The sequence below is a fragment of the Eubalaena glacialis genome, chromosome X (genome assembly GCF_028564815.1).
Source record: "Eubalaena glacialis isolate mEubGla1 chromosome X, mEubGla1.1.hap2.+ XY, whole genome shotgun sequence".
In the NCBI taxonomy this organism is placed as follows: domain Eukaryota; kingdom Metazoa; phylum Chordata; class Mammalia; order Artiodactyla; family Balaenidae; genus Eubalaena; species Eubalaena glacialis.
Window position 1 is genome coordinate 61,034,718 of NC_083736.1, and position 144,179 is coordinate 61,178,896.

Consider the following 144,179-nt stretch of genomic DNA (forward strand, 5'->3'; position numbering starts at 1 on the left):
TCTGGTAGCATCTTTAGGATTCTCTATGTATAGTATCATGTCATCTGCAAACAGTGACAACTTTACTTCTTCTTTTCCGATTTGGATTCCTTTTATTTCTTTTTCTTCTCTGATTGCTGTGGCTAACACTTCCAAAACTATGTTGAATAATAGTGGTGAGAGTGGGCAACCTTGTCTTGTTCCTGATCTTAGTGGAAATGGTTTCAGTTTTTCACCATTGAGGACCATGTTGGCTGTGGGTTTGTCATATATGGCCTTTATTATGTTGAGGAAAGTTCCCTCTATGCCTACTTTCTGCAGGGCTTTTATCATAAATGGGTATTGAATTTTGTCAAAAGCTTTCTCGCCATCTATTGAGATGATCATATGGTTTTTCTCCTTCAATTTCTTAATATGGTGTATCACGTTGATTGATTTCCATATATTGAAGAATCCTTGCATTCCTGGGATAAACCCCACTTGATCATGGTGTATGATCCTTTTAATGTGCTGTTGGATTCTGTTTGCTAGTATTTTGTTGAGGATTTTTGCATCTATGTTCATCAGTGATATTGGCCTGTAGTTTTCTTTCTTTGCGACATCTTTGTCTGGTTTTGGTATCAGGGTGATGGTGGCCTCGTAGAGAGTGTTTCTCCCTCTGCAATATTTTGGAAGAGTTTGAGAAGGATAGGTGTTAGCTCTTCTCTAAAGGTTTTATAGAATTCACCTGTGAAGCCATCTGGTCCTGGGCTTTTGTTTGTTGGAAGATTTTTAATCACAGTTTCAATTTCAGTGCTTGTGATTGGTCTGTTCATATTTTCTATTTCTTCCTGGTTCAGTGTCGGCAGGTTGTGCATTTCTAAGAATCTGTCCATTTCTTCCAGGTTGTCCATTTTATTGGCATAGAGTTGCTTGTAGTAATCTCTCATGATCATTTGTATTTCTGCAGTGTCAGTGGTTACTTCTCCTTTTTCATTTCTAATTCTATTAATTTGAGTCTTCTCCCTTTTTCTCTTGATGAGTCTGGCTAATGGTTTATCAATTTTGTTTATCTTCTCAAAGAACCAGCTTTTAGTTTCATTGATTTTTGCTATTGTTTCCTTCATTTCTTTTTCATTTATTTCTGATCTGATCTTTATGATTTCTTTCCTTCTGCTAGCTTTGGGGTTTTTTTGTTCTTCTTTCTCTAATTGCTTCAGGTGCAAGTTTAGGTTGTTTATTCGAGATGTTTCCTGTTTCTTGAGGTAGGCTTGTATTGCTATAAACTTCCCTTTTAGCACTGCTTTTGCTGCGTCCCATAGGTTTTGGGTCGTCGTGTCTCCATTGTCATTTGTTTCTAGGTATTTTTTGATTTCCCCTTTGATTTCTTCAGTGATCACTTCGTTATTAAGTAGTGTATTGTGTAGCCTCCATGTGTTTGTATTTTTTACAGATCTTTTCCTGTAATTGATATCTAGTCTCATAGCATTGTGGTCGGAAAAGATACTTGATACGATTTCAATTTTCTTAAATTTACCGAGGCTTGATTTGTGACCCAAGATATGATCTATCCTGGAGAATGTTCCATGAGCACTTGAGAAAAATGTGTATTCTGTTGTTTTTGGGTGGAATGTACTATCAATATCAATTGTCCATCTTGTTTAATGTTTCATTTAAAGCTTGTGTTTCCTTATTTATTTTCATTTTGGATGATCTGTCCGTTGGTGAAAGTGGGGTGTTAAAGTCCCCTACTATGATTGTGTTACTGTCGATTTCCCCTTTTATGGCTGTTAGTATTTGCCTTATGTATTGAGGTGCTCCTATTTTGGGTGCATAAATATTTACAATTGTTATACCTTCCTCTTGGATCGATCCCTTGATCATTATATAGTGTCCTTCTTTGTCTCTTGTAATAGTCTTTATTTTAAAGTCTATTTTGTCTGATATGAGAATTGCTACTCCAGCTTTCTTTTGATTTCCATTTGCATGGAATATCTTTTCCCATCCCCTCACTTTCAGTCTGTATGTGTCCCTAAGTCTGAAGTGCGTCTCTTGTAGACAGCATATATATGGGTCTTGTTTTTGTATCCATTCAGCCAGTCTGTGTCTTTTGGTGGGAGCATTTAATCCATTTACATTTAAGGTAATTATCGATATGTATGTTCCTATTCCCATTTTCTTAAATGTTCTGGGTTTGTTATTGTAGGTGTTTTCCTTCTCTTGTGTTTCTTGCCTAGAGAAGTTCCTTTAGCATTTGTTGTAAAGCTGGTTTGGTGGTGCTGAACTCTCTCAGCTTTTGCTTGTCTGTAAAGGTTTTAATTTCTCCATTAAATCTGAATGAGATCCTTGCTGGGTAGATTAATCTTAGTTGTAGGTTTTTCTCCTTCATCACTTTAAGTATATCCTGCCACTCCCTTTTGGCTTGCAGAGTTTCAGCTGAAAGATCAGCTGTTAACCTTATGGGGATTCCCTTGTGTGTTATTTGTTGTTTTTCCCTTGCTGCTTTTAATATGTTTTCTTTATATTTAATTTTTGACAGTTTGATTAATATGTGTCTTGGCGTGTTTCTCCTTGGATTTTTCCTGTATGGGACTCTCTGTGCTTCCAGGACTTGATTAACTATTTCCTTTCCCATATTAGGGAAGTTTTCAACTATAATCTCTTCAAATATTTTCTCAGTCCCTTTCTTTTTCTCTTCTGCTTCTGGGACCCCTATAATTCGAATGTTGGTTCGTTTAATGTTGTCCCAGAGGTCTCTGAGACTGTCCTCAGTTCTTTTCATTCTTTTTTCTTTATTCTGCTCTGCAGTAGTTATTTCCACCATTTTATCTTCCAGGTCACTTATCCGTTCTTCTGCCTCAGTTATTCTGCTATTGATCCCATCTAGAGTATTTTTAATTTCATTTATTGTGTTTTTCATCGTTGCTTGGTTCCTCTTTAGTTCTTCTACGTCCTTGTTAAATGTTTCTTGCATTTTGTCTATTCTATTTCCAAGATTTTGGATCATCCTTACTATCATTATTCTGAATTCTTTTTCAGGTAGACTACCTATTTCCTCTTCATTTGTTAGGTCTGGTGTGTTTTGACCCTGCTCCTTCATCTGCTGTGTGTTTTTCTGTCTTCTCATTTTGCTTATCTTACTGTGTTTGGGGTCTCCTTTTCACAGGCTGCTGGTTCGTAGTTCCCATTGTTTTTGGTATCTGTCGCCAGTGGGTAAGGTTGGTTCAGTGGGTTGTGTAGGCTTCCTGGTGGAGGGAACTAGTGCCTGTGTTCTGGTGGATGAGGCTGGATCTTGTCTTTCTGGTGGGCACGTCCACATCTGGTGGTGTATTTTGGGGTGTCTGTGGCCTTATTATGATTTTAGGCAGCCTCTCTGCTAATGGATGAGGCTGTGTTCCTGTGTTGCTAGTTGTTTGGCATAGGGTTTCCAGCACTGTAGCTTGCTGGTCGTTGAGTGAAGCTGGGTCTTGATGTTGAGATGGAGATCTCTGAGAGATTTTCGCCGTTTGGTATTACGTGGAGCTGGGAGGTCTCCTGTGGACCAGTGTCCTGAAGTTGCCTCTCCCACCTCAGAGGCACAGCCCTGATGCCTGGCTGGAGCATCAAGACCCTTTCATCCACACAGCTCTTTTGGGAGGTCTGACGTTTTCTGCCAGCGTTCTGTGGGTGTTCTGTAGGAGCAGTTTCACGTGTAGATGTATTTCTAATGTATCTGTGGGAAGGAAGGTGATCTCCGCGTCTTACTCTTCCGCCATCTTCTTCTCCACCCCCCCATGTTAGTATTTTTGAGGGTTATTTGTGGTTTTCTTTTTCTGTCTTTCTTTTTTTGTTTCTAGTTTGATTCCATTATGGTCAGAGAATATACCCTGTGTGATTTCATTTTTTATAACATTCGTTGAGGTTATTTTATGGCCCAGAATTTGGTCTACCTTGGTGAATGTTTCATGGGCACTTGAAAAGTATGCATACTCTGCAGTTGTTATTGTTGTGTTGTATAAATGTTGAGTAAATGCTGTAGGTTGATAGTGTTGTGTTTCTGTCTACCCTTACGAATTTTCTGTTTAGTGTTTAGTAGTTTTTTGTTGCTAAGAGGGAGATGTTTAAGTCTTCACCTATAATTGTGGATTTGCTTATTTCTCATTTCAGTTCTATCAGGTGTTTATTTGTGTACTTTTCAACTCTATGTTATAGCTCATACATGTTTAAAATTGCTGATTATTCTTGGTGTATTGATAGTTTTACCATTATCTAATGTAATGGTAATTTTTTTTTTACATATTTTTTCTAATGTAATGGTAAAACTTTGTCACCTATGATTATTTTTGCCATGAAATCTCCTTTGTCTGATATTAGTGTAGCCATTCCTGATTTGTATTCTTTTTTACATGGTTTATCTTTTTTACATCATTTTACATTCAGTCACATATAGTATTATGTTTGAAGTGAGTTTCTTATAGACAGCATACAGTCGGTTTTTGTTTTTTTTTCTTCATCCCCTCTGCTGATCTCTGTTTTTAAACTGGTGTATGTTGACAAGGTACAGTTGAAAAAATTTCTAATATTTTATGGCTTACATCTGTCATTTAATTTTGGTTTTCTGTTTAATTCCTCTGGGTTTTGTTTGTTTTTCTGTTTCCTTTTTTCTGCCTCCCTGTTTGATACTTGAACATTCTGTAGAATACCATTTTGATTTATCTCTGGTGTTTCTGTGTGTATTTTTTCCATAGCTTTTCTGTAAGGCTTTGTTTTTCTAGGTTTTATATTATATATAAATAACTTATCACAGTCTACTGGTATCAAAATTTTATCAGATTAAAATATAGATAACTTACTTTCTTTTATGGCCCTTTACCCTACTCCCATTTATAATACAATTTATCTAAATATTTCTTCTAAATACATTGAGAACTACATTGGACAGTATGAAAATTTTTGCATCAACTCTCAAACATAATTTAGACAAATCAAGATTAGAAGGAAAGTCTATTATATTTACCCATATTTTGGAACTATCTGTTGTTTATTCTTCCTACCTAATGTTGCAAGCTCTATTCTTTGATGGTTTCCTTTTTTTTTTTTTAAAGAGAACTGGCTTTACCCAGTGTTTTATATTATTTTATTTTTATTTTTATTTTTTAACATCTTTATTGGAGTATAATTGCTTTACAATGGTGTGTTAGTTTCTGATTTATAACCAAGTGAATCAGCTACACATATACATATATCTCCATATATTGTCCCTCTTGTGTCTGCCTCCTACCCTCCCTATCCCACCCCTCTAGGTGGTCACAAAGCACTGAGCTGATCTCCCTACGCTATGCGGCTGCTTCACACAAGCGATTTTATATTTGGTAGTATATATAAGTCCATGCCACTCTCTCACTTCGTCCCAGCTTACCCTTCCCCTCCCCATGTCCTCAAGTCCATTCTCTACATCTGCATCTTTAATCCTGTCCCAGCCCTAGGTTCTTCAGAACCATTTTTTTCTTTAGATTCCATATATATGTGTTAGCATAAGGTATTTTTTTCCACTTTTTGACTTACCTCACTCTGTATGACAGTCTCTAGGTCCAACCACCTCACTACAAATAACTCAATTTCATTTCTTTTTATGGCTGAGTAATATTCCATTGTACACATGTGCCACATCTTCTTTATCCATTCATCTGTCAATGGAAACTTAGGTTGTTTCCATGTCCTGGCTATTGTAAATAGAGCTGCAATGAATATTGTGGTACATGACTCTTTTTGAATTATGGTTTTCTCAGGGTATATGCCCAGTAGTGGGATTCCTGGGTCGTATGGTAGTTCTATTTTTAGTTTTTTAAGGAACCTCCATACTGTTCTCCATAGTGGCTGTATCAATTTACATTCCCACCAACAGTGCAAGAGGGTTCCCTTTTCTCCGCACCCTCTCCAGCACTTACTGTTTCTAGATTTTTTGATGATGGCCATTCTGACTGGTGTGAGGTGATACCTCATTGTAGTTTTGACTTGCATTTCTCTGATGATCAGTGATGTTGAGCATCCTTTCATGTGTTTGTTGGCAATCTGTATATCTTCTTGGAGAAATGTCTATTCAGGTCTTCTGCCCATTTTTCGAATGGGTTGTTTGCTTTTTGATATTGAGCTGCATGTGCTACTTGTAAATTCTGAAGACTAATCCTTTGTCAGTTGCTTCATTTCAAATGTTTTCTCCCATTCTGAGGGTTGTCTTTTTATCTTGTTTATGGTTTCCTTTGCTGTGCAAAAGCTTTAAGTTTTCGTAGGTCCCATTTGCTTATTTTTTTTTATTTCCATTTCTCTAGGAGGTGGGTCAAAAAGGATCTTACTGTGATTTATGTCATAGAGCGTATAAGAGTTGTATAGTCTGGCCTTACATTTAGGTCTTTAATCCATTTTGAGTTTATTTTTGTGTATGGTGTTAGGGAGTGTTCTAATTTCGTTCTTTTACATGTAGATGTCCAGTTTTCCCAGCACCACTTATTGAGGAGTCTGTCTTTTCTCCATTGTATATTCTTTTCTCCTTTATTAAAAATAAGGTGACCATATTTGTGTGGGATTATCTCTGGGCTTTCTATCCTGTTCCATTGATCTATATTTCTGTTTTTGTGCCAGTACCATACTGTCTTGATTACTGTAGCTTTGTAGTACAGTCTGAAGTCTGGGAGCCTGATTCCTCCAGCTCCATTTCTCTGTCTCAAGATTGCTTTGGCTATTCGGGGTCTTTTGTGTTTCCATACAAATTGTGAAATTTTTTGTTCCAGTTCTATGGAAAATGCCATTGATAGTTTCATTGGGATTGCATTGAATCTGTAGATTGCTTTGTGTAGTAGAATCAGTTTCACAATGTTGATCTTTCCAATCCAAGAATGTGGTATATCTCTCCATCTGCTTGTATCATCTTTAATTTCTTTCATCAGTGTCTTATAGGTTACTACATACAGGACTTTTGTCTCCTTAGGTAGGTTTACTCCTAGGTATTTTTTTCTTTTTGTTGCAATGGTAAATGGGAGTGATTCCTTAAATTCTCTTTCAGATTTTTGATCATTATTGTATAGGAATGCAAGAGATTTCTATGTATCAATTTTGTATCCTGCTACTTTGCCAAATTCATTGATTAGCTCTAGTAGTCTCCAGGTAGCATCTTTAGGATTCTGTACGTATAGTTTCATGTCATCTGAAAATAGGGACAGTTTTATTTCTTCTTTTCCAATTTGGATTCCTTTTATTTCTTTTTCTTCTCTTATTGTTGTGGCTAAAACTTCCAAAACTATGTTGAATAATAGCTCTGAGAGTGTGCAACCTTGTGTTCTTCCTGATCTTAGTGGAAATGTTTCAATTTCTCACCAATGAGAATGATGTTGGCTGTGGGTTTGTCATACGTAGCCTTTATTATGATGAGGTAATAAACTATGCTTACTTTCTGGAGGGTTTTTACCATAAATGGGTGTTGAATTTTCTCAAAAGCTTTTCCGCATCTATTGAGATTATAATATCGTTTTATCCTTTAATATACTAATATGGTGTATCACATTGACTGAATTGTGTATATTGTAGAATCCTTGCATTGCCGGCATAAACCCCACTTGATCATGGTGTATGATCCGTTTAATGTGCTGCTGGATTCTGTTTGCTAGTATTTTTTTGAGGATTTTGGCATCTATGTTCAACAGTGACATTGGCCTGTAGTTGTTTTTTTTTTTTTTACATCTTTGTCTGGTTTTTGTTTCAGGTTGATGGTGGCCTCGTAGAATGAGTTTGGGAGTGTTCCGCTTTCTGCTATATTCTGGAAGAGTTTGAGAAGGATAGGTATTATCTCTTCTCTAAATGTTTGATAGAATTCCCTTGTGAAGCTATCTGTTCCTGGGTTTTTGTTTGTTGGAAGATTTTAAATCACAGTTTCAATTTCAGTGCTTGTGATTTGTTTGTTTAAATTTTCTATTTCTTCCTGATTCAGTCTTGGAAGGTTGTGCTTTTCTAAGAATTTGTCCGTTTCTTTCAGGTTGTCCATTTTATTGGCATATAGTTGCTTGTAGTAGTCTCTCATGATCCTTTGTATTTCTGCAATGTCAGTTGTTACTTTTCCTCTTAATTTCTAATTCTGTTGATTTGAGTCTTTCTCCTTTTTTTGTTGATGAGTCTGGCTAATGGTTTTTCAATTTTGTTTCTCTTCTCAAAGAACCAGCTTTTAGTTTCATTGATCTTTGTTATTGTTTCCATCATTTCTTTTTCATTTATTTCTAACCGGATCTTTATGATTTCTTGCTTCTGTTAACTTTTGGTTATTTTTTCCTTTCTCTAACTGCTTTAGGTGAAAGTTTAGGTTGTTTATTTGAGATTTTTATTGTTTCTTGAGGTAGGGTTGTATTGCTATAAACTTCCCTCTTAGAACTGCCTTTGCCGCATCACATGGGTTTTGGGTCATGTTTTCATTGTCAATTTTTCTAGATAATTTTGGGTTTAATCTTTGATTTCCTCAGTGACTTCTTAGTTATTTAGTAGCGTACTGTTTAGCCTCCAGGTGTTTGTATTTTTTAAAGTTTTTTTTCCTGTAATTGATATCTAGTCTCATAGCGTTGTGGACGGAAAACGCACTTGATAAGATTTCAATTTTCTTAAATGTACCAAGGCTTGATTTCTGACCCAAGACATGATCTATCCTGGAGAATGTTCCATGAGCACTTGAGAAGAAAGTGTATTCTGTCGTTTTTGGATGGAATGTCCTATAATTAAGTCCATCTTGTTTAATGTGTCATTCAAAGATTTTTTCCTTATTTATTTTCATTTTGGATGATCTGTCCATTGGTGGAAGTGGGGTGTTAAAGTCCCCTACTATGATTGTGTTACTGTCAATTTCCCCTTTTATGGTTGTTAGCATTTGCCTTATGTATTGAGGTGCTCCTATGGTGGGTGCATAAATATTTACAATTGTTATATCTTCTTCTTGGATTGATCCCTTGATAATTATGTAGTGTCCTTCTTTGTCTGTTATAATAGTCTTTATTTTAAAGTCTATTTTGTCTGATATGAGAATTTTTACTCCAGGTTTTTTTGATTTTCATTTGTAGGAATATCTTTCTCCATCCCCTCACTTTCAGTCTGTATTTGTCCCTAGGTCTGAAGTGGGTCTCTTGTAGACAGCATATATATGCGTTTTGCTTTTTTATCCGTTCAGCCAATCTATGTCTTTTGCTTGGAGCATTTAATCTATTTTCATTTAAGGTAATTATTGATATGTATGTCTCTATTACCATTTTCTTAACTGTTTTGGGTTTGTTGTTGTAGGTCTTTTCCTTTTCTTGTGTTTCCTGCCTAGAGACGTTCTTTTAGTAATTGTTTTAAAGCTGGTTTTGTGTTGCTGAATTCTCTTAAATTTGTTTGTCTGTAAAGGTTTTAATTTCTCCATTGAATTTGAATGAGATCCTTGCTGGGTAGAGTAACCTTGCTTGTAAGTTTTTCCCTTTCATCACTTTAAATATGTTCTGCTGCTCCCTCTGGCTTGCACAAGATCAGCTGCTAACCTTATGGGGATTCCCTTTTATATTATTTGTTGATTTTCCCTTCCTGCTTTTAGTATTTTTCTCTGTATTTAATTTTTGATAGTTTGAATAATATGTGTCTTGGCATGTTTCTCCTTGGATTTATCCTGTATGGTACTCTCTGCACTTCCTGGAGTTTTGACTATTTCCTTTCCCATATTAGGGAAGTTTTCAAGTATAATCTCTTCAAATATTTTCTCTGTCAATTTCTTTTTCTCTTCTTCTGGGACCCCTATAATTTGAATGTTGGTGCATTTAATGTTGTCCCAGTGGTCTCTAAGAGTGTCCTCAATTCTTTTCATTCTTTTTTCTTTATTCTGCTCTGCAGTAGTTATTTCCTCTCTTTTATCTTCCAGGTCACTTATCCGTTCTCCCTCAGTCATTCTGCTATTGATTCCTTCTAGAGAATATTTAATTTCATTTAATGTGTTGTTTATCATTGTTTGCTTGCTCTTTAGTTCTTCTAGGTCCTTGTTAAACTTTTCTTGTATTTTTTTCCATTCTATTTCTAAGATTTTGCATCATCTTTACTATCATTACTCTGAATTTTTTTTTCAGGTTGACTGCCTATTTCCTCTTCATTTGTTTGGTCTCATGGGTTTTTACCTTGGTCCTTCATCTGCTGTATATTTCTCTGTCTTCTCATTTTGCTTAACCTACTGTGTGTGGGGTCTCATTTTCACAGGCTACAGGTTCATAGTTCCCATTGCTTTTGATGTCTGCCCCCAGTGGGCAAGATTGGTTTAATGGGTTGTGTAGGCTTCCTGGTGAAGGGGACTGGTGGGTGTGTTCTGGTGGGTGAGGCTGGTTCTTGTCTTTCTGGTGGGCAGGACTATGTCTTGTGGTGTGTTTTGGGGTGTCTGTGACCTTATTATGATTTTAGGCACCTTCTCTGCTAATGGGCTGAGTTGTGTTCCTGTCTTTCTAGTTGTTTGGCATAAGGTGTCCAGCACTGTAGCTTTCTGGCCTTTGAATGTAGCTGGGTTTTAGCATTGAGATGGAGATCTCTGAGAGAGCTTTCACTGTTTGATATTACCTGGGACTGGGGGTCTCTGGTGGACCAACGTCCTGAACTTGGCACTCCCACCTCAGAGGCTCAGGCCTGACACCTGGCCAGAACACTAAGACACTGTCAGCCACATGGCTCAGAAGAAAACGGAGGAAAAAAACAGAAAGGAAGAAAGAAAGAAAGAAAGAAAGAAAGAAAGAAAGAAAGAAAGAAAGAAAGAAAGAAAGAAAGAAAGATAGATAGAAAGAAAGAAACAAAGAAGGAAAGAAAGGAAGAAAGAAAAGAAAAGAAAATACAAGTTATTAAAATAAAAAAATATTAAAGATAAAAAAGTAATAAAAAAGAAAGAAAAATAGAGCCACCAAGCCTAAAAACCAATTATAACAAGTGCTAAAAACTATACCAAAAAATAAATAAATAAATAAATAAACAACAACAGACAGACAGAACCCTAGGAGAAATGGTAAAAGTAAATCTATACAGACAAAATCACACAAAGAAGCATAGAGATACACACTCACAAAAAGAGAAAAAGAAAATATATATATATATATATATTTATAAATGGAAGAGAGCAACCAAATCAAGGAACAAGTCTAACAATGATAATAAGCTCTAAGTACTAAATGAAGATAAACATAAAACCAGAAACAAATTAGATGCAGAAAGCAAACCCAAAGTCTACAGTTGCTCCCAAAGACCACTGCCTCAATTTTGGGATGACTCTTTGTCTATTCAGGTATTCCACAGATGCAGGGTACATCAAGGTGATTGTGGAGATTTAATCCGCTGCTCCTGAGGATGCTGGAAGAAATTTCCCTTTCTCTTCTTTTTTCGAACAGCTCCTGGGGTTCAGCTTTGTATTTGGCCCCGCCTCTGCATGTAGGTTGCCTGAAGGCGTCTGTTCTTCCCTCACACAGGACGGGGTTAAAGTAGCAGCTGATTAGGGTTTCTGGCTCACTCAGGCTGGGTGGAGGGAGGGGTACGGAATGCAGGGTGATGTTGAACCAGCCTGAGGAGCACCGTGTGTTCTCCCAAGGAAGGTGTACCTGGATCACAGGACTCTGGCAGTGGTGAGCTGCACACGCTTCCAGGAGGGGAGGTGTGGATAGTGACCTGTGCTTTCACATAGGCTTCTTGGTGGCTTCAGCAGCAGCTTTAGTGTTTCATGCCGGTCTCTGGTGTCTGCGCTGATAGCCACGGCTTGCTCCCATCTCTGGAACTTGTTTAGGCAGTGCTCTGAATCCCCTCTCCTCACACACCCTGAAACAATGGTCTCTTGCCTCTTAGGCAGTTCCAGACTTTTTCCTGGATTCCCTCCTGGTTAGCTGTGGAGCATTAGCCCCCTTCAGGCTGTGTTCATCCAGCCAACCCCAGTCGTCTCCCTGGGATCTGACCTCCGAAGCCTGAGCCTCAGCTCCCAGCCCCCACCATCCCCGGTGGGTTAGCGGACAAGCTTCTCAGGCTTGTGAGAGCTGTCAGTACCAATCCTCTGTGTGGGAATCTCTCCGGTTTGCCCTCTGCATCCTTGTTGCTGCACTCTCCTCCATGACTCCAAAGCTTCCCCACTGCCCACCCCTCATCTCTGCCAGTGAAGGGTCTTCCTAGTGTATGGAAACTTTTTCTCCTTCACAGCTCCCTCCCAGAAGTGCCGGTCCCATGCTTATTATTTTGTCTCTCTTTTTTCCTTTTTCTTTTGCCGTACCCAGGTACATTGGGATTTTCTTGCCTTTTAGGAAGTCTGAGGTGTTCTGCCAGCATTCAGTAGGTGTTCTGTAGGAGTTTTTCCACATGTAGATGTATTTCTGATGTATCTGTGGAGAGGAAGGTGATCTCCATGTCTTACTCCTCCACCCTCTTGAAGGTCCCTCTCGCTAGCCAGTATTTTAGATCAAGTTTGCTGGTGACAAATTCTCTTAGTTTCCCTTCATCTGAGAATATCTTGTTTTCCCTTTCATTTTGAAAGATGTTTCACTATTTACAAAATTCTGGGTTGATAGCTTTTTTTAACACCTGAAAAAAAGAAAAAAAAATAAAAATAAAACTTCTGGCCCTCATGGTTTTGGATGATAAATCCTCTCTCATTTAAATTGTTTTTCCCCTGTAGGTAAGATGTCATTTCTCTCTCAAACTTTCAAGATTTTAAAAATTTATATTTAATTATCAGAATTTTGACAATGATGTGTCTTGTCATGGAGTTCTTTGAGTTTATCCTGTTTCACTCAGCTCCTTGAATTGTAGGTTTATATACCTTTTGCTAAGTTTGAGAGATTTCAGCCTTTATTTCTTCAAATACCTTCTTTGCCCCATCCTACTTCTCTTCTACTTTTGGGACTCTGATTACACAAATGTTAGATCTTACGTATATGCCCACAGGTCCCTAAATTTCTGTTCATCTTTTTCAGTCTATTTTATTTCTGTTGTTCATACAAAGCTAATTTCTATCTATCTTCAAGTTCACTGATTCTTTCTTCTGGCCTGTCATTCTTATGTTGACTCCCACCACTGAGTTTTTTATTTTGGTTATTAATTTTTCAGTTCTATAATTTTAATTAACAAAACCCAGAGCCAGAAGCAACTCTTGGGATACAAGTGGTACAAAGTATAGATGAGATGAGACTCTATAATAGGTGAGTTTTATCTAATGACAGACTTGGGAAGGATACTCAGTGATGACTGAGCTGAAGTTGTAAATAATTAACTATGTGAACAGAGTAAGGAAGAGCATTTCAAGCAAGTAGAACACACATGCTGTTCCTGTGCTGAGGATCAAGCTACATTAGAGGAACTTATAAAAGTCAGTGTGGCTTAAGTTTAGTGTGTGCAGCAAGTGAAGGAGATAGATAGAACTGTGAGACGAGGATGGGAGCCATGGGCCTATAGGCAAAGGTAAGGAAGTTGGTCTGTATCTTAAGTGTAAAGTGATACCATAAGAGAGTTTTAAGTAGGGAAATGACTTGATGTTACTTAATTTTAAAGTTCCCTCTGGATTGACGGTGAGGGGAAGAAGAAGTGGAAACAGAAGACCAAGGCAGGAATTAACAGTGGTTCCATTTAGGGTGCCAAGGGTGGAGGTAGAGGCAAATAGATAAATTGGGGACATATTTTGTAGGTAGAAACAGAAGTGAAGGAAAGAAAAATATGTCAGGGCCTAACAGAAAACAACTCCCTGCATGAGTGTCCTTTTACTATCCCACAATGTTTATCCTTACTCATAATTCCCAATGCGTTTTCACATCCATTCACTCACTTGAACTTCATAACCTGAGAGACAGTGATTACTACCCTTTTATCATTACCACCAACACCATCACCACCTTTTGATAGATCAGGAAATTAAAGCTCAGGAAAGTGAAGTGATTGGGGCAAGGTAAAGCAGCAAGGATAATGGTACACTGCATTTTATCACTCCAGGAAAAAAAGTTTTCAGATTTTGTCTTTTTATGAAGTTCCATATTGAACTAATTATTCCCAGCATCAAAATAAAGTCTCTCTTGCATGAGGACCTACTCATTCTCTCAAAAAAACAAAAAGAAAAAATATTAAACCAAACCAAACCAAAAAAACCCAACAGGAAATAAGGCTTTCCCAAATGCTCTTCTTACATTGAATAAGTATTCAAATATGTTGTCCTTCAGAGTGAGTATTGCTGGGAGTATATCTCTAAGGATCCCTTGATTAAATACCTACTTCAAGGGCATGTGCTTAGTAATTTCCATGTCAAGGCCCAGTGTTTTACATGAGTCTACTCATTCGTGGGACCTATTACCAAGATCCACTGGAGCTTCCACTACTAGAGAAAGGATAAATGGGGTTCCTCCTCCTGGTCAGAGTATAGCAGTATGTACCAAATGACTTCAAAATGGGTATCCCCTTTCACCCTATAATTCCATCTTAAGAAATTCATACTAAGAATAGGACAAGTGTACAAAAAATGTATATATAGTCATGTTCCACACCATGTTGTTTATAATACTCAACAGAGTAGGAATAAGAACCTCTTCAACCTGATTAAGAGTATCAATGAAAAACCCACAACTAACATTATAATATTCCCCTTTATTATCAGGAAAAAGACAAGTAGGTTCACTCTATGCCACTTCGATTCAACATTATACTGGAGATTCTAGAAATTAAGCAAAGAAAAAAATTAAGACATTAAGATTGGAAAGAAATACATAAAACAATCTCTATTTACAGATGACTTGATTTTGTATGTTGAAATTCCTAAAATATCTACACACAAAAAAAACTAATAGAAGGATTAAGTGATTTCAGCAAGGTTTCAGGATACAAGATCAATATACAATAATCAATTGTTTTCCTATTTATAACAATGAAAAATCTGAAAATAAGTTTAAGAAGACATTTTCATTTATAATAATATAAAAAATAATAAAATACTCTCTGCCTCAAACCTCTTGATTTGAAGTTTTTCCAAAAATTTAATAACAAAGTTTCCAGTTTCTGTCTATGTCTTTCTCAATGATTTCTCTGGTTTTCCAAGGAGACTCAAAGTCTTTATGCAAATAAGACTCCTGTTGTGCTCTTTTTGAGATGTTTGTAAATCACCCCTACTCCGTCTTTCACCCCTTCACCCTTTCACATACACATACAGGAAAGCTTCTATAGACCTGCCTAGGTTTTAATGGCTGAGATATAATTAGCTTATGTGTCCTGCATTTTCATAGAGGTCATTGTACAATTAAGTTTTTTTTTAGAAAAGAAGCACTAATGTTGGAAATTAAAGAACTATGTTAAGCTAGGGCAGGGCAGGGACAAAGGTACAAATGAACCATCTAAAAACACTAATGGACAGATATTTACTCTTGAGATAAAGTTGATCCTGCTCATGAGTGTCCATAGACTACAAAATCCAAAGTACAATAGGCCTAATGATATGCAGGGAAAATGACTTTGATATGGAAACAGGAGATGTGAGCTGTACTGTGAAATGTCTAAACTAGCCTTGATATAATATAAAGTATAATATAAAGGGTATTGCACTAGAATTAGAAAACCTGCTTTTAAGTCCCAGCTATTCCACCAACCTGTATTTTCCTTGAAAAAGTCCTTTCTCTCTGGGCCTCATTTTCCCCTTCTGTAATATAAGAAGTTGAACTCAATCGGTTCTGACAGTATAATTTTATTATCTGGCTCTCTTGTGATCCTACTGAGCAGTTATAGCAATAGCCATAGACGGGGCTCAGTAGGGCATTGTGTAGATGACAATGAAGTGGATGAGTAGAGAGATCGATGAACACATGCTTTATGACTACCTCTAGTCTCTATCTTATAAGGAAAATGATCTAGATCCTGTCACCCCCTCTCTTGATGGAATTCTTCAGAACCAAGTATCCCTAGATATCTGGTCAGTATCGTATCTAAAATCAGAAAGAGTCTCTGAATACTTGGTGAAACCTGGTGTCAGACAGATCAGGGTTCAAATCCCTATTCTGCCACACTTCGGCTGTGTGACTTTGGGAAGCTTATTTTGTGTTTTTGAGCCTCATTTGTCAAATGATGAGCAAAATCATATCTTCCTTGTATTCTGGGGGGAAAGAATTCAATAAGGTAATGGTGGTAAATTGCCTAGCATATAGTAGGTAAATAAGGTGTTTATCTTTTCCCCTTTCATGGAGGGTGTGGAGTGGCTGGTATAGCCTGTAGAGCACTGAAAGACCCTCAATTTGTCCCCAGGAGGCCTATCAATAGCAGAAAACAGATGATCACACAAGAAATGAGCACTGAATTTAGCCCTATCCACACCTCCATCATGCAGAGTAGCACTAAATCTTTATTAAGAGCAAGACCAGAATTGCTAATGTGAAAACTCCTGAGATTTCCAAGCAAGAGTCCTTTCTATGGGGCCATAAGTTGAGATTTGTCTCATGCCTCTCTCCTACCAGGACCAGTGAGCAACAGATGAAATACTCTGACTGAGACATTGGATATGCCCTCTGAAAGAAACCCAAGAGAGTTGGTGACTCCTTGAATATCATATTTTTGGCTCCACTTCACCTTAGGGACTGGAACTCTGGTACCCAATGTCCAGAGATTGAATTACCAGAAGGAACCCTCAAGCCACCCCTGGGCAAGAACTTTGAGTGTTGAGTAGGCAACGCTTAGTGTCCAGGAAATAAACAAAAATCCCAACAAGGATATGTTTCAGGAGCCAGAAATATAGGATCATGAAACTACAAATCAAGTAATCTGCAACTACCAAGAGACTCTGGGAATTACATGAAAGTTCAACTAGGCCACAGAGCCATCAGGTCCCACATAAGTCAAAACCCCTATGAAGCATCACCAGATCCAAAATGTAATAAAACCAAATTGCTCAAATTAATTTTTGCCACTCATCCTAGACTGAGACGTCATGGAATGAGGAAAACATGAAACAGAGATTGGATAGTAGCCAGCCTACTCATTCTTTCATCAAACATAGTGATTCAAACAATCACTAAACTGTGAGTCCCTTGAATGCTAGGGTCACATTTGTCTTGTTCTATGTTTTTCATAGAGAGAAAACTAAACAAATATTCATTGAATGGATAGATGAAAAGTTGGCTGGATGAATTGAAAGATGGATGGACGAGTAAATGTCATGCTAGGAAAAGGGCTAAAAAATTAGGAAACCTAGGTTTTAGTTCTGCTAGTAACTGGCATATAATGTTGAACAAATTCTTTTTCTTTGCTGCTCATTGCCTGTGTATAATGTGAGACTATCTCAAAAGGCCTTGTCAGCTCAGCTCCTCATTGATTTTTGTGATGACCTCAGGTGGTGATTACCAGCACTGGTTCAGGAGTTTATCACTGGATCCTCCCCTGCCATCTTCTGAGCCTGTTGAGTCATTGGAATGACATGGGAGAAGAGTTTCTTATGGAGGGAGGCAACACAACATAGTGTGAAAAACATGGGCTGTGAACAGGCTTAACAGGCATAAGTTCCAATCCCAGTTCTGCTACTCTAGCTATGCAGGCTTGCACAAGTAAATTCCTCTCTCTGTATCAACCTGGTTGATGGCCAGAATTGGAAAGTTCAGTCCAGCCAAAGAGTATAAACTACTCTCAATTTTCATTTGCAAAGATTTCATTTATGGACAAAGTGGAATTGTCTTTACTGTGGGTGGTTTAGGGATTAGGACTCTGCTATCAAGGTGAAAAGTCTAGGAAATTTTATCAAAAGATAAGAAGTTTATGCCTTATGAATGCTGCTCTCTTCCCACTATTCAAAGAAAGAAACGCTAACCCTTCTAGGCTATAAATAAATAGAAAAAGGAAAGAAGATACTAATGTTTCTTAAGCCCCTACTATGTGATAAACATTATGATACATATGATCATATACTTAATTTGAAAAATAGTAAGAAACACAAAAATTAAAAATAAGCCATAATTTCTCAAATTGAAAATTAAATAAATAGTAAATGAAGCCATCCTCCATATCCCATTCCACTCCCAAGAGGTAACCAGTGTTAACAATTTGGTATAAATCAGGTGTCACCTCCTAAATGAGGCTTTCTCCAATTTCTCCTTATTTAAAATTGCCACCCCATCTCCCACTCTGGATCCCTCTTTACTCTTTATTTTTCTCCATAGCACTTTTCATCATCATATGTACTATATATTTTATTGATTTATATATTTATTGTTTGTATGCCCACCATTGGGTTCCCCAAGCCCCCCAGGTGGCTACCCATGAAAAAGCCCAACCAACCAGCAAACCAGCAACAGCAACAGGACCCTCAACTTTGCACAGCTAGCTGCCCTGGGACCCAGCCTTGCCCACCTGTGGGCCAGCACCAACACCACACATGCAAGCTTGAGGGGACTCAGCCCTATACACCAGGGGCCTACACCAGCCCTGGGATTCCCCCAGACCCCAATGCAAACTGCGCAGGCACCAGCCCACTCACCAGCAGGCCAGCAGCCACTGCATGAGGTAGGGCCTAGCAGCCAAATGGGCCAGGGTTCAGCCCCACCTATGAGCACACCCATAGTAGTCAACCCTGCCACAAGAGAATGGCCCATGCAGCCCACAAAGGGTTCACTCCTAGAGCATATAGCTCTGGTGACCATAGGAGAGTGTGATGCTGGGAACCATAGGACTTTCCCTACATAATGTCACTACTCAAAAATTGGGCAATATAATAAACCTACCTATTACATAAAAATAAAAACAGAGAATTAGACAAAATTAAGCAACAGAATAATACATTCCAAATGAAGGAACAAGATAAAACCCCCCAAAAAGAATTAAGTGAAGTAGAGATAAGTAATCTATCCAATAAAGAGTTCAAGATAATGATCATAAAGTTGCTCAATGATCTCAGGAGAAGAATAAATGTACCCAGTGAGAAGTTTAACAGTGAGCTAGAAAATATATTTAAAAAAAAACAGAGCTGAGGAATACAATAACTGAAATTAAAAATATAGTAGAAGGCATCATCAGTAGATTAGATGACACAGAGGAACAAATCAGAAAACTGGAAGAGTAGTGGAAATCATCCAAGCTGAACCAAAAAAAAATGAATTTTAAAAAATGTGGAGAGTATCAGAGACCTCTGAGATGACATCAGACATACTAATATTTGTATTATAGAGGTCCCAGAAGGAGAAGAGAGAGAGAAAAGGGAGAAATCTTATTTGAAGAAACAATAGCTGTAAACTTCTCTAACGGGAAAAAAAACAGACATCCAGGTCCAGGAAGCATAGAGAGACTCAAAGAAGATCAACCCAAAGAAGTATATTCCAATACACATTGTAATTAAAATGGCAAAAATTAAAGATAAAGAGAAACATTAAAAGCTGTAAGGGAAAAGCAGGTAGTTATGTACAAGAGACTTCCCATAAGATCATCAGGTGACTTTTCAGCAGAAACTTTTGCAGGCCAGAGGGGGTGGCACACTATTTTTAAAACAATTAGAGGGAAAAAAACCCTGCAACTAAGAATACTCTACCCAGCAAGGCTATCATTCAGATTTGAAGGAGACATAAATAGTTCTACAGAGAAGCAAAAGCTGAAAGAGTTCAGAGCCACTAAGTCAGCTTTATAAGAAATGATAAAGGAGCTTCCTTAAGCAGTAAAGAAAAGACCACAAGTAGAAATATAAAACTTAGGAAAGAAATAGTTTCATCTGTAAAGACAAATATACAGTAAAGGTCAACCTTTTGTGAAGATCAACCTTTTGTAAAGTTTTTAGAAAGGTTAAAAGACAAAAGTAGTAAAATCATCTATATCCACAATAAATAGTTAAGCAATGCACAGAATTAAAAGATGCAAAATATGACACAAAAATCGTAAAATGTGTGGAGTAAGTAAAAGTGTAGGTTTGATAGAATGAGATTGAATATGAGATCATCAACTTAAATTAGTCACTTATAAATATTAGTTGTTATATATGAACCTAATAGAAACCACAAACAATAACCTAAAATAGATAAACGTGAAAAAAAAGAGAAAGGAATCCAAACATAACACTAAATATAGTCACAAATCACAAGGGAAGAGGGCAAAAGAAGAAGAAAGGAGCAAAAAATAGCTACAAAAAAGCAGGAAAAAACAAAATGGAAATAAGTACATAACTATCAATAATTACTTTATTTATTTATTTTTTTACAAATGTGTTTGTTTGTTTGTTTATTTATTTATTTATTTATTTATTTATGGCTGTGTTGGGTCTTCGTTTCTGCACGAGGGCTTTCTCTAGTTGCGGCAAGCAGGGGCCACTCTTCATCGCGGCCTCTCTTGTTGTGGAGCACAGGCTCCAGATGCGCAGGCTCAGTAATTGTGGCTCACAGGCCCAGTTGCTCCACGGCATGTGGGATCTTCCCAGACCAGGGCTCGAACCCGTGTCCCCTGAATTGGCAGGCGGACTCTCAACCCCTGTGCCACCAGGGAAGCCCCTCAATAATTACTTTAAATGTAAATGGACTAAATGCTCCAATCAAAAGTCATAGAGTGGCTGAATGGATTTTAAAAATGACTCATATATATGTTGCCTACAAGATAATCATTTCAGATCTGAAGACACACACAGACGGAAAGTGAGGGGATGGAAAAGGTTATTATGTTCAAAATGGAAATAAAAAGAAAGCTCGAGTAGCAATACCTACATGAGACAAAATAGACTTTAAAACAAATACTCTAATAAGAGACAAAGAAGGACATTACATAATGATCAAAGGAATGATCCAACAAGAAAATATAACAATTGTAAGTGTATATGGACCCAACATAAGAGCACATATGCATAAAGCAAATATTAACAAACAAAAAGACAGAAATTGACTGCAACACAAGAATAGTAGGGGACTTCAACACCCCACTTACATCAAAGGACAGGTCATTCAAACAGAAAATCAATAAGGAAACACTGACTTTAAATGACATGTTAGATCAGATGAATTTAATAGATATGTATACAACATTCCATGCAGAAACAGCAAAATGCACATTCTTTTCAAGTGCATCTGGAACATTCTCCAGAGCAGATCACATGCTAGGCCACTAAACAAGTCTCAGTAAACTTAAGAAGATTGAAATCATCAAGCATCTTTTCCAACCACAATGCAATGAGCCTAGAAATCAACTACAAGGAAAAAAAAAACTAATATTCAAACACATGGAGGCTAAACATTATGCTATTAAACAACTAATGAGTCACTGAAGAAATCAAAGAGGAAATCAAAAAATACCTAAAGACAAATGAAGTGGAAACAGAGTGACTCCAAATTTATAAGACAGAGCAAAAGCCTTTCAAAGAGAGAAGTTTATAGCAATATAAGGCTACCTCAGGAAACAAGAGAAATATCAAATAAACAACCTAAGCTTATACCTAAAGGAGCTAGAAAAAGAAGAATGAACAAAACCCAAAGTTAGCAGAACGAAATAAGTAATAAAGATCAGAGCAGAAATAAATGAAGTAGAAACTTTAAAAAACAATAAAAAAAATCAATGAAACTAAAGGTTGGTTCTTTGAAAAGATAAACAAAACCTTTAGCCAGACTCATCAAGAAAAAAGGGAAAGGGCTCAAATCAATAAAATTAGAAATGAAAAAGGAGAAGTTACAACTGACACCACAGAAATACAAAGGATCATGAGAGGCTACTATATGCAACTGTATGCCAATAAAATGGACAACCTGGAAGAAATGGACAAATTCTTAGAAAAGTACTACCTTCCAAGACTGAATCAGGAAGAAATAGAAAATATGAACAGACCAATCACAAGCACTGAAATTTAAACTGTGATTTCAAACCTTCCAACAAACAAAAGTCCAGGACCAGATGGTTTCACAGGCAAATTCTATCAAACATTTAGAGAAGAGATAACACCCATCCTTCTCAAACTCTTCCAAAAAAATTGCATAGGGAGGAACACACCTAAGCTCATTTTTTAAAAAGATAAAAGTGGTAAACCTCTATCTAGACTCATCATCAAGGAAAAAGAGGCCTCAAATTAATAAAATCAAAGAGAAGTTACAACCAACACCACAGAAATTCAAAGAATCATAAGAGAATACATTGGACAATTATATACCAAAAAAATGGACAAGCTAGAAGAATTGGATAAATTCCTAGAAATATAAAATTTACCAAGACTTAATGAGAAAGAAATACAAAATATGAAATGACTCATTAGCAGTAATGAAATTGAATCAGTAAGAAAAACTCTCCCAACAAAACTCCAGGACATGATGGTTTCAGAGGTAAATTGTAAACATTTAAAGAGGAGTTAATAACTATCCTTTTCAAACTATTCCCAAAAATGCAGAGGAAGGAACACCTCTGAACTCATTCTACGAGGCCGGCATCACCCTTATGGCACAAAATTTGAAAATACAGGCCAGTATCACTGAAGAAATTTGATGCAACAATTCTCAACAAAATCTTAGCAAACTGAATTGAACAATACATTGAAAAGATCATACTCCATGGTCAAGTGGATTTTGTCTAAGGGATGCAAGGAAAGTTAAGTGTCTGCAAATCACTCAATATGATACACCACATTAACAACTTGAAGAACAAAAATCATATATAAATCACCTCAGTATATGAAGAAAAAGTTTTTTTTTAATTTTAACATCTATTTATGATAAAAATTCTCAACAGAATGGGTATAGAGAAAAAATACTTCAACATAATAATGGTCATATAAAACAAGCCCACAGCTAACATCATTCTCAAAAGTGAAAAGCTGAATGCATTTCCCCTAAGATCAGGAACAAGACAAGGATGCCTACTCTTGCTACATTTATTTAACATAGTATTTGAAGTCCTAGCCACAGCACTCATATAAGAAAAGATATAAAAATAATCCAAATTGGAAAGGAAGAATTAAAATTGTCACTACTTACAGATAATACTGTATATAGAAAATCCTATATATGCCACCAAACAACTATAAATAAATTAGAACTAATTAACAAATTCAGTAGAGTTGTAGGATACAAAATTAATATACAGAAATATGTTGCACTTCCATAGACTAACAGTAAACTATAAGAAGAAGAAATTAAGAAAACAATCTCATTTACAATTGTATTGAAAATAATAAAATACCTAGGAATAACTCTAACCAAGGAGGTAAAAGACCTGTACTTGGAAAACTGTAAGACACTGATGAAAGAAACTGTAGATGACACAAATGAATGGAAAGATATACTATGCTAATGGATTGGGGAAATAAATATTGCTAAAATGACCACACTGCTGAAGGCAATCTAAAATTTCAAGGCAATTCTTGTCAAAATACCAAAGGCACTTTTCACTAAATGTGAATAAATAATTCTGAAATTTGCATGGAAACACAAAAACCCCAAAACAATCTTGAGAAAAAGAACAAAGCTGAAGGTATCATGTTCTCTGATTACAACCTATACTACTAATCATCAATAATCAAAATAGCATGGTACTGGCACAGAGACAGACACATAGATCAAGGGAACAGAATTGGGAACCCAGAAATAAACCAACACTTCTACGGTGAATTAGTCTACTACAAATGAAGTAAGAATATACAATGGAGAAAAGACAGACTCTTCAACAAGTGGTGCTTTCATGTTAAAAATGAAATTACAACATTCTCTAACACCATATACAAAAATAACTCAAAATGGATTGGCATATATACACTACCATGTGTGAAGCAGATAGCTAGTGGGAACCTGCTGTATAGTGCAGGGAGCTCAGCTCGATTCTCTATGGTGACCTAGATGGGTGGGATGTGGGGGGAGGGAGGTCTAAGGGGGAGGGGATATATGTATACCTATAGCTGATTCACTTCGTTGTACAGCAGAAACTAACACAATATTGTAAAGCAACTATACCCCAATAAAATAATAAAATAAAATAAAATGTGAGTTAAAACTTTTTAAAAAGACTTAAATGTAAGATCTTGAAATCATAAAGCTCCTTATGATAAATCATAGGCTGTAGACTCTGACATTTGTCTTAGCAATATATATATTTTTTGGATATATCTCCTCAGGCAAAGGAAACAAGCAAAAGTAAACAAATGACACTACATCAAACTAAAAACCTTTGCACAGTGAAGGAAACTATCAACAAAATAAAAAGACTGCCTACTAAATGGGAGAAGATATATGCAAATGATATACCTGATAAGAGGTTAATATCCTAAATATACAAAGAACTGAGATGACTCAAATTAAAAAAACAAACAAACCTATTAGCAAATTGTCAGCAGACCTGAATAGACACTTTTCTGAAGAAGATATACAGATGGCCAACAGGCACATGAAAAGGATGCTCTACATCACTAATCATCAGGGAAATGCAAATCAAAACCACAATGAGACAGCAGCTCACACCTGTCAGAATGACTATCATCAAAAAGACAGAAATAACAAATGTTGGTGAGGGTGTGGAGAAAAGGGAAACCTGTATACTGTTGGTAGGAATGTAAATTAGTTCAGTCACTATGGAAAACAGTATGGGGTTTCCTCAAAAATTAAAAAGTAGAACTACCATACAATCCAGCAATTCCAGTTCTGGGTATTTTTATGAAGAAAAGAAAAAGACTAATGAAAAATATATGCACCCATATGTTCACTGCAGCATTATTTACAGTAGCCAAGATATGGAATCAAGCAACATGTCCATCAATAGATAAATTGATTAAAAAATATGAAGAATTATATATATAATGGAATTCTACTCAGCCATCAAAAAGAATGAAATCTTGCCATTTGCAATAACGTGGATGGACCTAGAGAGTATTGTTCTAAGTAAAGTTTGCAGACATAGAAAGGCCAATACCATATAATTTCACATACATGTGGAATCTAAAAAAAAAAAAGAAAGAAAACAAACTAAACAAAGGAACAAATATTAAAATAACCAGAAACGGACTCATAGACACAGAGAACAAACAGATGGGTGCCAGAATGAGGGGGGGGGGGTGAGTGTTGAGGGTGAATAAAACAGGTGAGGGAGATTAAGAGGTACACACTTACAGTTACAAAATAAATGAATCACAGGGATGAAATGTACAACATGGGGAATATAGTAATAACATTTTATGGTGGCAGATAGTAACCAGACTTCATTGTGATCATTTTGTAATGTATAGAAATATAAAATCACTATGTTGTGCACCTAGAACTAGTGTTGTAGATAGGTTACACTTCGATTAAAAAAAAAAAACTGTGATGTGCTTTAAACACTTGAAATCTATTCGTAACTGGAACTGCTTTAAACAATCTGAACAATAATGCCTTGTGTTATGCTAGTGCCTGCAATCTCTACGAGAAGCCCATGAAATGAGCTGAAATTAATGTCCCCATTTAACAAGTAAGAAAACTGAGGTTTATATGGTTCCATAGCTTGTAATGAATAGAATGATTTGGCACTGCAGATTTTAAACTGAGCACCTGTTGCCCAGAGCTGCTTCCTCAAAATTTGATTGAAATTTCAAAGTTACATTTCAAATAATTTATGAAAAAAATGCAAACTCTAATATGCTCTATACCAAGTTTTAATATATTTGAGATGTCAACACATGAACCTAAGCTTCTGGGTAACCTCTTTTTTGTACAGATCTCATCATAAACCAACCGTCTTTACATATCTGAAACTCCTTGCAACTACAGCAATGATTCAGAAAGCTAGAGTTCAACACTTGGCTCTCTTCTTAAATTCAGGTCTGCACATGTCTACTCCTATTATTTTCTAACAAACAATTTATCCTCTACTTATCTGGACATATAAAGATTTTCATGAATTGTGCAACCAAAGTTGGATGCTGAACTTTTTATCACTAAGACTATTTTAAAATGTTTGTGCTTGTTAAAAAGGCTACATTGTTTATTTGACTGACTTTATAAGTAAATTATATTCACTGAAATGTGATCCTTTTCAGATATGTCAGATCATAACAGTTCTCTGTTCAAAACCCTCCAAAGACTTCCTATCCCACTCAGAGCAATGGCAGTCTTTACTATGAGTGCCCCCTTTCATGACCTCTCTGACCACCCTCTTCTACCACTCTCCTCCTCCAACCAATAACCCCCTCAATTTTCTTAGAAGGCAAGAGACATGTTCCTGTCTCAGGATCTCTTCAGTGACTGTACTTCCTCCTGGAAACCTCTTCATCCAGATATCTGCATTCTTACGTTTTTCAAGGTTTTACTAATAAACATCTCCTTCTCAATTAGACCTTCCCTGACCATCCTATCAAAAATTGCACCACTCTCTGAGAACTCTCCATTCTCCTTCCCTTCCTAAATTGTTCCATAGCATTTATCACCATTTGAAATACTATACATTTTACTGCCTATTTTCCCCTACTTTAACCTAATTTCCATAGGGCATGGGATTTTTGTCTGTCTTATTTATCTCTATATTATCAACACCTAGAATAAAGTCAGGCACACAATAGGTGTTGAATATATTTTTGTTGGATAAATGAATCAATTAACTTACAAAATGTATTTAAAATGAATAAAATACCACTTGTGTCTACCTATACTAAGATTCCATGTAAGATTTCATTCCAACATAAAGAATAGACTTGCTAAAAATAGTTTAAAGACTATTGATCAAATTCCAAGTTTTCATATTACAGAGGGGGAGAATGAGACCAACAAAGGAGGAGTCTCACAAAGCCCACATATTGAATGAGAAAGCTTCATCTTTTGTCTTTTTAAAAGCTCAACTTGTTTCATTGGTACCAGGTTACTTCCAATATCTTCTGTTAAGAGGGAATCAAGAGTCTAGGGCCCCCAGAAGAGAACACATTGATCAAAATCAGGGGCAAGAAAGCCCTAGGAATTTACTGCATGGTATCCAGGAAGTACTGGGCTTGAGATTGGAAGGTGAGAGATTGAGGATTTGGGGGAAAGGTGAGGTGACAAGTTGGTAATCAAGGGGATCCCAGAGATACTGGGTAGATGTTCTCATTTGACAAGGCTTTCAAGACAGCAGCTACACATGGCTAGAGTCAAGGCAGCTGCCTTGACTGGTACTTGCCTCTAAATCCCCTCTGACAATATGCTGGCTCCTGTGGTTGCTAGACCACTTCCAAACTGCCTTAGTATAACCAAGGACTCACAGGCCTAAAGATCTGGAAAGGGCCAGATCATCTAGTCTGATAACCTCATTTAATGAAGGATGTACTGAGGTCCAGCAAGGAAAAAGGGCTTACACCAAAGTCCTTCAGCCAGGAAAAGGCAAGGCTGTGACTATAGTCATGATCTCTTGCCCACCGTCACACCCAAATATCCTGTTTACTAGTATCACAGGAATTCAGGTCTGGAAGACACTGGGTAATCAAGTCCAGCCCCACCATGCCCATTTGATATTTGAATCACCTTTAAAAGAGGATCCCATCTCTCTTTGGGTGTTTCCAATGATGGGATCTCATTCCATTCCAAGGAAGACCATTCCTTCCATGTTCATCTGTGAATGTTAGAAAATCTTCTTATTTGTCCTTATAATTATGTGTCTGTGAGTTCCACCCAAAGTACCCAGCACTCACACCCACTGAGTCTTTTCTGCTCCCATCTAAGTACCTCTAGCTTTTTAATCATTTTCATGGGACCTGGGTTTCAGATTCCTCCCCAGTTGACTCCCTCCCCTCTGGGCATGCTTCTATTTATGTTGTCATCCTTAAAGTGGAGGAGGACCCTAGAGCTAGGCACTGTCCTCCAAGGGAGTTTGACCAAGGAAAGGACTTTCTCTCTCTGTCTAGGTTCTACATGTCTACTAAATACAGCTCAAGAGCACGTTGGTTTTGCAGGCAGCCAAAATTCACTGTCTGTACATGATCAACTAGAACCCCTTAAGTCTCCTTCACAAGGATTTGGCTGACTTCTTGTTCCCAGTAAGACTGATATGCAGCTTGGATGTCATCACTCCTAACCACACAAGAAGAAAAAAGCTGAAAAATCCTTCTTTGATCCATCAGAGAATTAATAGGGAAAGCCCTAAAAAATGGAGCCACAAGCAGAATGATACAAGGGATTGCAGTTTACCAGAGCAGAAGCCCAGGAGCAGAAACATCCATAGGAACATACCTGGGTAGGAAAACCTAATCTGTAATTGATGGGATTACGGGAAGATCCAGGAAAATAAGCTTGAAAGTTAAAAACTCCAGCGAACCCAAGTTTTAAGAGCATGCCAGGTTTTCACAATAAAGATCAGAGAAAAATCCCCTTGTGCTTCCAGCAGGACAGGGGAAAAAATAGCCCTTTAGAAAAATAAGCCTAGGGCATTCTGTTCTTAAAAAGGACTGCCCTCAAGGGAACCTATTTTACGAGAGTCTACCTGACCTGGCGGAAGGGAAATATCCAACTCCAGCCCACTCTAACCTTCCATTTCAGGGAAGGAAAATATCCGACTTCAGCCCCCTTCTAGGCTTCCAAGTGAGTAAAGGGAAATACCTAAACCCAGCCCCATCTAGCCTTTCCGCCTCACCTAAAGGGGGGCAGAGGCAGAAAATTAAAAACACTTCTGAAAGTTATAGCTTAAGTGTTCAATAAAACACCAAAAGCTAATCATAGAACTGCAGAATGCTTTTCTTCTCTCCACATTGATAGGGCTCCTGTATAATAATAACTCAAAAGTAAAAGAAGTGCTTTTCTCATACCTTGCTTAAGAAGTCTATAGGGAAATTCAAAGGCAACAGAAGAGACAAAAAACAAGGATACCAGAGGAAATTTTAGCCTCTGACAGCTAAAGCTATAGGAAATAGTAAACACAGCTTAACTCTTAGCCAGATGAACATAGAACCTCACACTGAAGGCCTGTTTACCTTGGTTGTTTTTACTCAGTATATCATGTCAAGCTTTCAACAAAAAAAATCACAAGACATATTAAAAGACCAAAAAAAAAAATTTGAAGAGACATCAGAACTAGACTCAGATATGGCAGAGATATTGGAACTATCGAAGTTGGAATTTAAAATAATGATGAGTAAAATGCTAAGGGCTCTAATCAAAAATGTGAACAGCATGCAAAAACATATGAGTAATTTAAGCAGAGAGAGGGAAGTTCTAAGAAAGAATAAATAGGGAGAGTGGGAGGGAGGTGCAAGAGGGAGGAGATATGGGGATATATGTTTATGTATAGCTGATTCACTCTGTTATACAGCAGAAATTAACACACCATTGTAAAGCAATTATACTCCAATAAAGATGTTTTAAGAAAAAGAAATGCTAGAAATGAAAAAAATTCTGATATAGAAATGAAGAATATCTTTGATGGGCTCATTAATAGACTGGATGTGGCTGAGGAAAGAATCAGCATATTTGAAGAAATGCCAATAAACTCCCAAAACTAAAATGCAAAGAGAAAAGAAAAAGATGGAATAAAACATCCAAGAATTATGTGACAATTACAAAAGGTGTAACATACATGTAATGGAAACACCAGAAGGAGAAAAAAGAGAAAGGAACAGAGGAATTGTTTAGAGTAATAATGGCTGAGGGTCTTACAAAATTAATGAGAGGCACAAAACTACAGATCCAGGAAGCTCAGAGAACACCAAGCAGGATAAATAACTACAAAAAGAATCTACACCCACACATATCATATTAAAACTACAGATAGTCGACAAAAGTTTACAAAAACAGAGAAAAAAATCACCTTACATATAAGCAAGAATAAGAACTACATCAGATTTCTCAGAAACAATACTTGCAAGAAGAGAGTGGGATGCAATATTTGAAGTTTGAAAGACAAAACTACCAACCTCTACAACTTTGTATCCAATGTAATTATCCTTCAAAAGTAAAGGAGAAATAAAGACTTTCTAAGACAAAAAATAAAAATAAAAAATGAGGGAATTTTTTGCCAATAGACCTAACTTGCAAGAAATATTAAAAGAAATTCTTGAGAGAAAAGAAAAATGATGTAGGTCAGAAACTCAAATAAACACATAAAAAGGAAGAGCATTTCAGGGGATAAACAAGGATAAAATCTTTTATCTTTCTATTCTTAATTGATATAACAGATTACAGTTTGTTCTTAATAATAATGGTATTAATGTATTCAGTGATTATAGCTTATGCATGAGTGAAATGAATGACAGGAGTGTTATAAGGGACATGAAGGAGAAATTGGAAATACTTTGCTATAAGCTACCTTCCTATCCATGAGGCAGTATGGTGTTATTTGAAAGAGGACTTGATTAGCTGTAAATGTAAAGGGCAAACTCTAGGGCAACCACTAAAAAACAGAAAAAAAAAGAAGTATACTTGATATGATAAGAGAGAAAATGGAATCATAAAATACTAAATCAAAATCAGAAAAAGGCACAAAAAGAGCAAAAGACAAAAAAAGCAAAAAAGAACCAGGGCAATGAATAAAAAAAAATCAACAAATATGGTAGATATTAATCCAGAGTTATCAATAATCACTTTAAATGTCAATGGTCTAAATACACCAGTTTAAAAACAGGAACTTTCAGAGTGGACAAAAAAATAAAACCCAGCTATATGTTGCTACAAGAAACCCATTTTATTTTACTTTATTTTTAACATCTTTATTGGAGTATAATTCCTCTAAAATGGTGTGTCAGTTTCTGCTTTATAACAAAGTGAATCAGCCATACATATACATATATCCCCATATCTACTCCCTCTTGCGTCTCCCTCCCACTCTCTCTATCCCACCCCTCTAGGTGATCACAAAGCACCGAGCTGATCTCCCTGTGCTATGTGGCTGCTTCCCACTAGCTATCGAGTTTACATTTGGTAGCGCATCTATGTCCACGCCACTCTCTCACTTCATCCCAGCTTACCCTTCGCCCTCCCTGTGTCCTCAAGTCCATTCTCAACGACTGTGTCTTTATTCCTGTCCTGTCCCTAGGTTATTCAAAACTTTTTTTTTTTTTTGGATTCCATATATATATGTGTTAGCATACGGTATTTGTTTTTGTCTTTCTAACTTACTTCACTCTGTATGACAGACTCTAGGTCCACCCACCTCACCACAAATAACTAAATTTCGTTTCTTTTTATGGCTGAGTAATATTCCATTGTATATATGTGCCACATCTTCTTTATCCATTCATCTGATGATGGACACTTAGGTTGTTTCCATGTCCTCGCTATTGTAAATAGAGCTGCAATGAATATTGTGGTACATGACTCTTTTTGAATTATGGTTTTCTCAGGGTATATGCCCAGTAGTGGGATTGCTGGGTCGTATGGTAGTTCTATTTTTAGTTTTTTAAGGAACCTCCATACTGTTCTCCATAGTGGCTGTATCAATTTACGTTCCCATCAACAGTGCAAGATGCTTCGCTTTTCTCCATACCCTCTCCAGCATTTATTGTTTGTAGATTTTTTGATGATGGCCATTCTGACCAGTGTAAAGTGATACCTCATTATAGTTTTGATTTGCATTTCTCTAATGATTAGTTATGTTGAGCATCCTTTCATGTGTTTGTTGGCAATCTGTATATCTTCATTGGAGAAATGTCTATTTAGGTCTTCTGCCCATTTTGGATTGGGTTGTTTGTTTTTTTGATATTGAGCTGCATGAGCTGCTTGTATATTTTGGAGACTAATCCTTTGTCAGTTGCTTCGTTTGCAAATGTTTTCTCCCATTCTGAGGGTTGTCTTTTCGTTTTGTTTATATTTTCCTTTGCTCTGCAAAAGGTTTAAGTTTCCTTAGGTCCCATTTGTTTATTTTTGTTTTTATTTCCATTTCTCTAGGAGGTAGGTCAAAAAGGATCTTGCTGTGATTTATGTCATAGAGTGTTCCGCCAAGTTTTCCTCTAACAGTTGTATAGTGTCTGGCCTTACATTTTGGTCTTTAAACCATTTTGAGTTTATTTTTGTGTATGGGGTTAAGGAGGGTTCCAATTTCATTATTTTACATGTAGCTGTCCAGTTCCCCCAACACCACTTACTGAATAGGCTGTCTTTTCTCCATTGTATATTCTTGCCTCCTTTATCAAAAATAAGGTGGCCATAGGTGCATGGGTTTATCTCTGGGCTTTCTATCCTGTTCCATTGATCTATTTTCTGTTTTTGTGCCAGTACCATACTCTCTTGATTACTGTAGCTTTGTAGAATAGTTTGACGTCCGGGAGCCTGATTCCACCAGCTCTGTTTTTCTTAAGATTGCTTTGGCTATTCGGGGTCTTTTGTGTTTCCATACAATTTGTGAAATTTTTTGTTCTAGTTCTGTGAAAAATGCCATTGGTAGTTTGATAAGGATTGCATTGAATCTGTAGGTTGCTTTGGGTAGTATAGTCGTTTTCACAATGTTGATTCTTCCAATCCAAGAACATGGTATATCTCTCCATCTATTTGTATCATCTTTAATTTCTTTCATCAGTGTCTTATACTTTTCTGCATACAGGTATTTTGTCTCCCTAGGTAGCTTTATTCCTAGGTATCTTATTCTTTTTCTTGCAGTGGTAAATGGAAGTGTTTTCTTAATTTCACTTTCAGATTTTTCATCATTAGTGTATAGGAATGCAAGAGACTTCTGTGCATTAATTTTGTATCCTCCTACTTTGCCAAATTCATTGATTAGCTCTAGTAGTTTTCAGGTAGCATCTTTAGGATTCTCTATGTATAGTATCATGTCATTTGCAAACAGTGACAGCTTTACTTCTTTTCCGTTTTGGATTCCTTTTATTTCTTTTTCTTCTCTGATTGCTGCAGCTAAAACTTCCAAAACTATGTTGAATAATAGTGGTGAGAGTAGGCAACGTTGTCTTGGCCCTGATCTTAGAGGAAATGGTTTCTGTTATTCACCATTGAGAACGATGTTGGCTGTGGGTTTGTCATATATGGCCTTTATTATGGTGACGTAAGTTCCCTCTATGCTTACTTTCTGCAGGGCTTTTATCATAAATGGGTGTTGAATTTTGTCAAAAGCTTTTTCTGCATCTATTGAGGTGATCTTATGGTTTTTCTCCTTCAGTTTGTTAATATGGTGTATCACATTGTTTGATTTGCCTGTATTGAAGAATACTTGCATTCCTGGGGTAAACCCCTCTTGATCCTGTTTAATGATCTGTTTAATGTGCTGTTGGAGTCTGTTTGCTAGTATTTTGTTGAGGATTTTTACATCTGTGTTCATCAGTGATATTGGCCTGTAGTTTTCTTTCTTTCAGACATCTTTGTCTGGTTTTGGTCATGGTGATGGTGGCCTCATAGAATGAGTTTGGGAGTGTTCCTCCCTCTGCTACATTTTGGAAGAGTTTTAGAAGGGTAGGTGTTAGCTCTTCTCTAAATGTTTGATAGAATTTGTCTGTGAAGCCATATGATTCTGGGTTTTTGTTTGTTGGAAGATTTTTAATCACAGTCTCAATTTCAGTGCTTGTAATTGGTCTGTTTATATTTTCTATTTCTTCCTGGTTCAGTCTTGGAAGGTTGTGCTTTTCTAAGAATTTGTCCATTTCTTCCAGGTTGTCCATTTTTGGGGCATTTAATTACTTGTAGTAATCTCTCATGATCCTTTGTATTTCTGCAGTGTCAGTTGTTACTTCTCCTTTTTCATTTCTAATTTTATTGATTTGAGTCTTCTCCCTTTTTTTCTTGATGAGTCTAGATAGTGGTTTATCAATTTTGCTTATCTTCTCAAAGGACCAGCTTTCAGTATTATTGATCTTTTCTACTGTTTCCTTCATTTCTTTTTCATTTATTTCTGATATGATCTTTATGATTTCTTTCCTTCTGCTAACTTTGTGGTTTTCTTGTTCTTCTTTTTCTAATTGCTTTAGGTGTAATGTTAGGATGTTTATTTGAGATGTTTCTTGTTTCTTGAGGTAGGATTGTATTGCTATAAACTTCCCTCTTAGAACTGCTTTTGTTGCATCCCATTGGTTTTGGGTCATCATGTTTTCATTGTCATTTGTTTCTAGATAGTTTTTGATTTCCTCTTTGATGTCTTCAGTGATCTCTTGGTTATTTAGTAGTGTATTGTTTACCCTCCATGTGTTTGTATTTTTAAAATATGTTTTCCTATAGTCTCATAGCGTTGTGGTTGCAATGATAGTTGATATGATTTCAATTTTCTTAAATTTACCAAGGCTTGATTTGTGTCCCAATATATGATCTATGCTGGAAAATATTCTGAATGTATACAAAAACAAGACCCATATATATGCTGTCTACAAGAGACCCACTTCAAACCTAGGGACACATACACACTGAAAGTGAGGGGATGGAAAAAGATATTCAATGCAAATGGAAATCAAAAGAAAGCTGCAGTAACATTTCTCATATCAGACAAAATAGACTTTAAAATAAAGATGATTACAAGAGACAAAGAAGGACACTACATAATGATCAAGGGATCAATCCATGAAGAAGATATAACAATTGTAATTATTTATGCACCCAACATAATAGCACCTCAATACATAAGGCAAATGCTAACAGCCATAAAAGGGGAAATTGACAGTAACACAATCATAGTAGGGGACTTTAACTCCCCACTTTCACCAATGGACAGATCATCCAAAATGAAAATAAAAAAGGAAACACAAGCTTTAAAAGAAACCCATTTTAAATTTAAAGGCACAGATATATTAAAAGTAAAGGGATGCAGAATGATATAGCATGCTAGCACTAACCAAAAAAAGCTGGAGTAGCTATATTAGTTTAAAGAAAACCACATTCAGCCCAAGGAAAGTTATCAGGAATAAAGAGAAGCATTACAGGATGATAAAGGGGTCAATTCTCCAAGAAGACTTAAGAATCCTTAGTTTGTATGTGCCTAACCACAGAATATCAAAATGGATGAGGCAAAAACTGATAAAGATGCAAGGAGAAGTAAATGAATCTGCTATTATAGCTGGAACTTCAACACCCTTCTATTTATTGACAGATCCAGCAGACAGAAAATCAGCAAGGACAAAGTTGAACTGAACAGCACTATAAATCAACTGGATTTAATTGAAAGTTATAGAGTACTTCATCCAACGACAGCAGAATACACATTATTCTCAGGCTCACATGGAACATTCACCAAGTTATACCCCATTCTTAGCCTTAAAATCACCTTAACAAATTAAACAGAACAAAAATCGCACAAAGTATGCTCAAAGGCAACAACGGAATTAAGCTAGAAATCAATAACAGAAAGATAGCTGGAAAATCCCACAATACTTGGAGATTAAACACCACACTTCTAAATAAAATATAGGTGAAAAAAGTCTCAAGAGATATTTAAAAATATGTTGAACTAAAAAAAATGAAAATGCAACATATCAAAATTTGTGGGATGAGGAAAAGCAGTGCTTAGAGGGAAATTTGTTGCATTCAGTGCATATATTAGAAAATGAGAAAGATATAATATGAATAATCAAAGCTTCCACCTCAAGAAACAAGAAAAAGGAAAGCAAATTAAATCCAAAGAAAGAAGTTTAATAATAAACATTGGAATATAAATCAAAGAACTTAAAAACAGGAAATCAAGAGCGAAAATCAAGGAAACCAAAAGTTGGTTCTTTGAAATACTAAATAATATTGATAAACCTCTATCCAGGTTAACAAAGAAAAAAAGAAAAGACATAAATTACTAATATCAGAAATGAAAATGGGGCCACTACTACTGAGCCCATGGACATTAAAACATAATAAATAAATAATTTGAACAATTCCATACCCACAAATTTGATAACCTAAATGAAATTGACTGATTTCTTGAAAGATGCAATCCACCAAAACTCACACAAGAAGAAATAAATGACCTTAGTAGGCAAAAATCTATTTAAAAAATTGAATCAGCAATTAATAACCATCCAAAAGAGAAAGCAGCAAGTTCAGATGGATTATCATGAATTCCACCAAACATTTAAGTAATAACTTTTTACCAATTCTTTACAATCTCTTCAAGAAAATAAACAGAGAAAGAATACTTCCTAACTCATTCTATAAGGGCAATATTACCCTAATACCTAAACAAAACAAAACAAAACATTCCAAAAGAGTAAAACAACAGACCAGTATCTCTCATAGCATAAGTGCAAAAGACCTTAACAAAATTTTAACATATATTGATAGAATTGAACAACGTACAAAAAGAATTATACACTACGATCAAGCAGGATTTATTACAGTTATGCAAGACTATTTCAACATTTGATGATCAATTACTGTAATCTACCACATCAACAGTCTAAAGAATAAAAATCATAAGATCATATCAATAGATACAGAAAAAGCCTTTGACAAAATCTAACACCCATTCATGATAAAACCTTAGAGCAAACTAGGAATGGAGGGAAATTTCTTAACTTGATAAAGAACGATTATAAAAAAACGTATAGCTGAAAGTATACTAAGTGGAAAGAAACTAGTTGCTTTTCTGCTAAGATCAGGAACAAGTCAAGGACGTCTGTCTCCTCTCACCACCTCTATTCAACATCATACTTGAAGACCTAACTAATGCAGTAAGATAAAAAAAAGGGAAATAAAAGGTATACAGATTGGGAAGGAAGAAATAAACCTGTCTGTTGGCAGATGCCATGATTTTATATGTAGAAAAATCCCAAAGAATCAACCAAAAATTCCTGGAATTAATACATGACTACAGCAAAACATAAAGATAAAATGTTAATATACAAGGTAATTACTACCTTATATGCCAAGAATGAACAATTTGAATTGGAAATTAAAAACAAGAAGTGGCTGAGCCCCTCCTCTCTAGCCTTATGTATTTGATTTTTGGGTCACAGTGGTAAGACTTCGTAGTTGTTATGGTTTCATTGTACCTTTTTAGTTTCAGTCCTCTGATCCCACAGTTCTCAGCTTTGTGCCTCACCAGAATAGTTCCATGATTTATCCCAGGCAGAATTATACAGAATCTTTCCTCCAGTGCAGGAAAATATATATCATCTAACATATTATTAACTATACCCAAGAAATAAGGACACCTCCCCACTTCCCAGGAACTTCTACTTCATTTAATGCATCAGCCATCAGAACAGATCAGTGGAAACTCTGTCCTTAGCCTAGATTCTAGTTTTAACTTTAGAGGCAGTTCAAGTCTTCTATAAATTCAAGAGCTTTGTACCACAGTCCCATGGTTTTAGGCAGGAAGTCCTTTCTTAAGTGCTTAGTAAATATCTGTTGACTAGAAAGAGTCCCTACTTTGGAGTCAGACATATTTAGGTAGGAATCCACACTTTGAAACTTACTAGTTGTGTGGCCTTGGACAATTTATTTAACTTCTCTGACCTTCAGTTTTCTTATCTGTATAGTAGAACCAGTGACTCTTACCTCACAGAGATGAAATAAGGAGTCAATGAGATAATGGAGCCAATAGATAGGAAAGTGCCTACGACTTTCTACAACACAAGTTAATTTCTTTCTCATACATTATCTTAATGATGTGTCTAGCTCTGCACTAAGAACCAGAAAAATCCACATAACAAGAACCCAGAGTACTTGGGACCTGTCTGTTCTCTCCCCATAGTCATATCTCAAAAATGTATCACAGAGATTGAGAGGGGCTAGAACCTGTAACAACACTCCCTTGGAACAATTCCACTCTAAGGTTGGTCAAAGAAGGTTCAGCTTGGCAGACAGATAAGTTACAATCCAGAAAGTGAGTTGGCAATTGTGCTAATGTGATGTGGTTTAACAAGCTCTCCAGGGAGCTAGGGACATTGATTTGTCATGTTTGCCAATTTCTGTGGTGTAAATACCTTCACAACTGAACATAGATTTGGGAAGAGATGTGTACAATTTGTTCTCACAGCCAGTGTGAGGTAGTCTAGCATACTGTAAAATAAGGCGAGGAATTCCTAAAAGCAGCAGAGAGAGCTTGAAGAAAGGAGACAGGGCCCTGAGGCAGAGTCTAGGGCAGCAATGGCCTCACGTTGACAAGATAAGGAAGTAGTGCTGCAAGCTTAGACCAGGACTGGTCCTTGTTACTGGAGCAAGACTGAGTCTGCATTTGGGCATCAAGGAACTGCAGTTGTGGCGGGAAGAGATATCCCTGCTAAATTTATAGTCCTCTGACACAGTGGTTCTCAAAGTGTGGTCCTAAGTCACAGCATCAGCATCACCTAGGAAACTGTGAGAAATGTACATTTTTAGCCCCACCCCAGACCTACTCAATCAGAAACTCTAGGCTTAGGGACCCAGTCATTTATGGTATAACAGCCTTCCAGGTGATTCTGATGCCCACTGAAGATGGAGAACAATTGTAATTGCTGCAGGTGCAGTTTTTCTATGACCAAGCCAGGCAAGGTCATGTCCCAGGCTCTTCTGGGAAAAATTCTCAATGTGCAAAAGTGACCAGGCACATTTGTGCTAAGTGGCATTGGCTGCAACTCTGGGGAGGGCAGGTGGGCAGCTGGGCATAGGGAGGTATAAGGACACAGAGTGATAGTTTCTTGTCATCTCCATTCCCTGTCATAGCCAACCAGTCTGCTACAACATTGTTAGGGTTAATTCTCTATGCAGGTTGTCTGTAAACAAGACCATAGCATTTTTCAGATCTGGAAACTCAAGCCTCAGTTTTCAACCTGACAGTCGAGTTTCTCAGTTTTCTATTCAATGTACTATTCTGTCACCTTATACACTCTGAAAGGATTAGAAAGAACATATAATCTTGAGGTAGACAAATAGTCCCAGGCAGGAGAAGGCGCTGGGCCTTTCTTAAATCCTCAATTAGTTTTGTCATAAAATGAATGCATGAATGTGGAGCTATGTTTCCCAAAATGTAAAGAAAATTGCTATACTTGAAATTCAAATCAGATTCCTAAATTTATAGAGCATTTTTTCAGTTTTCAAAGAACTTGGTTTATTATTGTACTTGTGGTAAAATATACATAACACAAAATTTACCATCTTAACCATTCTAAATTTATATTTCAGTGGTATTAAATTCATTCATATTGTTGTGCAACATTTACCACATTCATATACAGAACTCTTTTCATCTTGTAAAACTGAAACTTTGTAGCCATAAATAAAAACTCCCTATTCCTTCTTCCCCCAGTCTCTGCTGACCTCTATTCTACTTTCTGCTTCTATAAATTTCATTACTCTAAGTACTTCATATAAGTGGAGTCATACAGTATTTGTATATTTTGTGACTGTCTTATTTCACTTAGAATAGTGTCCTCAAGGTTCATCCATGTTGTAGCATATGTCAAAATGCCCTTCCTTTTTAAAACTGAACAATATTCCATTGTATGTATATACTACATTTGGTTTATCCATTCATTCATTCATCTATCAATGGACACCTGTATTGCTTCTAACTTTTAGCTATTGTGAATAATGCCGCTATGAACATGGGTGTACAAATATCTCTTTAAGACTGTGCTTTCAATACTTTGGGGTATATATCCACAAGTAGAATTGCTGAATCATATGGTAACTCTGTTTTCTATTTTGTGAGGAACTGCCATCCTGTTTTCCATAGTGACTGCACCATTTTACAATCCCACCAAAAGTGCACAAGTGTTCCAAGTTCTTCACATCCTTGGCAACACTTATTTTTTAAGTTTTTTCACAGTAGCCATCCTAATGTGTGTGAGGTGGTATCTCACTGTGGTTTTGATTTGCATTTTCCTAATGCTTAATGATGTTGAGCATCTTTTCATGTGCTTCTTGGCCATTTGTATAATTTGAAGAAATGTCTATTTGAATCCTTTGCCCATTTTTAATCAGTTTGTTTGTTGTTAAGTTGTAAGATTTAAATATATATATTCTGAATATTAATCACTTAGATATCCAAATTAATTTTGAATACTACATATTTGATCCTTGACACAAACACTGGAAACGAGTTAGGGAATGGTTTATAATTACTCTCAAGGTTAGAGATGAGTAGTGATGTCCCAAGGTCACATAATGTATCCAGACATATAACCAAGCCTAGAAGCAAGGTCTGTTTTCTTGATAACCCTAGAATTCAGATTTTGAAGGTTCCTTCAACACCAATGAATCTGAGCACCTGTTTTTACAGACAAAATATTGAGCCCTACAAAGCAGGAGGGATTTATATTAGGTTACACAATGAGTCAGTTGCAGAACATGGTATATGATCCAGATTTCTTGACTCCCAGTTTAGTAGCCTCTTCATTTCATCCTCTAGCAGAGAAAAATTTGACACAGTTTTAAAGGGCCATATCTGCTGTCTACCCCTTAAGGAAGTGCTAATTTCTTTCAAAGACCCAGTCTTCTGAAGATTATAACTGGGTGGTAAGAATTGCAGGGCCATCTGCATTTTTCAGACTCTGAGAATGAGACCAGCTTGGCTGTTGAAGGCATAAGATCAAAAAGATCTGATGCTAAGAGCTGGGGGACTTGACTTTTAACCAGAGTTAATAAGGGTGAATAAACCCTTTTAGAATCCCAGTTGGCTCCTCCAAAGCCATTTGAAGAGCTACTTGCATGCCACATTTTGCAACAAAAGACCAGGCACCCAAGGAATCTTAAAATGCCAAGAAAAAGAGGTGATCCACAAGAACTTTGCTACTCTTTTAAAAATGATTTCCACTGATGCAAAATCTTCTAGCCTTCAAAGCGCTTTTGCGTGTGTTGACTTAGATTCACAATAGCGTTATGAAGCTGCTTTGTTACTCCCATTTTAAAAACGAAGAAACTGAAGTTCAGAGAGACCATATTACTTTCTTGAGGCTACAAAGCTAGGAAGATGTGCCCAGTAAGTCTGACTCTAAGGTCTGTACCCTCATCATTGTCTTTGTGAGGGCCTATGGAGGAGATTAAGGTAATGTATAGCATCAGCTAACTTTCACAGAGACTGCCTAGGGCATTGAATATCCAGGTTTTTTAGCTGCTTTATCCTAGTGGCCTAAAAACTTGATCAATCATTAAACCACTCATTAAACCAATGTTTTGTCTATAACATTCGTTCTCAAAGCATGACCCCTGAACCAAGAGCATTACCTGGGAACTTTTTGAAAATGCAAATTTCCTACCCCCACCCCAGACCTACTGAATCAGAATCTTTGGGAATATGACCCAGCAATATGTGTTTAATGAGCACTCCAGGGGATTCTGATGCACCCTAAGGTAAACCTAATCAAAGTGGGAACTTCATCTGAATTTTCCTGAAAATGTACTCAATTGTCTGACTCAACTTGTTAGTACAGTCCTAGTCAAGATGGCCTATTATGCCACAGTTTCTTCACCTGTAAAATGATAAGTAGCAAACTTCATTGCAGCTTCTTGGGTTTATAATGAGGAAGATCATAGCTTGAGTACCATGGTGAGAGTATGGAATACAGAGGCAGAAAGACCAGATTTGACTCCTACCTCTTAGCTGTGAGTTGCTTCTTTTCTTACCTCAGTTTATTCACCTTTAAAGTGAAGGATTCATTCCTCTCACAGGGCTATTTTGAAGCTCAAAGAAGACAATGAAAATGAATGCTCTTAAACATTGTGGGTCATTGTGCAGTGACGTCAGGAAATCAAGATTCCATTATACAAACATTCTCCTTGTCTTTTTGCTGCTGGTGGAGACCCAAATCCCAGAGAATGAGTGGTTATACCATGTCTAGGAAATAAGTGGTCTTTCTACTTCCCAGATCATAGTTACCTACACTACTGTCCAAAGCAGAAATATGATGCCACTACCTAAAAATCAGTATACATCCACTACCAAGTACCTGCCAATATCTGCTCAATTGTTCAACCCCAGAGCACAATGTTATTCCAGTCATATATTATGGTCCCTGCCTAAACCACATATCCTTTAAGATAAACTGTTCCTAAAACCTAGGTTGCCATGTTTTATACCAAATGACTCCACCCTGACTGAATTTGACCTAAGGGCAATCGATCTTTAGGCTTGCCTGGAACTTATGACCTGTTTGGCTTGTCACACACACACACACACACACACACACACACACACACACACACAAAAAAAAAAAACCCTGCCAATCATATTCTCTCTGTGACTCTTATATTTCAACTAGGAGATATGAAAAATAAATGACCAACAAACAGTAGGAGCTAGAACTGAAAGTCACCAGGTTGAGTTGGAGCAGGATAGAGTATAGTGTTCAAGATGAAATTATGAGGAAGTCAGTTGGTAAGGGAACTGAAAAAAAGCAGAAGGTAGCCAAATCACACTGATGAAGGTCCACTTATAAACTCCAATTGTTGAGGTCTCTTTATCTTCCCAGGATCACTTCTTCTGTATCAGGCCTCCTATAGCCTTGCAATAAACTCTCCTTTACTTAAAGGTCTCTGCTTCTGGCTAAAACCATCACAAAGCACCTATTAAGCTGCTCTTTTTTTTTTTTTTTTTTTTTTTTTTTTTTTTTTTTTTTTTACAATTTTCCCTGTTCTCAACCCATAACCCTGGGCACCATACAGAATGAGTGAAATAGGATCCATTCCATCTAGGAGCTTACAACAAACCAGGTCAAAGAAGGAAAGAACACTTTTGAATACCTAACACATGTGATGAACTATACTTGCTGCATTGCCTACATCATCTCCTTTAAACCCACAGTAAGCTAAAGAGGTAGATATTCCTATTTTATAGTTGAGAAAATGAAGGTTCTGAGAAGGGAAGTGATTTGCTCCAGATAAATATCTGAAATAGTTATGTCTGGAACCAGAGTCTGGACTCTTTCTACTACACCTCACTGCCTTGATCAGTCTACTAGATCACTAGTTTGCAAACGTGGTTGATTGTGAGAATGACCTAGGTGTTGTTTTGTTTTGTTTTGTTAATACAGATGTCCTGAAAACCATAAGATATTGATGAAGGAAATCAAAAGTGATAAAAAATAAATGGAAAGATGTCCTGTGTTCATGGATTGCAATAATTAATATTGTTAAAATGTTCCTACTACCCAAAGCAATCTTCAAATTTAATGTAATCTCTATTAAAATACCCATGACATTTTTCACAAAGCTAGAACAAATAATCCTATAATTTGTATGAAACCACAAAAGACCCCAAATAGCCAAAGCAATCTTGAGAAAAAAGAAGAAAGCTGGAGGTGTAAATCTCCCTGACTTCAAACTATACTGCAAAGCTAAAGTAATGAAAACAATATGATATTGGCACAAAAAGAGATAGATCAATGGAACAGAATAGAAAGCCTAGAAATAAACCCACATACAAATGGTCAATTAATCTATGACAAAGGAAGCAAGAATATGCATTGGGGAAAACCAGTCCCTCCAATAAGTGGTGTTGGGAAAACTGGATAGCTACATGTAAAGGAATGAAATTCCATGTAGAACATTTTCTCATACCATGTAAAAAATAAACTCAAAATGGATTAAAGATCCATATGTAAGACCTGAAACCATAAAACTCCTAGAAGAAAACATAGGCAGCACAATCTTTGACATAGATCTTAGCAATATTTTTTTGGATGTGTCTCCTCAGGCAAGGGAAAAAAGAGCAAAAATAAACAAATTCGACCTAAACAAACTTAAAAGCTCTTGCTGTGCAAAAGCAACCATCAACAAAACAAAAAAAAGCAACCTACTGAATGGGAGAAGATATTTCCAAATGATATGTCTAATAAGTGATTAATGTTCAAAATATATTTAAAACCCATACAGCTCAATTTGAAATAAAAACAAATAACCTAATTTTAAAGTTGGCAGAGTACCTGAATAGATATTTTTCCAAAGCATACAGATGGCCAAAAGACACATGAAAATTTGCTCAACATATCATCAGGGAAATGCAAATCAAAACCACAAGATACCACCTCACATCTGTCAGAATGGTTATTGTCAAAAAGATAAGAAATAACAAGTGTTAGAGAGGATGTGGAGAAAAGGGAATCCTAGTGCACTGCTGGTAGGAATGTAATTTGGTACAGTCACTAAGGAAAACAGCACCGAGTTTCCTCAAAAATTAAAAATAGAACTACCACATGATCCAGTAATCCCACTTCTGGGTATGCAACTGAAGAAAATGAAAACTAATTAGAAAAGATACATGCACCCCAATGTTCATAGCAGCATTATTTACAATAGCCAAGATGTGGAAGATATGCAATTTGCAACAACATGGATGGACCTGAAGTTTATTATGCTAAGTGCAGTAAGTCAGACAGAGAAAGACAAATACTGTATGTTTTCCCTTATAGGTAGAATCTAAAATTAAAACAAATGAATGAATATAAAGAAACAGAAACAGACTTTCAGATACAGAGAAAAAACTAGTGATTACCAGTGGGAGAGGGGTGGGGGGAAGGGCAAGACAGGGGAGGGGGATTAAGAGGTACAAACTACTTGGAATAAAATAAGATACAATTGATTCCTTCTAGAGAATTTTTAATTTTATTTATTGTGTTGTTCATCATTGTTTGTTTACTCTTTAGTTCTAGTGGCATGGACTTATATATACTATCAAATGTAAAATAGATAGCTAGCAGGAAGCAGCCGCATAGCACAGGGAGATCAGCTCGGTGTTTTGTGACCACCTAGAGGGGTGGGATAGGGAGGGTGGGAGGGAGACACAAGAGGGAGGAGATATGGGGATATATGTATATGTATAGATGATTCACTTTGTTATAAAGCAGAAACTAACACACCATTGTAAAGCAATTATACTCCAATAAAGATGTTAAAAAAAAATAAGATACAAGAAAGTAATGTACATCACAGGGAATATAGCCAATATTTTTTAAACTTTATATGGATTATAATCTATAAAAAAATCAAATCACTATGAAGTACACCTGAAACTAATATAATATTATATTTCAACTATACTTCAATAAAAATAAATAAATTAAAAAATAAAATTACAAAAAGAAATCAGATTTCCTGGGAAGAAGTATAAGATGGAATCATAGGAAGATTGTGAACTCACTTCCTCCCATGGACAAACCAAAGCTAAAGCTACATATGGATCACTTCCCTTGACAAAGATCTGTAAACTAAATGAACTGCTCTCCACAACAAAGGACAAAAGGACCACATCAAGATGGGTAGGAGAGGCAGAGAAATGGTCTTACAAAACAACCTACCCCTAGTGCAGTGACACACAATAGGGAGGGATCTCACCAGACAGGCATTTCTCCTGGAGGAGCAAAGGATTTGGTGCCCCACATCAGGTACTCCAAGCCCTGGGATCTGCACCACAGGCACAAGCCTCCAAAATGCCTGGCTTAGAAAACCAGCAGGGCTGATATCCAAGTGTCCCAAAATGCTATAGAAAATTTAGATTCCCCTCTTAAACAGCTCAGTTGTGGTCTCACTGGCCCTAAGACCCAGCAAAATACCAGCTGTTTGAAAAGTGCCTAGACTATATGTGAAGGGGATTCATTTGCTAATCTAAAGGTATCAGCTAGAGGGGTAGGGGACAGTTGAAACTCTCCCTGGAGACAGAGGCACTGGCAGAGGAATTTGCACTTTCCACTTAGCCTGATAATACAGGCAGGCAAGCTTGGATGTGGCACTCTCCCATTGTCTTGTTAAAACAGGCAGGGGCAAGCACTCATGGCATTATCCCACTGCCTTGCTGACCAGATAGCAGTGGGTGGTTGCGGCACTCCCCAACTCCCTGGATAAAGCATGTAAACAAAAAGGGTCTCCTTTTTGGCATTCTCTGGCTCCCTAAAAAATGTCTGAGTATGGGTGATTATAATACTCCCCCACCTCATGGCTGGGGCTGGGGAGTGTGAGCAGTTGGGGCATTCTCCCACTCTTAGGCTAAAGCTGGTGCACATTAACAGTCAAGACACTTTCCTGATGCTTTTCTGAAGCCAGTGAGCATACCCTGCCCCATACACTCTCCAACCTCCTTACTAAACCCAGTGGAAGAACGCAATCCACACAGGAGATATCTCTTATTGCCTGACTCTGGTGGTAAAGGCTGTTGGCATTCCTGAGCTCCACAGGACTGTAACAAATGGAGAGACAGTTATTGGCAGGCCACCCCCCCCCAAGGCACTGCACAGACAGCAAACTAAAACACAACCTCAGCCTTTCCATGAAAAAGGCCTATTTACTTACTCTGGAGTTTCAGCCTGAGGGAAAGGCTTTAGGTTTCCCCCATATCTAGAGGCTAAGGAGATACTCCTGGGGTATATAAGCAGTGAGAAACCATCCTTGTGCACTCCCTTGGCCTCATTAGAGCTCGACAAGACTTCCCAGAAAGGAGCTTATACATTCACTTGGGGTCCCAGTTTTTGCAATTATCACCCAGAGGAGACTTTCAGATCTCCTTGTCTGGAGGCCAGCAGGGATTACAATTACAGCCCCACAGCACTGTATATATTTGCATACTTTAAAAGCTGCTACATTAGTCTCTGGCTTCCAATCAACCTGAAACTATGTGATAAATGAGATTCCTCCCTTTGGAATAATTACAGGTCTTGGCACACCCTAAACAAAAATCAATCAGGCAGTTTAGACAATCACAAGGTTTCAAGAGACAACCAAGAGCTAGGGCAAAGTAGAATGAGAAGGATCAACACTGAAATATGGTCATTCTTACAAAGCTAAAAGAGGTAGCCATTTCACCTAATACATAGAAATGAAAATAGTCAAGCAAAATGAGGAAACAGAGAAATATGTTCCTAAAAAAGAACAAGACAAATCCTCAGAAAAAGACTTTAATAATATGGAGATAAACAACATAACTGAGAAGGAATTCAAAGTAATGATCTTAAAGACACTCACTGAGCTCAGAAGAAGAGTGGATGAACACACTGAGAACTTCAACAAAGAGATAGAAAACATAAGAAAGTACCAAAAAGAAGTCACAGAGATGAAGAATATAATAACTGAATTGAAATATACACTAGACAGGTTCAATAGCAGACTGGATGAAATAGAAGAATGGATCAGTAACCAGAAGATAAAGCAATGGAACTCACCCAGACAAAGCAGCAAAAGGAAAAACTAATTATTTAAAAAAAATTTTAGTAATAGATAAGAAAAATTAATTATTAAAAAAATGAAGGGAACTTAAAAGACCTTTGGGACAATATCAAGTGGAATAACCTTTACATTATAGGAGTTCCAGAAGGACAAGAGCGAAAGAAAGGAGCAAAAACTGAAACATAATAGCTGTAAACTTCCCTAGCCCAGGGAAGGAAACAGACATCCAGGTCCAGGAAGTTCAGAGAGTCCCAAATAAGATAAACCCAAAATGAGCCACACCAAGACATATTATAATTAAAATGTCAAAAGTTAACAATAAAGAGAGAATTTAAAAGCAGCCAGAGAAAAACAAATTGTTATGTACAAGAGAAAACCTATAAGGTTATCAGCAGATTTCTCAGCAGAAACTTTGTGGGTTAGGGCATGACATATTCAAAGTGCTGAAAGGAAAAAACTTCTGAGAATACTCTACCCAGCAAGGTTATCATTCACACTTGAGAGAGAGATAAAGATTTTTCCAGACAATCAAAAGTTAAAGGAGTTCATCACTACTAACCCAGCCTTACAAGAAATATTAAACATATTTTTTTAAGCTGAAAAGAAAAGAGACTAGTTAATAACAAGAAAACATATGAAAGTAAAAATCTCACTGGAAAAGGTAAATATATAGTAAAAGTAGTGGACTTATCACTTTAAAAGCTACTAAGATCATCAAGAGAAAAAAATAGTCAAATTAACTAAAACTAAAATAAGTAGTTAAGGGATACCTAAAATAAAAAGATGTAAAAAGTGATATCAAAACATAAAATGTGAGGTGGGGGAGTAAAATGTAGATTTGGGAAATGTATTCAAATTTAAGTTGCTATTAATTTGAAATAGACAGTTATATACATAGAACAACAAACCAAAAACTTACAGAAAAATACACAAAAAAGAACAAGAAAGGAATCTAAACATAACAGTAAGGAAATCATCAAACTACAAGGGAAGAGGGAAAGAGAATGAGAAAGAGACAGAGGAAAACTACAGAAGCAGCCAGAAAACAATGAACAAAAAGGCAATAATGATCTTGAGGATTGCACAAGATGGCCAAGTAGAAAGACCCCTGAGCTCATCTCTTCTCACAAGCACACCAACATCACAGCCATTTGCAAAACAACCATTGATTAAAAAGATCAGAACCTACCAGTAAAGATCTACAACTAAAGATATAAAGAAGGAACCACAATGAGACAGTTAGGAGGGGTGGAGTCATGACAGATATAGTCAAATCCAATACCCCCAGGTGAGCAATTCATAAATGGGAGAACAATTATAACTGCAGAGATTCTCACAAAGGACTGAGAAGTCTGAGCCTGAGGATCCTGCAATGGGAAGACAAGCCCCGAGAGCATTTGACTTTGTAGACAAGTAGGGCTTATTATTGGGAGTCCCAGAGGGTCAGGGGTAATAGAGACTTCACTCTTAAAAGGCACACACAAAATCTCATACACGCCAGAACACAGGGCAGAAGCAGTAATTTGACAGGAGACTGGGTCAGATGTACTGCTGATCCTGGAGAATCTCCCAGGAAGACAGGAGACAACTTCAGCTCACCCTGGGGACATAGACACTGCCAGCAGCCATTTTTGAAAACTCCTTTTACCACATGGACACTGATTCTGGCATGTACCATTTTGGAATCTTCCTTCTAGCTTATTACACCCAGGACCCAGCCCTGCCTTGATTAGCCCTCTGTAGGCACCAGTGCTAGGATGTTTCAGGCCAAGCAACTAACTGGGCTCAGACACAGACCAATCCACCAGCAGACAGGCTGCCTTAAGACCCTCTGAGCAAACAGTGGCCTCTGGACATGGCCCTTCCTACAAGAGGGCTCAGGACCTGGCCCCACAGACCAGTGCACAGGTACTAGACCAGAGGCCCCCAGGGCCCTCTAACCAGAGACCCTCAGGGCACAGCTTAACCCACCAGTGGGTAGACACTAGCCCCAGAATCCCCAGGGTACCAGTACCAGCCAGCAATCCTGCTGTAGCCTCGGGCCCATCTCCACCCACCAGCAGGCAGATACCAGCCACAAGAAAACCACAGTCCTGTGGTCCGTGGACCAGCCCACACACTAGCAGGCCTGATTCTGCCCTGGGACTGGTGGGGTCCAGGCCCCATCCACTAGCAAGCCAATAAAAGCCTCAAGAGACCCTGAGCCCAGTAGCCAATGGTGTCAGGAACTAGCTCCACCCACCAGCATTCCAAAATCAGCTTTGGGATCCCTGGGCACTGCAACTAGACCCCAGGAAGTGGCTCTGCCAGCCAGTAGGTTGACACTAGCCTTAGGACTTGGCTTCACCCACGAATGGAAAGGTCACAGCTCTGGGGTCTCCTGAAACCAGACTCTGCCCACCAGTAAACTGGCACTAGCCCCAGGGCTACCCATGGTTCCACAATGAGATGCCTCATGGCCCAGTCACACCAACAAGTGGCTGGCAGCCTCCACACAAGGCAGCCTGGCAACCAAATGGACCGGAGGCCAACCAAGCCTATCAGACTGCCCATATAGTCAGCCTGCCGCAACAGAAGGACCCACATATTGGGCACTCTTGGAGCATACAGCTCTGGTGATGAGAGGGGAGTGTGCTGCTGGGAAATATAGGACATCTCTTAAAGAAGACCACTTCTTCAATGTCAGAAAATATAACCAACCTACCAGATTCACAAAAATAAAAATAGCATGTTAGGCAAAATGAGGAGACAGAGGAACATGTTCCAAACAAAGGAACAAGATAAAACCCCAGAAGAAGAACTAAGTGAAATGGATATAGGCAATCTTCCCAAGAAAGAGTTCAAGTAGTGATTGTAAAGATGATCAAAGAACTAGGGAGAAGAATGGATGCACAGAGTGAGAAGTTTTTAACAAAGAGTTAGAACACTTAAAGGACAACCAAACAGAGATGAAGAATACAATAACTGAAATAAAAAATACACTAGAAGGAATCAACAGTAAAATAAATGATACAGAGGAATGGATCAGTGAGTGAGAAGACAGACTAGCAGAAATCACTGATGCTGAGCAAAAAAATAAAAAGATTGTAAAGAAATGAGGACACTTTAAGAAATCTCTGGGATAACATCAAGCACACTAATATTTGCATTATTGGGGTTCCAGAAGAAGAGAGAGAGAAAGGGGCTGAGAAAATAATTGAAAACATAATAGCTGTAAACTTCCCTAACCTGGGAAAGGAAACAGACATCAGAGTCCAGGAAGCACAGAGAGTCCCATACAGGATTAACTCAAAAAGGAACATATTGAGATACATTGTAATTAAAATGACAAAAATTAAAGATAAAGAGAGAATATTAAAAGCAGCAAGGGAAAAGCAACATATTATGTACAAGGAAACTCTGATAAGGCTATCAGCTGACTTCTCAGCAGAAACTCTGCAGGCCAGAAGGGAGTGACACCAGATATTTAAAGTGATAAAAGAGAAAAACGTACCACCAAGAATACTCTACCTAACAAAGCTTTTATTCAGACTTGAGAGAGAGATCAAAAGAGACAAGCAAAAGTGTTCAGCACCACCAAACCAGCTTTACAAGAAATATTAAAGGAATTTCTCTAAGAGAAAAAAAAAGAAAAGAAAAGGACGTAACAAGAAATACGAAAATCATGGAAGGAAAAAATCTCATCGATAATGACAAACTATAATAAATGTAGGAAATCATCCATGCCCAAAGCTAATAAGAAGGTTAAAAATTAAAGTAGTAAAATCATCTATATCCACAATAAACAGTTAAGGGATACAAAAAACAATTAGATGTAAAATATGATATCAAAAGCAGTAATCATGAGGGTAGGAGAGTACAAATGCAGGGTTGTTAAAATGCATTTGTAATTAAGACATCAGCCACATAAAACAATTGTATGTGTGTGTATATATATTAATGTATATATATTAGTGTATATATATATATAGTATATATATAATTTATAAAACTCAATCCAAGAATGTATAATAGATACACACACAAAAATGAAAAAGGAATCCAAATACAATACTAAAGATAGTCATCAATCACAGGAGAAGAGAACAAAGGAAGAAAGGGGGGGGGAGACCCACAAAAGCAACCCCAAAACAATTAACCAAATGACGATAAGAACATACATATCAATAATTACTTTAAGAGTAAATAGATGGATTAACCAAGATGGTGGAGTAGAAGGACGTGCTCTCACTCCCTCTTGTGAGAGCACCAGAATCACAACTGGCTGCTGGACAATCATCGACAGGAAGACACTGGACTTCACCAAGGAGGATACCCCACATCCAAAGACAGAGGAGAAGCCACAGTGAGACGGTAGGAGGGGCGCAATCAGAGTAAAATCAAATCCCATAACTGCTGGGTGGGTGACTCACAGACTGGCAAGCACTTATACCACAGAAGTCCACCCACTGGAGTGAAAGTTCTGAGCCCCACGTCAGGCTTCCCAACCTGGGGGTCCGGCAACGGGAGGAGGAATTCATAGAGAATCAGACTTTGAAGCCTAGTGGGAATTGATTGCAGGACTTCGACAGGACTGGGGGAAACAGAGACCCCACTCTTGGAGGGCGCACACAAAATAGTGTGTGCATCGGGACCCAGGGGAAGGAGCAGTGACCCTGGGGGAGACTGAACCAGACATAACTGCTGGTGTTGGGGGGTCTCCTGCAGAGGCGGGGGCTGGCTCTGTTTCACCGTGGGGACAAGGACACTGGCAGCGGAGGTTCTGGGAAGTACTCCTTGGCGTGAGCCCTCCCAGAGTCTGCCATTAGCCCCACCAAAGAGCCCGGGTAGGCTCCAGTGTTGGGTTGCCTCAGGCAAAACAACCAACAGGAAGGGAACCCAGCCTCACCCATCAACAGTCAAGTGGATTAAAGTTTTACGGAGCTCTGACCACCAGAGCCACAGTCAGCTCTACCCACCTCCAGAGCCTCCCATCAAGCCTATTAGATAGCCTCAACCACCAGAGGGCAGACAGCAGAAGCAAGAAAAACTACAGTCCTGCAGCCTGTGGAACAGAAACCACATTTACAGAAAGATAGACAAGATGAAAAGGGAGAGGGCTATATACCAGATGAAGGAACAAGAAAAAACCCCAGAAAAACAACTAAATGAAGTGGAGATAGGCAACCTTCCAGAAAAAGAATTCAGAATAATGATAGTGAAGATGATCCAGGACCTTGGAATAAGAATGGAGGCAAAGATTGAGAAGATGCAAGAAATGATTAACAAAGACCTAGAAGAATTAAAGAACAAACAAACAGAGATGACCAATAGAATAACTGAAATGAAAACTACACTAGAAGGAATCAATAGTAGAATAACTGAGGCAGAGGAACGGATAAGTGACCAGGAAGACAGAATGGTGGAATTCACTGCTGCGGAACAGACTAAAGAAAAAAGAATGAAAAGAAATGAAGACAGCCTAAGAGACCTCTGGGACAACATTAAACGCAACAACATTCGCATTATAGGGGTCCCAGAAGGAGAAGAGAGAGAGAAAGGACCAGAGAAAATATTTGAAGAGATTATAGTCGAAAACTTCCCTAACATGGGAAAGGAAATAGCCACCCAAGTCCAGGGAGCGCAGAGAGTCCCATACAGGATAAACCCAAGGAGAAGCACTCCGAGACACATAGTAATCAAAGTGGCAAAAATTAAAGACAAAGAAAAATTATTGAAAGCAGCAAGGGAAAAACGACAAATAACATACAAGGGAACTCCCATAAGGTTAACAGCTGATTTCTCAGCAGAAACTCTACAAGCCAGAAGGGAGTGGCACGATATACTTAAAGTGATGAAAGGGAAGAACCTACAACCAAGATTACTCTACCCGGCAAGGATCTCATTTAGATTTGATGGAGAAATCAAAAGCTTTACAGACAAGCAAAAGCTAAGAGAATTCAGCACCACCAAACCAGCTCTACAACAAATGTTAAAGGAACTTCTCTAAGTGGGAAACACAAGAGAAGAAAAGGACCTACAAAAACAAACCCAAAACAATTAAGAAAACGGTCATAGGAGCATACATATCGATAATTACCTTAAACGTGAATGGATTAAATGCTCCAGCCAAAAAACAGAGGCTTGCTGAATGGATACAAAAACAAGACCCATATATATGCTGTCTACAAGAGACCCACTTTAGACCTAGGGACACATACAGACTGAAAGTGAGGGGATGGAAAAAGATATTCCATGCAAATGGAAATCAAAAGAAAGCTGGAGTAGCTATACTCATATCAGATAAAATAGACTTTAAAATAAAGAATGTTACAAGAGACAAGGAAGGACTCTACATAATGATCAAGGGATCAATCCAAGAAGAAGAGATAACAATTATAAATATATATGCACCCAACATAGGAGCACCTCATTACATAAGGCAACTGCTAACAGCTATAAAAGAGGAAATTGACAGTAACACAATAATAGTGGGGGACTTTAACACCTCACTTACACCAATGGACAGATCATCCAAAATGAAAATAAATAAGGAAACAGAAGCTTTAAATGACACAATAGACCAGATAGATTTAATTGATATTTATAGGACATTCCATCCAAAAACAGCAGATTACACTTTCTTCTCAAGTGTGCATGGAACATTCTCCAGGATAGATCACATCTTGGGTCACAAATCAAGCCTCAGTAAATTTAAGAAAATTGAAATCATATCAAGCATCTTTTCTGACCACAACGCTATGAGATTAGAAATGAATTAGAAAAAACGTAAAAAACACAAACACATGGAGGCTAAACAATACGTTACTAAATAACCAAGAGATCACTGAAGAAATCAAAGAGGAAATCAAAAAATACCTAGAGATAAATGACAATGTAAACACGACAACCCAAAACCTATGGGATGCAGCAAAAGCAGTTCTAAGAGGGAAGTTTATAGGTATACAAGCCTACCTAAAGAAACAAGAAAAATCTCAAGTAAACAATCTAACCTTACACCTAAAGAAACTAGAGAAAGAAGAACAAACAAAACCCAAAGTTAGCAGAAGGAAAGAAATCATAAAGATCAGAGCGGAAATAAATGAAATAGAAACAAAGAAAACAATAACAAAGATCAATAAAACTAAAAGCTGGTTCTTTGAGAAGATAAACAAAATTGATAAGCCATTAGCCAGACTCATCAAGAAAAAGAGGGAGAGGACTCAAATCAATAAAATCAGAAATGAAAAAGGAGAAGTTACAACAGACACCGCAGAAATACAAAGCATCCTAAGAGACTACTACAAGCAACTTTATGCCAATAAAATGGACAACCTGGAAGAAATGGACAAATTCTTAGAAAGGTATAACCTTCCAAGACTGAACCAGGAAGAAGCAGAAAATATGAACAGACCAGTCACAAGTAATGAAATTGAAACTGTGATTAAATATCTTCCAACAAACAAAAGTCCAGGACCAGATGGCTTCACAGGTGAATTCTATCAAACATTTAGAGAAGAGCTAACACCTATCCTTCTCAAACTCTTCCAAAAAATTGGAGAGGAAGGAACACTCCCAAACTCATTCTATGAGGCCACCATCACCTGATACCAAAACCAGACAAAGACACTACAAAAAAAGAAAATTACAGACCAATATCACTGATGAATATAGATTCAAAAATCCTCAACAAAATACTAGCAAACAGAATCCAACAACACATTAAAAGGATCATACACCACGATCAAGTGGGATTTATCCCAGGGATGCAAGGATTCTTCAATATACGCAAATCAATCAATGTGATACACCATATTAAGAAATTGAAGAATAAAAACCATATGATCATCTCAATAGATGCAGAGAAAGCTTTTGAAAAAATTCAACACCCATTTATGATAAAAACTCTCCAGAACGTGGGCATAGAGGGAAACTACCTCAACATAATAAAGGCCATATATGACAAACCCACAGCAAACATCATTCTCAATGGTGAAAAACTGAAAGCATTTCCTCTAAGATCAGGAATGAGACAAGGATGTCCACTGTCACCACTATTATTCAACATAGTTCTGGAAGTCCTAGCCACGGCAATCAGAGAAGAAAAAGAAATTAAAGGAATACAAATTGGAAAAGAAGAAGTAAAACTGTCACTGTTTGTAGATGACATGATACTATACATAGAGAATCCTAAAACTGCCACCAGAAAACCGCTAGAGCTAATTAATGAATATGGTAAAGTTGCAGGATACAAAATTAATGCACAGAAATCTCTTGCATTCCTATACACTAATGATGAAAAATCTGAAAGAGAAATTATGGAAACACTCCCATTTACCATTGCAGCAAAAAGAATAAAATACCTAGGAATAAACCTACCTATGGAGACAAAAGACCTGTATGCAGAAAACTATAAGACACTGATGAAAGAAATTAAAGATGATACCAACAGATGGAGAAATATACCATGTTCTTGGATTGGAAGAATCAACATTGTGAAAATGACTCTACTACCCAAACCAATCTACAGATTCAATGCAATCCCTATCAAATTACCAATGGCATTTTTTACGGAGCTAGAACAAATCATCTTAAAATTTGTATGGAGACACAAAAGACCCGGAATAGCCAAAGCAATCTTGAGGGAAAAAAACGGAGCTGGAGGAATCAGACTCCCTGTCTTCAGACTATACTACAAAGCTACAGTAATCAAGACAATATGGTACTGGCACAAAAACAGAAACATAGATCAATGGAGCAAGATAGAAAGCCCAGAGATAAACCCACGCACCTATGGTCAACTAATCTATGACAAAGGAGGCAAAGATATACAATGGAGAAAAGACAGTCTCTTCAATAAGTGGTGCTGGGAAAACTGGACAGCTACATGTAAAAGAATGAAATTAGAACAGTCCCTGACACCATACACAAAAATAAACTCAAAATGGATTAGAGACCTAAATGTAAGACTGGACACTATAAAACTCTCAGAGGAAAACATAGGAAGAACACTCTTTGACATAAATCACAGCAAGATCTTTTTTGATCCACCTCCTAGAGTAATGGAAATAAAAACAAAAATAAACAAATGGGACCTAATGAAACTTCAAAGCTTTTGCACAGCAAAGGAAACCATAAACAAGACCAAAAGACAACCCTCAGAATGGGAGAAAATATTTGCAAATGAATCAACGGACAAAGGATTAATCTCCAAAATATATAAACAGCTCATTCAGCTCAATATTAAAGAAACAAACAACCCAATCCAAAAATGGGCAGAAGACCTAAATAGACATTTCTCCAAAGAAGACATACAGACGGCCAAGAAGCACATGAAAAGATGCTCAACATCACTAATTATTAGAGAAATGCAAATCAAAACTACAATGAGGTATCACCTCACACCAGTTAGAATGGGCATCATCAGAAAATCTACAAACAACAAATGCTGGAGAGGGTGTGGAGAAAAGGGAACCCTCTTGCACTGTTGGTGGGAATGTAAATTGATACAGCCACTATGGAGAACAATATGGAGGTTCCTTAAAAAACTAAAAATAGAATTACCATATGACCCAGCAATCCCACTACTGGGCATATACCCAGAGAAAACCATAATTCAAAAAGACACATGCACCCGAATGTTCATTGCAGCACTATTTACAATAGCCAGGTCATGGAAGCAACCTAAATGCCCATCAACAGACGAATGGATAAAGAAGTTGTGGTACATATATACAATGGAATATTACTCAGCCATAAAAAGGAACGAAACTGAGTCATTTGTTGAGACGTGGATGGATCTGGAGACTGTCATACAGAGTGAAGTAAGTCAGAAAGAGAAAAACAAATATCGTATATTAACCCATGTATATGGAACCTAGAAAAATGGTACAGATGAGCCGGTTTGCAGGGCAGAAGTTGAGAAACAGATGTAGAGAACAGACATATGGACACCAAGGGGGGAAAACTGCAGTGGGGTGGGGATGGTGGTGTGCTGAATTGGGCGATTGGGATTGACATGTATACACTGATGTGTATAAAATTGATGACTAATAAGAACCTGCAGTATAAACAAACAAACAAAACAACTAATACTAAACTTTCATTGGGTTATTTGTATGGAAATATGTTAATATAAATGTTTCAGACATTACATGAAATTTCTAAAAATCTTATATGTTCTGGTATAATGTTATAAGTCATAATCCTAGTTATTACTTTAAAATGTATATCTCAGAAATTACTAATTTTCTTGTCAACTGCATTATTATGAACTTTCATCAAATCTTTAACTGTGGTCATTTTTAAGTCTTTTGTCATTTACAGACAGTTCTGGGTGTACTCTGATGCTTTTGTAAATATGTTCCTATAAAAGGGTTTCATCTTCAGGAAATTCATGGAAAAGACTCTGACAAGTACAGGTTTCTGGTACCTGACTGTACTGCTGAACTGAATGAATAAGCATTTTCAGAACTCTAATGAAAAACTGATGAGCTCATAAAAGTGCTAACAAAAGATCAAGATGAAAAAAAAATTTAATTACATGGGACTGAGTGAACTGATGAGGATGAGTATAATTTTTGTGACTTTCTGTTTGAATTTAAAAAAAGAAAAAATCCCACAAGGACTCAGAGGCAAAGAATATACAAATCAATTTTCACTGCAAAGTAAAGGAGCTGTTACAGTGGAGGATTACTGGACTGAATGTCAATATTATGACATAGTATGAGTATGTTTCATGTTTGGTAATTGCAATCATTGTTGCTTTTGTTGTGGTCATCCATGTACAATGCTTGGTGTCAGTCTATTTATCTCTTGTAAAAATAAAATACAGTGTGTGTGTGTGTGTGTGTGTGAAAAAAAAAAGAGTAAATAGACTAAATGCTCCAATCAAAAGCCAGAGTGGCTGAATGAATACAAAAACAAGGCCCATACATAGGCTGCCTACAAGAGACTGACTTCAGATCTAAAGACAAACACAGACTGAAAGTGAGGGATAGAAAAAGTATTCCATGCAAATGGAAATCAGATGAAAGCTGGGGTAGCAATACTTATATCAGAAAAAATAGACTTCAAAATAAAGACTGTTATAAGAGGCAAAGAATAGTGATAAAGGGATCAATCCAAGAAGAAGATAGAACAATTTAAAATATATATGCACCAAAAATAGAAGCATAGATCATCCAGACAGAAAATCAATAAGGAAACACAGGCTTTATATGAAACATTAGACCAGTTGAACTTCGTTGATATATATAGAACATTCAATCCAAAAGCAGCAATGTACACATTGTTTTCAAGAGCACATGAAACGTTCTCCAGGATAGATCGCAAAGTAGTCCACTAAACAAGCCCTCAGTATAATTTAAAAAATTGAAATCACATCAAGCATCTTTTCCAACAATAAAGCTATGAGACTAGAAATCAGATACAAGAAAAAGACTGCAAAAAGCACAAACACATGAAGGCTAAACAATACACTACTAAGCAACAAATGAATTATTGAATAAGTCACAGAGGAAATAAAAAATACCTGGAGATAAATGAAAATGAATACACAATGATCCAAAATCTATGGGACACAGCAAAAGCAGTTACTGGATCATAAAAGAAATCAAAATATACCTAGAGACAAATGAAAACAGAAGTATGACATACCAAAATCTATGAGATGCAGCAAATGCAGTTCTAACAGGAAAGATCATAACAATACAGGCCTACCTCTAGAAACAAGAGAAATCTCAATAACTAATTTATCTTTACACCTAAGGAAAATAGAAAAAGAAGAATAAATAAAGACTAAAATTAATAGAAGGAAGGAAATAATAAAGATCAGAACAGAAATAAATGAAATAGAGACTAAAAAGACAACAGAAAATGTCAGTGAAACTAAGAACTGGTTCTTTGAAAAGATGAACAAAAGTTCTAAACCTTTAACTAGACTCACCAAGAAAAACGGAGAAAGGGCTCAAATAAATAACACAAAAAATGAAAGAGAAGTTACAACTGATACCACAGAAATACAAAGATCATAAAAGACTACTATGAACAACTATACACCAACAAATTGGACAACCTAATAGCAATGGATAAATTCCCAGAAATTTATAACCTTCCAAGAATCACAAAAAATAGAAAATCTGAATAGACCAATTGCTAATAATGAGATTGAATCAATAATAAATAAACCTTCTAACAAACAAAAGTCCAGGACCACACAGCTTCACTGGTGAATTCTACCAAACATTCAAAGAAGATTTAATGCCTATCCTTCTCAAACTCTTCCAAAAAAATTGAAGAGGAAGTAAAACTTGCAAATTTCTTTTATGAGGCTGCATAACCCTGATACCAAAACCAGACAAGAACACCACACAAAAAAAGAAAATTATAGGCCAATACCCCTGATGAACATAGATGCAAAAATTCTCCACAAAATATTAGGAAACCAAATTTAACAACATATTAAAAGAATCATAACTTATGATCAAGTGGGATTTATCTCAGGCATGCAAAGATAGTTCAACATCAGCAAATCAATCAATGTCATAAACCAAATTAACAAAATGAAAGGTAAAAATCATATGATCATCTCAACAGGGGCAGAAAAAAAGTATTTGACATAACGTCCAATTATGATAAAAACTCTCAAAAAGAGGGTATAGAGGGAACATACCTCAACATAATAAAGGCCACATATGGCAAAGCTACATCTAATATCATACTCAATGGTGCAAAGCTGAAAACTTTTCCTCTAAGATCAGGAAAAGAACAAGGATTCCCACATGCCCACTTTTATTCAATATAGTATTGGAAGTTCTAGCCACAGCAATTAGGCAAGGAAAAGAAATAATAGGCATCTTAATTGGAAAGGAAGAATTAAAACTATCACTATTTGCAGATGACATGATACTATATAGAGAATACCGTAAAGACCCCACCAAAGAACTGTTAGAACAAATAAATAAATTCAGTAAAATTTTAGGATACAAAATTAATATACCAAAATCTGTTGCATATCTATACACCACTTCCAAAGTATCAGAAAGAGAAATCAAGAAAACAATACCATTTACAATCACATCAAAAAGAAAAATACATAGGAATAAATTTTACCATGGAGATGTAACACCAGTACGCTGAAAACTATAAGACATTGATGAAAAAAATTGAAGATGACACAAATAAATGGAAAGGTATTCTGTGCCCATGGATTAGAAGAATTAATATTGCTAAAATATCCATACTACCCAAAGAAAGCTATAGATTCAATGCAATCCTTATCAAAATTCCAATTTATAATCCACAATAGTCAAAATATGGAAACAAGATAAGTGTCTGAAAATGGATAAAGAAGTTATGATGTATACATACACATACATACAGTGGAATACTATGCAGCCACTGAAATCTTGCCTTCTGCAAGAACATGGCTGGATTTGGAGGGTATTATGTTAAGTGAAATAAGTCAGACAGAAAAAAGCAAACACTGCATCCTTCACTTATATGTGAAATCTAAAAAACAAAACAAACAAACAAAAAACCCAAAATCCAGACTCACAGATACAGAGAATAAATTGGTGGTTGCCAGAGGGGAGTGACATTAGGTGGGGATGAAATAGGTGAAAGGGATAAAGCAATACAAACTTACAGTTTTAAAATAAATAAGTCACTGCTGGAGGGGGTGTGGAGAAAATGAAACCCTCATACACTGTTGGTGGGAATGTGAATTGGTGCAGTCACTATGGAAAACAGTATGGAGGTTCCTCAAAAAACTACAAATAGAGTTGCCATATGTTCCAGCAATCCCACTCCTGAACATATATCCAGACAAAACTATAATTTGAAAAGATACACACACACCTATGTTCATAGCATCACTATTTACAACAGCCAAGACATGAAAAAAATGTAAATGTCCATTGACAGATGAATGGATAAAGAAGATGTGGCATATATATATACAATGGTATATTACTCTGCCATATAAAAGAATGAAATAATGCCATTTGTAGAAACATGGATGGACTTAGAGATTATCATTCTAAACAAAGTAAGACAGAAAGGGAAAGACATATTATGCTGAGGAAAGAGACCTGCACATGGCTCATTGTGCCATGGCCACTCAAGCCTGGGTCAAAAGCCGATGTGCCCCTGAGTGACTTGCTTCTAGGTCTCAGAATATACAAAGATGAGTATGGGAAGCAGAGACATGATGGCAGAGTAGAAGAACGTGAGTTCACCCCTCTCTCATTAAAACACCAAAATCACAAATAATTGCTGAACAACCATCAACAAAAGAATGCTGCACCCTACCGAAAAGGATATCCTACATCCAAAGACAAAGAAGAAGCCACAAGGAGACAGTAAGAGGGGTGAAATCATGATAAAATCAAATCCCACACCTGCTGGTTGGGTGACCCACAAACTGGAAAATAATTATATTGCAGAGGTTCTCCCACAGGAGTGAAAGTTCTGAGCCCCACATCAGGCTCCCCAGCCTGGGGGTCTGGCAAAGGGAGGAGGTACCCCCAGAGAATCTGGCTTTGAAGGACAGTGGGGTGTGATCACAGGAATTCCATGGGACTGGGGAAACAGAAACTCCACCCTTGGAGGGCGCACACAAGTTCTCATGTGCACCAGACCCAGGGAAAAAATCAGTGACCCCATAAAAGCCTGGACCAGACCTACTGCTGTTATTGGAGGGTCTCCTGCAGAGGCAAGGGTTGGCTGTGATTCACCACAGAGACAAAGACACTGGTGGCTGTAGTTCTGGGGAATACTTATTGGTGTGAGCCTTCCTGGAGGGTGCCATTTTCTCACCAAGACCTGGCTTACCCAATGGCATGTAGGCTCCAGTGCTGGGATACCTCAGGCCAAACAACCAACAAGGTGGGAACACAGCCCCACCCATCAGTAGACAGGCTACTTAAAGTCTTCCTGAGCATACTGCTGCCCACTAAACAAACCCCTTGACATGGCCCTGCCCACCAGAGGGACAAGACCCAGCTCCACCCATCAGTGGGCAGGAACCAGTACCTCCCACCATGAAGCCATCACAAGCCTCTTAGACAGCCTTACCCACCAGGGGGCAGACAGCAAAAGCAAGAAGAATTACAAACCTGCAAGCTGTGGAATGGACGCCACAAACACAGAAATTTAGACAAAATGAGAAGGCAGAGGAATATGTCCAAGTTGAAGGAACAAGATAAAACTCCAGAAGAGCAACTAAGTAAAGTGGAGATAGGCAATCTACCTGAAAAAGAATTCAGAGTAATGATAGTAAAGATGATCCAAGATCTCGGAAAAAGAATGGAAGCACAGATCGAGAGGTTACAAGAAATGTTTAACAAAGAGCTGGAAGATCTAAAGAACAAACAGAGATGATCTATACAATAATTGAAATGAAAAAAACACTAGAAGGAATCAATAGCAGAATAAATGAGGCAGAAGAATGGATAAGTGAGCTAGAAGACAGAATGGTGGAAATCACTGCCACAAAACTAAATAAGGAAAAAAGAATGAAAAGAAATAAGGATAGTGTAAGAGACCTCTGGGACAACATTAAATGCAACAACATTCACATTATAGGGGTCCCAGAAGGAGAAGAGAGAGAGAAAGGACCTGAGAAAATATTTGAAGATATAATAGCTGCAAAATTTCATAACATGAGAAAGGAAACAGTCACCCAAGTCCAGGAAGTGCAAAGAGTCCAAGTAATTGTTGAACACTACAACACTGATGAATCTCAAGACAATTATTTAGAGTGAAAGAAGCCAGACAAAAAGAATACACACTGTGATTCTACATATATAACAAAACTCTAGAAGATGAAGCCTAACCTAAATTGTCAGAAAGCAGATAAGGGTTGGCCTAGAATAAGATTGTGACGACAGAGAGTGGCAGGAGCAAAAGATTAAAAACATATATGTTTAAGTAAAAGCATGAAATTAGAACATTCTCTAACACCATACACAAAAATAAACTCAAAATTGATTAAAGACCTAAACATAAGCCTGGATACTACAGAACTCCTATAGGAAATCATAGGCAGAACACTCTTTGACATAAATTGCAGCAATATCTTTATTGATCTGTCTTCTGGAATAATGGAAATAAAAACAATAATAAACAAATGGGACCTAATTAAACTCAAAAGCTTTTGCACAGCAAAGAAACCATAAACAAAATAAAAGACAACCCACAGAATGGGAGAAAATATTTGCAAATGACGGGACCAACAAGGGATTAATCTCCAGAAATTACAAACAGCTCATGCAGCTCAATATGAAAAAACCAAAAACTCCAATCAAAAAGTGGGCAGAACTAAATAGACATTTCTCCAAAGAAGACATACAAATGGCCAAGAGGTATATGAAAAGATGCTCAACATTGTTAATTATTAGAGAAATACAAATCAAAACTACAATGAGATATCACCTCACACCAGTCAGAATGGCCATCATCAAGGAGTCTACAAACAATAAATCCTGGAGAGGTTGTGGAGAAAAAGGAACCCTCTTACACTGTTGGTGGGAATGTAAATTGGTACAGCCACTATGGAGAACAGTATGGAGGTTCCTTAAAAAACTAAAAATAGAGTTACTACATGACCCAGAAATTCCACTCTTGAGCATATATCCAGAGAAAACCATAATTCAAAAGGATACATGCACCCCAATATTCATTGCAGTGCTGTTTACAATAACCAAGACATGGAAGCAACCTAAATGTCCATTCACAGAGGAATGAATAAAGAAGATGTGATACATATATACAATGGAATATTACTCAGCCATCGAAAAGAATGAAATATTGTCATTTTCAGCAACATGGATGGACCTAGAGATTATCATACTAAGTGAGGTAAATCAGACAAAGACAAATATCATATGATATTGCTTAGATGTGGAATCTAAATAATGGTACCAATGAACTTATTTACAAAACAGAAACACACTCACAGACATAGAAAACAAACTTATGGCTACTGAAGGAGAAAGGTGGGGGGGCGGAATAAATTGGGAGATTGGGATTGACATATACATACTACTGTATTTAAAACAGATAATGAACAAGGAGCTACTGTATAGCACAGGGAACTCTGATCAATATTCTGTAATAACCTAAATGGGAAAAGAATTTGAAAAAGACTAGGTATATATATACATAACTGAATCACTTTGCTGTACACTTGAAACTAACACAACAGTGTAAATCAACTATAATAAAATTTTTTAAAAAGTGAAAGACAAATACCATATGATATCACTTATACATGGAATCTAAATATGACAGAAATAAACATATCTATGAAACAGAAACAGACTCACATATATAGAGAACAGACTTGTGGTTGCCAAAGGGGAGGGTGGGTGGGGGAGGGAAGGAATAGGGTTCTGTGACTGGCAGATGCAAACTAAGGTCCTACCATATAGTACAGGGAACTATATTCATTATCCTGTGATAATCCATAATGGAAATGAAGATGAAAAAGAATATATATATATGTATAACTGAACCACTTTGCTCTACAGCATAAATTAACACAACATCGTAAATTAACTATACTTCAATTAAATTTTTTAAATAAGAAAAAATAAATAAGGCAAAGTATGCAATGTATAACATGGGGAATATAGTTAATAATATTTTATTAACTTTGTAAGTCACCTGATGGTAATTAGATTTATTGTGATGAACGTTTCACAATGACCACAAATATGGAATCACTATGTTGTATACCTGAAACTAATGTATTATTGTATGCCAATTACACTTAAAAGAACTAAAAAAAAGATGATACTTGAATTAAGACTTAGAAACTACATATATCCTTCCTAACTCATACTTCCCCCACTCTTTACTTCTGAACCTCAGGTCCTGGATTTTTTAAAAACACTTACTTGGTGATTCTGGTCAGTCAATCTGAAGACCAGTGTGTTTGAATACCACTGCTTCAGACTTTATTTATGTTTAAAGGAAGCCTACAATCACTCTTTAACCATTCGATACTTTTCTTTCCTACATTTATCTGGAAAAAAAGCAGTGATATCTTCTACTGTAATTATTTGATGTAAGTGATCAAAAAAGCGCAGGTCGGTCTGATCACAAAGACCTTTTGCATAATACTATTACTATCAAGCAACTTTCATAGTTCCATTAAAATAGTTGAATCTGATCTAACTACCATCATTTACAGATGAGAAAACCAAGGTCAGAGAGGTTAAGTGACTTGACTAGGGACAGCCAACACAGACAAAACCAAGATTAGAAATGTAGGTCCTGGAAGCCATGTGCTCTTATTAAATGCTCTAAGGCTTTTTTTTTTTCCTCATCTGTAATTACAATTATTTTTCCCACAGCCTGGTTTCTTTTCAGCCTGATCTCATTTCTTCTCAGTCCAGAATCTATGAGCCCTAGATACTCTGCATAACTTTGCTGACATGTATTTGTCCTGCAGCCTCTGTTCCAACAAAATGCATGGGAGAGGATGCTGTGCAAATATGCTCCAGCACTCCTGGCGCAACTTAGTGGGGGAAGGAAACAGGGAATAACATTTCTGGCCTTTGCTGGAGCACACCGGCAGCACATTCTGGGCCAAAATGAACCTACAATTTGTAGTTCTCGAAAGTGGCAGAGGCCCTTTTGTCCCGGTCCACGTGGTATTTCCAGTCCAGGGAACTGCATTCTAAAGCCCTACAGGGGTGGTGGTACAAGTCCTAGGTATAACTGACCAACACTGAAAAGTCAGAAAATTGTGTGGTGTCATGCTAAGAACACTAGCCTTGAGGTTAGCACACCGAGACCAATATGTTCCACTTTCTGGGTCTCAGTGTCTCTACCTATATTAAAAGGAAGAAGTTGAGCTGTGCTATTTCTAAGGTCCTTTTCAACTTTGACACTTTATCATTTTATGCAATCAACTCTTTACAGAACGCTTTGGATGCCTGCAAGACTTGGCTAGAGAGTGGAGCAAACGTCAAGTCTGTGTCATTAAGCTTTGGGCAGGAAATCTGGGGAATTTGGGATATTTAAGCAAAAGTTCAGGACTTTTTTTTTCTGACAGTATATTCCTCCTGTTTGATGTTTTAGGAAACAAAAAATTAAGTGGAAATTATTGACTTTTTTCTCACCAGCCGGAAATTTGAACTCTGCAAATGATCTAATTAACTATCTGAAATATTCTGAGTTGAACTCCATTATGATGCACCCAAATCTTCCTCCATCCCTATACATGAATCTTCTCTTCTTTGAGGTAAATGAGAAGAATTTGGCACATTAAAGGTTGAGGTAAGAGGTGGGGAATTACTCTGAGAAAAAAATTATCTTTTGTCCTTGGCAGAGAGAGTACTAAGAAATATTTCTTTAAGCATTTATTTACTCAGTAAACATTTCCTGAGCACCTAATATATGCCAGGGACTATTCTATGTACTTGGAATAGAGAGTTGACTGATGCACATAATGATTCAGAGTAATCATGTGAGCTCCCTGTTCTCCTGTCCTGGGTTACACTACTCAAGCTTGGCATGGCCAAAATGCTGGTGTTAGCCAAGATTCTAATCTTCAAGAGGAGGACAGAAAAGTGGTGAGAACAAAATGTTTAGTTACTTCTTGTATGCCACCAATTGGCTGGTAAAGCTTAGAGCCCAAAGGGACTAACAAGAACACATTAGGTGTACACTAGCAATACACAAGTTCCATGTGAAGAACCTCTTCCATCTCCGTCATCCTAAATGAATTAGTCTTAAAAACCCAAAGAATATATACCCAGTGCTTGATTTGTCCATTCTACTCTCTTGATAAAGTTTCCTTACCACCAGCCCCCCACTTTTCCCTGATAAAAAGATAACTATTTTTCTACAAGATAAAAACCTGGGCATCTCCCAGGTTTAAGTTGCGAAGAGCTTAGGATGAATAAATAAAATGAAAGAGCCAACTCCCCAGAAGGCACTGTTCCAGATGCTGGAACTGCTGTTCCTTCCCACCTAACGACCTCTTCCCTCCCAGCACCCTTCACAAAGTTAGTTTCTGGCCACTCTTGGGACCATTTTTTTTTTTTTTTTAATGAAGATAGGGGCTGAGAGCATTGGGATATGTGGACATTTAATGCTTCTCCTACTTCCTTTCCCCAAAATGGACTACGTGTTTTCTGTTCTGGGATAGGGAAGTGAGATAGTCCAAGACTTCTCCAGGTGATACCACTCTAGGCTTAAGGTCAGAATCATGACCAATTAGAACTCATCTCACATCATTTAATAGAAGCCAATAATGTAGGTGAGTAATTTTGGCCAATGCGATTTATCCACAAGTGTCATGCCTAGCTGGCAGAAAAATAAGAAATCTGGGAAATTTAAAACAAGTGAAGCCTTCCTAATTGAGCTCAGTGGGATGATCAATCCTGCCCTTGATCCATCATTGCAGGGAGGATGTCAGAAAGACTGGTTCTCCTTGGTTTGACTAAATCTTTAGCAGGCTTATAAATGAGAGTCTAGACTGAGCAGAAGGATGGCCAAGGTATGAGGAAAACTTTAATGCTATAGTTAAAGACTAGCTGAGCTCTGTTCTTGTGTATTTATTATGAAACACTAATTCTTGTGGAGTCACCAAGTGTGTCCTGCAGGGTTGACTTTGTTCTGCATGACCATCCCAAGACACTAGGAACTTCCTGAATTCTGGGCTTGTCTTATGGCAAAAGCCAGCACACAGCTCTTTCTTAATCATGGAGCTTTAGAGTCATGCCCATGGCCAGAAGCAAAGTGAACTGTAAAGTCAGGATTCCATAGCCCACCAAGAAGCCTCCTCCTAGGAAGAAGAAGCTGGTTTGTATAAGACTGATTGTACCATAAGAATCATGCCCCACTCTTTTTTGGCCTGACCTATTAGACACAGGCTTCAGTTGACAGAGTGTCAGTTAGAAGGTAGGAGAAGGATGTGACTTGTTCCTGCTTCGAGGTCTCTGTCTAAAAGTTGTGTAAGGGCTTCCTCTGGCACGTAATCTGCCAAAGCAACATAATTGCATAGAGACACCAACTCAGCTCCCTCATTTTTCTAGGCAAGGACACCTGAGCCTGAAGTACGAGTGCAATAAGCTTTGGGAGAATGATGTAGAGTTGGATAGAATATGAGGCTGCTGAATATACAGCTGGGGAAGCAAAGGCTGAGAGAGGGAATGAGGTTTTCACTAGACCTCACCAAGACCCCAAACACCCATCCATAGGCTCCTCCAAGGGTGGGTAATCAGTTTTAGCTGCTTTAAGTTTTGGCTATTTCATAGCCTGGATCTTATTGTCTGCAGAGACATATCCCACATCCCATACTGCTCGCTTCACCTCAAACCCTTCTCCTCTTCAAAAAAATAGAAATAAAAGGAAGTAACTTTTTCTGGTTTGAGTCTGGTCTAAATAGCAGAGTTCAAACCTTCCTTGCTACCAAGCCAAGAGCAGGTTTTCACTTTCTCTCTCTACAAAACTCCACTCCCCTATACACACACACACACATTACCTGGCCCACTTGATAGGCTAAGGACCAAAATTAATCTTTCATTTAAAACTGGGGGATTTAGGCAGGGTCCTGTAGGGGAAAGAACATTGAACTTGAATCAGAAGATCTGAGTTTAAGGGTTATCTTTGCTGCTAAAATGCTGTGTGACCTTGTCAAATCACTTAACTTCTATGAGCTTCAGCTTCTGATTTGTAAAATAGGAGTACCTATCTCTGACCATCCTACAGCCCAGTGTTTCAAACCCAGATGAGATAATGGAGATGAAGAGACTTTGTAAACAGTATGACACTTTGGAAATATAAATTATTGAGGGTTGAGGCTTAATAGGTAGATTGGGAACCCCACATCCTGGATCCTCTCAGAGCTGAACAATCACAATAATCATCTAACTCAAAACTATGAAAAACATTTCCAACCTTCAATCAGCTGGGGAATGAGTCACCAGGGAGGAATTGTGGATATGTGTTGTGTGGTATTCCTCAGGATAAATATCTTAGTACTAGGATTTAAAGGCATGTGTTTGAGAGTCATCTCTGTGACCAAGTCACTATTATAACCTTGAGAGTAACATCAATTAAAATATGATAGCAGCTACAATTTACCAAGCTCTTCTGATAGGGCAGGCATGAGCTAAGCACTGTATTATGTGCATTTTATCATTTAATCTTCATAACACATTATGAGTAGGAATACTTTTATCCCTCTTTTATAAATAAGGAAACCAAGGCACAAGGAGGTCACGTAGCACATAGAACAGCTGGGATATGAACCTTGGACCTTTTAACACAAAGGAAATTGTCTTAAGCTTATATAATGCTACCTCTTACCTCTCTGGATCAGAGAGTTTGAAGGGTTCCTAAGGGCACTTCCAGGACCACTACCCTGAAGTTCTATTCTTCTATATTTAGGAGCAGAGGGGTCATCAAAGTACTCTAGCCATTGGAAACAGAGATGAGAAGGAACTGCTCTGTGATTTCCCTCTAAACTCATCCCCTGAGTGGTAGCAATAGTAAAAAAGGAAAAGGAACTTACAGAATGTACCTATTTATCAAATATTTACATAGTATTTTTATGCCAAGTACTTTTCTAAACACCTAACAGATATTAAATAATGTAATCTTCAAGAAAACCCTCAAACTGAGGTACAGCAAGTACCCAGGGTCACACAGATAGAAAGTGGCAGAGCTAGGATTCAAATTCAAGAAGTTTTGCTTTAGGACCTGTGCTCTTAACCACTATGCCGAACCAACTGTCTACTTAGTAGCTACCAAGTAGTGCCAAGCACTCTGCTAGATGATTTCCATAAGTAATCCTTAACAATATTATTCTTCCCACACATTGTTCATTCATAGGATCTCTAAGCCTGAAAAGTGTATTCAGGAGACTTGAGTTCTAGTGTTAGCTCTGCTTCAGAGTTGTTGTGTCACCTTGGGCAATTCCCTTTCCCTCTCTGGACCTCAGCCAAATGGAGAGGCTAGACCAGACAGTCTCTGCCTTTCTAGGCTTCTTAGTATGATTGTAGAGTTTATATTCATTTGGTTTGGAGAATAGAGTTCTCTTCCTCATGGCCTCTCTTAGGATTTCACCTTTTGAGCAAGGGCACTCTCTGATCAAAGGGGGCAGTTACAACATGGCCAACCTTCTGAAACTGACCATTTTCCTATTCACCAGGCCACTTGTGCCTAGTCACTACCATCTGGAGTGAACTATGTCCACTATCACCTCAGCAACTCTGCTCCCACCATTTCTTGTAGTTTTTTTTTTCCCAAATATAAACACTAACTCATCCTTCAAGACCCAGCTCAAAAACCGCTTCCTACCGGAAGTCCTTAAGCCCTCCCTGACTACCCTCTTCCCAGACTCAGCTAGAATTTGACCCTCAATTATGCATTTCCTGGTGTGAGCTCCCTGAGGTATAGTATTTTTTCCATCCTTACCCCCCCCCCACTACAGTGACTAGCACATTTCCTGGTAGCTCATTCAATAATGATTTATTAAAAACAAACAAACAAACAAACAAAACCTCAGAAGAGCCTTCTGAAGGTCACTGAGCCCCTGTCTCACGGCCTGATAGGGCCTAACTGAGACAGGCAGAATCTTCCCTGCCCTCCATTTAAGGAGCTCCTCAGGTCTCCATTCATGTTTTATCTGGTTCTCTCAGATGAGAAACAGACACCTCATGACTTGCCTTACTTAGAATATTTACATGGCCTGGGCTCAAGCAGTCAACTTCATTCCTACATAAAATTGCCTCCCTTTCTAACAGGGAAATTGATGTGGTTTGAGTTTGACAAGGTTTGTGCCTAGAGCACCTCCAACGCACTTGGGGCTGGTTTGAAAGCTTCACTTCAGCTGGCTGGATTTCCTATGGCTCTGGACTCTGCATTCAGAGTGGTAAATCTGGCTACACAGTTTTTCTACAACCAATGAGTACAAGTTGCAAAGTACTTGGTACACACATGTTTAATTGATTTTACTAGAGCAAGAAAAGTGGGAATATTACACAGATTATATGAATGGAGACAATGTTGAGAAAGTCTGATTTCTACACAATTAGTGAAAAAGTTTATATGTGGAAAAAAAAGAACACTCAAATTCCTACTCTTCTACCCTCCAGCTAAACCCAAGTATTTGACATATTTAAACAATTCATATTAGGCACTTACTATGCAGCAGGCACTTCATTATGAACTTAGAAGAGGATGAAGCTGAAGAAGTCTCAGCCCCAACCCTCAAGTGATGTAGTAGAATCCTCTCTGCATTTCTCCTCTCAGATGATGCTGTTGGGCCTGCCTGTCCCTTTCAGTCATGCTGCCTACCTACCAAACAATGCGATGTACTACAACCCTCCAAAATAGCAAGTTCAAAGTCAAATCCAACCTGTGATCCATGTCAGCCTTCTGAACCTCTCATTTTTTCCTGTAGCTTTGTCATCTTAATTTTTCTAAGACTGAATGAGTTTGAGCTTCTGTAAGCAATCTAGATATGTTTTCTCATTCTATGATATCTTTGTTAGTGCTCAGATAAGGACAATATGGTACGGTGGAAAGAGCATGGGGCTCTGGAATCAGAAAATCAGGGGGTCAGATTCCCAGTCTGCTACTTATCAACTGTGTGACCTTAGGCAGGTCACTTTAACCACACTGGGTTTCAGTCTCCTTCTCTGTAAAATAAGGATGTGGTATTTACCTCACATGGGTAATTCAAAGAGCTTATGCTTGTAAAGCCCCTAATTTAGATGCTATAACATGATAGAGGCATATTATATAGCCCCTTTTCCTCAGTCCCTTAATCCCTTTTTTCTATTACGTTTTGACAAGGGTAACAAAAGTTATCTTTTTTTTTTTTTTGGCTGTGTTGGGTCTTTGTTTCTGTGCGAGGGCTTTCTCTAGTTGCGGCGAGCGGGGGCCACTCTTCATCGCGGTGCGCGGGCCTCTCACTGTCGCGGCCTCTCTTGTTGCGGAGCACAAGCTCCAGATGCGCAGGCTCAGTAGTTGTGGCTCACGGGCCTAGCTGCTCCGCGGCATGTGGGATCTTCCCAGACCAGGGCTCGAACCCGTGTCCCCTACATTGGCAGGCAGATTCTCAACCACTGCGCCACCAGGGAAGCCCAAAAGTTATCTATTTTTGAGGGTGAATTTGAGGTTCAAATGGAAGGCCCTTTGTAAACTATAAGATGCTATACACAGAAGAGTAACTACATGGACATGATTCCCTGACACAAAATTTCTTTTCTTTTCCTGCTACCACTTGGACCATTACTTTTTAAGCTCATTTAGCTTTTTTTTTGCTTTCCACATCCTCCTGCTAGGCCCCATGATGGTGCCTGTTTCTCAAGTTTTTTGGTTTTTTTTTTCTCCCTCAGTGAGCTGATTTTGTCTTTCAGATTCAACTGTCACTTCAGCAGTTATAAATCAGGGCTGAATCCTGCCTCACAAGGGTGCTGGGAGAAGCCAAAAATTCTGAACACCAAGCTCTCAGAAAATGGTAAAGTACTCTAAGGGACTTAATTGTGAACATTACTACAAGTATAAATGGCGAAGATGGGTGGAGTTGCCCAAATATAATGTGGGAAAAAAGCCCAGGATTTAGAGTCAGAAATCCTGAATTCAAGCCTCTCATTAATTCTGAAATGAGTTATAACCATAATAACTCAGAGTTATATATGCATTACAGCTGAAAACTGCTTTCACATATATTCTCTCATTGAACCTCTTAATTGGTTTTTCTATTCATCTCTCAGTGCTCCAATCCTGCCAGCCAGAGTAAGCTTCTTAGAACACAGGCCCGATCATGTCACATCCATAGTCTAAACCCTTCAAGGGCACCCTACCACTGGTTAAATAAAGTATGGTGTATCCATAACAAAAAATACCATACAGCCATGAAAATGAAGGAAGCAATTTTATACGTACTGATATGGAACAATCTTCAAGATGAGGTGAGCATAATAATACTAATAGTAGTAGTAGTAGTAGCAGTAATTTTTCATAAAAGAGTATAAAGTATGCAACAATTTACATTTCTATTTTAGACAAGAGCTGGCATTATATATATTATTGTATTAGTATGAAAAGGAAACCAGTAGTTTTGAGAGTCAAGAATTTTCCATAGATTTTCTTTTTACTGTTTACACTTCTTACCATATATATGTTATCTTGTCAAAAGAAAAGAAAATTTAAAAATTCCAATGGATTCTCACCATCTATATGATTAAGGTCCTAACACTTTGATCTGACTTTTATAGACCTCCATAATCTGGTACTAAAAGACCTTTTGCAACTCATTTCCAAATACTATATTCCTTTTTGTGTACTCTATACTTTAGGCAAGTTAAGCTTAGTCACGGTTCCTATTATACACCCATCAAATTCTAGCTTCTATACCTCTGTGAATGTGTGACAGTCCTTCAGGTATCTAAGAATACAGAGCATGTATCCTTGAGTATTCTTTTAAAGTGGTTCTGTTTCTATCAACCATTACTTGTGCCTAAGATCTGAACTCCAACACTTTCCCAATTGCTAATTCACCATGTAATGCTCCAGTTGGTTCTCTACCTCTCTTAAAATACAGATCTCAGAGCTGTAACACTATATTCTATTAATACAATTTAATAGCATACTAGGTTTTTATTTTTTGTATCTGCATCAATTTTGACTTGGATTATCTTACAATTAAACAAATCCTTCTCCTCCCACAAAGCCTTATTTTTTTCATATATGCTGCTTGTAATTCACATCTCTCATAGGTTGCATGGATGACTTTGGGGGCCCATGTAAGATCTTTATGTATGTATTTAATGTATTCTCTGGGGGCACCTCCTCCCTTTGCCAGACCCCCAGGCTGGGGAGCCTGATGTGGGGCTCAGAACTTTCCCTCCTGCGGGAGAACCTCTGCAATATAATTACTTTCCAGTTTGTGGGTCACCCAACCAGCATGTGTGGGATTTGATTTTACCATGATTTCACCCCTCCTACCATCTCCTTGTGGCTTCTTCTTTGTCTTTGGATGTAGGATATCTTTTTCGGTAGGGTGCAGCATTCTTTTGTTGATGGTTGTTCAGCAATTATTTATTTTGTTAGAATTAACCATCGCTCCAAACTGCTGATATCTTTGTGGTACATTATGGTTCTGTTATTCAATATGTCTGCTGGCCCTCCCAGATTTGTGATGTTCATACATAATTCACTGACCCTCGTAATTTCTTCTTTAGGCACATAAAAGACACATTTCAAATTAGTAGAACAAAAATTAGTAAAATTTTACTGCATTACGTTTGAGGGTTAGCTTTGGTTAATCTCTCTAGGAGGAGTCAAGTGAAAATTTAAAGGCAAGTTTAGTAAAACTCTTCATACTGTGCTAGAATTTCATACCAAAGACAAAAACTTAGGAGGTATAATTGAATCATTCATCATTGAAAAAATACATACTTATTTCAGCAGAACAAGATAGTATAAATTATAGCCAAAAATATGGTAAATATGCCAGCTCTAAATATATGGTATGTAGTAGGGGTTGAACAAATGCTTAGAAGGATTGGTATATGGATACTTCCATAATCTGTAACAGAAGAATATCATCAAACAATATTAATTAATATTCTAATCACACATAGTACTCTGTTGGGCCTTGTGCAAAAAAGAAAAAAACAAACAAAAACCCAACTATATAGCTATGATCCAACTTCCGAGACACATACTGACCAACGAATGAACAAACAAACAAAATACCAAGAGGCCAGAGAACAAAAGCATCAATCAATATCTGAGTGGACAGCAAAGTGTTAGTTAGCATAATCTACAGGTTAGAGGAAGTTTGTGGCTTTACCTCTTGCCCTATAAGATCTAGATAGAATGGCTTGAATCACTGTTCCATGTTCTATATATAATCCAATGCCCTTCTTAAGACTTCTGTGTCTTGGTGAGGAGTTTAAGTTCTCATGGTCACTACTGTCCTGGATTCATGACTCTGCTGAATTCCATTTTGCCACTCTACATGTTGCAGCATTCTCTTATCTTCCTCTAGGGCACTTGGCCTTCTTCTTGATTTCCAAAAAAGAAAAAAACAAAGTTTTTAATATGTGATACATTTTGATGAAGGGTTGGGAAGATGATGGAGATTTGTATCATAGCTAGACCATTTCAATTGAATATTAGTCATCCCTCTTCTTAAAAAGTCCTTAGATTATGTTAACTAACTCAGGTGTATCCTCCATCCAATTTATTTCTCTCTTCTTTTTCATCTTTTCCTTGCCCCCACACCCAGCCCAGCAATTCAGTTTAAAACAATTTTTTGTACTTGTTTTGTCCAACAATGCAGCTTTTCTTGCATGGACTCCCAACCTACATTTAGATATTCTTTGCATATGTAAAGATTCATTAAAGTAATCTGTTCAACAGTGAGTTATCTACACAGGATTTGCCCTTTCTTTCTACCCCATGGCAGGATAGAAATTTAATTCTTGATCAACACGATTTATATTAACCAATCCTCAAACCCAATCACATCCCTCATTATATTGGTTACCCACTGCTGCATAAAAGAAGACTCCAAACATAGCAGCTTAAGGCAACACACATTTATTATCCTACAGTTTCTACAGGTCAGGAATCCAGTAGCGCTTAAAGTTCCTGCTCAGGATATCTCATGAGGTTGCAATCAAGATGTCAATGGGGATGCAGGCTTCTGGAGCTGGAGTATCTACTTCCAAGCTCACTTATGTAGTTGTTGGCAGACTTCAGTTCCATGCAGGCTGTTAGCAGGAGACCTCAGTTCCTCACCACACGGGCTTCTCCACAAGCTATCGGAGTGTCTTCATGACAGGGTAGCTGGCTTTCACCAGAGCAGATGATCTGAGAGAGCAAGCCAGTGAGATATAGTATCCTTTATAACCTAATCTTGGGAGTGACATAGCATCACTTCTACCCAGGACTGGCTCCACTTCTACCCAGGACTGGCTCCATAATTACATAATTTCATAGAATAAAAATGTGGGGTCTCTTGTTCAAAAAGTAGGGGGAAAGTTATGGTAAAGGTACTAAAATATAAATCATTTATGTCTACTGAAGTCTCTGCTCAACTAGCTCAGTTGTCAACTAATGATTGAGCAGAGATTTCCTTACATGCTTTGAACCACTAAGCATTCAACTCTTTGCTGAACAGCTGTGTGTGTGTGTGTGTGTGTGTGTGTGTACACTGTGGTATGCTTTCAATGCTATGACCACTTAAAATTTTGCCTTGGACTTCACTTTCTACTTGGGCAGAACCTCGGGTTCAGCCAGAGTTAGGAGACTGAGGATCTGTCACGTCACTCTTGGGCATGTGCACAGCTCTGCACATGTGCATGGCCTTCTAGATGCCAAGGAATGTACTGAAATATTTCTATCACCTTATGTATATCTCATTCCTCATATTTTCCTTCTAAGTACTTTGCCCACCCTCTTTATTGCCCAAACTGGCCTCACCACCTCAGACAGCTGTAGTGTTAAATTACCAGTGATCATTTTCAACAAATTTCCTGGGTATGTCTTTTCCCACTGAGCAAGATTTGACTAGGGTGAAATAACAAAAGCCCTGCTAAAAGGAATTCTCTAGGGAGCTTCCAGACAAGCCAACTAGTAACTATTTGATTGGATGTGTCTTTATGAGGAACTCTAAACTTAGTTTCCCCTATTCAGTAGCTACTAGGATGCTGGTTTTCACAGCTACCTTATTTAAATTTACCTTAACAATTTTTGCCATTATTCTCATTGTATTTGTAGAGGATAAGCTTTTGAGGGTCCTTACTCTGCCATTCCTCTTCTCCCTTTCTGGATTTTCAGAAAATTTTCCAGTTTTTTGGTTTCATAAACAGCGTTTCATTGAACAATTTGGCATCCGTGTCCAAGATACTTTCTACTTTTCTGCTGACAAGCAGAAAAGATGACATCTTCAATGTCTTTGTTTTTGTCCTCAGGTTGTCCCTCCATAACCATAAGATGACTGCAGTAAATCCCAGCGTCACGTCTCACACAATAGCAACCAAAGTCAAGAAGGCAAAACATCCCTCCTTTGTGTCTATTTTTTAAGAGTGAAGAAGTTTTGCCAGAATCCCTCTATCTCCATGCACACACTAGTAGACTTTCCCTCACATTTCTTTGGTCAGACTGCACTGCGTGTCCATTCCTAATCCAATCATTGCCTAGAGTGAAAGGATTACTATTATTGTCTCAGACTAATCAAAACTACCCTTTGGAGCTTGAGAGAGGGTTCAGTATTTCCTAACATTAATGGCTTTCAATATATCATTAAATATTGGGATTTTATTAGTAAAGGAAAAAATGAGAGACTGGCATTTTAGCAGACAAAAGATGAAGGTATGGTGATGGAACAGAACTATCAAAAGTTTTTTGAAAAGCAAAGAGGGTGTCAGGTTTGGGGAATTGCAGTTATAACTGGAGGTGAGATTATGATAAAGGATAGTTAAGAGATAAGCAGAGACTAGATTTGTTAATCTCCCAAATATTCGTAATATAGTATTTTCCATTCAAATAAATTACATAAACAGATGTTGAGCATTTTCTTCTACACAAAGACCACATACACATACCCCCTATACACACACACACACACACACACACACACACACACACCTCTTATGGTTTTTACAATGCTTCAGAGTTGCCACGGTTCACTTACTATCTCAAAGATGAGAAATGCATATTTCTTGCTATCATGGAGCCCACAGCTTTGGAAGGGACTTATAAACAACTGTCACACAAGCCCATGGATAGAACATAAGGTTAAAATCACAGTATTAGACTTCTAGTTCTGGGCAAGATAGAGTAGAAATATTTCTTCTGATTTCTTCTGCATAGTACAACTAAAAACTCTGGACATCATATATAATACTAACAACAACAACAAAAAAAACCTCTGACTAGTGGAAAGAAAAATTGGACTGGCTAGATACCTTGGAACTCAAGGAATGAAATAGTGGTAAGTTCCCCGGGTTTTCCTTAGCCTTCTATATATCCCAGTCTGGATGCTAGAGAAGCTACAACCTGAAAATAACAACAGGCACAGAAAAAATATTCCCAGAAAGAGCCTGCTCTCTCTAGCCAAAGGATCTGGAAAGGAGTAGCCTGGAAAAAGAGAAACCTTTTTTGACAATACCTGCTCTACTCCAGAGATACATCATGGGAAACCCCCACACCTTTCCCCAATCTCACATCAGTAGGCCTCAGTGGCGACCTTGATATCCACCACTGCTTGGTAGTAGCAAGGCATTCACCACTCTCTCTTTTGGAATGGTGTCAGTGGAAGCTGAGTAGGGAGCCTGAACTCCCATCACCACTCAGTGGTAATGAGGTGGAACTTCCATTCCATTCCTCTCCTGGCACAGTAGAGGTCTGCTAAAATAGAATTTTAAATAAGGTCCAGAGTCTCATAACACAATACAAAGAATGTCTATGACACAATTGAAAATCACTCATCATGCAAAAAATAAAAAAGAACAATAGGAAAATCTCAAATTGAATGAGAAAAGACAACAGGCACAACATCTGAAATGAAACAGATGTTGGAATTATCTGACATGTATTTCTAAAGCAGCCATCATAAAAATGCTTCAATGATAAATTATAAAATGATTGAAACAAATGAAAAAATAGAAAGTGTCAGTAAAGAAATAGAAGATATAAAAGCTAATTTTGAACCAAAAAATAAAATAACCAAATAAAACGTCACTGAATAGACTCAATAGAAATATGTAAATGGCAGAGAAATGAGTCAGTGAACATGAAGATAGATAGAAACCAAACTGAACAATAGAGAGACTATAGATTAAAAAAATAAAATAAAATGGATAGTGTCTCAGGAACCTGTGGGGCAATAATAAATAATATAGCCTTTATATATTGGAGTCCCAGAAGAAGACAATAAATAGTGTGGGATGAAAAAAAAAAATCTGAAAATATAATGGCTGACAATTTCCCCAATTTGAGAAAAGTTATAAACCCACATATTCAAGAAGCTGCAAGACCAGAGAATGTAGAGTGGGGATAGAAAAAGAAAGAGAAAGAGAGAGAGAGAGAGAGATAACTAGACTCTGGGCTCCTTTGAAATCAGGGACTCTGTGTCATTTTTCTCTGCATTAGCCCATGTTGCTTAACAGAGTGCTTTGCACAAAATAGACACTTATGAATACTTTCGGAGAGTAAACATATGTTGGTATTTTGCATGATACCATCTTGCTGCTACTACCTATCTGGTAGCGCTAATTTGTAGAATTTGGGCAATGGGGCTCCAATGAAGAGAGCACATGTTAGAGCACTTCACACATGGTAAGTGTATAATAAACACTTGGGAACTTGATTCTGACCAAAAGGGTTTTTATTGTCTTGCCCTGTTGACTGCACTATGCCAATCTTCAGTAGCAGGCCTCTTATGTCAGGCATCCAGTAAAGGCCTTAAGGATGGAAATTGTTCAGTGATCACGGTTGTATCATCATTGAAAGAAGGTTATAGGGCTCTTCACAGTTGGCAGCCTCAAACCCAGCAGGAAGTCATTGCTGAATTGAGTAGTCCATATCAAAGTTGAGTGTATGGAAGAGGCACACACTAAAACCTGGAAGACAACAAAGAATCTAAGCCTGGGACCTGCTAGTCAAATGAAGACTCAAAAATATCTGTCCAGGAAAAGAGCCCAGTAGAAGGGATAGCACAGGCTAATGGACAACCACTAGGTACGGGGTTAGGAAACAAGTTCTTTCCAGGAGTTGTCATTAACTGGCTATGTGACCATAGCCCAATCTCTTCCTCTCTTCAGCTTCATATTAGATCTATGACATGTTGTTGTTACAGTAGATGGTCTCCAAGGATCCTTCCAGTTCAGTTCTGCCATTCTATATTATCCACCCTGACAAGTTGATTGAGGGTAAATCAAAAACATAGAATCATACTTTTAGACCTGGCAAGGCCCTTTGAAGTCACTAACTACAATTTCCTTGGTAACTATTAAAAATGAGGTAACAGGTAAAAAGAGGGGAAAGAATTACCTGTAGTCACCTAGCTGGTGGTTCACAGTGAGAACTAGAACACATGTCATCAGGCTCTGTATCTGGGACTCCTGCTACTGTAGCCTCTGTCTTCTGTAAGAATGATTCTTGACTAGGCCATCAGCCTGAACTTTGTTTGATCTCCTAGTCAAGGCTCTTTGCCACTTTTCTCATTACCACTGCTTGGTTGTGAGATAATGAGATTTTGGCTTAAAATGATCTTCATTTTCTGATTTAGTGGCAGATAATGGTTTAATATTTGGTTCCTGTATGAACACTGCTTTTGAGAATTGCCTCTTTCTGCTCACTGTTAGCAGAGGCTTTGCATCCCAGATCTATCTGGCATAAGGTTACAAGGATATATTCTCTCCATAAAAGAAAAGAAGAAATACATGAGGAGTGGAAGAAATAAAGTACATTTAGGGCTCAAAGGACAGCTGAAGATGGTCTACGTGATGGTTATACATAGTATCAACTTTGATTCATCAGTCATCACTGTTTTTAAAACAAATGTGACTTATTGCATAGTCAAAAAATCCTGCTTTTCTCTGTCTTCAGCATTGTCTCTAAGGTTATTCACCCTGAACAGAGGCTTGGTAGAGCAACAAAGTCTAACCTATGGGAGTACCAGTGAACCCCTGGATATCTGTGGTGATTTGGGGAAAAAGGGGCAGGGAAACTAAGATATATTAAACATCTAGTATGGTTCCATAATTTTCCAGTCACTTTACATTATAATTTATACTAATAGAAGATGTCATTTTTTGAGTGCTTACAGTATGACAGGCACTTTACAATCATCTCATTTAATCCTCACAGAAACTGTAGGGTAGTAATTATTCTTATAATGCCCAATTTACAGATGAAACAACCAATGCTCAAAACAGAGAAACTGTCTGGTCTAAGATCACTTGACCAATAATAGGCAAACCTTGACTTTAATCCCAAGTCTTTGATTCTTGTTGACTCATGTATTTTCCCCTGTAAACTGGATCTTTGGCCTTAGTGAAGCTTCCAGTAGTGCTTTTCAGACCAATGCCTGTTGAGAGAGGAATTATACTTGAGTTCTATTGACTTTAGTTAATACTGATGTCATGGAAGGGAAAAGGACACATAGATAGTACATTCCCCTTGCACAGGAAGGAAAAGAAAGATATAATTAGAAGATAAAGGACTCCAAGAGGGGAACAAGGTACATTGAGATTAAACTCTGTCAGCCAAATGCACTTTTCCTCTGGTTGAATCGCTGTTCCTGTATCTGCCTCTGTAAATGAACCCAAGTATCTCTCAAGGTCTTTCTGTGTGTGATCCAGCTGCTTCAAAGGCCACCTGGGACAAAATGTGATCTGGACCTCTGTCTTATGTAAGTACAATTCTTTGAGATCCTACGATAATGTAAAGAAGACTGAGAATCATTCAACTTGCAGAATCTTAAGGTGTATTTTTTTTTTAATTGTGGCAAAATTTATGTAACAAGCTTTACCATCTACAATTTAGTGACATTAAGTACATTCACAGTGATGTGCAAGCATTACCACTATCCATTTCCAGAACTTCTTCATCATCCCAAACAAACTCTGTACCCATGAAATAATAAACCCCATTCCTCCCTTCCCAAGCCCTGGTAACCTCTTTTCTATTTTTAGTCCCTATTAATTTGCATACTCTAGGTACCTCACATAAGTGGAATTGTACACTATTTGTCCTTTTGTGTCTGGCTTATTTCACTATGGATAATGTTTTCAAGGGTCATCCATGTTGAGCTTGTATCAGAATTTCCTTCCTTTTTAAGGCTGAATAATATTCCATTTTATATATATACCATATTTTGTTTATCAATTCATCTGTTGATGGAAATTTGGATTGTTTCTACTTTTTGGCTACTGTGAATATTGCTGCTAAGAACATCATTGTACAAGTATCTGAGTCCTTGCTTTCAATTCTTTTGGGTATATACCTAAAGTGGAATTGCAGGATCATATGGTAATTTTATGTTTGAATTCTTGAGGAACTGCCATACTGTTTTCCAAAGTGGTTGCCCCATTTTACATTCCCACCAGCAAGGCCCAAGTGTTCCAATTTTTTCAAATCCTCACCAAAATTCCTATTTTCTGGGTTTTTTTTTTCTAATAATAGCCATCCTACAGCGTGTGAAATGGTATCTGATTGTAGTTTTGAATTGGAACCCCCCTAACAACTAGTGAAGTTGAGCAACTTTTCATGAGTTTATTGGACACTTGTTTTCTTCTTAGGAGAATTGTCTATTCCAGTCATTTGCCCATTTATGGATTAAACTGTTTGTTTTTTTATTTTGCATTTTAGGAGTCATTTATATTTTTTGGATATTAACCCCTTATGAGATATATGATTTGCAAATATTTTATCTCAGTCTGCAGGTTGCCTTATCACTGTGTTGATAGATGGTTTCATTTGATGTGACAAAGGTTTTTAAATGAAGTCCAGTTTTTTCATTTGTTGCTTGTGTGTTTGGTGTCATAGCCTAGAAATTCTTTGCCAAATCCAATGTAATAAAGATTTTACCTTATATTTTCTACTCAGAATTCTAGAGTTTTAGTTCTTATGTTTAGCTATTTCTACTTCATCCATTTTGAGTTAATGTTTGTACATGGGATAAGGTAAGGGTCCAACTTCATTTTTTTTTCTTGTGGATATCCACTTTCCAAGCACCATTTGTGGAAAAGACTCTTCTTTCCCCATTGAATGGTCTTAGCTCCCTTGTCAAATATCAATTGACTGTATATGAGAGGAAATATTTTGGTGCTGTCTATTCTATTCCATTAGTCTGTATGTCTATTCTTATCCCATATCCACAGCGTTTTGATTATGCTAACTTTATAGTAAGGTTTGAAATCAGGAATTTTGAGTTCTCCAACTTTGGTTTTATTTTTCAAGATTTTTTTTTGTGGTGTCGAGATTATATATGAATTTTAGGATGAATTTTTCTACTTCTGCCAAAATGTCATTGGGATTTTTATAGGGATTGCGTTATACCTACAGATCACTTTGGATAGTTTTGTCATCTTAACAATATTAAGTCTTCCAGTCCATGACTATAAGATGTCTTTCCATTTATTTATGTCTTCTTTAATCTCTTTAAAAACGTTTTGTAGTTTCCAGTGTACAAGTCTTCTGCCTCTTTGGTTAAATTTATTCCAAAGTATTTTATCCATTTTGATGCTATTGTAAGTGGAATTTTTTTTTACTTAAATTCCTTTTAAGACTTTTCATTGTTAGTAAATAGAAATGCAACTTATTTTTTAATTGAAATATAGTTGATTGACAATATTATATTATTTTCAAGTATACAGCAAAATGATTCTGTATTTTTACAGATTATATGCCATTAAAATTATTTTGTGTTGATTTTTTTTATCCTGCAACTTGCTGAATTCATTTATTAGTGCTAACAGCTTTTTTGTGTGTGGAATATTTAGGATTTCTATATATAAATCATGCCTTCTGCAAACAAGTTGGATTGCTTTTATTTCTTTTTCTTGCCTAATTGCTCTGGATAGAACTTCCAGTAATATGTTGAATAGAAGTGGCTGAAGAGGGCATCCTTACTTTGTTACTGATCTTAGAGGAAATACTTTCAGTCTTTTACCATTGAGTATAATGTTAGCTCTGGGCTTTTCATATATGGCCTTAATCATGTTGAGGAATTTTCCTTCTATTCCTAGTTTATTGAGGATTTTTATCTTGAAAAGGTGTTTAGTTTTGCCAAATGCATGTTCTGCGTCAATTGAAATGATCATGTGTTTTTTTTTTCTCTTTATTCTATTAATGTGGTGTATTACATTGTTTGACATTCACATGTTGAAACATTCTAATATCTTTGACTGGATTTGATATCAGGGTAATGCCAGCCTCACAGAGTGAGTTTGGAAGTGTTCTCTTCAATTTTTTGGAAGAGTTCAAGGAGGATTGGTTTTAATTCATTAAATGTTTGATATAATTCAACAGGGAAGGCATCTGGTCCTGGGCATTGTGTTGTTGTTGAGAATTTTTAAATTACTTATCCAACCTCCTTACTATTACAGGTCAATTCTGATTTTCTATTTCTTTGATTCAGTTTGGTAGATTCTATGTTTCTAGGACTTTGTCCATTTTCACTTGGCTATCCAATGTGTTGGTTTACAATTGTCCATAGCATTCTATTATACTCCCTTTTATTTCTGTAATATCAGTATTAATTTCCCCAATTTCATTTCTGATTTGAGTAATTTGAGCCCTCTCTCTTTTTTCTTAGTCAATCTAACTAAGTGCTTGTCCATTTTGTTGATATTTTCAAATAAACTACATTTGGTTTTATTGATTTTATCTCTTATGTTCTATTCTCAGCTTTCTTTTCCCCACTCTAATCTGTATTATTTCCTTTCTTCTGCTAGCTTTGGGTTTAGTTGTTCTTCTTTACCTCATTCCTTAATGTGCAAAATTAGGTATTGATTTGAGGTCTGTTTACATTTTTAATGTACGTATTTTCAACTACAAATTTCCCCCTTAGCACTACTTTTCTTTTTTTGTTTTTTTGTTTTTATTTTGCAACTTGTTCTCTTTATTTTTGTTTACTAAAAGGTTTATTAAGAGATCGTAAGATTATGTCAGCATGCTCTATAATTCTAACCTTTTTTTTTCTTCTGAGTATTAAAATCAACCAGCTCAATTTAATAGATGCGTATAGAACTTTGAGACCTACAAATACAGAATATGCTTTTTTTTACCTTATGTCAATAAAACATTTATATATTTATATATCATATTTCAATATCATGTATATTTCTATATCATACATATACATATATATATCCATCATGTACTTGGCCACAAATAAAACTTGACATATTAAAAAAAGTGAAGATTTTTGTAGGATATATTCTTCTGATCAATGTTTTAGAATACAAATGAATAATAAATAGAAGACCCCCAAACTATTAACTACTTAGAATAAAAATAACCTCTAGATCAATACAGAAATCAAAATAGAAACCAAAAACTATCCAGAAAGTAATGAAACTTATGTTTTGGTATGTTAAACCTATATTCCAGGGAAAATTAGTCTTAAAAGCATTCAAGAAAATTGAAATTAAAGGAATCAAGAACTCCTCTTAGGAAATTAAAAATGAACAACAAAAAATCCAGGGATTAATAAAAGTAAAAGCCAAAAATAGTGAAATAGACAAAAATATAGTGGAAAGAATAAATAAATCCTAAATCTAATTTTTGTATTGTGGTAAAATAAACACAATATCTATCATTTTAACAATTCATAAGTATACAATTCCATGGCATTAAATACATTCACAATGTTGTATAACCATCACCACTATCTATATTCAAAACTTTTTCCTCATTCTCAACAAAAACTTTGTACCCATTAAACAGTAACTCCCCCTTCTTCCCTCCCCCCAGCCCCTGGTAGCATCTCTCCTACTTTCTGTCTCTATGAATTTGCCTACTCTAGGTACCTCAGATAAGTGGAATCATACAGTATTGGCCCTTCTGTGTCTCGCTTATTGCACTAAGTATAATGTTTTCAAAATACATCATGTTGTATCATGTATAAAAATTCATTTCTTTTTATGGTTGAATAATATTCTATTGTATGCCTATTCCACACTTTGTTTATCCATATTTTGGTTATCTGTTGACAGACACTTGGGTTGTTTCCACCTTTTGCCTATTGTGAATAATTCTTTTTTTTAAAAAAAACAATAATAAACTTTTATTGTATCTCACAATTTCTGTGGGTCAGGAATTCAGAAGTGGCTCAGCTGGGTGGTTCTAGCTTGGGGTTTCTCATGAAAGGCTAGAAATGATATATTTTGCAGACAAAGAGTCTGAAATGAACCTGTACAAATACCCTATATTTCTAATTATTGTCTATCGCTTTTTTTTTTTTTTGCAGCCATATCAATGAAGGCAAACACTCTTTACTGTGGTATATAGTTGTGGACTCTGATGATTGTAAAGTAGCCTCAAATAGCCTCCTCATTCCTTTTAGGGATGAAGTTTTTTTTTCCTCTGGCACAGTCATGCTGTCCTTTTGCCAGTGACTCATTTGTCCATTTTATCTCTCATGAAACACACACACACACACACACACACACACACAAACAGAACCCACTATGAATAGTATTTCTTAAATCACCACAGGTACTAGTACCAAACATGTAATTATAGGTAAAAAGCAGATTGGGACATTGATATCAAGGTAACATTAGTGTTTTTTTTTTAATTGCACACATGTCTATAAACCTGATAAATAGGTTTTTTCTATATTTTTTTTATAGAGCAGGTTCTTATTAGTCATCAATTTTATACACATCAGTGTATACATGTCAATCCCAATGGCCCAATTTATCACACCACCAACCCCACCCCCTCGCGGCTTTCCCCCCTTGGTGTCCATATGTTTGTTCTCTATATCTGTGTTTCAATTTCTGCCCTGCAAACCAGTTCATCTGTACCATTTTTCTAGGTTCCACATATATGCGTTAACATACGATATTTGTTTTTCTCTTTCTGACTTACTTCACTCTGTATGACAGTCTCTAGATCCATCCATGTCTCAACAAAATGACCCAATTTCCTTCCTTTTTATGGCTGAGTAATATTCCATTGTATATATGTACCACATCTTCTTTATCCATTCGTCTGTCGATGGGCATTTAGGTTGCTTCCATGACCAGGCTATTGTAAATAGTGCTGCAATGAACATTGAGGTGCATATGTCTTTTCGAATTGTGGTTTTCTCTGGGTATATGCCCAGTAGTGGGATTGCTGGATCATATGGTAATTCTATTTTTAGTTTTTTTAAGGAACCTCCATACTGTTCTCCCAATTGGCTGTATCAGTTTACATTCCCACAAACAGTGCAAGAGGGTTCCCTTTTCTCCACACCCTCTCCAGCATTTGTTGTTTGTAGATTTTCTGATGAAGCCCATTCTAACTGGTGTGATGTGATACCTCATTGTAGTTTTGACTTGCATTTCTCTAATAATTAGTGATGTTCAGGAGCATTTCATGTGCTTCTTGGCCATCTGTATGTCTTCTTTGGAGAAATGTCTATTTAGGTCTTCTGCCCATTTTTGGATTGGGTTGTTTGTTTTTTTAATATTGAGCTGCATGAGCTGTTTATATAGTTTGGAGATTAATCCTTTGTCCGTTGATTTGTTTGCAAATATTTTCTCCCATTCTGAGGGTTGTCTTTTCATCTTGTTTATGGTCTCCTTTGCTGTGCAAAAGTTTTTAAGTTTCATTAGGTCCCATTTGTTTACTTTTGTTTTTATTTCCATTAATCTAGGAGGTGGATCTAAAAAGATCTTGCTGTGATTTATGTCAAAGAGTGTTCTTCCTATGTTTTCCTCTAACAGTTTTATAGTGTCCGGTCTTACATTTAGGTCTCTAATCCATTTTGAGTTGTTTTTTTCAATCTTTTTTTAAAAAAATTTAATTAATTTATTTATTTTCGGCTGTGTTGGGTCTTCGTTTCTGTGCCTGGGCTTTCACTAGTTGCAGTGAGTGGGGGCCACTCTTCATTGCGGTGCACGGGCCTCTCACTGTTGCGGCCTCTCGTTGCAGAGCACAAGCTCCAGACGCGCAGGCTCAGTAGTTGTGGCTCACGGGCCTAGTTGCTCCGTGGCATGTGGGATCTTCCCAGACCAGGGCTTGAACCCGTGTCCCCTGCATTGGCAGGCAGATTCTCAACCACTGCGCTACCAGGGAAGACCTTGAGTTTATTTTTGTGTATGGTGATAGGGAGTGTTCTAATTTCATTTTTTTACATGTAGCTGTCCAGTTTTCCCAGCAACACTTATTGAAGAGAGTGTCTTTTCTCCATTGCATATCCTTGCCTCCTTTGTCATAGATCAGTTGACCATAGGTGCGTGGGCTTACCTCTGGGCTTTGTATCTTGTTCCATTGATCTATGTTTCTGTTTTTGCGCCAGTACCATATTGTCTTGATTACTGTAGCTTTGTAGTATAGTCTGAAGTCAGGGAGTGTGATTCCCCCAGCTCCATTTTTTTCCCTCAAGACTGCTTTGGCTATTCGGGGTCTTTTGTATCTCCATACAAATTTTAAGATTTTTTGTTCTAGTTCTGTAAAAAATGCCATTGGTAATTTGATAGGGATTGCATTGAATCTGTGGATTGCTTTGGGTAGTATAGTCATTTTCACAATATTGATTCTTCCAATCCAAGAACATGGTATATCTCTCCATCTGTTGGTATCATCTTTAATGTCTTTCATCAGAGTGGGGTTCACTCTTCATCACGGTGTGCGGGCCTCTCATTATCGCAGCCTCTCTTGTTGCGGAGCACAGGCCCCAGACGCGCAGGCTCAGTAATTGTGGCTCACAGGCCTAGCTGCTCCGCGGCATGTGGGATCCTCCCAGAACAGGGCCCGAACCCGCGTCCCCTGCATTGGCAGGCAGATTCTCAACCACAGCGCCACCAGGGAAGCCCTGTTGGAAGATTTTTAATCACAGTTTCAATTTCGTTACTTGTGGTCGGTCTGTTCATATTTTCTATTTCTTCCTGTTTCTGTCTTGGAAGGTTATACCTTTCTAAGAATTTGTCCACTTCTTCCAGGTTGTCCACCTTATTGGCATAGAGTTGCTTGTAGTAGTCTCTAATGATGCTTTGTATTTCTGCGGTGTCTGTTGTAACTTCTCCTTTTTCATTTCTAATTTTATTGATTTGAGTCCTCTCCCTCTTTCTCTTGATGAGTCTGGCTAATGGTTTATCAATTTTGTTTATCTTCTCAAAGAACCAGCTTTTAGTTTTATTGATCTTTGCTATTGTTTTCTTTGTTTGTATTTCATTTATTTCTGCTCTGATCTTTATGATTTCTTTCCTTCTGCTAACTTTAGGTTTTGTTTGCTCTTCTTTCTCTAGTTTCTTTAGGTGTAAGGTTAGATTATTTATTTGAGATTTTTCTTGTTTCTTGAGGTTGGCTTGTATAGCTATAAACATCCCTCTTACAACTGCTTTTGCTGCATCCCATAGGTTTTGGATTGTTGTGTTTTCATTGTCATTTGTCCCTAGATATTTTTTGATTTCCTCTTTGATTTCTTCGGTGATCTCTTGGTTATTTAGTAACGTAGTGTTTAGCCTCCATGTGTTTGTGTTTTTTACGTTTTTTCCCCTGTAATTCATTTCTAATCTCATAGCGGTGTGGTCAGAAAAGATGCTTGATATGATTTCAATTTTCTTAAATTTACTGAGGCTTGATTTGTGACCCAGGATGTGATCTATCCTGGAGAATGTTCTATGCGCACATGAGAAGAAAGTGTAATCTGCTGTTCTGGGATGGAATGCCCTATAAATATCAATTAAATCTATATGGTCTATTGTGTCATTTAAAGCTTCTGTTTCCTTATTTATTTTCATTTTGGATGATCTGTCCATTGGTGTAGGTGAGGTGTTAAAGTTCCCCACTATTATTTTGTTACTGTCTATTTCCTCTTTTACAGCTGTTAGTAGTTTCCTTATATATTGAGGTGCTCCTATGTTGGGTGCATATATATTTATAATTGTTATATCTTCTTCTTGGATTGATCCCTTGATCCTTATGTAGTGTCCTTCCTTGTCTCTTATAACATTCTTTATTTTAAAGTCTATTTTATCTGATATGAATATTGCTACTCCAGCTTTCTTTTGATTTCCATTTGCATAGAATATCTTTTTCCATCCTCTCACTTTCAGTCTGTATGTGCCCCTAGGTATGAAGTGGGTCTCTTGTAGACAGCATATATATGGGTCTTGTTTTAGTATCTATTCAGCAAACCTGTGTCTTTTGGTTGGAGCATTTAATCCATTCACGTTTAAGGTAATTATCGATATGTATGTTCCTATGACCATTTTCTTAATTGTTTTGGGTTTGTTTTTGTAGGTCCTTTTCTTCTCTTGTGTTTCTCACTTAGGGAAATTCCTTTAGCATTTTTTGTAGAGCTGGTTTGGTGGTGCTGAATTCTCTAGCTTTTGCTTGTCTGTAAAGCTTTTGATTTCTCCATCGAATCTGAATGAGATCCTTGCTGCATAGAGTAATCTTGGTTGTAACTTCTTCCCTTTCATCATTTTAAATATATCATGCCACTCCCATCTGGCTTGTAGAGTTTCAGCTGAGAAATCAGCTGTTAACCTTATGGGAGTTCCCTTGTATGTTATTTGTCATTTTTCCCTTGCTGCTTTCCATAATTTTTCTTTGTCTTTAATTTTTGCCAATATGATTACTATGTGTCTCGGCATGTTTCTCCTTGGGTTTATCCTGTATGGGATTCACTGTGCTTCCTGGACTTGGGTGACTATTTCCTTCCCCATGTTAGGGAAGTTTTCGACTATAATCACTTCAAATATTTTCTCTGGTCCTTTCTCTCTTTCTTCTCCTTCTGGGACCCCTATAATGCGAATCTTGTTGCATTTAATGTTGTCCCAGAGGTCTCTTAGGCTGTCTTCATTTATTTTCATTCTTTTTTCTTTATTCTGTTCTACAGCAGTGAATTCCACCATGCTGTCTTCCAGGTCACTTGTCGGTTCTTCTGCCTCAGTTATTCTGCTATTGATTCCTTCTAGTGTAGTTTTCATTTCAGTTATTGTATTGTTCATTTTTGTTTGTTTGTTCTTTAATTTTTCTAGGTCTTTGTTAAACATTTCTTGCATCTTCTTGATCTTTGCCTCCATTGTCTTTCCGAGGTCCTAGATCATCTTCACTATCATTATTCTGAATTCTTTTTCTAGAAGATTGCCTATCTCCACTTCATTTAGTTGTTTTTCTGGGGTTTTATCTTGTTACTTCATCTGATACATAGCCCTCTGCCCTTTCATCTTGTCTACCTTTCTGTGAATGTGGTTTTTGTTCCGCAGGCTCTAGGATTGTAGTTCTTCTTGCTTCTGCTGTCTGCCCTCTTGTGGGTGAGGCTATCTAAGAGACTTGTGCACGTTTCCTGATGGGAGGGACTGGTGGTGGGTAGAGCTGACTGTGGCTCTGGTGGGCGGAGCTCAGTAAAACTTTAATCTGCTTGACTGCTGATGGGTGGGGCTGGGTTTCCTCCCTGTTGGTTGTTTGGCCTGAGGCAACCCAACACTGGAGCCTACCTGGGCTCTTTGGTGCAGCTAATGGCAGACTCTGGGAGGGCTCATGCCAAGGATTACTTCCCATAACTTCTGTTGCCAGTGTCCTTGTCCCCACGGTGAGCCACAGCCAACCCCGCCTCTTCAGGAGACCCTCCAACACTAGCTGGTAAGACTGGTTCAGTCTCCCCTGGGTTCACTGCTCCTTCCCCTGGGTCCTGATGCACACACTACTTTGTGTGTGCCCTCCAAGAGTGGAGTCTCTGTTTCCCCCAGTCCTGTCAAAGTCCTGCAATCAAATCCCACTATACTTCAAAGTCTGATTCTCTAGGAATTCCTCCTCCCATTGCCGGACCCCCAGGTTGGGAAGCCTGACATGGGGCTCAGTACCTTCACTCCAGTGGGTGGACTTCTGTGGTATAAGTGTTCTCCAGTCTGTGAGTCACCCACGCAGCAGTTATGGGATTTGATTTTGCTGTGATTGTGCCCCTCCTACTGTCTCGTGGCTTCTCCTTTGTCTTTGGATGTGGGGTATCTTTTTTGGTGAGTTCCAGTGTCTTCCTGTTGATGATTGTCCAGCAGGTAGTTGTGATTCTGGTGTTCTCACAAGAGGGAGTGAGAGCACGTCCTTTTACTCCACCATCTTGGTTCAGGTTAGCACTACTTTTCTGAACCCATAACTTTTGGTATGTTGTAGTTTCATTTTTATTTGTTTCAAGGTATTTTCTAATTTCCATTTTATTTTCTCTTTTGGCTTATCACTTGTTTAATAATTTGTGGTTTAATTTCCAAACAGTCGTTAATTTTCTAGTTTTCCTTCTGTTGTTTTTTGCTTCAATCCATTATGATCAGATAAGATACTTTGCATAATTTCAAACTTTTTAAATTGATTAAGACTTGCTTTGTGGACCAACATGTTGTCTATCCTGAAGAATGTTCCATGTGTACTGTAGAAAAATTTGTATTCTGCTGTTGGTGGTGCTGTGTTCTATACATGTCTTTTAGGTTTAATTGGTTTATGGTGTTGTCCAAGTCCACTATTCCCTTAATGATCTTCTGTCTGATTTTCTATCCATTATTGAAAGTGATGTATTGAAGTTTTCCACTATTATTGGAGAACTATTTCTCCCTTCAATACTGTCAGTGTTTGCTTCATATATTTTGTAGTGCTTAAAGTGGTGTATATATATTTACAATTGTTATATCTTATTGGTGAATTGACCGATGTATTGATATATAATGTCCTTCTTTGTCTCTTGTAACAGGTTGTTTTACTTAAAGTCTTTTTTTTCTGATATTAGTATAGCCAACCTGGCTTTCTTCTGGTTACTGTTTACATGGAATATCTTCTCCCATCCTTTCACATTCAACCATTTTTGTTTTTACATATAAAATGTGACTCTTGTATATAGTATATAATTGGATCATGTTTTTCTTTAAATCCATTCTGCCAATCTATGCCTTTTGAATGGAGAAAATTTAATCCATTTACATTTAAAGTAATTATTGATAAGGAATGACTTTCTTCTGACATTTTGCTATTTTTCTCATATGTCTTAATAGTTTTTTGCCTCTCATTTCATCCATTACTGCTTTTGTTTGTGTTTAGTTGATTTTTTTTAGTGACATATTTGATTCCCTTCTCATTTCCTTTTGTGTATATTCTATAGATATCTTCTTTGTGGTTACCATGGGGATTACCTACCACATGCTAAAGTTGTAGCATTTAATTTGCATTGATATCAGCATAACTTCATTTTCATACAAAACTATTCCCATATAGCTCCATCTCCTTTCAAGTTATTGGTGTCATGAATTACGTCTGTATGCAAATCGTGGCCAATAATATAGACTTATAATTATTTGTAAGCATTTGTCCTTTAAATCCTGTAGAAAATGTTTTAAATGAAGTTACAAACAAAGAGTAGAATTATACTGTACAAGATAATCTTATATCTTCATATGGCCTTAAGTTACTCTTGACCATCCTTTTATTTCACCCTGAAGGAACACCTTTAGCATTTTTTGTAGGGCCAGCCTCTTGGTAATAAAATCCCTCAGCTTTTGTCTAAGTGAGAATGTCTTAATTTCTCCCTTTTTTAAAAAAAGTGACAAAATATAAGTAGCATAAAATTTACCATTTTAAACATTTTAAGTGTACAATTCCATGGCATTAAGTACATTTGCATTATTATACAACCATCATCGCCATCCATCTCTAGAAACTTCATCTTCTCAAAGTAAAATTCTGTACCTATTAAACAGTAACTCCCATTCCTTCCTTTCCCCCACTCCAAATCCCTTCCTTCCCCTACCCCTCCAAACCACCATTCTACTTTCTGTCTCTGAATATGACTACTCCAAGGTACCTGATGTAAGTGGAATCATGCACTAATTTTTCTTTTGTGACTGGCTTATTTAATTATCATAATGTCTTCAAGGTTCTTCCATCTTGTAACATATGACTTTTTTGTGGTGACTTGTTTTTATTCCCTTCTTATTTCCTTTTGTGTATATTCTATAGATATTTTCCTTCTGGTTACCTTGGAGATTACATATAACATCCTAAAGTTATATGTAATTGAAAGACTGTTTTGTCAGATATAGTATTATCAGTTGACATGTTTGGTTTTTTTAGGTCTGAAATATATCATCCCTCTACCTTCTGGCCACAAGGTTTCTGATGAGAAATTGGCTGATAATCTTATTGAGAATCCCTTTTATGTGATGAGTCATTTCTTTATTGTTGTTCTCATGATTCTCTTTTTGTTTTTGCTTATCAAAAGTTTGTTTATAATATATCTTTGTGTGCTCACCTTTGGTTTATCCTACTGGGAGCTTATCAAGCATCTTGAACTTATAGATTTATGTATGTCCTCAAATTTGGGAAGTTTTCAGCCATTATTTCTGCAAATAATCTGTCCGCCCTTTTCTCTTTCTTTTTCTGTGACTGCCATAATGTGTACTTTTGTCTGTATGTCTGCCCACAATTCTCTTTGGCTTTTTTCTCTTTTCTTAATTCCTTTATTCTCTGCTCTTCTAACTTGATAATTTCAGCTGTCCTTTCTTCAAGTTTGCTGATTCTTTTTCTCTGCCTCCTCAGATCTGCTGTTGAATTCCTCTACTGAATATTTTATTTCAGTTTTTATTTTTTAGCATTGGAATTTCTGTTAGATTCCTTATTATAATTTTTATTTCTTGATATTCCTATTTTGTTCATATATTGTTTTATGGTTACTCTTTATCTGTGTTTTCCCTTAGTACTTTGAGTATATTTAAGACAATAGTTTTAAAGTTTCTGCTTAGTAAGTCAACTGTCTGCGCTCCCTTGCAGATGATTTCTGTCAGTTTAATTTTTTCCTTCGACTGTGCCATGTTTTCCTTGTTTCTTTGTGTGTCTTGTGAATTTTTTGTTGTTGTTGAAAACTGGGCATTTGATTATTATAACAAAGTAACTGAAAATTAGATTCCCTTCCCACCATTTGATATTTTTAATTGTTTATGTCTACAGTAGTCCCTTTATTTTGAGACTTTTACAAACTATTTTTACAAAAACTCTTCTTTGTCATGTGTTCTCACCAATATCTCTGTTCTTTTAGCTCATGTTCAGCTAGTGTTTTGACAGACTTTTCCTTGCATGCTAGAAGCTCAAACAAACAAACACCAAAAAATAAACAAACAAAAAGAGAAAACACTGAACTCTCCCAGTCTTTGTAGACTGGTTCTGTGCTGGGTCAGTCCTTCAGCAAATAGCTAGACTTACTCTGAGCTCAGGGGTCAGCCTGAGGTGAAAGTTTAAGGTCTTTTCATGTCTTATCCGAGCATGTGTCTTCTTTGGAACTGCACATGGCTTTCTAAATTTCCTCATATATATGGCTGCTTTTGAATGTCTTAAATTTCTAAAGAGTCTCATCTCAGTTTCTCCTCCAGGCCTTAGATATCATATTATATGTCTCCACCTGTACCTCCTTGCCCCAAGTGTCTGTGAATCTGTAGTCCCCTTGTAGCTTTTATAAGCAGTGCCCACCAGTTCCTACCCATGTTTGAGTTTTGCAAGATAGAAACCAAAAGCCCAGTCCTTCAGTTAGCTCCCAGACAGGTTAAAACAGTTGTACAGTATAATTTGCAAATTAGGCCTCTCTTTTGAGGGAGGAAACTAGAAACTGAGCTACTGCTGCTCAAGACCAACATCTTCATCACACAAGAGAGGATATGGGGGAAGGGTGAAAAAAAAAAGCAAAAGATTTTCCTACTGTTTTGAAGATAGTTTTTTCTTGTTTGGGAATTAGGTTTGTTGCTGTAACCTTTGATTGTTCTCCAGTTTCTAAAAATTGGTTCAGATGCCTACTGTTATTATTATTATTATCTCAGTAGAAGGAGAACTTGGAGATTCCTAGTCCCTCATTTCACTGAAGCCGCTCTCTAGAGTACTTTTTTGACCTAATAATTCCCACCAGAATTGTGTCAGCAAGCCCTGGGTATTTCAACCCCAATTCAGAAGATATGCTATAGATAAAGATATGCTATATACTTCAGAAGGGATATATAAGTAATTTTAAGCTCCTATCCAGTTGAAATATTTTACAATCTCCCCCTAGTCCCACTTCTCTACCTGTTCAACTTCCTCATTTATAATTGATATCCTATAGGAAGTAGCATGATAATTATTAGGGAATGGGAAAAACAAGCCAGTTGACAATGTAATTTTTGCTTCCAACTCCAAGGTGTTTGTTTGTTTTTGGAGAGCATACTTTATCTTCTTATGATTTCTCAACATTTTGTAGAGTATAGCATTTGCTTATGAGCAATGATATAGTTCCAGAAAGAGCCAGAAATTATTTTGTGTGTGGTTTGGCAGCAGCAGTTATCACTTGAGGCCATCCTGAGTCATCCTTGGCATTTTATTTGATTTAGGTCCTCAGTAAATATTTGTAGAATAAATGAAAATAAATAGCCAGCTATGCATCTCATATAGAAAGAGGTAGAAGAAATGGTATTTGCCAGGGGCGCTAACCAAATCTCCTATCATCCTCTAATGCCCAACTCAAATCCCATCACTTTTGTAAAAATATCTGTTCTCTAAGCTCAAGATGGATTTCCCCCATCTATGTTCCTTTAAACTTCAAACCATTCAAAAGCACTTTGTAATGTTTTATAGAAAAAAGATGGACTTTTAGAATCAGATGAACTTGAGCTCAGTTCCCAGTTCTGCTCTTTACTAACTGTGGATCCTTTGTCAAGTTGCCAAATCTCTCTGAGCCTTAGTTTCCTTCTCTGTAAAATGTTTCCTTATCTGTAGTGATCTTACAGTATTGTTGTAAGGATTAAATAAGATAGTGTAGGTGATAGTACTAATATGGTGCCTGTTTGAATACTTAATTTTATTTTCTTTTTTTGTCAGTTATTCGCATGAAGAGTAGAAACTTTTGAAGTATGGCATGCTGTATGAAGTATGAAGTATGGCATGCTGCTACCTTTTGCATTACTACACATGAAGGATATGCCATGTGCATTCCCATGAAGATTCCCAAGGTCCCAGGAAGATGCCCAAGGTTGTAGGGAGCTAAGTGCTGCCACTGGTTTACTGTGTATGGACTTAGTTCTCCTAAATAAATCCTCTCTTCTCAATCCTTCTCCAATTGTCCTAAGGGAAAGAAACTACAAAGTATTGAGCCTTGCACTGGGAGTTTTATAGAAGTTTACTTTGCCTTAATAACACCTTCCCCTTTCCCAGATTGTGGTAAGTAAATGGAAGCACAGAGCAATAAAGTAACTCATACTAGTCGCACAGCTTATAAGTTGCAGAGCCAGGATTCAAAAGATATCCTGATAGGTATAGACCAGGTATCGGTACAGGTAATGGTATATGTATAAAGTAGAGATGTAGATGGGCCTTACTGCTGTCCCTATGGCAAATAATTCTAGTCTTTGGGTCCAGGAACCAGGGTGGCCAGATGGCAATATTAGAGAATCAAAGAATGTCAGAGCAGCAAAGGTTATTAAAGGTTCTTGAGTCTGATCTCCTCATTGAAGGCTAGAGAAGCAGGAGACATACAAATAAGTGACCAAGCTAGGATACCAATCCAGGGCTTCCAACCGAGTTCAGTAACCTCTCCAAGTCCAGCTTCCCTCACTGTGTATTATTTCAATAGATGACAGAGTAGCCTGGGTATGGGGGAAAGAGAGGCTGACTTGGAGGCCCAAGGGAAGGTTTTCTTGTTGGTGCACCACTATGGTGCACATCGGGTTCTGTGTTTCCAACAGGGGGACTGACCATACTAACTTGATCACATACACTTACTCAGTCCATCTTATGGCTAACACCTCCACAGGCTGGCTTGACTGCTAGAGATCTTCAGTCATGGGGTGTAGGTGAGGGGAATGCTGGGTAAAAGGTCCTGTTGAGGGAGGAAATTCACCACTATGGCTTCACCGACACCAATAATGGATCCCTCATTCATTATTCTTTCTGTTGCTTGACACTAATGGAGTGACTGTGAGAATGGATTTTGGTATCTCATGCCAGTACCACTTACCAACAATGTGGGCTCAGGCAAGTTACGTAATCTCTTTGAAACCCAGCATCCTCCCTCTTCAAATGGGGATCATGATGATTATCTTGAATTAAATAAGAGAATGTAAACAAAGCACTTGGAACATTACCAGGTACTTAGTAAATACTCAGTAAATGAAAGTTATTATAATTATAACATTAATATTAACAACTGGCACTGAAGAAAAGGTTCTGCTTTATAGCAAATTTTAATATGCTTTGCTGTATATCAAGGCATGTAGCCTTCAATTTTCACTGAAGGCCAATGGAGAGATACAACTTGTTGTCTTTATCATAATGATCCCATTATGTTGGAAGCCTGTTACTGAGTCCCTCTCATCTTTATCTTTCCCAGGCTGAATTATGAGGCAATTCTAAGTTCCATTTTTTGTTTCATTAAACCTCTTTAGAGATGATAGCCTTTAGAAAGGCAAGTGGTGCATTTATAAGCCTTTTGGAATTCCCAGGTAAATGTCTCCCTCAGTGTCAACATCCAGTTTTGTTGTGAGCTGAATAAAGAGGCATAGCAGTTACAAGACCTAAATCCACCAGTCCTCCTGAAAGAAACACTGGCTTCTTATTTGTTAGGGTGAGCCTTTTTGTACCACAAGGGTGAATCTGTGTGGATTTGGGCCAACTACTTCACCTTTATGAGCCTCAGATTCTCTTATTTAAAATATGGAGGTGCAAGACACCTGGTAATTGCGGAGAGTTTAATAGAAGTTCTATTTTCAAAGTTGTGGGCAGGGTAAAGAGAAGCAATTAGGAATGGTGAAACACTCTGGAGCTAGAGACAGCTGGTTGGTTTTACCACTTCTAGAGGAAGGTGTATAACAGTTACCGTAACAAAAAGACAGACATACAGATGCGTGCATACACACACACACACACACACACACACACACACACAAAGAAGGAGAGTCAGAAATAGAGGGGGAGGGAGAGAGAGAGAAGCTATGAAAAGGGACCATCCCAACAGAGCTTCGTCCTTCTTAGATGAATGTAATCACTGCCAGCCTGCAGCCTAGCAGGGAGAGAGCTGAGGGAATAAAGACTTGATCTCTCTCTCCTCCCACTCTTCTACTATTGTCTCCTATTAATGACTCCTAAATGAAACCAAAAGTCAAGGGAGTTCTGTTGACCTATTCCATATGGGTCAGTTTCACAAGGCACAGGGAAGTACAGAGAATAGCAGAGAGTGAATCTAGATGGGTAAAAGGAGAATAGCTATCATGAGAGCTAGCATTTATTCAGTGGCTATTTTGTGCCTAGAACTGTGCTAGGTCCTTTACATCCATTATCTCACCTGGTCCTTATGGCAGCCTTGCAAGTTGGGGATTATGTCCTTATTTCATATATGAGGAAACTTAGTCTCAGAAATTAAAATTCCAATACCGGATTGTTGCATAAATTGAGACAACCTGTGGATAGCATCTCTGATTCTTAGATTCACATATGCAGCCATTTATTCAATATTCTTAGAGATAGATACAGAGATGAATAAGAATCAATACCTGGCCTCCAAAAATCCACAGAATCAAATGCTGAACAGGGAAAGTGTGAAATAGCAAGATGACAAGGAAGAAAACACAATCTTTTGCAACAAAATCTTTTGAGAAGGACACACTTAGCAAGTTTTCCCACATAACAAACTATATATATACCACACTTTACCATGTGCCAAGCACACTATAGTCAGTATTTCTTTACCCTCATTGCAACTTTGTGAAATAGGCATTGCTGTTGTTCCAATTTTGCCATTGAGAAAACTGAGGTTCAGTTCATGGTCTTGAAACAAATAAGAGGCTGAGCCAGGCTAGGAAGCCAGGTTTTCAACTACTATTGCATTTGTCATTGCTAACTTTGCAAGTGCTAGGTGCTGAATATATTATCACAATGTAGTGCTGCTTCTACTTGGAATTTTGAACATCTCTCTAAAAAGTTTTTACTCTTAAGATATAATCATTTTAGGTCCCAGAAAAAAAAGGCTTCTAATGGCCTTATTGTACCAATGATTTAAAAAAAAAACAAAAAAACAGACATTTAAAAAGTTCCTTCTCTGAAACTTTAAATGTACATACCACACTCAACATTCACAGACACATTCCACTCTCACATCAACCTGGGTCTGGCCCCAAGTCTATTCTGTTTCAGTTTGACTACAAAAGTTTAGATGGAACTTGGGCCAAGGGATTGAAGTGAGAGTCCCAGATAATACACATGCAGAGAGAAATGAGTTGCTTGTCTTTCACAAGGTGCTAAGGTTGGAAGGAACCTACCCCCATCTGAGGCTTGAATCCCTTCTACTACACCACCTCCAGGTAATCAGTTAGCTTTTGTTCCCTTATCACTTCTTCTTGAGGCCACTTCTGCCTTGTCAGGAGAACTGACTCTTCAGAACTTCTTTCTTTTGTTGGGCTGAAATTTATCTCCGTGTGGCTTTCTCTCACTGATCTCAGCTCTATCTCTGAAGGCCACATAGACCTTGTTTACTGCTCTGCTCTGTGAAAGCCCTTCAGAGATCTGAAGACACATACCTCATCCCACTTTAGTCTTCTATTCTCCAGGGTTACAATTATACCCTTAACCAAATGGGGGAAGGTGGCAAAGGCTGGGGCCCTCTATATACATACATACATCCAGATTCTGGTCCAAGCCCAGGCCCTGGCCCACATTTCAGCCTAGTCAGCCCAAGCCTTTTCTACAACTATTACCTGGTGGTTCAGTCATTCCCTCCGAATCTTGATCTTCAGTTTGTATGGAGTAGTGGTGAAAGATAGAAACTTCAGAGCCATTCAGACTAGGGTTGGAATCCCAACTTTGCCACTTACTAGCCAAGAAACTTCGGGAAAGTTGCTTCAATTCTCTGAACTTCAGTTTCCACACCTGTGAAATAGACTAATGTTACTCACCTGTGTCAGAGACTGCTAATTGTCCCCAATATCATCTCTGATTTTATAGTAGTAGAAATTGTAGTGGGTACATAGTCACTCAGCTAAGTTCTAGGTTTTCCAGCCTTCCTTGGATGTAGGTGTGGCTATATGACTAATATCTAGCAAATAGATATGAACAGAAATGACATAAGTAGCTTCTAGGTGGTACTATCTTCTGCTGGCTACAATACATATGTGATGATGGAATTGGAGAAGCTGCCTTAAATCATGATTCAACTCCTTACTCTGCTAAACACATGGCAAGTTATCTCCCAGTTTCTGAATGTGTAAATTGGAGACAACAATGTTGACCTTTAAGAGATGTCGGGAATATTCAGTGAAAGACTGAATTTTAACATACTTTGGAAATGGTCAAGTCATTATTTTTAGGGTTGTAGTACAGCCGAAATACACTGAAAGAGGCTTTGAATTTGGGGGATAGCAGCTTCTAATACCATCCTAGTCATTTTAGTAGCTGTGTGATATTGTACAGAATCCATAAAATTTCTCAGCCTCAGTTTCTTCAACTGTAAAATGGGGGAAATCACAATTCCCCTCAGAGATGTTGAGAAGATTAATTGACATAGTATCAGTGAAAGTGTTTGGCATATAGTAGGTGCTCAATATTTTTTTTTTCTTTTCCCCTTTTCTTCCATAAACATCTACAACTGTGTCTGGGTGAAGACATCTGTGGGCATCATGAAGACAATTAGGTACGGGTGGAGAAAGGAGAAAGTTTAGAAGATGAACTAAAAGTAGTTTTAATATCAGCCTATTCTGTCTTATTTTCTATCATTCCCCATGAGCATTTGTTTTGTTCTTCTCACCATGGGCTGAGCGTTAAACTGGTAGGTAAGTTCCTTAGTTATTTGACGCCATGGACACTTTCAGAAGTCTGGTGAAGCCTATTGACCCTTCTTAGAATAATATTTAAAATGCATAAAATAAAATACAGAAGATTGCAATGGAAACCAATTATATTTAAATGCATTTATCAAATATACAAAACTCAAAGTTGTGGTATAGAAATACACATACTTCTTTATTAATGCATTAAATAACAAGATCTAATGGATGGTTTAATAACTATCATAATTTCAAGTAGTGATGAACATAAAATAAATGATATTCCAAGACGTGTGCAACAACGGTAATGTGATATGAGAACTTTGTAATTTCTACTTGCTATAAGATCCAGGTACTGTGAAAATTACTGTAGACTTTTTTCTCTTGGCATGGTTTTTATTATAGATAAATAATAAAGAAAAAGAGAAGAAACCTAATGAAGGAGCTAGACTTACTTAAAACTGAAAAGATATCCTCTCCCACTCTTGCCCTCCATGGACATTACACACACACACACACACACACACACACACACACACACACACATATATATATATATATATATATATATGACATTTTTAGCCCATTCTGAAATGTATTCTTTGTTTCTTTGAGTCATTGTCTGTTTCTTCTATGTTAAAAAACATATTAAATATCAATGTGATGATATAAATATATATGTGTGGGTAGATGGGAGTGTGAAGGGAAGTTTCTCTTAAATTCTAAGAAGGGAAATAGCTTTCTCCTAGGTTCCCACATCATCAATCAACTCATCACATCCTCAGTCTACTTCATTTTCTCCCTCAAAACAAAACTGAATAATCACATCTGGTTTTAAAGCTTGAGAAAAAAAATATCAGAAAGTTCTGAGATGGCCCATTATTTGGGGGGACTGTAGACTTTTTTGTAGCCCTGATTCTGTATTGAAGGGATGTCCAGCTGCTATTTTTACTTACATTCATAATTGGAGGAAAAGCTAAATTTTAGCTAGAGGCTCGTGAAAATAAAACGTATTTTTTTCATCCAATTTCATGGATACCTGCCTTAGACCCTGCATGAAAGAGCTCTTATAGCAAAGATTTTATGATATGGAAACATACCATTGACTGGTAAAATTTTAAAAAGCCAATTTGGTACTACGTACACTAAACTGATTGATTCAAAGCAGACCCAAAGTAGAAAGAGACCTCAGAAGTTATGTATTCTAGCCACTCCATTCCACAACTTGAGGACGCAGAAGTGAAATGATCTGTTCAAGCTCACACAGTTAGATAGATATTGCAAAACTAGAACCCAAGCTCTTGACTAGCAGGTCACTGCTGTAATTCAACCAAACTAATCTTGAAATCTAGATATGCAGATATGTAACAGTTTTGCAAGTTTAGAAAGGTAAGTGATCAGTATTAAAAGTCAGCATGGGCTTTCTATGCATGTCACACTAGATTTAACTGATTTTATTTCTTATTACTAGGATTACTAGATTGAAAGTTCAATATAATCTTCTTCCAGAGGGTATCTCAACTTTGGCCTGGTGTTTGACAAAGTATCTAAGGATATCCCTATAGATATTACTGAGAAATAAGGATGCAGATGACAGTATATTTAGGAGACTTGTGAATGACTGTAGCCTCATAGCCAAGTAAAGAGTCAATTGGGTCAATCTAGGTAGAGTGCTCTATTGTGTGCTGCAGGTGTTGGCCCTTATCCCCGACTCATTCAACATTTTTACTAATAGTTTTTATGAGGAATCTAATTGTACATCACAACAGATGACAGGAAGCTGTGGTGGGGAGATGCAAATGAAAGAATTAGGAGATGTCCACAAGCTGCAATAATGGGCTGGATAGAGCCAGATGGAATTGAAGAAAGATTTATGTGAAGCCCTCAATTTCGTCTTGAAAATTACACAGGCACAAGATGGGAGATACTGGCAAGTATGGAAGAGTAGAGGAAGGAGGTATTTCAGCAAGGTTATGAATGATATTCCCTAAAACCTCAGTAACTTAACACAATGGAATTTATTACTAATGGAAATTTTAATAAGTGGTGATAGAAAGAGGTACTGATTTCCACACAGTAACTGAGGGACTCAGGCTGATAGAGGTTCTGCCATGATCAAAATATGGCTTTCAAGATTTTCCTGGAACTCAATTACCAGGGGTCAGATGAGGGGAAATTGTGGAAAAGTTTATGTTGCAGGACTAGAAATGGTATATATCACTTCTACATATATTCCATTTGCTATAATTAAGTTAAATTACTATACGTAGCAGCAAGGGAGGTTAGTAAGTGTAGTTTAGATGTGTGATGAGAAAGAAAGCAAAACATGTTAAATGAACAACAAGGCAGTTTTTGCCTCAGAGCCTTAGGCCAATATCTCTAGAAGCAGTTAGGTATGATAGTCCTATTCTCTTCTGCCCTAGCGCCACAGTTTAAAGGAGAAACAGAATAACTGGAAGGGAATGAGTACAGTAGTAGTGAGCTGGATTCCAGAATTCATAAAGAGTGGTTAAAGGAGCTGGAGTTGCTTGGCCTGGAGAAGAGAAGGACCAGGGATGTGATGTCTGTCTTCAGGCCTCTGAAGAACCGTCACAGGGAAGAAGGAGAAAATGGGGTCTGTATGGTTCCAAGAGGTAGAGCTTGGACTTACAAGTGAAAGCCACAGGGTGGTTAGGTTCAGCTAAATCGAAGGAAGAGCTGTCCATGATGGAATAAGCTGCTTTTGGAGATAGTAAGCTGTTCATCACCAGAGGTGTGCAAAGGCTGGATGAGTTATCTCTCAGGGATCATGTTGAAGTGGAAGTGATTCTTCCATCATGGGCAAGATTGTACTACTTGATCTAAGACTCTTTCCAAGTCTGAGATGCTATATTTCTACATCTTTCCCCTGATATAGTCTCAGCTTTCTTTCTCTGGCTCTAGTCTTTTAAGGGTAATGCAAGCTGAAGAGATATGATTTGAAATGCACTTTTATGAAAAATAAAAATCAGGACAAAAGGCAATATTAACTCACCATAAAACTATGCAAAAATTGCACTTATAAATTGCAGACTAACAATAGAGTATGTCTTTAACGTAGAACTTCATTGCAAGTTTTAAAATGAAAATACCTAAGTGACTAATCTTTGAGAAATATGGCAATATCAGGAATATGGCCATATCAAGTAGTTACTGTAGTTTGTAATTGATTCAGGGTATCAGATTGGATGTATATCGAATTTAGGCTGGTATTTTCTGGTATACATTGTCCTGTAAAATACAATGATAGCACAAGGCTTATACAAAGCAATATGTTAGATAAATGAGTCCTTACCACAGTATCAAAAGAAATTAATCTGGTTGAAGTGAAGTGACACCAGCAAAAGCCTCTGAAGTTACACTTTTAGTATGTCAGGGCTTCTTAGGAGCCTAGTTATCATGGAGTACAACCCTTTCAATGTAACTGATGACACATGAGCATTTAGGAGAGAGGGAGATAACTTATAGCAGGAAAATCTGGGATACCTTCATGAAAGAGATGACATTTGACTGGGGTCTAATAAGTGGGTTTAATTTTCTCAGGCAGTGATAAGAAGACACATTCATTCATTCACTTATTCTTTCATTCAATTATTCAGTAAACACTTATCTACCAGAGATTGTTTTAGGCTGTAGGGATACAGCTTGTCCTTGTGGAGCTCACATTCTAGACCAGTATACAGGTAAGAAATATATATATTTTAAATTTCCAATGGTAATACATGTTTTGAAGAAAGCAAGATAGGGTAATGGGTGGGAAACCATATCAGGTAGGATTTTATAGGTCATTAAAAAGAGCTTGGGGGTGGAGTCAAGATGGCAGCATGGGAGGGCATGGAGTTCACATCTCCCCACAACTAGGGCACCTGCTGGATGCTGGTGGGAGACCTCGATGTCCAAGGAGATGGGAAGATACCCCAAGTGACTGGGTAGGACGTGGGGAACAGTGAGGAGGGACGAGAAGTGGAGGCCAGATAGGACCAGTGCCCTTGAGGGGTGGCTGGGAGAGGGGAGGTGTTTCCATGCCTGGAGGGACAGTTGGGGGCTCAGAGGATCAGGGGGAGCATGCCTAGCATTTTCCTTACCAAATAGGGCCCTGGGAAGCCTGCTGCACTCCTGGGCCTGGTCCTCCACCCTCCAGGGCCCCCTCAAGCCACGTGGGTCCTAGGCGCATGGGAGGGAGGGAGGAGGGGAGAAGAGGAGGAGAGGTGGACAGTGAGGGGGGGTGACTCTCTGGGACCAGAGGATGAGGAGAGGCACGGGGGGCATTTCCCCCACCCACTCAGACCCTGAGAAGCCTGCTGGGGTCCTGGCTTGGTCTTCTGCCTTTGGGCCCGCCCCCTGCTTCATTGGTCCTGTGGGGGGGAAGAAGAAGAGAGGCGGACAAGGATGGGCCCTCCGGGACTGGAGGATCAGGGGAGGTGTGGAGGATGTTTCCCCCCTCCCCACTCAGGCCCTGGGAAGCCTGATGGGGTCCTGGGCCGTGTCCTCCACCTTCCAGGGCCCCCTCTGGCTGTCTTGGTTCTGGGCGGGGAAGAAGAGGAGAGGTGAATGGGGAGGGGCTCTTGGGGAATAGAGGATCAGGGGAGGGGCCACTGGCATTTCCCTTGCCCACTTGGGCCTCAGGAAGCTTGCTGGGCTTCCGGGTCTGGTCTCTTGCCTTCTGGGGGCCCTTCTGGCTGTGTGGGTCCTAGGGGCATAGGAGGGAGGATCAGGGTGAACACTCCTAGCATTTCCCCTGCCCACTCAGGCCCAGGGCACCTGCTGGGGTCCTCCAACCTCCAAGGCCAGAGGCACTCCTGGGCCCCTCCTGCTGTGCTGAGCCTAAGACCCGCCCCCCCAGCCAAGGTCTTTTCTGGCTTTTGTTTTTCTCTTCTTTTTTGGTATTGTGGTTGTTTTTACCTTCTGGTTGTTGTTTCATCTATATTTTTATTATTTTTATTTTTTCTAAAATATCTGTTAGTTTTCTAACCTTATTTTATGTTTTACTCTTTGTCAATATTCAGCTCCTTTTTGTCTTTTTTTTTTTTTTTGCTGTCCCATGCAGCTGCGGGATCTTGGTTCATGAGCCGGGGGTTGGGCCTGAGCTCCTGTGGTGAGAGCTCCAAGTCTGAACCACTGGACTAACAGAGAACCTCAGACCCAAGGAAATATTCATCAGAGTGAGGTCTCCCAGAGGTCCTGATCTAGGCACAAAGACCCAGCTCTACCCAACAGCCTACAAACTCCAGTGCTGAAGCATCAAGCCAAACAACCAGTAAGACAGGAACACAATCCCACCCATCAAAAAAAAAAAAATGAGATGACAAAAAAACATGTCACAGATGAAGGAGCAAGGTAAAAACCTACAAGACCAAATAAATGAAGAGGATATAGACAACCTACCTGAAAAAGAATTCAGAGTAATGATAGTAAAGATGATCCAGAATCTCAGAAATAGAATGGAGGCACGGATTGAGAAAATACAAGAAATGCTTAACAAAGATCTAGAAGAACTAAAGAACAAACAAACAGAGATGAACAACACAGTAACTGAAATGAAAAATACACTAGAAGAAAGCAAGAATAGAAAAACTGAGGCAGGAGAAAGAGTAAGTGAGCTGGAAGACAGAATGGTGGAAATAACTGCTGAGGAGCAGAATAAAGAAAAAAGAAGGAAAAGAATCAAAGACAATCTCAGAGACCTCTGGGACAACACTGAACGTACCAACATTCAAAATATAGGGGTCCCAGAAGAAAAAGAGAAACAGAGGGGTCTAAGAAAATATTCAAAGAGATTATAGTGGAAAACTTCCCTAACATGGGAAAGGAAAGAGCCACCCAATCCAGGAAGCACAAGGAGTCCCATACAGGATAAACCCTAGGAGAAACACACCAAGACACATATTAATCAAACTAACAAAAATTAAAGTCAAAGAAAAAAATATTAAAAGCAGCAAGGGAAAAACAACAAATAACATATAAAGGAATCCCCATAAGGTTATCAGCTGATTTTTCAGCAGAAACTCTGCAGTCCAGAAGGGAGTGGCAGGATATACTTAAAGTAATGAAAGAGAAAAACCTACAACCATGATTACTCATTCAGATTAGACAGAGAAATGAAAAGTGTTACAAACAAGCAAAAGCTAAGAGAATTCAGCACCACAAAACCAGCTTTATAACAAATGGTAAAGGAACTTCTCTAGGCGGGAAACACAAGAGAAGAAAAACACCTACAAAAACAAACACAAAACAATTAAGAAAATGGTAATAGGAACATACATATCGATAATTACCTTGAATGTAAATGGATTAAATACTCCAACCAAAAGGCACAGACTGGCTGAATGGATACAAAAACAAGACCCATATATATGCTGTCTACAAGAGACCCACTTCAGGCCTAGGCACACGTACAGACTGGAAGTGAAGGGATGGAAAAAGATATTCCATGAAAATGGAAATCAAAAGAATGCTGGAACAGCAATACTCATATCAGAAAAAATAGACTTTAAAATAAAGACTGTTACAAGAGATAAGGAAGGACACTACATAATGATCAAGGGATCAATGCAAGAAGAAGTTATAAAAATTGTAAATATTTATACACCCAACATAGGAGCACCTCAATACATAAGGCAAATGCTAACAACCATAAAAGGGGAAATCAACAGTAGCACAATAATTTAGGGGACATTAACAACCCACTTAACACCAATGGACAGATCATCCAAACATAAAATGAATAAGGAAACACAAGCTTTAAATGACAAAATAGACCAGATAGATTTAATTGATATTTATAGGACATTCCACCCAAAAGTGGCAGAATACACTTTCTTCTCAAGTGCACACGGAACATTTTCCAAGATAGATCACATTTTGGGTCACAAATCGAGCCTCAGAAAACTAAAAGCATATAAAGCATCTTTACTGACCACAACGCTATGAGATTAGAAATCAATTACAGGAAAAAAATCTGTAAAAAAACACAAATACATGGAGGCTAAACTGTGCGCTACTAAATACCCAAGAGATCACTGAAGAAATCAAAGAGGAAATCAAAAAATACCTAGAGAAAAATGACACTGAAAATGCGAGGACCCAAAACCTATGGGATGCAGCAAAAGCAGTTCTAAGAGGGAAGTTTATAGCAATTCAATCTCATCTCAAGAAACAAGAAAAATCTCAAACCTAAAGCAACTAGAGAAAGAAGAACAAAGAAAACCCAAAGGCAGTAGAAGGAAAGAAATCATAAAGATTGGGGCAGAAATAAATGAAACAGAAATGAAGAAAACAATAGCAAAGATCAATAAAACTAAAAGTTGGTTCTTTGAGAAGATAAACAAAATTAATAAAACTTAAACCACACTCATCAAGAAAAAAAGGGAGAGGCTACAGGTCAATAAAATTAGAAATGAAAAAGGAGAAATCACGACTGACACTGCAGAATTACAAAGGATAAGAGACTACTACAAACAACTATATGCCAGTAAAATGGACAACCTTGAAGAAATGTACAAATTCTCTGAAAGGTACAATTTCCCAAGACTGAACCAGGAAGAATTAGAAAATATAAAGCAACCTATCACAAATAATGAACTTGAAACTGTAATTAAAAATCTTCCAACAAAAAAAAGGCCAGGACCAGGTGGCTTCACAGGCAAATTCTATCAAACATTTAGAGAAGAGCTAACCCTGATCCTTCTGAAACTCTTCCAAAAAATTGCAGAGGGAGGAACACTCCTAAATTCATTCTACGAGGCCACCATTACCCTGATACCAAAACCAGACAAAGATGTAACAAAAAAAGAAAACTACAGGCCAAAATAACTGATGAACATAGATGCAAAATAATCCTCAACAAAATACTAGCAAACAGAATCCAACAGCACATTAAAGGGATCATACACCATGAACAAGTGGGATTTATCCCAGGAATGCAAGGATTCTTCAATATATGCAAATCAATCAATGTGATACACCATATTAACAAATTAAGGAATAAAAACCATATGATCTTCTCAATAGATGCAGAAGAAGCTTTTGATAAAAATCAACACCCATTTATCATAAAAACTCTCCAGAGAATAGGCATATACGTAAACTACCTCAACATTATAAAGGCCATATATGACAAACCCACAGCAAACATCATTCGCAATGGTGAAAAATTGAAAGCATTTCCACTGAGATCAGGAACAAGCAAAGGATGTCCACTCGCACTCTTCTTATTGAACACAGTTTTGGAAGTCATAGACGCGGCAGTTAGAGAAGAAAAAGAAATAGAAGGAATACAAATTAGGAAACAAGAAGTAAAACTGTCACTGTTTGCAGATGACATGATACTATACATAGAAAATGCTAAAGACGCCAGAAAACTACTAGAACTAATCAATGAATTTGGTAAGGTTGCTGGATACAAAATTAATGCACAGAAATCTCTTGCTGTCCTATACACTAACAACAGAAAATCCGAAAGAGAAATTAAGGAAATAATCCCATTTACCAATGCAACAAAAATAATAAAGTATCTAGGAAGAAACCTACCTAAGGAGGCAAAAGCCCTGTACTCAGAAAACCATAAAACACTGATGAAAGAAATCAAAGATGACATAAACAGATGGAGAAATATACCATGTTCTTGGATTGGAAGAATCAATATTGTGAAAATGACTATACTACCCAAAGCAATCTACAGATTCAATGCAATCCCTGTTAAATTACCAATGGCATTCTTCACAGTATTAGAACAAAAACTTTTACAATTTTTATGGAAACACAAAAGACCCCGAATAGCCAAAGCGATCCTGAGAAAGAAAAATTCAGCTGGAGGAATCAGGCTCCCCGACTTCAAAGTATACTACAAAGCTAAGGTAATCAAGACAGTATGGTACTGGCACAAAACAGAAATATAGACCAATGGTACATGATGGAAAGCCCAGAGATAAACCACACACATGTGGTCACCTAATTTATGACAAAGGAGGCAAGAACATACAATGGAAAAAAAGACAGCCTCGTCAATAAGTGGTGCTGGGAAAACTGGACAGCTACATGTAAATGAATGAAATTAGAACACTACGTAACACCATACACAAAAATAAACTCAAAATGGATTAAAGACCTAAATGTAAGACCAGACACTATAAAACTCTTAGAGGAAACAGGAAAAACACCCTTTGACATAAACCACAGCAAGATCTTTTTTGACCCCCTTCCTAGAGTAACGAAAATAAAAACCAAAATAAACAAATGGGACCTAATTAAACTTAAAAGCTTTTGCACAGCAAAGGAAACCATAAACAAGACGAAAAGGCAACCCTCTAAATGGGAGATAATATTTGCAAATGAAGCAACATACAAAGGATTAATCTCCAAAATATACAAACAGCCCATGGAGCTCAATATTAAAGAAAAAAACAACCCAATTAAAAAATGGGCAGGGCTTCCCTGATGGTGCAGTGATAAAGAATCCACCTCCCAATACAAGGGACATGGGTTCGAGCCCTGGGCCGGGAAGACCAACCTGCCACAGAGCAACTAAGCCCATGTGCCACAACTACTGAGCCTGCACTCTAAAGCCCGTGCTCCGCAACAAGAGAAGCCACCGAAATGAGAAGCCCGTGCACCACAAAGAAGAGTAGCCACCACTTGCCACAACTAGAGAAAAGCCCTCACACAGCAGCGAAGACCCAATGCAGACATAAATAAATAAACAAACAAATAAATATAAATTTAAAAAATAAAAAATGGGCAGAACACCTAAATAGTCATTTCGCCAAAGAAGACATACAGATGGCCAACAAACACATGAAAATATGCTCAACATCACTAATTATTAGAGAAATACACATCAAAACTACAATGATGTATCACCTCACACCAGTCAGAATGGCCATCACCAAAAAATCTACAAACAACAAATGCTGGAGTGGGTGTGGAAAATAGGGAACCCTATTCCATATTAATGGAATATAAATTGATACAGCCACTATGGAGAACTGTATGGAGGTTCCTTAAAAAACTAAAAATAGAACTACCATATGACCCAGAAATCCTACTACTGGTATATACCCTGAGAAAACCATAATTCAAAAGGACACATGTACCCCAGTGTTCATTGCAGCACTATTTACAATAGCCAGGACAAGGAAACAACCTAAATGTCCATCAACAGATGAATGGATAAAGAAGATGTAGTACATATATACAATGGATTATTACTCTGCAATAAAAAGGAACAAAATTTGGTCATTTGTAGAGATGTGGATGGACCTAGAGTCTGTCATACAGAGTGAAGTAAGCCAGAAAGAGAAAAACAAATTTTGTATATTAAAGCATATATGTGGAATCTAGAGAAATCATACAGATGAACATATTTGTAGGGCAGGAATAGCGACTTAGACATAGAGAACAGACATTTGGACCTGGGTGGGGGAGAAGTGGAGGGTGGGACTAATTGTGAGATTAGGATTGATACACTGCCATGTGTAAAATAGATAGCTAATGAGAACATGTTATAAAGCACAGGAAGCTCAGCTCAGTGCTCTGTGATGACCTAGATGGGTGGGATGGGGGGGGTGGGAGGGAGGTTTAAGAGGGAAGAGATATATGCATACATATAGCTTATTCACTTCATTGTACAGCAGAAACTAACACAATACTGTAAAGCAATTATACTCCAAAATTAAAATAAAATAAAGTAAATAAAATGAAGCAGAGGAAAAAATGATAGAAAAAATAAAATAAAAGGAAAAATTGATAAAATTTAAAAAAAAGAGCTTGGTGGAATCTAAAATAACAAAATGGTTCTGAAGAATTTAGGGGCAGGACAGCAATAAAGACACAGATGTAGAGAATGGACTTGAGGACATGGAGAGGGGGAAGGGTAATCTGGGACGAAGTGAGAGAGTGACATGGACATATATACACTACCAGATGTAAAATAGATAGCTAGTGGGAAGAAGCTGCATAGCACAGGGAGATCAGCTCGGTGCTTTGTGTCCACCTAGAGGGGTGGGATAGGGAGGGTGGGAGGGAGACGCAAGAGGGAGGAGATATGGGGATAAATGTATATGTATAGCTGATTCACTTTGTTATACAGCAGAAACTAACACACAATTGTAAAGCAATTATACTCCAATAAAGATGTTTTAAAAAAAAGAGCTTGGATATTACTTTAATTAATATAGAAAACCATTGGAGGGTTTTAGGAAATATTACCCTTGCTGTTATTTGGAAAATGTATTGAGAGTGGGTAAAAGTGGAAGCAGAGGGACCAATTAGGATACTGAAGTAGTAGACCAGAGAGATGGTAGAGCAGATAGAGAGAAGTATTCAGACTCATTATATGGTTTGGAAGTAGACTTAATAGGACAGACTGGTGGGTAGAAATAAGAAGGAACACTTATTTTGGCACCTACTTTTTAACCTAATCTATAAACAACTCTGTAAGGAAGGTGGAATTACCCTCACTAGAGGATTTTCAGTAGGGAAGTGATATGCTCTAACTTATGTTGTTTAAAAATCCTTTCAGTTTCATTATCTCAACATCCATAAAGATCTCTGCAGTAGGTAGGGTGAGGACTGTGCCCTCCCCACCCCCTGCCATTTTACAGGTGGGGAACCTAAGACTCAAATATCTGATCCTGATTTGTAACTCTTATCACTGATTTTGAATACAGGAACCGTGTTCACTCCAGCTGTTGGAATTACCCCTCAGATCCTCAAGAGGTAGGTGTAACCCATTTCCTGATTGTTGTAGCTCTCCAGGATGTGTTATCCATGGCACACTGAGATCTCAGTCTAGTAACCATCATCCCATGGGCCAACTCAGGAAATACTCTCAAGCACCTGTGTTTGGCTTCTTTCAAGGTATATAGGGTTTATCTAGGAAAAGACCAGTTTAACTTACCTGAGCTAGGGCATGGAAATATAGGGGAATGAGGAGAAACGTAAGTACCAGAGCTATCTATGTCCCTAGGGCTCCCACAGTGCCCTGTGCTCCCCTCTCTCAGGGTACTGATCACACTATTTGGTTCTCTTCTGTTTCCTAGCCTGCCTTGCCCCACAGAAGGATAAGTCCTCACATAGGACCTAACTCAGTAAATATTTGTTGATGGCATGCATAAAAATTACAAAAGAATCTTGAAATTTAACCTTCCCCTTCTGCTTTGTAGAATATTATCTACACTAGCATAATTTGGGTCATATGAACTTTGCAAATTTGGCCATTCAGTGTTCTACCTCAATACTACAGCTGTTTCTTCAACTTCCCAACTTGGTAGCAAAATGTGAGATATATTGTTTTTCTACTAACCAGCATTGCCTTGCTGGAGTAGTCTAGTTATGAGATGTAATACCAGCTGAGTCAACTCACTCTCCTCTTGTTCTTGCTTACCCCCATCAAAACACTCATTAGCTTGTACTATAATTGTTTGTTTACTTGGCATTTTCTCACTTGACTAGTATCTCCCACTCTCTTTAAGATCTAGGACCATGCCATTCATGTGCACAACTCGAGAGACCCCATAGCCTGGAGCAGATAAGGCACTAGTGTCTGCTGAACACTCTGCCACTCTGCTGAGATACATCTTCTCCTAACATTCATCTTTATTTCCTCCAGTGTCTTCACTTTTTCTCCTCACACTTACTTCACACATGATTTGATATCCCCTACAATAGGCAGGCATACTTCCTCCTTTTATTGCCAAACTTCAAAGAGAAGCCCCCAACTTGATGTCTCTATTTCCAACCACTTGTGCTCTTTCTGTTATACAATCTAGTTTCAAACTCCACTAATCTAATGAATTCTTGAAGATTGTATTTAAAATCTTCTTGTCAAGTTCAGTGTCCTTTTTTGATATTCTTTCTCTTCAAGTCATTTGTAGTATTTGAGAGTGGGGATAACCCTTGTTCTTCAAAATATCCTCCCTTATAAAATGTAAAATAGGTTAGTAACTCTTAGCTATACAGGATGGTGTGTTATGAGGCTTAAATGAAATCATATATACGCACAGGCTCTGATAACACAGGTGCTGTGTCTTTAACATTTGTAGAGCTTGGATCAAGAATAGAAATGGAGGTCCATATATCATATGTCTAAATATTTACAGGTTATTAATCAAGTTGACTAACTGTTAAATAAAATGTTAATCTCCTACTTTGACAAATACATCTTTATAACAACTTTGAAGACCAGATTTGAATGTAGCATTCTTGCACTTCTGATAGTTCCATGCCAAAATGTGCTGGCATGTGGGAGAGCTATCTCTCAGCCTTCAGTACATCCCTTTTATCTTCCCATGATTGGCTCTGCTCTATACTGAGAAGGGCCTTGCATGTGCACGTGTGGGCCCCTGGAATGTGGTCTGAAAAAGGAGGTGTAGTCTCTTGGTGGGCATGTCCCCTTGGCCTTGTAGACTATTCACTCTGTGGGGAAGACTGTACCTAGAGGAAGGCTAGAACAGGGCCTCAAAATGCTGGGTGGCATTGCCTGACCCATTGTAGATATTCAATAAATGGTAGCTAATATGAATATGGTTATTTCTTTTTTACTTTCAATGGTGAATTTATTTTTAAATCACTTTATTGAAGCAAAATGTGTACATATTTAATATATACAACTCAGTGAGTTTGAATATAAATACATACCAGTGAAACCATTACCACCAATGCCATAAACATATCCATTAAAGTTACTTCCTACTCCTTTTATTATTACTACTTTTTTTGTAATAAAAACACTTACCATAAGATCCACCCTCTTAGCAAGTTGTAAGTTGGAAATTTTGGTTATTTTTGGAATCATTTATTCCTCTCGTCATCTCTATCTGGTCAGCAAGCATGCCAAGCATGGTTCTGTGGCTGGATGTTAAGTGTTCAACTGGTCGGAAAGGGAATTTCTTCTCTTCAATTTCAGCACCAGAGCTGTTAGAGTGGAAAGGAAGATCTATGAAGTGGACACAAAAAGAACATCTTACCATATTAAGTGTCTTCTTTAGGTACTAGGGCTTGTACCAGGTTGGCAACAATAGCAGCATGATATGTTGCAGGACACCTAAATACCTGGAGACCATGTGAGAACCTAAAGGAAGGAATTGGATTGTGGGACAATGTAACCAAGGGCATGTCCCCTTGGCCTTGTAGACTATTCACTCTGTGGGGAAGATTGTACCTAGAGGAAGGCTAGAATAGGGCCTCAAGAGGCTGGGTGGCATTGCCTGGCCCATTGTAGATATTCAATAAATGGTAGCTAATATGAATATAGTTATTTCTTTTTTGCTATCAATGGTGAATTTTATTTTTAAATCACTTTATTTATTAATGTGTTTTGGCTGCAAGAAGTAGAAAACAGACTCAAAGAAGCTAAATTAAGAACCTCTATTGGTTTGTATAACTGTAAGTAGAGAGGATGGCTTCAGGGTTGGCTTTATCCAGTCTTAGGTACTTTTCTTAAATAAATAAATGGAAATAAATTTGATAATGATTAGTTATTTAAATTCAATATACCCCAAATCTTATTAACCATCTTTCATCTGAATCTACCTCACACCCACTTTTTCCCATTCTTGCCAGTAGCAGCACCAATGACCCAGTCACTTAAACTAGAAACTTTGGAGTCTTTTTGGAATCTTTTTTGTTTATCCATATGTTCCTTAGCTGTATACTCTCTGTATGCGGACACAGTCTTCAACTTGGATTTTCTCATAGTGGCAAAATGTTTGTAGCACTTCCCAGCACACACTGGGATGTCCAGAAAAAGAGAGAGTATAATCATTGCTGGAATTATTTTTTCCTTTCCTAAAGATCTCCAGTAAACCTCTCCTTACATTTCATTGGCCTGAATTGGCTCACATGTTCATTCCTGAGCCAACCACTGGCTAGGAGAATGGTATGGGTTTACTGGTTTAGGCCTAGGTCTCTGAATCAACTATTGTGGCAAGGGGGATAAGACCCACAGACTAGTCTATACCAGCCCTGGTGCTGAAGTTGATGTTAGGGTGGGAGCTGAGGTTGGGTTGGCTTCCTCTGAGGCCCAGGAGTGCTTGGGGGAAGAGATGGATACTGAAAGAACATCAGGTGTATAGAAAGGGGAGAAAAGATATTATGTAGGTACCAATAATGTCTATTACAGGTCCTTTGATCCAGAAGGAAACTTTTGGACAGGATGGGTTTTCTAGAGATCTGTATCTTGGACAGAAATCAAAGATCAGTTGTTTTTGTTACAGGTTAGTGTATGTGGTGTGTGTGTGTGTGATGATTTTGTACTCAAGTTTGGAAACTCTCCTTATACTCAGCCTATTCTAAATGACATTGCAGTTTAGAAAATTTCATCATATTGCATTTGTTTAAACTCCCCAGTGGCTCCTCAGTGCTTGACAAAATAATGTTCTAAACACTCAATTTGGCATTCACAGTCCCAACCTATCATCTCCTGCTGTTAACCATCATCATTATCATTATTATTATCATCAAAACCTTGATGTGTTTTGTATAACTTGTATAACTGTGTTAGCTAGCTTACATGAATTATCTAATTCATTTAATTTTAATCTTCATTATGCACAAATGATTCCCATTTTATAAATGAAAGAAAGGAGATTCATAGGTTACATAACTTGTCCAAAGTTGTAGGGGCTTTAACTACCATGTTATTTGGTCTTCCTGCCTTATGCAGGCCACTGTCCCCTAAAACAAAGCTGGATTTATTTAATCCTTGAAACTTTCCTGATACATTTCTATTTCAAAAGTTCAATTATGGCAATCCTTTCTCCTAGAATGCCCTCCTCAGCTCAATCCAAAATGTCCACAATGTGAAGATACAATTCCTTCAGGAAGATCATCTTCCTGACCTAATGCGTGCACGCGCACACACACACACATCCTCTGGGAAGGTTTCCTTGCCACCATCCACTTGTAATTACTTGTTCAATGTCTTATCTTCTCTTGCCAGACTATATCCTCCACCAGGAAAGAGATCAAGTCTGTCTTTTTGACTGCTGTGTCTGTAATGTGTACACGTAGTAGGCACTCAACAAATATTTGTGGAATGAGTGAATTTTGACTGTCAAGTTATGGGTACAGTGTACTATGCCTTTAAAACTAGTGGAAGATTGCTTAAAGATGTGGGGCTTCTGGTCTTCTAAATATTTCTTGTCACTACAGAATAGTTTAACTCCATATACTTTCCTCCAAAATTATCCCTGCCAGATTGAATCTTAGATTGTTTCCTTTGGAATCTGGTTTGGTGCCTAATCTCAGCTCTTCTCTTGATTCTTCTCTCACTCAGCTGGCTAAGATTGGCATGCCATCTATCATCTCTTGGTATCTGACCAGATTCAGTTTGCTTATTCTTTCCTGCCTCACTCCTCTTGTCAAGTCCTTAAGCTTCACAGAGCCCCATTATTCTAAGTACCTTAAGAACTTCACTTGGCTTGGGTCAGTGTGAATGGAGGGGACAAATGCTCTGAGCTTAATGCCAGCTTCTTAAATAAGGAATATGAGACATATCAGTCTGCAATTTGTACTTATATTTCAAGACATTTTCAGATCTCAAGTTTCACAAAATTACCTCAGTATATTACCATAGACCTTAGATTACATTACAGATAAAATTTGAGGTAGGGGTCCACAGGATATCAGGAAGATAGAAGAATAGTATTCTACCATCTTCCCCCCCCAGAACATTGATTTTGATCTCTGCTGGCTGAGAGTATCTTTGTGGAAGCCCAAGGTTTCATTTGAGAAGTTCCAGCACACCGTTGGAGCAAAAAATCCAAGGATAGATGCATTGAAGAGGGCAAAAAGAACCATTTCACTTTAACTACAACGCTCTTCCCCAAAGGTAGCACAGTTCAGTTCTAAGATAGACATCCTCAGTCCATGATTTCTCCCATGGGGGAAAGTATAGCATGGTAAGTGAGTGCCTGGCTTCCCCTGCCATGTGAAGTGTTGCCCAAGAGCCCACTTATTTCTCCTCTCATGCAAAATAATGAGGTGATAAGCATCACCAAAGGGTTGAGAGACCATGGGAGAACAGCAAAGAAGGCTCAGAACTTATCAAAGGGCTGTGGATCCTTCCAACTGACTCATGGACTCCATCAGGAAGCCCACCCATGAGCTGTTTGGGACACCTCACCTGTGAACACAACCAACTAGTCCTAATGTTCTGTACATCTCATGCACTCCCTGTGACTGGTTCCTTGTGTGCAACCCTGAAGACATCAAATGCAAGCCATTGCAAATGGCTCACAAGCATACACAGAAAACCAGCTTGATTCTGTGGGATTGGGAGAAGGCAGACAAACTTGAACAGTTCAGGGCATCACCTTATGGAAAACAAACAAGAGATTCTCAGCATTCAACCTGGCTTTGCATAATCAAAAGAAGGCATACAATATTAAGAATTACTCTCCAAGAGGAAATAAGAGGTGTGGAGCAGGCACATCCATAGAATATGTCTCAGAGACTCTCAGAATCACTAGTCAGGCTGATTGGTGAAGCTTTACTTTCCTAAAGTCAGTCAGTAAAGACTGGAGGAAGTGATTGCTTCTACAAATGCAAAGACAGCAACACAAAACTGCAAGGAACATTAAAAAAACAAGGGAACATGATTCCACCAAAGGGACATAATAATTTTCCAGTAACTGACCCCAAAGGAATGGAGATCTACAAATTGCCCAACAAAGAATTCAAAACAATTATTTTAAGGAAGCTCAAATAGCTACAACAAAACACAGTTAAATAACTCAATGAAATTGGGAAAATAATACATGAACAAAATGATAAGTTCAGCAAAAAGTAGACATCATAAAAAGGAACCATATAGAAATTCTGGAGCTAAAGAATACAATGAATAAAATGAAAAATGCCATAGAGAGCATCCACAACAGACTTGATTAAGCAGAAGAAAGAATCTGTGAACTATAGCAGAGTTCATTTAAAATTATTCAGTCAGAGAAGAAAAAAGAATGAAAACGAATGAATAACGCTTATGGGATTAATGGAACAACATCATAAAAACTAATACATGTATTATGGTTCTTCCAGAAGGAGAACAGACAAAGCATGTGAGCATAAAGCTTATTTAAAGAAATAATGGCTGAAAACTTCCCATATCTGAAGAGAGATATGGGACAACATCAAAAAAGTAATACATGTATTATGGTTCTTCCAGAAGGAGAACAGACAAAGCATGTGAGCATAAAGATTATTTAAAGAAATAATGGCTAAAAATTTCCCAAATCTGAGGAGAGATATGGACATCTACTTACATAAAGCTCAGAGATACCTAAACAGGTTCAACCCAAAGATGACTTATCTGAGACACACTATAATCAAATAATCAAAAATTAAAGGAAAAGGTAATTTTGGAATCACCAAAAGCAAAGAGACTTGTCACATACAACAAATATTTTTGGAATGAGTGAATTTTGACTGTTGCATTATGGCTTCAGTGTACTATGCCTTTAAAACTAGTGGAAGATTGCTTAAAGATGTGGTTTACTCCTATAAGGTTATCTGTGGTTTCTCAGCAGAAACCTTGTGGGCAAGTAGAGAGTGGTGTAATGTACTCAAATACCTAAAGAAAAAATAAATGCAAAAAAAGAATATTTTAACTGGCAAAGGTATCCTTATAAATGAAGGAAAAATAAAAGTTTTCCCAGATAAATAAAAGCTGAGACACTGCAACACCACTAAGCCTGTCTTACTAGAAATGTCAAAGGGACTTCAAGCTGAATTGAGAAGATGCTAATTAGTAACATGAAAACATATGGAAGTAAAAAAACTCACTGTTAAAATAAGTGTATAGTCAAGTTCAGACTATTCTAATACTGTAAGGGTGGTGTGTAAATCACTTTAACTTCTAGGATAAAGGTTAAAATACAAATTATTAGAAATAGGCAAGCTACAATAATTTGTTAATGGATACACAATTTAAAAAAATGTACATTGTGACATCAAAAATGAACGAAATATGGGTGGAAGAATGTAAAAGTTTAGTTTCAGCCTGCTATCAAAATTAAATTATCAACCTAAGTAGACTGTTATAAGGTATTTTATGTAAGCCTCATGGGAACAACAAAGAAAAAACCTATAGTAGATAGAAAAAAAGAAAAAGAGAAGTAAATCAAAGCATGACATTACAAAAAAAATCAAATCACAAAAGAAGACAACAAGATGCACCCAATGTCAGAGGACCTAAGTATGTAAAGCAAATATTAACAGAAATAAAGGGAGAAATAGATAGCAATAAAATAATAGTAGGGGACTTCCATACTCCACTTTCAACAATGCATAGATCATGCAGAGAGAAAATCAATAAAGAAACACTGGACTTGAACAACACTTTAAATCAAAGAGACTTAATAGACATATATAGAACATTCCATCCAGCAGCAGCATACACATTCTTCTCAATTGCACACACAACATTCTCAAGGATACATCATATCTTATGACCGAAAACATGTCTTAACAAATTTAAGACTGAAATCATATCAAGTATCTTTTTTGTGACCACAATGTTATGAAAGTAGAAGTCAGTAAAATGAGAGAAACTAAAACATTCACAAATATTTGGAACTTAAATAATACACTCCTGAACAACCAGGGCATCAAAGAAGAAATCTAAAGAGAAATTTTAAAAATCTTGAGACAAACAAAAGGGAAAGATAACATGCTAAAACTTATGGAATGCAGCAAAATCAATCCTAAAAAGGAATTTTCATAGTGATGAACATTTTATTAAGAAAAAAATCTCAAATAAACAACCTAACTTTATATACCTTAAGAAATAAGAAAATGGAGAAAAAACTAAGCACAAAATTAACAGATGAAATGTTTAAATATCAGAGAAGAAATAAATGAAAGAAGCTATAAAAACAATAAAAAGTTAAACTAAATTGAGAGTAGGTTTTCTGAAAGATAAACAAAATTGACAATCCTTTACTAGATTACAAAAAAGGAGAGAAGACTTAAATAAAATCAGAAATTCAAGATGAGACATTCCAACTGGTATGACAGGAATACTAAATATTATAAGATAAGCATATGATAACAAATTGGACAACCTAGAAGAAATTGATAAATTGCTGCAAACATACAGCATACCAAGATTGATTCATGAAGAAATAGAAACTTTGAACAGACTAATAATTAATGAGGTTGAAACAGTAATCAAAAACTCCCAGTAAGAAAAGGCCACTACCAGATAGCTTCACTTCCCAAAGCATCAAGAGGAAAGAACACTTCCAAACTCATTTTATAAGTCCAAAATTACCTTCATACCAAAGTTAGACAAGGCCATTGATAGAAAAGAAAATTACAGGCCAATATCCCTGATGAACATAGGTGCAAAAATCCTCAAGAAAATTCTACCAAACCAATTCAACAACACATTAAAAAGATGATACACCATGATCAAGTGAGATTTAGCCCTGGGATGGTTCAACATGTGCAAATCAATAAATTTGACATACAACATGAACAGAATGAAAGATAAAAAAATCATATGATCATTTCAAAATATGCAGAAAAAACATTGCACAAAATGCAACCTTCTTTCGTGATAAAAACTCTAAACAAATTTGTTACAGAATGAATGTACCTCAACATAATAAAGGATATATATGACAGGCCCTTAGCTAACATCATATTCACTGCTGAAAGTTGAAAGTGTGTCCTCTAAATGCAGGAACAAGACAAGGATGCCCACTCTTGCCAGTTCTGTTCAACATGGTACAACCCAGAGAAATTAAGGAAAAAAAGATATAAATGACTATGCTAAACAAAGCAATCTACAGAGCCAATGCAATCCCTATCAAATTACCAATGGCACTTTTCATAGAATTAGAACAAAACATTTTTAAATTTGTATGGAAACACAAAAGACCCTGAACAGCCAAAGCAATCTTGAGAAAGAAAAAAGGAACTGGAGGAATCAGGCTCCCTAACTTCAGGCTATATACTACAAAGCTACAGTAATCAAGACAGTATGGTACTGGCACAAAAACAGAACTATAGATCAATGGAAAATGAGAGAAAGCCCAGAGATAAACCCACACACCTATGGTCACCTAATCTATGAAAAAGGAGGCAAAAATATGCAATGGAGAAAAGACAGCCTCGTCAATAAATGGTGCTGGGAAAACTGGTCAGCTACATGTAAAAGAATGAAATTAAAACACTCACTAACACCATACACAAAAATAAACACAAAATGGATTAAAGACCTAAATGTAAGGCCAGACACTATAAAACTCGTAGAGGAAAACATAGACAGAACACTCTTTGACATAAATCACAGCAACATCTTTTTTGACCTACCTCCTAGAGTAATGAAAATAAAAACAAAAATAAACAAATGGACCTAATTAAACTTAAAAGCTTTTGCACAGCAAAGGAAACCATAAACAAAATGAAAAGGCAACCCTCACAATGGGAGAAAATATTTGCAAATGAAGCAACTGACAAAAGATTAATCTCCAAAATATAGAAGCAGCTCATACAGCTCAATATCAAAAAAACAAGCAACCCAGTCCAGAAATAGGCAGAAGACCTAAATAGACATTTCTCCAAAGAAGACATACAGATGGCCAACAAACACATGAAAAGATGTTCAACATCACTAATTATTAGAGAAATGCAAATCAAAACTACAATGAGGTATCACCTCACACCAGTCAGAATGGCCATCATCAAAAAATCTACAAACAATAAATGCGGAGAGGGTGTGGAGAAAAGGGAACCCTTCTGCACTGTCAGTGGGAATGTAAATTGATACAGCCACTATGGAGAACTGTATGGAGATTCCTTAAAAAACGAAAAATAGAATTACCATATGACCCAGCAATCCCACTCCTGGGCATATACACAAATAAAACCATAATTCAAAAAGGTACATGCACCCCAATGTTCATTGCCGCACTATTTACAATAGCCAGGACATGGCAGCAACCTAAATGTCCATCAACAGAGGAATGGATAAAGAAGATATGGTACATATATATAATGGAATATTACTCAGCCATAAAAAGGTATGAAATTGGGTCATTTGTAGAAACGTGGATGGACCTAGAGACTGTCATACATAGTTAAGTAAGTCACAAAGAGAAAAACAAATATCATATATTAACGCATATACGTGGAATCTAGAAAAATGGTATAGGTGATTGCATTTGCAAAGCAGAAATAGAGACACAGGGGCTTCCCTGATGGCGCAGTGGTTGAGAATCTGCCTGCCATTGCGGGGGACACGGGTTCGAGCCCTGGTCTGGGAAGATCCCACATGCCACGGAGCAACTAGGCCCGTGGGCCACAATTACTGAGCCTGCGCGTCTAGAGCCTGTGCTCCGCAACAGGAGAGGCCGCGATAATGAGAGGCCCGTGCACCATGATGAAGAGTGGCCCCCACTTGCCACAACTAGAGAAAGCCCTCACACAGAAACGAAGACCCAACACAGCCATAAATAAATAAATAAATAAAATAAATAAACCCAAAGTTTAAAAAAAAAAAAAAGTAAGCTGAAATATTTTTAAAAAAAAGAAAAGAAAAGAAATAGAGACACAGACGTAGAAACTAATGTATGGATACCAAGGGGGAAGGTGGAAGTGGGAGGAAATGGGAGATTGGGATTGACATATATACACTATTGATGCTATGTATAAAATAGATAACTAATGAGAACATACTCTAGAGCACCAGGAACTCTACTTAATGCACTGTGGTGACCTAAATGGGAAGGAAATCCAAAAAGAGTGGATATATTTATATGTATAGGTGATTCATTTTGCTGTATATAATATAAGACAACAATGGAGAATTCCCTGGCGGTTCAGTGGTTAGGACATTGTGCTTTTACTTCTGAGGGCCCAGGTTCAATCCCTGGTCAGGGAACTAAGATCACACAAGCCGCTTGGCAAGGCCAAAAAAGTAAATAAAATAAAATAAAATAAATATATAAGACAACAGTGAAATTTGCCTCATAAATTGACTTTTCCTTTCATGATTTCTCTGTAGCATGTAATGCTGTTTGATAGCATTTCACACACTCTGGAACTTCTTTCAAAATTGGAATCAATCCTCTCAAATCACGTCACTGATTTATCAAGTAAGTTTATGTAATGTTCTAAACCCTTTATCATTTCAACAATCCTCACAGCATCTTCACTAGGAGCAGGTTTCATCTCAGGAAACCACTTTCTTTGCTCAGCCAGAAGAAGGAACTGATCAGTCATTTATCATGAGATTGCAGCAATTCAGTCACATCTTTAGGCTCCACTTCTAATTCTAGTTTTCTTGCTAGTTCCACCACATCTGCAATTACTTCCTCCACTGAAGTCTTGAACCCCTCAAAGTCATCCATGAGGATAGAAATCTTCTTCCAAACTCCCATTAATGTTGATGTTTTGACCTTTTCTCATGAATCACGAATGTTCTTAATGACATCTAGAATGGTGAATAATTTCCAGAAAGTTTTTAATTTACTTTGCTCTGATCCATCAGAGGAATTACTATCTTTGGCAGCTACAGCTTACAAAATGTATTTCTTAAATAATAAGGTTTGAAAGTCAAAATTACTATTTGATACATGGGTTGCAAAAAGGACATTGTGTTAGCAGGCATGAAAACAACATTATTTTCATTGTACATCTCTATCAGAGCTCTTGGGTGACCAGGTACATTGTCAATAAGTAGTAATGTTTTGAAAGGATTCTTTTTTTTCTGAGCAGTAGGTCTCAACAATGGGGTTAAAATATTCAGTAAACCATATTGTAAACAGATGTGCCATCATCCAGGCTTTGCTTTTCCATTTAGAGAGCACAGGCAGAGTAGATTTCTCACAATTTTTTAAGGCTCTAGGAATTTCAGAATAGTAAAGGAGAATTGGCTTCAACTTAAAGTCACCAGATCCATTAGCCCCAAACAAGAGTTAGCCTCTCTCTTGAAACTTTCAATACAGGCATTGGCTTCTCCTCTTTAGCTATGAAAGTCTTTGATGGTACCTTCCAAGACAAGACTGTTTAGTCTACATTGAGAACCTTTGTTATGTTATGGGAATGGCTTCTTTCCTTAAACGTCATGAACAAAACTTTGCTAGCTTCAAACTTTTCTTCTGCAGCTTCCTCACCTCTCTCAGTCTTCATAGAATCGAAGTGAGTTAGGCCTTAGTTCTGTGTTAGGCTTTGGCTTGAAGGAATATTGTTGCTGGTTTGATCTTCTACCCAGATCAGTAAATCTTTCTCCATATCATCAATAACGCTGTTTCACTTTCTTATCATTTGTGTATTCACTAGAGTAGCACTTTTAATTTCTTCAAAGACTTTTCCTTTGCATTCACAACTTTGGTGCAAGAAGCCTACTTTACAGCCTATCTCAGCTTTCAACATGCCTTCCTCACTAAGCTTAATCATTTCTAGCTTTTGGTTTAACATAGGAGATGTGACTCTTCCTTTCACTTGAACATTTAGAGGTCTTCATAAAATTATTAATTGACCTAATTTCAATATTGTTGTATCAGGAATAGGGAGGCCTGAGGAGAGGGAGAGAGATGGGGGAATAGCCACAGGGAGCAGTAAGAATACACACACCACTTATCATTTAAGTATGCCACCTAATATGGGTGTAATTCATGGTGCCCCAAAACAATTAGAATAGTAACATCAAAAATCACTGATCACAAATCACCATAACAAATATAATAATAATAGTAAAAAGTTTGATATATTGTGAGAATTACTAAAATGTGACACAAAGACATGAAGTGAGCAAATTCTACTGGAGAAATAATGCTGATAGACTTGCTCAACACAATTTTTAAAAAATGAGATATCTGTGAAGTGCAATAAAATGAGGTATACCTATATATGCATCTAATAACAGACCTCAAAATATGCGAGGCAAAACTTACAGAATTGAAGGGAGAAAACAACAACTAAACAATAATGGTTGGAGACCTTCATATAGCAATTTGATAAAGGAAAATACTAGGCAGAAGATCACCAAAATAGAAAGCCTGAACAATACCACAAACCAACTAGAGTTCCAGAAGGTTGCAGAATAGTAAGTGAGTATACAAAACTCAATTGTATATGTACACTAGCAGTGAAGACCCTAAAATTAACGAAACAATTCCATTTATAAAACATGAAAAAGAATAAAACACTTAGGAATAAATATTTCAATGTAGTGCAAGACTTTTACAATTAAAACTATAAACCATTGTTGAAAGTGAAAGAAGATCTAACTAAATGGAAAAACATTCCATATTCATGTATTGGAAAACAATATTTTTAGATGGCAATAATTCCCACATTTATCTATAGATTCGAAGAAATTCCTATCAAAATCCAGATGTCAGTTTTTCAAAAATTGAAAAGCAGATCCTAAAATGTATGTGGAATTTAAAGTAACCCATAGTAGCCAAAAACTGCCTTGAAAAGGAAAAAAAAATTGAAGTACTCAAGCTGTCCAATCTAAAAATTTATTAGAGGAAGTACAGAACTTGGATGCAATCTCTATCAAAATCCCAGCAAGTTATTTTGTGAATTAATACTAAAGTTTTTATGGAGAAGCAAAATGCTAAGAATAATCAACACAATATTGATGGAGAAAAACAAAGTTGGAAAACTTATGCTACTTGATGTCAAGTTTGACTATAAAGCTACAGTAATCTAGACATTGCTGTAGTGACATAAATATGGGCATATAAGTCTAGAATAAACTCTAATATTTATTCTTAGTTGATTTTTGACGAGTGCTAAGAAATTTCAATGGCAATAGTCTTTTCAATAAGACTATGCCCAAAAGAATGTAGTAGTACTCCTTCCTCTCACCATTTTAAAAAATTAACTTCAAATGGTCCAGAGACCTAATGAAATAGCTAAAAATATAAAGCTATTAGAAGAAGACCTAGGAGTAAATCTTTATACACTTGCATTAGACAATGGTTTCTAGATTAAAAAATAGTCACATATGGCAAAAGAAAAAAAAATAGATAAGTTGGACTTCATCAAAATTAGAAAATTTTGTTGTTCAAAGAATACCATCAAGAAAGTAAAAAGACAACCCACTGAAAGGAAGGAAATACTTGCAGACCATTTATGTAATAAGGAGCTGGTATCCAGAATATATAAAGAACTCTTACAGTTCTATAATAAAAATCACAAAATACCCCATTCAAAAACAGGCAGTTTTTGAATATACATTTTACCAATTTAGATATACATATGGCTAATAAATATATAAAATGCTAAATATAAGTTATTAGGGAAATGAAAAACAAAACGACATTGAGAGTTTCACATCTGGTATGACAACCTGAGGTTCTCCATGGACCCATTCCCCAGCAGAACAAGCAAAGTTGACCAATATTGTTTTCTAAAAAGCATTTGAAGTGTGTGGAAATTTCCTTAAGGGCAAACAACAAATGAGGAAACATATATTCAAGAAAATCTAAATGTCAGTGGTAATGACCAAAGTCTGCAATATTTGAGCCTCATCCCACTCACTCCTTTTCCTCCCCCAGCCCATCTTTATGGAACTTTCACTGAGCAAGTGTGGCTGAGAAAACAAGATTCCTTCTCCCCTTGGTTCACAGTCAGTGTTTGCCATAGGGGCAAGCTACCAGATTTTCTCAGTTCCTTTCATTCCAGATAGAAGCAGCCAAATTCCTGGTGAGTGTAGCCAAGAGGTTTCGGGTTCCTTTCTTCCACCCAAAACCTACCTATAAGATGGAGGCTGTACCTGAGGCATGGAAAGCCAAAAATACTGGAGTTCTGGTTGCCCATACCAAAACTCATTGGTATATACAAGGTAAGATAATCAAAGACTACCACCTCACCCAGTACTCAGAGAGTTTTTCCTGGGAAAGAAGCAGTCCATAAGAAAATAGATTCCCCAAGCTCTTCTCAAAGCAACTGATTTTATTTGAAACAGAATGTAGGGAATTTTAAGACTAAAGGTACCCTTGAAAAAATAAAATAGCTCCTCTTAATTAAGAGCAAAAGCAAAACCATAGACCAGTTAGTTCACCAGAAAGAAGCAGATAGACAAATAAGAAGAACCATCATGGGGTCAGAACACATATCAAAGACCAGCCTCATAAACTACCCTCAACTTAACATAACTGGATTGGACTGCTGAGTGATTTTTGTTTCAGGGCACTGTCAAAAACAATAGAACAATCAATCAGTAATTAATGGAGCCTAATGGGCAGGGTGTAATACAAATGAAAAAGATAGCTTAAAAGAGAGATCAGGAAAAGAAACAGTTCAAGAAAGCCTTCCTAAAAATCACTGTTATCCTAGGGTGACAGCACACATACCCAGGGTTGCATGCTCTGAAAAGTGATAATAGAGTCTTCACACTTGGGGGAAACAGATTTTACCAAAATACACTAGGAAATTTACAAAAAAAATAAGCAAGCAAATGGCACCAAAAATAAGCCCCAGAGAAAGGGGGAAGAAAATTAGTATCCAGAGTTGCTATAACATATTACCTAGAATGTTTAGTTTAAAAAAAATGTATGAGACTAGCAAAACAACAAGAACAATTGACAAATACAAAGGGAAAAAATCAGGCATTAGAAACTGGCTTTAAGAAAGAATGGATGTCAGATTTAACAAAATCTTCAAAGTAGCCATTGTAAGTATGTTTAAAGAATCAAAGGAAACCATGTTAAAAGATGTAAATAAAGGTATAAAGATAATGTCTCATGAAATAGAGAATATAAGTGAAGTGATGGAAATTGTAAAAAAAAAAAACCAAGTAGAAATTCTGGAGTGAAAAATTGCAATAATTTGAAACTAAAAATTCATTAAAGGGGATCAACAGTAGATTTGAACTGGCAGAAGAATGAGCAAATTTGAAAATAGATCAGTATATATCATACAATCCAAAAACAGAGAAAAAAACAGAATGAAGAAATATAAACGGAGCCTCAGAGAAATGTGGGACATACTTAAGTACACCATAATACATGTAATGGGAGTACCAGAAGGAGAGGAGCAAGAAAAAGGAGCAGAAAAAAAAGTATTTGAAGAAATAATGGTTGAAAAGTTCTCAGATTTGCTGAATCACATGATCTATGCATTCTAGAGCTCAATGAACTCCAAGAATAATAAATACAAAGATATATCTACACCCAGATACATCATAGCAAAAATACTGAAAGTGAAAGACAAAGATAAAATCCAGAAAGCAGCAAGAGAAAAATGACTTGTAATGTGTATAGTAACCCCAATTAGATTAAAGCTGGCTTCCTATTAGAACAATGGGGCCAGAATGCACAGATGACATAATAAAAGTGCTGAAGTTAAAAACAAAAAACAAAAACCTGTCAACCAAGAATCTTATAGCCAGCAAAACTATTTTGCATTATGAAGGCAAAATAAAGGCATTGCCAGATAAATAAAAACTGAATGAATTTATTTCTATCTGACCCACCTTAACAAGAAACACTAAAGGAAGTTTTTGAGTTCAAAAACAAGTAAACCCTGATGGAAATTTGAATCCACATGAAAAACAAGAGAGTACCAGTAAAGATAATTATTATATATAATTTTAAAAGATAGTATAAAAGCATATTTTTTCTTAACTGATTTAAGAATCAATTGTATAAAACAATGTGTATGTATATATAATGGGAATTAAGCTAATATAAAATTTAAGTCAATTCTTAAAACTCAACATGGATATGGTGAGTGATAGATCTACCACTGAGAAAATAACTCAAAAATATACAGTGAAAAAAATTTAAAGGAACTAACATGTTATACTACAATATATTCACTTAATACAAAAGAAAGCAGAAGAAAAGTTGAGAAACAAAAAAGATGAGAAATTTAGGAAACAAAATTAGATGCAGCAAAAGTGGTGCTTAGAGGGAAATTTATACAAGTAGAAGCTTACCTAAAGAAACAAGAAAGATCTCATCAATAGCCTACACGTTCACCTTAAGACACTGAAAAGAGGAAGAAACCAAACCCAAAACAAGGAGCTAAAAAAATCAGAGCAAAAGTTAATAAGATAGAGAATAGAAAGGAAAAGTGAAAATAAATTAAACCAAAAGTTGATTCTTCAAAAAGATCAATGAAATCGCAACCATTAGGTACACTGACTGAGAAAGAAAGAGAGAAAAAGAGAGAGAGAGACAGAAAGAGAGAAGACTCAAATTAATAAAATAATAAATGAAAGAACTGTCATAGCTACTAACCTACTAAACTTACAGAAATAAAAAGAATTATAAGGGAATACTATGAACAACTATATGCCAGAAAATTAGATGACTTAAATAAAACTGTCAAATTGGAAGAAAGCAACAAAATATCAAAAGTGACTCAAGAAGAAATTGACAATTTAAATATATAATAGACAATCCTGCAGCCTGTGGATCAAAAACCACATTCACAGAAAGATAGACAAGATGAAAACGCAGAGGGCTATGTACCAGATGAAAGAACAAGTTAAAACCCCAGAAAAACAACTAAATGAAGTGGAGATAGGCAACCTTCCAGAAAAAGAATTCAGAATAATGATAGTGAAGATGATCCAGGACCTCGGAAAAACAATGGAGGCAAAGATCGAGAAGATGCAAGCAATGTTTAAAAAAGACCTAGAAGAATTAAAGAACAAACAAACAGAGATAAACAATACAATAACTAAAATGAAAAATACACTAGAAGGAATCAATAGCAGAATAACTGAGGCAGAAGAACGGATGAGTGACCTGGAAGACAGAATGTTGGAATTCACTGCTAAACAGAAAAAAGAGAAAAGAATGAAAAGAAATGAAGATAGCCTAAGAGACCTCTGGGACAACATTAAACACAACAACATTCGCATTATAGGGGTCCCAGAAGGAGAAGAGAGAGAGAAAGGACCCGAGAAAATATTTGAAGAGATTATAGTTGAAAACTTCCCTAACATGGGAAAGGAAATAGCCACCCAAGTCCGGGAAGCACAGAGAGTCCCATACAGGATAAACCCAAGGAGAAATACGCCAAGACACATGGTAATCAAATTGGCAAAAATAAAAGACAAAGAAAAATTATTGAAAGCAGCAAGGGAAAAACGACAAATAACACACAAGGGAACTCCCATAAGGTTAAGAGCTGATTTCTCAGCAGAAACTGTACAAGCCAGAAGGGAGTGGCATGACATATTTAAAGTGATGAAAGGGAAGAACCTACAACCAAGATTACTCTACCTGGCAAGAATCTCATTCAGATTCGATGGAGAAATCAATCAGGCTCCCTGACTTCAGACTATACTACAAAGCTACAGTAATCAAGACAGTATGGTACTGGCACAAAAACAGAAATATAGATCAATGGAACAGGATAGAAAGCCCAGAGATAAACCCACGCATATATGGTCACCTTATCTTTGATAAAGGAGGCAAGAATATACAGTGGAGAAAAGACAGCCTCTTCAATAAGTGGTGCTGGGAAAACTGGACAGGCACATGTAAAAGTATGAAATTAAAACACTCCCTAACACCATACACAAAAATAAACTCAAAATGGATTAAAGACCTAAATGTAAGGCCAGACACTATCAAACTCTTAGAGGAAAACATAGTCAGAACACTCTATGACATAAATCACAGCAAGATCCTTTTTGACCCAGCTCCTAGAGAAATTGAAATAAAAACAAATGGGACCTAATGAAACTTAAAAGCTTTTGCACAGCAAAGGAAACCATAAACAAGACCAAAAGACAATGCTCAGAATGGGAGAAAATATTTGCAAATGAAGCAACTGACAAAGGATTAATCTCCAAAATTTACAAGCAGCTCATGCAGCTCAATAACAAAAAAACAAACAACCGAATCCAAAAATGGGCAGAAGACCTAAATAGACATTTCTCCAAAGAAGATATACAGATTGCCAACAAACACATGAAAGAATGCTCAACATCATTAATCATTACAGAAATGCAAACCAAAACTACAATGAGATATCATCTCACACCAGTCAGAATGGCCATCGCCAAAAAATCTAGAAACAATAAATGCTGGAGAGGGTGTGGAGAAAAGGGAACACTCTTGCACTGTTGGTGGGAATGTAAATTGATACAGCCACTATGGAGAACAGTATGGAGGTTCCTTAAAAAACTAAAAACAAAATTACCATATGACCCAGCAATCCCACTACTGGGCATATACCCTGAGAAAACCATAATTCAAAAAGAGTCATGTAGCAAAATGTTCATTGCAGCTCTATTTACAATAGCCAGGACATGGAAGCAACCTAAGTGTCCATCATTGGATGAATGGATAAAGAAGATGTGGCACATATATGCAATGGAATATTACTCAGCCATAAAAAGAAATGAAATGGAATTATTTGTAGTGAGGTGGATGGAGTTAGAGTCTGTCATACAGAGTAAAGTAAGTCAGAAAGAGAAAAACAAATACAGTATGCTAACACATATATATGGAATCTAAGGGGGAAAAAAAGGTCATGAAGAACCTAGTGGCAAGACGGGAATAAAGACACAGACCTACTAGAGAATGGACTTGAGGATATGTGGAGGGGGAAGGGTAAGCTGTGACAAAGTGAGAGAGTGGCATGGACATATATACACTACCAAATGTAAAATAGATAGCTAGTGGGAAACAGCCACATAGCACAGGGAGATCAGCTCTGTGTTTTGTGACCACCTAGAGGGGTGGGATAGGGAGGGTGGGAGGGAGGGAGATGCAAGAGGGAAGAGATATGGGAACATATGTATATGTATAACTGATTCACTTTGTTATAAAGCAGAAACTAGCACACCATTGGAAAGCAATTATACTCCAAATAAAGATGTTAAAACAAACAAACAAACAAAAAAGCCCCACATCTGATACATTGGATTGGCCAAAAATTCTTTCAGTTTTTTCCATAAGTTGGCTCTAGTTACACTTAGTTGTCTATAACTTCATTTGAAACACTTTTGTTAGATTGTATGTGACAGCTGTCATATCAGCGTGCATGTAAGAAAAAGACATCAAAATTGGTGAATGTTTGTGTATCCATTTTAATATTGAAGATGGAAGAAAAAAGCAACATTTTTGGCATGTTATGCTTTAATATTTCAAGAAAGGTAAAAATGCAACCGAAATGCAAAAAGAACAAAAAAAGATTTGTGCAGTGTATGGAGAAGGTGCTGTGTTTCCACATGTGATTCTCTACGGAAACGTAATGAAAGCACGCCGTTTTTAAAACAAATTGTGATGGGCAATGAAAAGTGGATACTGTACAATAATGTGGAATGGAAGAGATCGTGGAGCAAGTGAAATGAACCACCACCAACCACACCAAAGGCTGGTCTTCATCCAAAGGTGATGTTGTGTATATGGTGGGATTGGAAGGGAGTCCTCTATTATGAGCTTCTTCTGGAAAACCAAGCAATTAATTCCAACAAGTACTGCTCTCAATTAGACCAACTGAAAGCAGCACTTGATGAAAAGTGTCCAGAATTAGTCAACAGAAAATGTATAATCTTCCATCAGGATAATGCAAGACTGCATGTTTCTTTGATGAACGGGCAAAAACTGTTACAGCTTGCCTAGGAAGTTCTGATTCATCTTCCGTATTCACCAGACATTGCACATTCGGATTTCCATTTATTTCGGTCTTTACAAAATTCTCTTAATGAAAAATATTTCAATTCCCTGGAAGACTGTAAAAGGCACCTGGAACAGGTTTTTGCTCAAAAAGATAAAATGTTTTGGGAAGATGGAATTATGAAGTTGCCTGGAAAATGGCAGAAGATAGTGGAACAAAAGTGTGAATATGTTGTTCAATTGAGTTCTTGGTGAAAATGAAAAATGTGTCCTTTATTTTTACTTAAAAACCGAAGGCAGTTTTTGGCCAACCCAATAGTTAACTTAATGGTAAAAAACTGAAGCTTTGCCCCTAAGATCAGGGACAAGACAAGTATACCCTCTCTTGTCACGTCTATTAAACATTGTGCCGGAAGTTGTAGCCAGGGTAATTGGGCAAGAAAATGAAATAAAAATCATCCAGATTGGAGAGAAAGAAGTGAAACTATCTCTATTTGCAGATGACATGATCTTGTATACAAAAAAGCCTAAGATTTCAGGATAAAAGATCAATATACAAAAGTCAATTGTATTTCTAATACTATCAATGTGCAAACTAAAAAAGAAATTAAGAAAATTATTCCACTAAAATTACACCAAAAAGAATAGAATATTTAAGAATAAATTCAATAAAGGCTATGTAAAACTTATACTCTGAAAACTACAAAACATTTTTGAAACAAAATTACTAAATAAATGGAATACATGTGGAAAACGTCCCATGTTCATGGGTTGGAAGACGATATTGTTGCTAAGATAGTAATGCTTCCCAAAGTTATCTACAGATTCAAGGCAATCCCTATCAAAATCCCAGTTGACTTATTTGCAGAAATTTTAAAGCTGATTCTAAAATTCTTATGTAAATGTAAGGGACCCAGAATTACGAAAGCAACCTGGAAAAAGAAGAACAATATTGGAGAACACTTCCAGATTTTAACACTTTCTACAAAGCAGTGGTAATCAAGGCTGTCGTACTGACATTGGGCTAGACATAGATTAATGGAATAGAACTGAGAGTCCAGAAATAAATTCTCACATTTACAGTCAATTGATTTTCAACAAGTGTGCCAGTGCAATGAAAGAGCTATGCCAATTGGGTAACCACATGAAAAAGTATGAAGTTGAACCCTTACCTCATACCATATAAAAAATTAAAAGAAAATGCATCAGATACCTAGATGTAATAGCAAAAGCTATAATATTCTTAGAAGACAACATAGGTGTAGATATCTGTGATCTCAGATTAGGCAATGGTTTCTTAGATATGATACAGAAATCTCAAGCAACTAAATAAAAAATATTTAAACTAGAATCATCAAAATTTGAAAAAAATGTGCTTCAAACGACACCATCAGGAAAATGAAAAGACATCTCACAGAATGGGAGAAAATGTTAAAAATCATATATCTGATATGGGACATATCTAGAATATGTAAGTCACTATTATGTTCAATAATAAAAAGACAAAACTCTAATTTATAAAGGAAAAATAATCTTAATAGGCATTTCTCCAAAGTAGACAAATAAATAGCCAATAAACACATGAAAATAGCTCAACATCTTTAGCCATCTGGAAAATGCAAATCAAGTCCACAATGCTATACCACTTCACATTCACTAAGATGGCTATAATCAAAAGGCAAGATAATAACAAGTGTTGGTGACATTGTGGAGAAATAGGAACATTCATATACTTCTAGTGGAAATGTACAATGTTGCAGCCACTTTGGAAACCAGCTTGGCAGTTTCTCAAATAACTAAACATAGAGTTACCATATGACCCAGCAATTCCACTCCTAGTATATAACCAAGAGAGTTAAAAACATATGTTCACACAAAAACTTATACACAAATGTTTAATAACAAAATAATTTATAATAGATAAAAAGTAGAAGCAAATCAAATGCCTTTCAATTGATAATAACAGATAAATAGATTAAAAAATAAAATAATGGAATAGTATCTAATGAAAAAAGGAATAAGGTGCTGATATATGTTACAATATGGACGAATATTGGAAATAGTATGCTAAGTGAAAAGAGCCAATTACAAAAAATCACATATTTATGATTCCATTTATATAAATTGTTCAGAATATGCCAATCTATAGAGACAGAAAATAGCATATTGGTTGCCTAGTGTTGGAGGTGGTTGAGTGGAAATGGGAATTGATTGCTCATGGGAATAGGGTTTATTTTGAGGTTGAAGAAAATGTTCTACAATTGTGGCTATGAGTGCACAACTTGTAAATAATGTCAAAACTACCGAATTGTACACTTTAAAAGACTAAAATTTTTGAATATATTTTAATAAAGCTGTTATTAAAATGTCGGGGAGGGGTTGAATAAATATGTCATACCCATTCAATGGAATATTATGGTGTCATTAAAATCGTGATATGAACCTTTACACATTGACATGGAAAAATGTTAATATGTAGATTAAAAAGAAGTTATAATCCTACCTCCGTGTGCTACATGTGCTTATATATACATTTAAAATTCTATATGATATATATCAAAATTTTGAGTGATCATTTCTACTGGGGAATTACTTGTGATTTTTGCTTTCTCTTTTTAAATATATTGTATGAATAATTTATAATGAAATTCTACAATTTTCATGTTTTTGAAGTTTTAAATGTTATTTATTTTAAAAAAATTTGTTATTTTTTTTTCACTCAAATGCCAGCATTCCATGAGTACTGCTCTTCACCTTGCTCTTTTATTGCAGTAAAATATATATGATGAAATTTACTATTTTAACCACTTTTAAATGTAAAGTTCAATGGCATTAAGTACATTCACATTGTTGTGCAACTATTGCCACCATCAATATCCAAAATTCTTTAATCATCCCAGGAAGAAACTCTTTACCCATGCAAAAACTTCCCATTCTCTCCTCCCAGTCCTGGCGACCTATATTCTAATTTTGCTTCTATGAATCTTACTACCTTAGGTACCTCATATAAATGGAATTGTACATTATTTGTCCCTTTGTAACTGGCTTATTTAATTTAGAATAACATCCTCAAGGTCCATCCACGTTGTCACATGTGTCTGAATTTCCTTTCTTTATAACATTTAATAATATTCCATTGCATGTATACATCATATTTGGCTTATCTAGTTATCTGCCAATGGACATTTTGGTTATTTCCACCTTTTGACTGTTATGAACAATGCTGCTATGAACATTGTTGTACAGGAATATATTTGAGTCCCTACTTTAAATAATTTGGGATGTATAAATGGAAATGGAAGTCTTGGATAGGACGTTAATTCTATGTTTAACTTTTTGATGCACCACCAGCATTTTTTCCACAATGACTACGCTGTTTTATATTCACACCAGCAATGCATCAAGGTTCTAGTTTTACCATATTTGGTTAGTGATGTTGAATATCTTTTCATGTGTTTTTTGGCCATTTGTATATCTTCTTTGGAGAAATGTCTATTCAAATTATTTTTCCCATTTATGAATTGGGTTATTTGTTGTAGAGTTGTAGAATTGCCTTATATATCCTGAACATTAAGCCCTTATCAGATATCTGATTTGCAAATATCTTCTCCCACTCTATAGGTAATTTTCACTCTCTTTATAGTGACTTTTAATGCCCAGAAGCTTTTAAATTTGATGAAATTCAATTTATTTTTTTCTTCTTTTGTTGCTTGTACTTTGGTGTCATAACCAAGAAATCCTTGCCAAATCCAACCAATGTGATGAAGATTTTACCCTGTTTTCTCTAACAGTTTTAGAGTTTTAGTTCTAACATTCAGGTCCTTGATCCATGTTGAGTTTATTTTTGTACATGGTACAAGTAAAGGGTAAAACTTTATTCTTTTGTATGTGGATATCTAGTTTTCCCAATACCTTTGTTGATAAGACTGTTCTTTCCCCATTGAATGGCATCCTTGTTGAAAATTAATTGACCATATATATGAAGGATTATTTCTGGGCTCACTTTTATTTCATTGGTCTATATGCCTGTCCTTATGCCAGTACCATGCTGTTTTAATTACTGTAGCTTTGTAGTATGATTTGAAATCAGGACCTATGAGTCCATTGAATTTATTCTTCTTTTGCAAGGTTGTTTTGGCTATTTGTGGTTCCTTTAGATTCCATAAGAATTCTAGGATACGTATTTCTATTTCTGCAAAATAGATAATATTTTGAGATATTGATAGGGACACATTGAATCTATATATTGTATTAACTATTGGCATGCAAACAATATTAAGCCTTCCAGTGCATTAAGATGAGATGTCTTTCCATTTAGTTATGTACTATTTTTTCCAGAATAGTTTGTAGTTTTTGATGTACAAGTCTCTAGCTTCCTTGATTAAAATTTTCCTAAGCATTTTATTCTTTAAATACTATTGTAAATGGAATTGTTTTATTAATTTTCTTTTGTGATTGTTCATATTTATTGACAGAAATGTATAATTTTTGTATTGGTTTTGTATCCTACAACTTTGCTAAATTATTTTATTAGCTCTAACAGTTTTTCTGTAGATTCTTTTGGTTTTCTACATATAAAATCATGTGATTTGGGAACAAAGAAGTTTGTTTCTTCCTTTCCAATCTTTTATTTATTTTTCTTACCTAATTGTTCTGTTAAGAATTTCCAGTAATATGTTATGTAAAATGGCTATAGCAGGCTGTTGTTGGGTGTCATTAGGTGTTGAGAGTTCTATATATGTATGTTAGGTCTAATTGGTTTATGGTGTTTTCAAGTCCTCTATTTCCTTATTAACCTTTTGTCTTATTTTTCTGTCCATTATTTAATGTGGTGTGTTGAAGTCTCCTGCTATTATTGTAAAATAATTTTTCCTGTCAATATTGTCAATGTTCACTTCAAATATTTGGGAGCTCTGTGGTTTGGTGCATATATCTCTATAATTGTTTCCTTTTCTTGGTGAATTGCCACTTTTATCAACATATAATGTTTTTCTTTGTCTCTTGTAAGACTTTTTTACTTAAAGTCTATCTTGTCTGATATTTATATAGCTGTCCCTGATGTCTTTTAGATACTATTTTCATGGAATAATTTTTCACCATTTCATTTTAAACCTATTTGTGTCTTTTGATCTAAATCAAATTGCTGTTTATTTTTTCCTTAGTTCTGTTAATATTTGCTTTATATGTTAAAGTATTCTGATGTTGGGTACATGTATAATTATAATTGCTGTATCTTCCTAATGAATTGACCCTTTGTCATTATATAATGACCTTCCTGATCTCTTGTGAGAATTTTTTACTTAAAGTCTGCCTTGTCAGATATAAGTATAGACAACCTTTCTTTCTTTTATTTACCACTTGCATGGATTATTTTTCCATCTCTTCACTTTCAGTCTATATATGTTCTTAAAGTGAGCTTCTTGTAGACAGCAGATAGTTAAATCTTATTTTTATCCATTCAGCCACCATATTTCTTTATATTGGGGAATTTAATCCACTTATATTTAACATAATAAGTGAGGTAATGTCAGCAGAATAGGAGGCTCCTGACTTTACCTCCTCCCTTGGATGCACCAAATAAACATCTGCACATGGATCTGACAGAAATCTAAAAACTAATTGAGAAATTATGACACCTTTGGTGACTGAGAAAATACCCACATAGAAATGGGTAGGAAAAGCTGACACACAATTTCACCATAAACTCCACCCATGGCACAGTGGCATACAATTGGGAGGAAACCTCAAACTTCCAGCTTCTCCCTGAAAAGTTAATGCTTTAGACTCCACATTCAAGATCCCAACTTTTACAGCTGCAACCCTAGAGACTGGCTCCCATATCACATAACTCTGAGGGCTGGCAAGGCTTTGCATTTATGAGTCCCCTAGGGACACAGAAATCAAAGTAGTGCTTTTAAATGGATGCAAAAGCACATCCTGAAGCTGTCTCCTGGACTCAGCATAAAGAGAGCAGGCAAAAATTCCCAGCTTCTAGTTTCTCACTGGAAGGGGTTTGATTACATACTTTCCTAGCTGCTACCTGAGGTCAGACTTCTAATCAGCCTGCATCTGGGAACTGACAGTGCTCCTCTGGGAGCCTGAAAGAACTTGTGGGAACTTCCCATTCTTCTCCCTCTAGTTCAATCTAATGATAAAACCAACTCTCCAGCTTCTTTATGGAAGGGCTTGTCCACACATCTAGCACCCCAACTTTTATGGCTGCTACCCTATGCACTGGCTCCCAAATCATCTAGCTTGTGACAGCCAATGAGGCTCAGCATTCCTGAGTCCCCTGAGACCACAGAAAAGGAAAATGTAGATTTAAATGGATGCATGAGCACTTCCTGTGACAGCTCCCAGTTTCTACCTGGAAGGGGTTCAAATGCGTACTTTGTCAACTGCTACCCAAAGGTCACACTTCTAATTAGCTTTCATCTGGGACTGACATAGCAGGTATTAATATTCCCTCGAGAGCCTGAGTGGACAGGGGTCAATTCCTTCATCTTGTCTCCCAAGGCTCACCCCAGCAAGAAAACCAAGTCTCCAGCTTCTCCCCGAAAGGACCTTGTCCACATATCTAGCACCCCAACTTTTATGGCTGCCACACAAAGGGCTGCCTCTTAAATTACCTCGCTCTGGAGCTGATAGAGATCAGCATTTATGTGTCTCCTGGGACCACAGAGAGCACACAGTCCATTTTAATTGGATGCACACCACTCCCAGTGGCTATTTCCTCTGGCTCAGCACAGAGAAAGTAGGCAAAACCACCCAGCCTCCAGCTCTACCTGAAAGGGGCTAGACCTTCTATGTAATGTTATGACTTTCTTGGGTGTTGCCTGAAGATCAGGCTTCCAATTAGCCTGCATCAGGGAGCTGATGGGGCAAGCAATTTGTAGTTCTTCAGGAGCGTGAACTAGTATGTGGGCATTTCCCCCATCTTTGGGGCACTGACTGGACTTGATATACCTTAATCTCTTGGAGGCCACTAACAACAAAGACAGCAGTTTGGATAAACACAACGATTTTAGACACTGACAATTTCTGGCCAGGCTGATTGGTGAGGTTCATCTCTTACATGAAGCGAGTTTGTGAAGACTGGAAAAGGTGGCTGTGTTTTTCAATGTGCAGACACCAACACAGAGAATTAGGGAAAATGAAGAAACAGGTAAACATATTGCAAATAAAAGAACAGGATAAAGCTCCAGAAACTGACCCTAATGGAATGAAGATGTGATTTATCTGACAGATAACTCAAAATAATGGCCTGAAAGATGCTCACTGAGGTCAGAAGGAATATGCATGAACAAAGTGAGAGGTTCAACAAAGAGACAAAGACCTCTAAAGAGTACCAAACAGGAATCATAGAGCTAAAGAAAACAACAACCAAACTGAAAATTTCAGTAATGGGGTTCAACAGGAGACCAGATCAAATTTAAAAAATATAGGATCATTGGACTGGAAGACAGATCTGTGTAAGTTAACTAATTAGAAAAACAAAAAGAAAAAGAATGAAAAAGAGTGAAGATAGCTTAACGAACTTATGGGATAGAATCAAATGGACCAATGTATGCATTATGAGTGACTCATAAGAAGAAGAGGAAGAGGAAGGAGCAGAAAGCTTATTCAAAGAAAGAATGGCTGAAAAATTACCAAACTTGGGGAAGGAAATAAATATTCAGGTCCCAAAACTGAAAAAAAAAAGACAACAAATAAGATGAACTCCAAATGACTGACACAAATATATACTATAATCAAATTGTCCAAGGTTAAACAGAGAGATAATTTAGAAAGCAGCAGGAATAAAGCAACTTATTAAATACAAGGGAACCCCCATAATACTATAAGTAAAATTTTCAGCAAAAACCTTGCAGGCCAGAAGGGAGAGAGATGATATATTTCAAGTGCTGAAATAAAAAAGAATGCCAACCAAGAATACTATATATAGCAAATCTGTCTACATTAACTAAGAAGAAAGATCTGAAATAAACAACCTAACTTTTCACCTCAAAAAATATAAAAATAACAAACTAAACACAAATTTAGCAGAAGGAAGGAAATACTGAAGACCAGGGCAGAAATAAATCAAATACAGAATAGGAAAACAATGGAAAAATCAAAACTAAGAGGGTTTAACAAAAAACAAAATCAAAAAACTCTCACCTAGACTAACTAGGAAAAAATAGAAATGACAAATATAAATAAAATAAGAAATGAGAAGGAGATAATTACAATGGATGCCTCAAAATTATAAACGGTCATAAGGAATTATTATGATAAATTATATGTGAACAAATTGGATAACCTAGAGGAAATAAATTCCTAGAAACATACAAACAATATCAAACCAAGATGTAATGGAAAAGCTTGAGCACACCAAAAACAAATGAGAAGATTGAAGTAGTAATAAAAAAAATCCCAACAAAGAAATGTCCAGGACCAGATGGCTTCATGGTTGAGTTCTAACAAACATTAAAAGAAGAATTAATACCAGTCCTTCTTAAAGTCTTCTAAAAATAGAAGTAGAGAGAATACTTACAAATTTATTTTATGAGACCAACATCACCCTGATACCAAAGCCAGACAAATATATGTATTGAACCCCAAATTAACCCAAATGCCCAAACAAATCTTGAAAAAGAAAAACAAAGTTGGAGGCATCACACTTCCTGATTTTAAACCATATTACAAAGCTATAATAATTTTTTAAAGTATGGAACTAGTATAAAAACAGACACATAGATCAATGGAACAGAATAGAGAGCCTAAAAATAAACTCAAGCATAAGTGGTCAACTAATTTTTGACAATGGTGCCAAGAATACAGTGAGGAAAGTATAGTCTTCAATAAATGGTGTTGGGAATGCAAAAGAATTAAATTGGACCCTTATCTTACACCATAGACAAAAATCAACTCAAAATGGGATTAAATACTTAAACATAAGATCCACAGTAAAATTTTTAGAAGACAACATACAGAAAAACTCCTTGCCCTTGCCCTTGGCAATTATTTTTATTTTTGATATGACACCAAAAGATCAGGCAACAAAAACAAAATAAGCAGGTGGAACTACATCAAGTTAAAAATAATCTGTAAGCAGGGAAAACACAACCACAAAATGAAAAGGCAACCTGTGGATTGAGAGAAAATATCTGTAAAGCACATATCTGATAAGGGGTAAATATCCCAATATATATGGAACTCATACAACTCAACAGCAAAAAATCAAGCTGTTTCAAAAATAGGCAAAGGACTTGAATAGATATTTTCCCAAAGAAGACATATAAAGCACAGGGAACTCTACTCAATATTCTCTAATAAACTATATGGGAAAAGAATCTGAAAAAGAATGGATATATGTATATGTATAACTGAATTACTTTGCTGTGCACCTAAAACTAACACAACATTGTAAATCAACTACACTCCAATATAAAATTTAAGTTTAAATTTAAAAAGTGTACAACATCACTAATCATCAGGAAAATGCAAATCAAAACAACAATGAGATATCATCTCACATCTGTTAAGATGTTACTATCAAAAAAAATTGAAGATTCCAAGTGTCACTGAGGATGTGAGAATAGGGGAACTGGTGTGAACTGTTGGTGTGAAGTAAATTTGTACAGCCATTATGGAAAACAGTATCGAGATTTCTCAAAAAAAAAAAAAAAGCTTAAATATAGAACTAACATATGATCCAGCATTTGCTATTCTGTATATATAGCTAAAGGAATGGAAATTAGTACCTTGAAAAGATATATGTTCTCCCATATACACTGCAGCATTATTTATAATAACCAAGATATGGAAACAACTTAAGTGTCTGTGGACAGATGAATGGATAAGGAAATTGTGGTGTATATACATTACAATGGAATATTATTTAAGACTTAAAAAGGAATTAGATCATGCTATTTGGAAAACCATGAATGAGCCTGTAAGTTATTATGCTAAGTGAAATAAGCCAGTTGCAGAAAGAAAAAAAACAACTGCATGATATCACTTACATGTGGAATCTAAAATTCAAATACATAGAAGCAGAAAGTAGTACAGTGGTTCCAGGGTTGGGAGGTGGGGGAGATGAGGAGATGTTCTTTGAAGGCTACAAAATTACAGTTACTTAGGATGAATAATCCAGAGACTATGGATTATCAGCATGAGGACTATGGTTAATAATATTGTATTGGATACTGGAAATTTGTTGAGAGTAGATTTCAGGTGCTCTAATTGAACACACAAAAAAGGTAACTATGAAGAGAAGGTGTGTTAATTCTCTTGACTGTAGTAATCATTTCACTATACATATATAAAATCATAATGTTGTGACCCTTAAAAATATAGTTTTTATTTGAACAATTAACTCTAATCTATGCTGAAGG